Here is a 144,179-nt window from a genome sequence, read left to right as displayed (position 1 = left end):
GCTTGATGACTGATGATAGCTTGTCAATTTATTATAGCAAATATGGTAGATCTGGTGTCAAAACAGTTCTGTGCTATAGTTGTGTGACATTAACTCATGTGTCCTATACTGAAGAAGTTGTCAACAAACATTATGGAAGTAATGGAAACTAATAGGAACCATGATTTTTGTTGAACATGGGGCAACTGAGGCATTCGTACCTAAGGAGTCCAACTAGTCCATACCATTAACCACATATTCCGTGCTACACATAAATCACAAAAATTGCATGCTTGTTATGAGTCTAATGTAGATTGTGAATTGTGATACTGATACGGAAGGAAGTGAATTTGTTTTTAAAATAGATTTGTTCTGCATGAAAAAGTTTACAAAATTTATATAAAATAACAGAAACACCAACAAATATTTTATAGATATAATCTATGAACATATTGCACTAGAACATGCACACGCGCTCAAATTATCAATGCTTCTAACTTCAAAATTTGAAATGATGGATTTTGTCTTCACGTTCCTCTTTAGGTTCAACATTTGTTTTTCTATTTTGGATATACTTCCAAATGAAGTTGTACTTGCATTAAATTTCAAATATCATTGTAGGAAACTGACAATTTTCCCTTACATATCATAATTAAATTATAGAGTATGGCATGGGTGGTAAGGTATCAATAGAGGCGGATGTGTACAGCTATGGTATATTACTATTGGAGATGTTCTTAGGAAAGAGACCCACTGATAACATGTTTACAGATGGTCTCAATCTCCACAATTTCGCTAAGATGGCATTGCCTGAAAAGCTTGTTCAAATTGTTGATCCAATCCTTCTTCCAAGAGAAGTTCATGAAGCTCCAACAGCAATAGTGGCAGCGAGAGAATATAATAATGGCAATGAAATTCAAGTAGACGTGGGAGCTGAAGGTATTTCAAACTTGTGCCAAATGGATCCCAATTTGCATAAATGCTTAGTATCAATCCTTGAAACTGGACCTGCATGTTCAATGGCGTCATCAAAACACAGAATGAAAATGAAGGAAGTTACCAGGGAACTACATTTGATCAAAAGTGCTTTTCTTGATTCTATTATACGTAGACGCGAATTTAGGAGAATCCAAGTTTAAGGTACTTCCTGATATTTTTAAATTTTAATTTGCCTAAATAATAAAATCGTCAATGAAAATTACATCCAGTCAACAAGGTTTTATTATTATTATTATTTATTGGATGGGTTCATTTTCTGATCTTGATGAATCATTAGAGAAAAAAATATATTTCTTATCAATTTTATCGATTATTTGATAATTATTAAACTCGATTTTATTATTTTTATTCCTACTAGTCGCAAATTCACACAATGCATGGAATAAATAGTTATATTTTAATTATGGTATAATATATAGTTTGTTCTCTAAATTTTGTGGAAAATAATTTGTTCTTTCAAAAACTTAAAAAATTTCTAAAATTATTTTTCATTTATCTATCTCAAAAAAATATCATCATTTTATTATTTGGATTTATTTGATTAATATTATTCATTTTTTAGGTGGTTTATATTTTGATAAATTATGTTATGCGTTATATTTTCTTAATTTTTTTTCTTGTACAACTAAACTATTTGAGTTTTAAATATATTATTCAAAAATTTTATTCTCTTAAAAAGAAATTATTATATTTATAATTTCTCTTATTGTATGAGTAGTTTTGAATTATTGTTTGAGTTTTTTTTTTTTTTTTTTTTTTTAGAGAGAAGAGATAGGAATTGTATTGATCTGGTAAAAAAAACGTAGACAATAGTCCAAGAAAATCTAGGACATGGGGGGACCAGCCATACGTCAGTATTGGTCCTCAGTTGAAAAACTTTAAAGAACACAACCTGACATTACATTAGACTACACATCAGGCCTGGCAGCAGATACGTTATCTTCTGCTACACGTTGGGTATCTAGCAGTCGCTGGTACTCCTCAAACAGACCTCCAGCGCTGTCCAGTATCAGCTTTGGGTGGTGTTGGGTCTGCTCAAATAGTATTTATTCCGTGCATTCCAAATAGCCCAAGCTATGACTGCCCACCTCTCAAGCTCCCCTTTGTTCAACTTTTCCTGCATCTGCTTGAACAAGAGGAAAAAATCACAGGCCTCGTTGCTACATTTCTGTGTTCTTCCCTTGAAAGAGCCCAGACATTTCTTGCGAAAGGGCATGTCCACCGTAGATGACTGACCGTCTCAGGTTGCTATCTGCAAAGCTCACCTGTTGGTTCTGTTAGTGTATAGCTTAGACTAGTTTAGCCCATTGGGCTTAGCGCAGTGTACTGTACTTGTAGTTCACTCATATTACTTGTACTGCACACATACCTAGTCTATATAAAGGCTCTCTATTATACATTGTTATACATATATCAACATACAGACTATTCAATCTTTCTCTCTCACTTTATATTGTTAACATGGTATCAGAGTCATTCCTCTGACTTTCTGGTTCCTGTGGACATCTCCGGCGTTCTTCCGCTACCCTCGCCTTTGTCCAATAGTCATTGTCAGAAGTGAGTCACTGCCGTCACGCCCACAGCCCCTAGAACACTCGGATTTCATCAGTTTTGTTGATCAAACTGCCAAAGTCAAGGCATAGATTGACAGATCTTCCGATCTCGAGTAAAACCCAACAAAGCGTCGCCAGAAACCACCTCACACGCGCCCACATGCGCTGGCTGAAGTTTCTGCCTCACAAGCACGCGCTCCACGCGCCGCCACTCTCCGTTAGCCATTCACACGCGCCTTACGCTCCAGGACCGTGCCGTCACGCACGTACACGCGCCCCACGCACCTGCTCCGTTTCACAAACTGCCACATCAACCCTAGGGTGACGTCACACTACCACGTCAGCACACGATTCGTTGACTTTGACCAGACCGTTAACCGTTGACTTTTGACCAAAGTAAAAAAATTTCAACAGGACCTATCTTGCTCAGTTTTTCGCGTAGATTCCAATTTTGGGCTCCGTTTTTTTCATTTTAGGTCTCTAAATCCCATTTTTTAGTAATTTTCCTCATTATGGCTCAACAAAATGAATGAGATATCATACGTCCTATCACCATTATGTTGGATGGTCCCACTAGCTATCATGCATGGTCTCAGAATATGACTGTCTTCCTCAAGGGTCGTAAATTGTGGAGATATGTGATTAGTTCAATTCCTAAGCCAGTACCGAACCCTAAGTCCAAAGCCACAGCTGCTGAAGATGCCTCCAAGACTGCTGTTTCAACAGATGATTATGAAGAACGCCTAGAGGAATGGAAGAGTATTCAGAGTAAGATCTTGTCTTGGTTTATCAATACCTCTATTCCCTCCATTCATAATCTTCTTCCTCGTCTTGAGACTGCTGAGGCTACTTGGAAATTTCTGGCCAAGCGTTATAGTTGTACTAATGATTTAAGCTTGGAGTTCCACATTGAATCAAAGCTTTATCAAATGCGTCAAGAGATAGGTCAGTCTATTTATGATTATTATTCTCAAACTTCTACTATGTGGAAACAACTTTCTGCTGCAGATCCTCCACTAATGTGTTCTAAGGACATTGAGCTCTTTGTCAAATATCGGGATCGTCGTAAATTTATGCACTTCATGATGGGTTTATGTGAGGATTTTGAGCCTACTAAGGCTTCTCTGCTTAGCCGGTCCCCTACTCCTTCTCTTGATGCTACAATCAAGGAGCTCATTTCTAAGGAGAACCGTCGGCCTACTCATCCCATGTCATCATCTGATCATGTATTGGCTACACCATCTCCACAGCCTCCCATTGCTGCATTCACTACTCCTCCACAAATAAACTCTAGGCGTCCCACCTCTTAGTCTCCCATTTTTACTGATCTTTTCCTCCCTCTTTATCCTGAACATGTGGAGGATTCTTCAACATCGGCTGCCTCTCCAGACGACTCATCTCCAGTTCTGTCCCCGACATATGACCCACCTATCTTGGATCCTGTGGCACCACCCTCTCCTGAGTCTCCTGTTGGTCCTGAACTTCATCGTTCCACTCGGGTAAGCATTCCTCCCCCTTATCTCACTGATTATCACTGCTCCTTTGCTCTTGCCACCCTCTATGAACCTCACACCTATCGTGAGGCCCATACTGACCCTCTTTGGCAGCAAGCTATGAACAAAGAACTAGATGCCATTCATAAGAATCACACTTGGGATATGGTTGATTTGCCACCTGGTTAGTCTGTAGTAGGTTGTAGGTGGGTTTACAAGATCAAAACCAAGGTTGATGGATCTGTTGAACAATACAAGGCTCGCCTCGTTGCCAAGGGTTTTACTTAGGAGTATGGCATTGACTATGAGGAAACATTTGCTCCTGTTGCTCGCCTTACATCTGTTCGATGTCTCATTGCTGTGGTTGCTGTTCGCCGCTGGTCTCTTTATCAAATGGATGTGAAGAATGCTTTCCTCAATGGAGACCTCCAAGAAGAAGTGTACATACACCCACCCCCTGGCTATCCACACTCAGGCCGTCAAGTTTACCGCCTTTGTTGTGCTCTTTATGGCCTCAAGCAGGCTCCTTGAGCTTGGTTTGAAAAGTTTAGCTCAGTTGTTACTCAGCAGGGTTTCACTTCGAGTCCTCATGACACTGCTTTCTTTGTTCGAAGATCCTCTGCTGGTATTACTCTTATTCTTCTTTATGTTGATGATATGTTTATTACTAGAGATGATTCTGCAGGTATCCGCTCTCTTCAACACTTCCGTAGTCAGCATTTTGAGATGAAAGACCTAGGCACTCTCAGTTATTTTCTTGGGCTTGAGGTTACCTCCTCTTCTGATGGATACTATCTTTCCCAAGCTAAATATGCTTCTGATCTTCTCTCCAAAGCTGGTATCACCGACAACAAGACTGTTTCCACTCCCTTGGAATATAATGCAAAGCTCACACCCTTGGATGGTGAACCTATATTAGATGCTACTCACTATCGTCAGTTGGTTGGTAGTCTGATCTATCTCACTGTTACTCGTCCGGATATTTCACATGCCGTGGGTATGGTTAGTAAGTTCATGGATGCCCCTCGTTCTGTCCACTATGTTGTCATTCTTCAGATTCTCCGATATGTCAAGGGCACACTTTATCATGGTCTCCATTACTCCTCTTGATCTTTTCTCGAACTTCATGCTTATTCAGATGTAGATTGGGTAGGTGATCCGACTGATCGATGCTCTATCACAGGTTTCTGTTTCTTGTTGGGTACTTCTCTTGTCTCGTGGCGTAGCAAGAAGAAGGATGTGGTTTCCCGTTCTAGTACTGAGGCTGAGTATCATGCCCTTGCTGACACCACCTGCGAGCTTGTCTGGCTTTGCATGCTCTTGGCTGACATGGATGCTCCATAGCCCATTGCCACTCCTCTTTATTGTGACAATCGTAGTGCTATCTACATTGCTCATAATGATGTCTTCCATGAGCGCACCAAGCACATTGAGATCGACTATCACATCACTCGCCAGCATCTCAAGAAAGGAAATCTCAAGTCGTTCTCCATCTCCTCTGCTAACCAGCCTGCTGATATCTTCACCAAGACTCACCCGCCTGGTCATCTTCGAGATCTTATATCCAAACTCCAGTTGGCTTCCTCCTTGCCACCTCGAGTTTGAGGGGGGATGTTAGTGTATAGCTTAGACTAGTTTAGCCCATTGGGCTTAGTCCAGTATACTGTACTTGTAGTTCACTCATATTACTTGTACTGCACACATACCTGGCCTATATAAGGCTCTCTTTTGTACATTGTTATACACACATCAATATACAGACTATTCAGTCTTTCTCTCTCACTTTATATTGTTAACAGGTTCCACTTTCACATGTCTCCGGTGTAGATTATCCCAGGTAGGCAGGCAGTTTGAGCAGGCTCTCCACATGAAATTTCGTACTTTTGGCGGCACCTTGAGAGTCCATATCACCTTCCACGTAGCCCCATGTGTCCAAGCTGCTGAGTGTTCAACCCTAGGTTGGTCTTTTAGGAGCAACGCAACCTAATAGGTTGATCTGACTATGAAGCATTGTGCTCTGTTTTCCTTCCAAATGAAAGAATCCTCTGAGTTTATGTTGTTTAGTGGCACAGCCATGATCTCAGTTCGAGTTTGATGGGCAAAAGTGGAGTGGATCTTTCCCCGGTCCTATTGTCTAGTGTCTTGATTTATAAGTTCACAAACCTGCATATTGAGTGAGGCTTCATTCAAAAGCATGGGGGAGTGGGGCAACCAGTCATGTGTGAAGACCGTAATGCTTCTGCCATTTCCAACCTTCCACCGTGCACCCTCTTTGATGATTTCTCTTTCTGCCAGGAGACTCTGCCAAACAAAGGATGGATTGTTGCCTAGTTCAACCTCCATGAAAGTGCATTTTGGGAAGTAGCGTGATTTATACACCCTATAAAACAGAGACCAATTATCCTGCACTAACCGCCATGCTTGCTTAGCTAGCATTGCTAAGTCAAACGCATGAAGATCGCGGAAGCCCATTCCACCCTTCTTCTTTGTCGTACACAGTTTCTTCCAGTACAATCCAATGGATCTTCCGTTCCTCTTGCTTTTGACCCCACCAATATTTGGCAAGGAGGGAGTTTATATTATCGCATATGGAGTTTGGCAACTTGAAGAGACTCATTGAGTACGTGGGGATTGCTTGTGCCACTGTTTTAATAAGTATCTCACGCCCCGCTTTTGATATGAATTTTTCCTTCCACCCCATTACTCTCTTGGTAATCTTTTCCTGCAGGTCTTTGAAGGTGTTAACCTTTGACTTGCCACTAGCCATAGGCAACTCGAGGTACCGATCACAATCTGCCATCACCCTTGCACCTAGCAACTGTTGTATTGCTTGTCTAATCTTTGGTCTCATATTCTTGCTAAAAAAATAGTGAGGTTTTCAGTCTATTAATGGCTAGGCCCAAGGCAGCTTCATACTGTCCCAAAAGGTGTAACAATCTCTGGCATTCCCCTATTGTTGCACAACAGAATAAGCGGCTGTCATCAGTAAATAGTAGATGAGAGACACTCACCCCATGTTGGCTCACTCTTGTCTCCTCGGCTATTCTCAAGAGGGTAGATTAGCCTTCTGCACACAATAAAAAGAGGTGTGGAGATAGAGAGTCCCCTTACCTTATCCCCCATGAAGGATTGATGAAACCCTTTGGCTCCCCATTGATAAGTACCAAGTAGAAAGTTATTGTAACTGTCTCCATAGCCAGCCGAACCCATCTTGGATCAAAGCCTAGTTTCTCCATCATTTTTTTCAAGAATGACCACTCCACCCTATCATATGCTTTGCTAATATCTAGTTTGATTTTCATTTGCCCCACCTTTCCTTTCCATTTGTTACGCATCCAGTGGAGCAACTCGTATGCTACAGTAGTGTTATCAGTAATTAAGCAATTTGAAACAAAAGCACTCTGAGCATCAGAAATGACATTAGGTAATATGATTTTTAGGCAGTTAGCAATAACCTTAGATAAAATGCGAGAAACAACATTACCCAAACTAATGGGTCTAAAGTCCGCCATGTGCTTTGGTTTGTTCTTCTTTGGGATTAATACAATATGAGTGTAATTCATTTTTTCGGCATATGACTAGAATTTGAGACAAATAGAATAGCTGTTGTAACATCGGGTCCTACAATATGCCAATATTTTTGGAAGAAAAAAGGGGACATACCATCGAGTCTTGGTGCTTTGGATGGGTGCATTTGAAATAGTGCAAGTCTGACCTCTTCAGATGTATACCTTTGGAGTAGGGTGCCATTCATTCTAGGAGTGACTACTTTGTCAACTAAGTCCAGCACCACATTTGCATTGGTTGGGTTTGCTGAAGTGAATAGGTGTTGCAAATAGGATTCAGCTATATTGGCAATAGTCTCCTCAGTGGTGCCCCACACTCCCTCATTATCAAATACCCCTGAGATGTGATTTTTACATCAACGTTGGCTCGCCCTCTAATGGATTGGACATTTTTCTTAGACATTCCTAAGAGACTATACCATATTCTAAATCTAATATTTAAATATATATATATATATATATATATATATATATATATATATATATGTAGGAAAAAAGTAGACTTTAGGTCTAGAATTGAATACCTCGCCTATCGAAATGAAAGAAAATAATCTATATAACAACATATAGAGAACATAATCTAAATTTTTTTTTTTGAATACATACACTTTTATTTATTAAGATTTAGTTGCCTTTAACTGGATCTTTATATCACATTTTTGTTGCTACGCTCCTATTAAGCCTTCTCATCCATCACATCATTGGCCACATCATTATTTTTTTATAATTTATTTTTTACTTTTAATTTTTTGACAATATTAAATAAATAAATGTATTGGTTTTATAAATCATCTTAGGCAGTTTTAACTTTATATATTCATTTACTTTAATTTTGATATAACTAAATAATAAATCAATAAAAAATAAAAATATTGTCTATACATATTCATCTTGAACAGTTTAATTTTAATAGTTAGTAGACACATTCAAATATATAGCCAACATTGTATTTTGATATAAATTCAAAATCTCACTTCCAAAATAACTGAGTATTATGTCAAAAAAAAAATCAAACAAAATCTAAAAGAGGGAGAGAGAAGACTTGTGATGGAAAACTTAAAAAATTAAACACATTACCAAATCGTATTAACCCAAAATAGTATTATATAAAAAATACAATGATTCATTAACCTAAAGTAAAGTTGAAAAAAAGAATAAATAATATATATATATATATATATAGAGAGAGAGAGAGAGAGAGAGAGAGAGAGAGAGTAATCACCTTTTTCAAGAGAGAAATAGAAAATAAAATGAGAAAAAGAAGTATCAAAATAAATAAATAAAATATAGTCATTAGTCAAACACCAAATTATCCAACCCATCTATATCTATATATTACTAAAAGTTAAAGCGTTGTGTTTAATACTGCTGCGCTCACATTGAGCCACGTCAGAGTCCACGTTATTATTTTTTTTCTTTTTATTTTCTTATAATTATTTTAAATATTTTTCTATTTCATATTTACACTTCTCCAACATTTCTCTCTCTCTTACCTTTTCATCTCCCCACTACTACTCTAACCTTTCTCCTTCCCTCACCTTCTCATCTCCCCACTACCCTCTACATTAATATCATTCTTCATCTTTCCCTTCATCTTCCTCTATTTTTGTCTCTTCTTATTCACACCCTCTTACTATAAATTTGTCACTATCTCTTTCATTCTATGCATAATTTTCCCTTACAAAAAAAAGGTTCTCTCTCTCTCTCTCTCTCTCTCTCACACACAATTTTTGGGTGGATTTTTATTTTTTATTTTTCTTTCATCTTTGCTTTAGGTTGATAATTTTTTATATTCTTTAATCTACTTTAGGTTAATGCGATTCAATTTTGTTTTTTTTTTAATTGTTGTGTTTTTTTTCTCTCTCTCTTTGATTGTTAAATGTTATCCTATATTGTGTTATAAATGATTAAATATAAAAATATAATATTATTCTACTAAATAGCATGATTTGGATATTTTAATTTGGTAGTATTTGTAATTTGATAGCATGATTTTTATAGCACTCAATTTAGATGTTAAACTATTAGACTTTAATCATTTTTGTTTATTTTTTAATCCTTTGTGGTGGATAAAGTACACTTAATAATTGTATTATAAGTACTCTATAATGCCATTTATTTAGAGAAAAGCAAAGGTTGGCTAAACAAAAATTATTGGATAAGAGACAAATTTTATCTTTCGCAATTTTACTTTAATTATTATTATTATTTTATAACAACGCATATATAGAAATTTAATTCTTAGATTTTGCTAATAATTTTTTATTTGATAATATGTTTTGGGTGGACGAAATTATAATTTCTGCAAAGAAAATAACCTTAGTAGATTATAAACAATAAATTGTTTTCCTAATTGGTCCAATTAATCATAGTTAAGTTTTATTAATTTTTTTAGTTACTTTTTTCAGTGTTTTGGATTGTAGGCAACGTCCACGTCATTATTATTTTTTCTTTTCATTTTCTTATAATTATTTCACATATTTTTTTATTTCATATTTACACTTCTCTTTCGCCCTCTCTTACCTTTTCATCTTCCCACTACTTCTCTAACCTTTCTCCTTCCCTCACCTTCTCATCTCCCCACTACCCTCTATATTAATATCATTCTTCATCTTTCCCTTCATCTTTCTCTATTTTTGTCTCTTTTTATTCATACCATCTTACTATAAATTTGTCACTATCTCTTTTATTCTATGCATAATTTTCCCTTACAAAAAAAAGGTTCTCTCTCTCTCTCTCTCTCTCTCTCACACACACAATTTTTGGGTGGATTTGTATTTTTTATTTTTCTTGCATCTTTGCTTTAGGTTGATAATTTTTTATATTCTTTAATCTACTTTAGGTTAATGCGATTTAATTTTTTTTTTTTAATTGTTGTGTTTTTTTTCTCTCTCTCTTTGATTGTTAAATGTTATCCTATATTGTGTTATAAAGGATTAAATATAAAAATATAATATTATTCTACTACATAGCATGATTTGGATAATTTAATTTGGTAGTTATTATAATTTGATAGCATGATTTTTATAGTGCTCAATTTAGATGTTAAACTATGAGACTTTAATCATTTTTGTTTATTTTTTAATCCTTTGTGGTGGACAAAGTACTCTTAATAATTGTATTATAAGTACTCTATAATGCCATTTATTTAGAGAAAAACAAATTTTGGCTAAACAAAAATTATTGGATGAGAGACAAATTTTATCTTTTGCAATTTTACATTAATTATTATTATTATTTTATAACAATGCATATATAGAAATTTAATTATTAGATTTTGCTAATAATTTTTTATTTAATAATATGTTTTGGGTGGAGGAAATTACAATTTCTGCAAAGAAAATAACCTTAGTAGATTATAAACAACAAATTGTTTTCCTAATTGGTCCAATTAATCATAGTTAAGTTTTATTAATTTTTTTAGTTACTTTTTTCAGTGTTTTGGATTGTAGGCAGAAAAAATAAGTTTGAGAAAGTTTGTTTAAAACTAAAAGAATAATTTCCAAATTTTATATTCTTTTTAATGATTCAAAAAATGTTATAAATAAATTTTATTAAAAAATAAATATTTTCTTTAACTTGCCTTTTGAATTTCTGAGAAAATTTGTATTTTTTTTCATTTTAGTACAACAAAAATTATTAAATTTATGATTTATGATTATTCCTATATTACATTTATGATTATTCTTATAATAAATAAAAATATAATTACAAAATACATTACTTTTAGTTAAAATTGTATTAAAAATTTAATAAAACCACCATAAAAATAATTATCATGCGCAACGCGCAGGTTCACAACTAGTGATATATAATAGAATAACATTATATTCTTGTAAACTATATTTATATGCAATATAATAACATTTAACAATCATAGAAAAGAAAAGAAAAAAAGCTGATAACTTAAAAACACAAAACCAAATTGCAACCCAAAGTAAAATTCTAAAGAACACATAAATACATCAATCTAAAGGAGAGGTACAAAAAATAAAAAATTAACACAAAAATAAAACATGAGAGAGAGAGAGAGAGAGTAATAACCTTTTTTCAGGTGAGAAAATATGTATAGAATGGGATAGAAAATGTCATATTTATAGTAATAGAATGAGGATAAGAATAGTCAAAATAACGGGAAATTGAAGAGAAAGATGAAGAGTGACATTAAGGTTGAGAGTAGTGGAGAGATGAAAAGGTAAAAGGGAATTTATATAGATATATAGATATAGATTGGCGACGTTATCAATATTGACCCATGCCTTAATATTGATCTTCTTTCTAAGAATAAAAATTGTGAATTTTCCAATATTAATATTTTCTATATGAATATTTTTCTATATATCTATACTATCACCTTTGATGAGAGAATTATGGATCTACTAATATGATTAAAGACCATCTTAAGAGTTATAGATTGGCGTTTCTCAACAAAAAAAAAAAAAAAAGGAGTTATAGATTGGCCATTAAGTTTTACAATCTTTTGTTTCCTATTAATTTTGCATAAACAAAATCATGGTGGACGTCAATTTTATTTTTTATTCTAAATCGTGGACGTCTTTTATCATCTTGATAAATGATCTTAATTGTATAAATAGTATTATTTTTCAATTCTCACCAACGATCAAATTTTAGACTAAAATTTTTCACACTTTTAGATCCAAAACCTTAGGAAAGGTTCTTTCATATTCTTTTTTTATAAAATGGTCTCAATAAGATGCAATAGTTGTTCTTGTTTCTACTTTCATGGTTTTTCCTTATAGTCCGGGAAATAACGAATATAACTAACTTTTTATTTGGATTGCAGAGCAAGAAACTATCAGAAGAGGTCACTGAAAGTCTGAAATTTCTTTCATGTTCTCGTTGATCATATATAGGTGTGCTAGTTCAATCTCCTTTGCTGGAATGTTTAAGAAATGATTTCCTTATATTTTCTTCTTTGGGATATGGCAATCCTACTTGTGTATGCATATCGCCACATTTTGACAGTACAATTATGTTGAACGCTTCTACTACAGGTTCTAGTATAGTGTGTATGTGTTTTGTTTTCTATTGAAAATCAATCCTATTACAAAAAAACCCTTTTGTATTGGGAATATCAACTATGATACTTTTATTTGATTGTTTATTAAAGATATGACATATATCCAAAATTCTTGAAATATTGAGTGACGAACATTTGTTAAAGGGCACTGAGAATTGTGAATCTAGTCCTAAATTAGACTACTTTTTTGTTATTATTTTTTAGTATTACTACAAGGCATGAATATAATATTATTCTATTTTAGTTGTTGGGGTGTGTAAGATAATGTGAGTAATAAACACTACATATTTTAGAGGGTCTTCTTCCATTTGGGCACCTTTAGATTAGAACTTAAAAGGCATTTTGTGCTGTTTACCAATCCTGTGGGAAATAAATAGATGTGGAAAAATCTAGGTTCAAAAGGGTGACATAGATGGGAAATTAGTTAATAATCACTACAAACTCAAGAAACACTCTAAAATAAAACCAACTAAACACATCCACGAAAAAACAAACTGCAGAACGACATCCAAATTAATAAGTCTCTCAACTGAAGGATATATTTTGTAAATATTAAACTTAAAAATTTTCAAAAAAACAAAACATTTCTAAAGTTACCCATCAAGAAATAAAGACCAATAGCACAAGGTTTAGTCAAATAAACTAAAATCCATGTCATCATCAGACTCTTCAGCAGGCTCTTCCTTCTTTTCTTCCTCCTTCGCATCAGCAGCAACAGCAGCAGGGCACCACCAGAAGCAGCTGCTGCAACAGCGGCAGCGGCAACAGCAAACTTGCTAGGAACCTGCATTTATACTCAAAACAATCAATCTATTGAACAAAGGTTACCTCCTGGTGGCAACGTGTAAAAAAGGCCCATTGTGACCAAATGCTTGTCAATTAGCCCAGACAAAATAAGGAGAATTAAAACAGCAACAGTGCAACACAACTTGACATTAATTGAAATGCAGTTTGCTGTCACCAACCTTAATGTGATCCTAAAAATCTACACCAAGACCACTTATTATGCTTCCCACATGTATTAATATATTAATGCGCTTGCACTCACCTTACCAAACTAATGGTGGATTACAGTGTGCACCACTTTGCAAAAATCAGTTGCAAGAACTGGGCCTATCCATCCACTCTGTTGATGCCTCACGGCAGTCAACCACCCATCGCAGCAACACTCGCACTCTATTCTATTCATTTATACAAACAGCTAAGAAAGATAAGACAAGGGGAAAAAAATTCAGGAAAAGATATCTAACTTCGATGATTTTGGCAGAGATATTCTATAATACCATAAAGGGGTAGAGTGGAATAGGGACAAAATTCTTTCCAAATAACATTGCCAATGTGCCAATTTAAAATGTGACCTTTAAAAATTAAATTGAACATGAAATAATCCAGTTTAAGTGTGCTTTACAAGAAAAAACTGCAACAATGATAACCCCTCCCCCTGCTTTCTCTCTTGCTACTTGTCTTTCTAAATATCTTCAAGATCTTCACTCTTCAAATTCAACTAGGCAGCTTCTACATAGAAATGAAGGCCAATAACATATCTTAGTCCCACTGATGCTCCCTGTAGAAAGTCCATTCTGATGGATTTAATGCTGTCTTTCCATCAGCGGCAACAAGATCGTACGGTGAATCCTCTGCAAATTCAGTTGGCATGGGCTTCCAGTGTAGACATGGCTCCCAGTCAGCTTCCTTGATCACTTTTAGTATCTCTTCAACAAAAATCTTGCTCCCTTCAGCCGATAAATGAATCCCATCTAAGCAATGTTACACCACCCAATAACTTGTTATTGAATTAATCTTTTAAAAATTCAATCATTGAATTACATGTTCCAGATGTTCTTAACATGCATACCAATTTTCATATCAATATGATGTTATTTATCATTTGATCTATAAACTCATCTTTTATGCATTATTTTAAACTACAAAAATTTGAATTTTAACAATTGATTGATGACATGACTATTAATATTTGATCACCTCAAAATTTTGCAAGTATGAAGAATATACGAAAATAATGTAATCTAACGGCGAATTTATCAATATTCACATTCAATTAAAAAATATTGAGCAGTGTAACATTACTTAGAATTACACTAGGTGTAACTTGAACTCTCACACACGTTTTATCACTTAAATTATAATTAAAACACAGCCAACAAACATAATCATTACTCTATTACATCACGCTTTATTGGCGAAGTCTTGACTGAAGACAAGTTGACTAACATGGTGCGTATCTAGAGAAGAATGTGAATGCAATTGGTTTAAATTCAATATCAAAACGACTCCTCTCAAGAACTCAAACTACAAATCTATCATTTGATAACATGAGTGCCAAAAACATGTTATGACAAACTGTCACAAACATAACTAGGAAAGAAACCATGGGTAAATTGCGTGAACACACAGGACTTGGACCCAGGACCAAAACCACAATCCTATACTTATGAGGGGTGGAAGTGCCATCTGACCCAAAGGACGGTGGCCATAAATCAGATTATTTTTTTATACTTATAAGAAGTTCCATTGCAGCACTAAAACTTACATGAAGCAAGCATCCATCCAATCATCTCTTTTCTGAAGTGCAGTAAAAAGATCAACAACCTTCACACCCATTTATCGGCCAAGCTTTACACAAGCATCTGACCATCTTTGGCATAATCATTTGTTCTAACTAGCTCGCTAAAAAATTGACCAGTTTAAGAAGGAAAACTTGAGTTAGAATTCACATTATTAGAAAACCAGGAAAGCAACACACTCAAGATGTGGCTCAGAGCACCTTATGTTTCCACAAATGTTTTCCTCATTGTATGGCAGCATCCCAGAACCAAGAAAAGTAGTGTTTGGAGTCAAATCGTAATTCTTTTTTTTAATTATAGATATCTGAGAGTTATCAAGATTGATACAAACTAGAATCCATTTTTCACTGTCTACATTAAGTTCTTATGGAAGGCCAACAGAAGAAAGTAATTCAGCCTTGATAAATAACAAGGGTGTTAGTTTATTTAGACCCCTTAAAATACAATTGGATTAACCTAGTTAACAAACCAAGTTATTACTTAGTCTAAATTTTAGATCTAGATTAACACAATCATATAATCATATCAATGTAAAGTGCGGAATATAAAAAAACACAAAGATATGATGATCCAGAAAAACCAAACTGGTAAAAAACTTGGGGAGGATTTAACCTAGCTATCCTCAAGGTAAATCTGAATCCACTATGAAAGAATCGAAGTTTGTACAATAGCGACTTAGACCACTAATATCCTATTGCTACCCATCAGTAGAAAACTTACTAACACGACCACGTGCAAGCTCCGAGACCACAGACTCCTTCTTTCTTGGATTCTCCAGCAAGTACAAGCACTCCCGCTTGTATATCTTTAAGCTCTTATGGCAGCAACTGAATAATCATCAAACTCTTGAAGAAATCTCCTTCTTGATGATCCTGAGCTTGTGTGAAGGCAAGCATCTCTTAGATCTCACAAGAGATTCACACAAACAATAATATGAGTAACCTCAAAAACGTGACTAGGGTTTGCCTTTTATACTTAGAGCAAAACATAAAACCCTACACGTCATATAGGCTTAGGACTAAGTTGGAAATTCTGCAGAAAAAAAAATCTGCACAACTTTCGATCGGTCGAGTCTAATTCTCGATCGATCGAGCCAGGCAGATTTACACAGTAACTTCTGCAGTTAACTCGATTCCAACTTTACATGAATGTCATACTTTGACCAAGTCTAAAACAAGACTTAAACATCTGTTTTGATCATAGTTTGTTAACAATACACATTAAAGTTCTAATACATTAGTTCCTAAGTACTTAGAACCTAACAAAAGACATCAAGATTACTAACATCTACATAGATATGGAAATTACTGTCCAAAATTATACTAATGAATATGTGCATGTCCATCCAAATTCCAACTGGTAATCACACAAGAACTTGAAAGTCGAGAGAATCACAGGAATACAAAATTATGGAGACATCTCATCTTTTAAGGTCTATCCTTTGGTTGACCTTGCAAAGAAACCAATTTTCACAAGAAAACATCCACTAGCTTATACTATCTTCAGCATTATTGATGTCAAACATGTTCCCCAAAAAATTTTCATAGTTGACACCACCAAGTAAATCTGGGGTACCATTAGAGTATTGATAGATATGGTCACCTAAATCCTTTTGAGGCAAAAGGCATTTTCCACTAGAAGTATAATACCTTTGGAAAAACTTGATTGAGGACCTGGAGAGCACATAGTGAATTCAACCCAAAGTAGCCTCGCAACAATATTTTTGCCTACAATTTATCACGAAGAACATAAGATTCTAATATAAAAATTACAAGATGCATAAAACAAGCTATTCCCAATAGAAACCCCATAACAGAAACAAATATAAGACAGACAAGGTGTTCGCATGATATTTTCTTCTTCCTTTGATTTAAGTTTACATACTGGCTGGTTTAAACCCACGCAAAAAAGTTCGTGTATACCTGCATACTGAGAAAGTTAAACTTGGAAGAACATTTAAATTATTTATAATACTTCAAGGCCGTTTTACACATAACTAGAAGACAATAGTTCTTGAAATTTTAGAGATGTGACTTTCAGACTAGTCAGCATCTAAAATCCTGAGTTAAACTGGTAAGATAAATTTGAAATATAGTTCAACAAGATCTCAAACACTTCAATTTCTTACAGGGACAATCTCCTCTATACCTGTGGCTTCAACTACATTCAAACTAATTACTAGTAAGACGAGCAACCAAGCTATACAGGAAATATACAAGGGAGTCCTCCCAAGAATTATAAACAAATATAGCCAATGAAATCTACAAAAGGAGGTGATATGTTAAAAGAATTATGCAAGCAACTCCTCCTTACAGTGGCCTCTGGAGATGATCTTGATTATTAAAATATGACCAGAATCTCCCATGCGGAAAGCAACAAATCCAATATCCACGAAACGTTAGGCATTCGAGTACAATTTACAATTAAGATATTTCAGGCATATGTATGACAGAAATAAGATCAACAAAATATATGAAATGCAAATAATGAATTCTGTAGTGATTCGCCTTTTTTGTGCATCTGTCCACCCATAACTTACTATGCTTAAACCCTTTTCTTTCCAAGTGTCTTTAATTGACTTCAACAACTTCTCAATATGTGCCCTCTCCTTATGCAACAGAGTTGTTCTTAATTTATTGTAACCCAGAGGAACATAGCCCACTAAATTATTATTAGCTGCAAATTTGATCATCTCAATCCAATATGGGTTCTTAGCAAAGTGAAATGGTAAACCAACAGAATAAAATGTCCTAGCAATAAGAGAATCTAATTGCTCTCGACATTGAATCCAATACGTGAAGATTCATCATACGCATCTTCTAATTTTTGCATTCCATTCTGATATTCATCTCCAACCTTAGCACATGCTTGTATTCCAAAATTAGATAGTTTTAACAAGTGTGCCTTCACCCTTGAATAAGACCCCTTGAAAGTTTTTTCACAACAGCTACATCTGAAAGTAACATTCCCACCACCAACAATTGCTTTTTCTAACTTAGTAACATATTTCCATAGAGGAGTAGCTGACTCAGTTGATTTTCACTTTCAATATTCATTTTAGTAAAATCACCTACAATATTTAACTTTAATAAATAAATAAATAAAACTATAACAGGACACACAAAAACAAAAATCACTAAATTCATAATAAACATTATAATTTATAAGGCAAAACAAAAGGCTAAGTAAAGAAACAAAAAAATATATATAAGTTATAACTAATATGGCAGTAACAACATTAGAATTTTTAATCCCACTCTCACTCTCACACGGTGCCAGTGAGAGTGAGAGTGGGATTTTTTTTTTTTTTAAACGCGTTATAAGTTATGTTATAAGTGAGTATTAGAGCAACCACATCACCATGTGTAAACTCTTGCAAAATAGAAAAAGTTACCCATTTTACACATTTTGACCCAAAAAAACACTCATATCAGTGGGTGTAAAATTATGCATTTATGCACAATTGCTAGAGTAACCGTGCAAATATGCACGGTTACTGTAGCTCTTGCATTTATAATTTTACATTTTTTTCTCTCTCCTTACCTCACTCTCTCATTTTCAGCTTCTACTCTCACCTCTCTCTCTTTTATCTCCGATCCCTCAATCCTGAGCATAATCCCAATCCCTTGGATATGCACTCCCACCACAAATGATCAACCTTGGCTTGAAATCCAAGGCCTTCTCCTCTAACTTATCATAATCGATGTTCCCAGTTGTGGAATTCACCTTATAAGGCAAACTCTTGAAGTAAATGGAGGTAGCAGAGATCTTCTTCCCACCAGATGTGTAATACCCATGTGTCAAATGACCCCCAGATGGAAGATCCAAACCTATGATACGATCATGTGGTTGAAGCACAGCGGTGTAGGCAGCGAAGTTAGCTGGTGAACCTGAATATGGTTGTACATTGACACCCCATTAGGTTGGGTCGAGATGGTAGGTTTGTAGGGCTCGAGATCGGCAGAGATTCTCAATCTCGTCAATGAATTTGTTACTTCCGTATCGCTTATCGAGCATGCCTTTTGAGTATTTGTTGGTCAGGGTTGATGGGTGGGTGGGTGGGTTGATGGTGGTGGCTAGGTAGGTGTGGATTGATCTGAATATTTTATTTGAATAAATGTGTATAATAGACAAACTGATGTGGGTGTTTTGTAAAAATAGAAGTGTAAAATAGAAAAAGTAGCTTTTAGATGTGCAAATTTACAAAATTTTTGCATCCACTGATGTGGATGCTCTTAGTAACCCATTCACCCAAATGGCCAAATATCTGAAAGAAAAAAAAAATAGAGAGAGAAGCTTAGAGAAGAGGTTGGACTTGTTATCCACGCCGAGAAAGAGAGAGATCGGAAGGGACAGGGCACGGCGTCGACATCTATGGAGCTCGCTGATTGGCCCGATCTAGCTCCAGCGAGGGATAGAGGGCAGAGGCATTATAGGTCAATTCTCCTGTGGATTTCAACTTTCAGTCTAATGACTTCTCAGACTCTAAGCTTGTTTTGTTGTTTTAGGGTATATCACAAAATCAATGGAATTGGTAAGTCCATCTGTCAAAATTTGTGATTTTCTTTTTTCTTTTTCTTTTTCTTTTTTTCACTGCTAGCATGTCAGACATGTCAAAGCCATGTCAACGCTACGTTGGAAAAAAAAAAAAAAAAAAAAAAAAAAAAAAAAAAAAAAAAAAAAAGACACTGCTCGGATGCCGGAGTCCGGCGAATTGTACCGGTTCCAGTGTCGGACACCGACACGTCACCAAAAATGGCGTGTCGGTGCAACCTAGTCGATCAACTTGCACCTCAGAGTATAATTTCATAAAGATTTGAGTAATACAATCAGCAATCATACCTTGATCGGAAGACAAGATTCCATCAACCATAAGGCTCTCAATACCATTATTTCTTCTATGGGAATTAGTCATTCTGTGGAAAAATTTGGTATTTGCATCCCCCTCCCTCAAATGCAAAACCCTAAACTTCTGCCTTCAACTAATCTCTTCTAAATGAGTGAGCTTTTCAATATCGGTACTGAGATTAGTTTGTTCTAACTTTTCCTCAACTATTAAAGGCTAAATCTCCTCTCTAACATCCAAATCATTCAATTTGTTCCAGAGTTGCTGTTTTTTAATAGTGACATTACCAAACTCCGCTTCGTTCCACTTTTTTAGATCCAACTTCAAAGCTGCCAACTTCTTAGCTAGTACAAAGCTCAGGTTGCCTTGGAACAAATAAGATGCCCACCAAGCCTTCACTTTATCAACAAAATTCTCCACCCTCAAGCACATATTTTCAAATCGAAAAGGAGTTCCACCCTCCAGCAAAATTGGGAAGTGGTCTAAAAGTACTCTGGATAGCCTTTTTTGGGTAAACATAGTGAAGTGGTCCGCCAAAAGTGGAGAGAAAAAAAATCAATCTATTCTAGAAGCGGAGGAAGTATTGGACCAAGTATAAAGGCACCCATCCATAGATATATCCATCAGCCCATGGAGAAAGGTAAAATCAGAAAACCCATACATAGCCCTATAACAACTAACAGCCCCTAATCTTTCCAATAGGAAGCGGATTATATTGAAGTCACCTCCTAGACACCATGGCAAATCCCACCAACTAATCAGCCCTATCAGCTCCTCCCACATTTTCCTACGCCTCTTATTCAAATTTGGTCCATATACTCCTGTAAACGCCCACTCAAATTGATCCCCCACATTTTAAATTTGCATGAAACAGAAAACTGCCCCACTGCTTCTCCACTTTTTCCACCACTCTTCGGTCCCACATCAAAACAATACCTCTAGAAGCCCCTTCAGCAGGTATAGCCAATCTACATATGGACAGCCCCATATACTTCGAACAATTCCTCTAGTAATCCATTCAAGTTTAGTCTCCTGCAAACATACAATATCAGCCCTCCAGGTACGCAACAAATTACAAATCTGAAGCCTCTTCTCAACCACATTCAAACCTCTGACATTCCTGGAAAGTATCTTCAAATTCATTTCGAAACGGATAGTGCCTGTTCCCTATTAGTGCCATTACGCCTAGATGAAGTAGAACCATAATTAATCAAACTAAATAGACCCTTCAACTCTCTTATACCTTTCATTCCTAAACTCTTCAAGTCACGTGATTTTTTCTCCAAAGCAGCCCTACGGTGTAATTCAGCCTCAACAGCTAACAAGAAGTTTGTCGCTTAATTCTCTAAACCTTGTAAGGACACGCCCAGGAAGTTATCAAACCCATTGAATCTACTTCGGAACCACTCTGAGTAAGATTCTTTCCTCACTGGACTCTCCATACCCACAACTTCCTGTCCTTCCATGGCCAAGGGTAGAGAAAAGGCCACCGGTTCCACCGCTAGAGGTGACAAACTCCCTTCGTTAGGTAGCTCAACAAGCTCTAAACAGGTGTCCGAAACCCAATCCTCTACAAGTACTTCATTCCCATCAAATTGATCTGATGACACCTCCAAAAGATCTGAAGACTTCAACGGAACCAAGGCCAACTGATTTTGCTCTTCCAAAACCTCTGTGACTTCACCCGGAGGCAGAGAAATCTGAATCGAAACCGCCACTCTTCTTCCATCTCGGAGTTCAAAGCACCCACTACTCTAAATTTCCCCATTTCTTGCTAACATTCTTGGAATGCTCTTGAAGTATCAACCGGATGTCTCGCTGCAAGTTTTCCTCAACATCGAAGGTGTTTGCTAACTCATCGACCTTATTGGAGCATAGGAACTCTGTATCGATCCCATCGGAGCCGAGGTTCTCATTATCAGGCTCATCAGCACCGATAAAGTCAATATCGGCATCATCAGAGACTTTCATAGACTAGGCTAGCATCAACGAGCTTCATGAATCAACTTGAGGTTGAGGTTGCTTCAAGTCAGCAACCACATCACATCTTCTGGTACCTCACATTGAGCTCGTCTGAGTCGAAGGCAAATTTCCTGGGTTCTGGGTCTCGCCATTTGGTAGTGTTTTTTTTGGTTTGGGCCGCCAGACTGTGATAGGCTTGGGATTCATTTTGGGCTTTGCATTGAAGGGAGCTTGGGGCTTAAAATTTTTGTTATTATTCTTGGACTTATCGATGCGGCCCACTTCCTGAAATTCCTGGACCTTGGACCACTTCACCTCCCACCCACCACCCGGCCCACGCTCCAATCCCAGGCAAACATCCAGCGTTAAATGCGAATCATTGCCACCGCTTAAGTTTTCTGTAATCTCAACCAACAATTTAGCCTTAGACGACGCTTGCTTCTTCCCAGCATTCAAGTCGCGCGTATCGTGGCTTTGATTGCTAAAATTTGATTTGATTGAGATTTGAAAATTTAGCCTTGATTGCTTTCCTTTCCTGCTACCTTCTCTCTAATCGCCCTCCGCCGCTACCAACAGAAAAGGTTTGGAATTCTCCATTATCCATTTCAGGACAGAGTTAGATGGCTATTTGATGGCAAGCATCCCAAGGGTAATTGCTTTTCTTAGATGAAATCCAAACCCTCACCACCCACTACCCGATTTTCCTTCTGGCACCATGAGAAAGCCTTTTCGACGGCCATGGATAAGTTCTAAGATCATTAAAAAACTGCCATGTGCATTGGAACCCAATTTCAAAATAAATACTTTCTCACCCTCCCAGAAGATTTGTGCAAAGTTACCAGGAGCTGTATTGGACATTAGATCCTCCACAGTAGCTAGCAAACGCTTTGCACTCTCTTTGCCCATGAAAACTGATCAGAGAGAATCCAAATTCCGCTCAAAAATGCGTGACAAGAAATAAGTACCTCCCTCCTCAACTGAGAATTCAAAAGTCTTGGACTCAACAAAAAAGAAAATTGAACCTCCCATAACAACAATGAATAACTACCAGTTTTGTGACTAATTCGAGGTAGCCAGGCCCCTCACTCAAAATAGAACAAACACCACTTGGCGAAGAAGGAAACCACTCTTATCTATGCTTTAAACTCAAAGCAAGAGAGATTGTTGAAGGAAGTGCAAGAGATGTTCTCATCTTTCCTTCAGATGTTTGATTTCTTAGAGGAAATTGAATGAAAAGTCAAACAAAGGGGGGCCAGGGAAAGAATTATACCTATGTTTTTTTTAGCGTGTGATCTCTCAAATCAATAAAGAACCAGGGAAATCCTTTGTTCCCATTGTTTGTATTCTGCTACTTGCTGCACAAAGTTGCAGGATCAAACAGATCTCTCACTACGTTGGGCCTAATTTTGGTGCATCAATTCAGTGTCATTCTCAATGGAATCCCTAAAAGAATTAGTTGCCTGTACATCACATGTATGCCACGCATTAGAAAGAGAGCATTAATCAATAAAAAACCATAATCAATATGTACAACTCAAATCCACAAATCAGTTGTCTCATATAAATAAATAAATAAATATATATATATATATATATATATGTATGTATGTGTGTATGTGTGTGTATATATATATATATATATATATTATGAGAGTTTGAGGTACATCAAATGCCCTCAATTTGGCAAAACAAAAAGAAATCCCTACATCAAATGCCATCAATTCGGAAAAATAAAAAGAAATCCCTGAGTTTAATTGTCATTGGCATCATCAATTCAGGTTATGTGGCATCTAGACAAACGCATTGACTTAGAGAAGTCGAGCGTCTCCATCTAAAGCGGGTATCTCCTGATGGTTTGCTAGCAAGTGGCACAGTAGGCTGGGAAGATGAGGGAACAAAAGCTGTAATCGATTTGAGGCACAAAACAATGAGCAACATCTTGAGAGCTTCGGATATCAAAAACTTTAGAAATCAATGATTGGTAAAGACATTCCAGGCGACCAAATATGCTCTGTCTCTCCTCAATCAAAGCTCTGTTTGCAGCATCCCAAGCGTTTTTAAGCTATGAAGCACGGGTGCGGCGTTTGGGCCGCCGCACCCGCGTCGGACGTGGCTGGACGCGGCGACGCGCAGGCGACGCCGCTGCCTGTGCGTCCGTGCTGCGTCCGGCAATAAAAAATCATTTTTTTCGACGCGATTCGCGCCAAAATCGGCCCGATTTCGCGCCGAATCGATCCGTATCGGGTGAAATTGGTCCGGCCGATATCGGCCGAAATATGCCGAAATTGGCAGATACTGGCCGAAATTCAAAAAAAAAAAAAACAACAACAACAACAACAGGTGCGTATGGCTGGAAAAAAAAAAAAAAAAAAAAAAAAAAAAAAAAAAAGGTGCAAACGCACCGTTTGGAAAAAAACCAAGACCCAACCCTCTCCCTCTTCATTTTTCTTGAGCCTCTCTCCCACTCTCTACCTTCACTCTTCAACTAGGCTCTCTCCTATTCTTTGTATTCTAGTTATTATTTACCATTACTCTTAAATTTGGTATATATTTATATAATGTGAAAAAAGTATGTTTAGCAATATATTAAAAATATAAATAAAAATATTTTTAATAATTTTTTAATCGCCGCACCCCGCCGCACCCGCACCCTACTTTTTTAAAAATTGCTGAGTCCCGCACCCGCACCCAAATCCTGAAACGGACCCGTGCTTCATAGTTTTTAAGAGAGGCCATCTCAGACTGTACAGCTGTGAACTCAGAGTACACGTCATGCTTCTTGGTAATTTCAAACACATCACACGGCCTAGTGAGCCTAACACTCTCTACATCCCTCGCCAATGGATGCCATCTAGGATGAGGGTGATCAGTGCGCTTTCTCTTACCTAGCAACCAAAACCTTGCAGTGGTAATGAAATCATCATTAGTATGTATACTGTTGTCATCAGCAGCATCATCAACTCCTGCTACCTCAGCACTAGCAGTACCAACTACTATACTCCCCCCTTCCTTAACCCCCACAGCCTCCACAGAGATGGGAGGCAAAGATTGGGTAGTGGCACCATGGGCATCCTCCATAGATTGAATAATCAAAGCCATTGCGTCATTCATCAAAAGCTGCAGCACATCAGGGACAGACTGGGGAACAAGAAGTGGATTGGATGGCAATTCGAAACAGGCGCCTTCCCGTAATCAGCAGACATAGGGTGAGTCCCATCTCCAAAGCCAAACACCTATACAAAAAGTGAAGAATATTAAGACGCGGGGCTCATAACGACAAACCAGGAATGTAAATACTAAAAAATAAAATCAGAAATATATTGAAAAGAAAGTCTTAAACTAGGTTGTCATTTTCCCCACCAAATGCAAGTTATTTCTAGTTAGAAAGAATGTTGTTTACACAGCTCAAGTGATAATATGGAATGGAGATATATACCGAGCCAAGAGAGAAGAAGCCTTTGATGCGACCTTGATTTGGGAAGGGGGTATTGATGACACAATGAGCAGAATATATGAATTTTGCAGTGAATAATCCACGGGCATACTCATCATCATAGTCCTTTATGTCTCCCCAAGGGCCTGAAAAATTACAATACTAATAACACGTTTTTTGTCATCTCCGACTGGATAAATATCAATATATCAGACACGAGAAAACAAAAGAACCCATTCCCCAAGTGAAGCAAGCTTGATGAGGTGTAGGAGTCAACCAATGGAGGAAGATTATGGTAAATAGCATCCATACCCACCTCCTTGGAGGGATGATAAAGGGTCCCTCCTCAGCTAATAGGTCAGCTGATGGGTCTTTGTGAGGTTTAGGTAATTTGCCCATTGATTTGTATCGAGATCAAAACAATAGAGGCAGTATTTGCCAACCTCATAAGCTACAAGAAGAACCTTTGTTTCATAGACTTCAAACAAAGCATGGGTTTTTATGTCATTCTTGATATATGGTTTGCGCGCGGGGTGGTTATTTTTGGTACAGTAACTCAAAATGGGATCGGTCTGGCAATGCGAAAGTGCTTCCAAGCACGTAAATCTTGTGATCGATCACAAAGGCCAAGGGGTGAGCCTTTCCAGTGTTCATGGGTGTACCATTTATCAACTTTTTGGTGGTGGGATCAAAAATATAGAGGTCTAGCGGATATGTGAAGCGTTTGACATGCTGGTATTTTCTATCGACATCTTGATCAACGGATGGGGGATCCAATTCATGGTATTACTATTTGCCACCAAACAAGTAAAACTTAGAACCCCACTGAACGCAACACATGTCAATAGGGTATTCTACACTTTTGAGTTGGAGGATTGGGTTTGGGGCGGGAAGTGGATTGGGGTTATTTATTATTTCTTCGGATTTGGATTTGGTTGGGAGAGGAGGGATAGGGTTTGGTACAGTAATTTCATATATTGAATATATGACAGGGCCATTGGTATGGCTTAAATATACTTACAGTTTTGCTGATGCTGATGCTTTTGGCGCACAATCCTGGTTTTGATTCTGAAGGGCGGTTCTGATGATTCTGAAGGGAGTTAAGTAATTTCAAATTCGCAGTTGCGACTACTAGCGAGGGCTGGTACGTGTTTGAGTTTTGAGTGTTATAGAAATACTGTTGGGCTTGCGTGCCGGCCTAAAACAAAACGAAAGTGGGATAAATTTTTAGCTCTGCACATGTCCCAACAAAATGGGCCCTTTTACTTCTAGAACTCTTTGTTCCATAAATAAATTAGGCCTGTAAGCTTCCCACAAGGTAAAGTACAGCTCAGCGATTGGGTTATGGGTAGGTTTTCTGCTTGTTTGGTATTCAATGGGTTGTGCCTCATATTGTTCTTGAGTTGTTTGAAACTTGACAAGGAAAGTTTGTGCGACATCATCACATTGATATTTGGAAATTAGTGCCTCATTATTTGATTTGGTACATTTAGCGTGAAATGAATGCTAGAAGTTTTGAGGGTTGTAAACATTCTTTGTTAGAGATTAAGGGCATGTTTGGTTTAGAGGAGTTTTGAGTGATATGATTCAAAACTCATAAATGAGTTATCAAAACACATGGGACCCATGCAAATTTTGTTGTTTGGCTTGATTTTCACATTATGTTTCCATCACTCAAAACTCACAAATTTTGAGTTAGAGGGATAGAAACACAAAACAAGAATCTAGTGTTTTCAAAAACTGAGTTACATAACTCAGTGGCACTTTTGTAAATTTTTGAACTTTGTGGAGCCCACAGCTTTTGTGTTGTCAACTCCACCGGCTTCCCTTTTTTTTTTTTTTTTTTCCTTTTTTTGCTTTTCTCTACTTCTCTTTCTTCTTCATACCCACTCCACCACCAACAACTTTTTTGTCTTCTTCTTCTTCATTCTTTCTTTCTTTCTTCTACTACTGAGTTCCAAAGCTTCCTTCTTTTTTTTTTTTTTTTCTTTTTCTCTACTTCTTCTTTCTTTCTTCTTCATACCCACTCCACCACCAACAACATTTTTTTCTTCTTCTTCTTCATCGAACCCACTCCACCACCAACGGGTTTTTTTTTTTTCTCCTTTTCTTCCTAGTTTTGTCTTTCTTTCTTCTTCAGACCCACTCACCATGTTCATCCACGCATAAATATATACCCAGAAACAAAAACTCACTCCTCATTTTCATGATTTTGGTCTTCAATCTAAGGATTCTTGGGTTTGGATTTGGGTTTTTTGCGTTTGTGGGTTTGAGTTAGCAATTTTGGATCACAAACCTAGCTTCTTTCTCATTTCTTTGTTCCTTTTAAAGAGGGTTTGTATATGTGGTTTTTGATCTGTGGGTAAGAGAAAAAAAAATCTAAAATTTGGAATAGGCAAGAGGGAAAATATGTGCTATGAGTAAGAGAAAAAATTCATGGAGAAATGGTGCTGAAAGTGGGAGGGAATCTATCTCTTGCTGGGTTATGTGAAATGGGTTTTGCGGTGTACAGAGGCGTGAAATCAGTTGTTGGGTTTTGTGATGGGAAGGAAAAGCAGTAAAATGAAGAGAGAGAATGTCACACGTGGGTACCCATATGACTGTTTTGTGTAGTGACAGTGGGTGGGCTCCACCATTTTGCCAAAAAATGGAGTTAGAGAGTGAGAGATATAACTTATATTTGGAACCAAACACAAATTTTAGAGATATTTGAGTTATAGTGGGAATAGAGTTATGAGTTAGAGTTATGAGTTTTGAAATATGCGTTTTAAGCAAACTAAACGGGCCCTAAGTCTTTTTTCTTGCACACTCTCTTTGATTGGAGTGTGGTCTTTTCTCATTTTTCTTGTTCTTCCTTTCCTATTTTTCTTGACCGTTGTACGTTTGTTTACTGATTTGTGCCCCCATAGTACATCCCCAATGTACTTGATTTGGCACTTTTTCTTTTATTAATAATATTCTTTTGTTACTTATCAAAAAAAAAAAAAAAAAAAAGGGTTTATAGGTAGGGAAAAGTTGCACTATATGGGCCTCATTAATAAGAGCTTAGCCCTTTTTTTTTCTTTTTTCTCTATATAAGAGCCCATTTCTATTTACTATGAGCTCCTACAGCTTGGAATGGCTCTATCAACCTAGAATGGCTCTATCGTATTCAATCAATTGTTGGGAATATAATAGAAACAACTTATTTTTTGTGATTATACAAACAAGAACAACATACTTATTTAATTATAAGTAATATCACAAATAGATGTGATAGGCAAAATAATAAATAGATATTATATATAATAAGTGTTAGGACATATGTGTTTCACTTGTTTAGAACATATGTCGTTCATTATTTATGTAATTGGCTAATCCTTTGTCAAAACGCACTTTACTTGTAATTGGGTAGATTTAGGATGTGGTTAATACTTCAAGAAACAAGGTTTCAAGATCAAGTGTTAAAGTCATGCAAGTCTGTCCAAGAAACAAGCTTAGAAGTGTTCTTCATTAAAGCTCAACAATTGCATCTATCGAGCTTTAAGAAGCTGTTCTAGCCCCGAGGCTCGACAGCACCTCGACACCTGTAGCTGTCGAGATTTAAGAAAAACAAATTCTAAGTTCTATTTTGATTCTAATCCGTGAATGTGTCTTTTGCCCTAGTTCATCTCTCTTGTGAAGAAGTTGTTGTATCTTTGCACCATTGGGTTTTGTAACCGAGCATCTTCTTGATTTTCATCGTGTGGATGAATTGAAGAATTTTGCAGCCAACAATCTTCTCTAATTAGTGATTGAAGTCACATACTGGGATCCGCGCAATTAGTTAGTCACGTACTTGGGAGCCATGCATTGAAAGGAGAAACTGTCACAACAGAACAAGTCCTATTGGGTATTGGGGTAAGGGTTCAACTGTAGGTTGGTAAGGTACTTGGGATTCCTTTACTTGTAACTGCTTGTTGTGATAATAGTGGAGTTTCAGGAGTGGTGATCTTAAAATCACCCGGTGGGGTTTTTGCCGTGTAGGCTTTCCCCATTCATAAACAAATCGCCGTGTCATTTACTTTCCACTGCATACTTTAGTTTATTGGTGATTTGTTTGTGCTACCACGCGTTTGCATGTTAATTTGATTAATTAATAAAATTGGTTAATTAATCAATTAATCCATCACAGGGGGTCAATACGTTTTTGGCCTATCAAGTGGTATCAGAGCAAGCACACTTTGATTAAGGTTTGTCTTTGTATATGATCCATTGACCCCTATTTGTCATGGATAGAGGTCAGTCTCTTATTATACCTCCATTGTTTGATGGTACTAACTATGCATACTGGAAAGTACGCATGAGAGCTTTCTTGCAATCTCTAGATGAGAAGATGTGGCAAGCTGTGGAGATAGGCTGGACCAAGCCTAAAGAAGCGCCGGCCGATTGGGATGAAGCCAAGATCAAGGCGGCAAATTTCAACAGCAAAGCATTGAATGCCTTATTTAGTGCGGTCACTAATGAGGAGTTCAAGAAGATATCCTCCACTGAAACTGCTAAGAAAGCATGGACCATCCTCCAAACAACCTATGAGGGAACAAAGGCTGTAAAAGATTCGAAGTTACAAAGGCTCAATACAAGCTTCAAAGAAATTAAGATGGAAGAGGATGAGTCATTTGATGAGTTCTATACCAAGCTTAAGGACATAGTGAACTCAGCCTTCAATCTTGGGGAAACCATTCCTGAACCCAAGATTGTGAGGAATGTGCTCAGATATCTACCCAAGAGATTCCATGCCAAGATCACGGCGATAGAGAAATCAAAGGATATTGACAAGATTCCTCTGACTGAGCTGGTTGGTAATCTACAAACCTATGAGCTAGGGTTGACAAGAATTGGCAAGTCGGGTAAAGGAAAAATCTTGGCACTGAAGGCCAAGAGCAGTAAGACAGATGAGTCATCAGATGATGAAGACTCTAAGATGAAGTCCTACATCACCAGGCAATTCAAGAAATTCATGAAAAATGCCAATGGAAAGGGCTTCGACAAGGACCGTAGGCAATCTAGCTCCTCTCAGTTCAAGAGTCAAGATAAAGGGAAGAAGGATGCTAGGGATGACGGTCAGTACACTGTTCCAGCTGGACCCAAGTGCTTCGAATGTCAAGGGTTTGGTCATATGAAACCGGAATGTCCCACATATCTCAAGAGCATTGGGAAGATCAAGGCACTAGCTGCTACTTTGAGCGACACTAAGCTTGAGGATGATTCCGACAATGAGGATGACGGAATTTTGAATGCCTTCACTGCCACTGTAAATCCTACTGAAGGAATTGTTGAAGATGTGGATGAAGAAGAAGAATTGGTGTAATCCAAGTTTGAAAAGATGGATGATCAAGATGATATCCATACAGCCTATGAGAAACTGTACAAGCTTTTTGAGAAGTATGAGAAACTCTATAGGCTAGCCACCAAGAAGCTCAGTGATGTGGAACTTAACCGTAAGGAACTTTCCACAAAGTTTGATGAAGCTAATCAAACTATTGGGGCACTGAGATTCGAGAACAACTTCTTGGCTGAGAAAATCAAGAAGCTTGAAGCGGAGCTGTTTCAAGTTAGAGCTCAATTGGAAAGGGCATCAAGTGCGAAGCTGGATGAGATGCTCAGCATTCAGAAATCTGCTTCTGATCGAACAGGTTTGAGGTATGAATTCTCTTCTTCTAATATTGCTTCTGCTAGTACTATTATTTTTGTTCCTCCTGCTAATAATATTAAAATTGATAACAATGATGTTAAAACTAATTTAGCAAGTGAGAACCTAGACAAGGGTATATCTATCTTAGGAGCACCCCCTAAACTTGAGAAGAAGGACACTAAAAACCCTAGGACTAAGAAGGCTAACTCTCAAAAGTCTAAACAGAAGAAGCAGCATCTCTGTCATCATTGTGGCATTGCCGGTCATACCCGACCAAATTGCTATAAGTGGTTAGCCACTCAACAGAGCAATGGCATGATAGCATCTGGGAACCAGAATCAACTTCAAACCTCCCTTGCTCCTCTTGGAAATCTTTTCAAAGCTCTCATGTTCCTTTCAAACTTGAACGGTTTCAATCCGTCCCCCTCATCACCGGTTCAAGGGTTTGCTAAGAGGAAAGGTTCTTCTACGGTGTGAAAGGAAAAGTGTTCCAAGTGATTTATTCACTTTCTCTCTGTCTCCCCTTCTTGTTTTTTGTTTTTGCATTACTTGTGTGTTTTGCTTTAATGTTTTTGAGTCAGTTTAGTTTTATGCATTGTTTTATCTTGTTTAACATGTTTTTATTTGTGTGTTTTCAGTTTTGTTTTATTTTGTTTTTCAAATAGATAAAAATAAAAAATAAAAATTTGAAAAATTGAAAGATACAAAAACAGTGTGTGTTTGTGTACATCGGTTCTTGTGAACCTTAAAATGGCCTTTGAAACAGAGTTTTCTAAACTTTGTATCTCTTGTAGCTTAGATGAGCATTCTTATGCACAACTAAGCAAGTGAGCTTTGTGGCTCTTTGTTTGTGATGAGTAAGGTTAAGTGATCTCTTGAACTTATCACTCGTATCACTCTTTTTGACGGGTAGGACTAGAAAATCCAAAGAGAAAGGCATAAATAACCATTTCACCACTGTTACTCGCCAATCATGATATGACATCTGTATGCTTCAACATAGCAAAAGTGCAATGTCAATGACATCTGTATGCTTCGGCATAGCAAAAGTACAATGTCAAAAGCTTAATATAACTGAGTATTTCTTTTCTCTCTTTCATATACCCATGCATGATTTGCTTAATAAAAAGAAAATATGCAAAGAAAATAAAAGCAAAAAGATCAAAAATGCTTTAAATATGATTGCAAGCGTGTTTTCTAGGAGATGTGGGAGTTATAGATGTACCTCAAAGGTGATAGTCCCCATCAAACAGTTATGATTGTGTATAAGTTAAAGTGATTTTCTCATACCTCAAATCGTCATAACATAGAGACACTTATGCAATCTTGCAATGTTTTCACACACAACACTCAATATTCTTTGCTACTTTTGATACAGGTGCAGGTATAATGTGATTTGGCCATCACAAGGTTTACATATGTTGATGTATGCTCACTAAACTGTCTTGACTTGTTTTTGAAATATAAAATCGGTTAGACTTGTTTAATATGTGAGTGCATGTTTTAAGATCCATGGGCTTAAGATTGTTGTTGAGAGATGATTTTGAGAGTCTAATATGCTGATTTGATCATTGGTTGAGTTGCATGCGTGATTGCATTCATGTTTGTGTTTTTCCCTTCTCGAACAACTGTTTTAAAAAGTTGGCTCGACACCTCCTCGATACCTGGCTGTCTGTCAAGCTTCTCAGCTGTTTCTTATCGCAATCTCGATAGCTTCTCGACACCTTTTGGATCGATCAAGCATCTGTTCTTGTGTCTTGTCTTGTTCCTCGACACCTTCTCGATAGCTGGATCTGTCGACGTTGTATTTCTCGACACCTACCTCGACAGATGTCTCGACACCTCTCGATACCTGTATCTGTCGAGATTTACTGAGGTTCTATATAAAGGTTCTGTGCAATCCGTTTCTCTTTTCTCTCGTTCTCTCTCTTGATAGCACTGTCTTTTCACCTTCCCAACCTCTCTCTCTCACTCCAACTCCATTTCTCAAGATTTCTCTAAGCTTCATCAAGTTTTTCTTCACTTGGTAAGGTTCTTATCCCTCATTCTACATGCATTTCATGTTTTTGAAACCTAGGTTTTGGGGTCTTTGAAAAATTTTGGGGTTTTTCAAATTTGGTGAGTTTGTGTTGAAATTTTTGGGATGGGTTTTGTAGTTTTGAACTTAAAAACTCCATGCATTACATCACATTCGCATTCTAACAGTATTCTCATGCATTTAGATGTGTGCAAAATGTTAGTGTGCTGGTAGGATTGGATTGGGCTGAGCCCATAATGTTTTTCATATTGCATGTCACATGTTCATGCATTTCTCATGCAAACGTTCTATCTTTTCAATATACTTGTTATATTTGAATTGTGTTGGAACTTTTCTAAGTGTTTCTTTCTCCCCCCTTTCTTTCTGTTTGCGTTAGTAGTGTCTATTGCACCAAAACGTAAGTCTATTCCGACCTAGAACCCTCTTCGTTCTAGGGCCTCTTCATCTTCTAATTCCACTCCTCTTTCTGTTCGGTTTCATGATGAGAAAGCCCATCAGGACTTCTCGAAGGACTTCTCGAAGAACTTCTCTAAACGAGGAGTTCATTCGGAATGCCAAGTTGTTCTGGTAGACTTTGCCGACAATGACCTTCCCGATGTCTTTCACAAACGGGAATGGGAGTCATTGTGTGACATCCCGGTCACTCGTCCTTCCATGCTGATCCAGGAGTTTTACTCCAACATGCATGGATTCGATTATTTAGTACCTCTCTTTCTCACTCGCGTTCGAGGTACGCGCATAGTCGTCACACCGGAGTTGGTATCCAATGTGCTCCATGTTCCGAGGGTTGCGCATCCTAACTACCTTGGGTGTGAGCATCTGCGAACTATATCCAAAGATAAGATGATCACCGCTTTCTGTGAGCGCCCTTCTGATTGGGGTGAGCACTAATTTACGTCATGTCGACCTTTTGCTAAAGGTTATCGTTACATGGTGATGACTTTTGTCTTGCATCCTCTCTCTCACTACAACTCTATCACAAAGCCTCGTGCTCGTTTTCTATTGTCTCTTATTGAGGATCTTACCATTGACTTTCCTTCACATTTTATCTTTTCTATCATAGATGTGTATAAGTATACGGCTACTCGTGATAAGGTCATCTTTCCTTCCACTATCACGAGGATTTTACGCCATTTTTCCATTCCTTTTCCTGTCTCTGACCCTTTTCATGTCATGGTTGCCATAGATGCCGCTACCGTAAAACGTAGTGAGGCACAGCTTAGGTCGCGTCAGACAGGTTCAGCTACTCCTTCCTCCCGTTCTGCTCCATCCAAATCTGCTTGTGTCTCATCCGCTCCCTCCTCTTCTACGAGCGATGTGTCACTGGGAGAGATCATGGCGCAGCTTCAGCGCATGGATGCTCACCGGGATACGCTCTCTACAGAGTTGTATCAGGTGAATGTTCGTGTTGGTCGCATTGCTAGGCGACAGGCGACCATGGGTGGTTTTGCTCCCGAGGTTTCTCCTCCACCACCTCCTGTGGCTTTCGAGTCTGATGGTGATGGTGATGACGATGATGCTTCAGATGATGATGATGGAGATGCTAGCTCTACTGATGAGATGTCTACTTGACACTCTATCCTTTGTCACTCGTGACAAAAAGGGGGAGTAGGTTTGGGTTATGAGAGTAGTCATACTTAGGGGGAGAGCTTGTATAGGATTTTTTTTATAGAGGGAGTGTTGAGTGCTGAGGGATGTAGTGAGGATTAATTGTATCGTTTTCTTCTCTACTTTAGATACACATTCTTCTTATACCTAGGTCTTGTGACCATTATTACATACATTGTGCTGCTTATTATCGTTATATATGTGATAATGTATGTTTCTTTCACCTATCTTTACATGTGTTGTTTCTTTTCTCTCTTTATACACATGTTTCTTTATTTGTATGCAATCTATTATTTTTGTTTCACACTAAGATGCATTGATGAGTTTTGTGTAAAGTGTTTCAGAAATACAAGTTATCAAAGTCTACTTGTCATAAACTCTCTTCTTACAAAATTTTTCAAGAGTTTGTGTTAGGATAGATTTTATTGTATACAACAAGTGAATATGAGTTGAGTGATTTATGACTTCTCTCATATGTTCATTTGCTGGTTGTGGTTTTATCACGGATTGCCAAAGGGAAGATTGTTAGGACATATGTGTTTCACTTGTTTAGAACATATGTTGTTCATTATTTATGTAATTGGCTAATCCTTTGTCAAAATGCACTTTACTTGTAATTTGGTAGATTTAGGATGTGGTTAATACTTCAAGAAACAAGATTTCAAGATCAAGTGTTAAAACCATGCAAGTCTGTCCAAGAAACAAGCTTAGAAGTGCTCTTCATTAAAGCTCGACAGCTGTATCTATTGAGCTTTAAGAAGCTGTTCTAGCCCCGAGGCTCGATAGCTGCTCAACAGCACCTCGACACCTGTAGTGTCGAGATTTAAGAAAAACAGATTCTAAGTTCTGTTTTGATTCTAATCCGTGGATGTGTCTTTGGGCCTTCTTTTCTCCTAACCCTAGACATATAAAAGGATTATTCTAAGGGCCGTTAAAGTGTGGCAAGTTGCACAAGTATTGAAAAATCCTTGTTTATGCAAATTGTAACTTGAGACGAAGTTCTTGTCCTAGTTCATCTCTCTTGTGAAGAGGTTGCTGTGTCTTTGCACCATTGGGTTTTGTAACCAAGCATCTTTTTGATCTTCATCGTGTGGATGAATTGAAGAACTTTGCAACCAACAATCTTCTCTAGTTGGTGATTGAAGTCGCGCACTGGGATCCACGCAATTGGTTAGTCACGTACTTAGGAGCCGTGCATTGAAAGGAAAAACTGTCACTACAGAACAAGTCTAATTGGGTATTGGGGTAAGGGTTCAACTGTAGGTTAGTAAGGTACTTGGGATTTCTTCACTTGTAATCGCTTGTTATGATAATAGTAGAGTTTCGGGAGTGGTGACCTTAAAATCACTCGGTGGAGTTTTTACCGTGTAGGTTTTTCCCATTTGTAAACAAATCACCGTGTCATTTAATTTCCGCTGAATACTTTAGTTTATTGGTGATTTGTTTGTACTACCACGCGTTTGCATGTTAATTTGATTAATTAATAAAATTGGCTAATTAATCAATTAATCCATCACAAGGGGTCAATACGTTTTTGGCCTATCAATAAGAAATCTTCAAAATAATTTTATATATATATATATATATATATATAAAAGATGAATCATGAAGATTTCGTCCCTCATACAATCTATGGTACTTATCTGCCTCTTAGGACAAAATGATCAGCAACACAAAGAAGAAGCATTGCAAGATGCTTTGCAAACTAAACTATGTCCCTTTCTCTCTCTTTGACTCTGTTTATGCACACAAAATTTTATTTAATGGCCTACATGTAGTCAACTAATTTTGAATTTATTTTAACTTCATGGAAAATGTTTATAATATTTTTCATGGTATAAAAAAAAAAAAAAAAAAGGTAGAAATCTAGTTGAGTCTCAAAATGGATTAAGCAACTAATAACCATTTTTTGCCTTTTTTTTAGAGGGTTGTTTAGGTTGCCAACAAATTGATAGCCAAATAATAAATAAATAAAACTATGTCTGATAATCCAAGTTAACATCAATAGCACCACTAAAATTGACCATTCATGTGCGTAAGCACGGGTTACATACTAGTCAATATATATATATATATATATGAGAGATGCTACGTCCACAACATTTTCACAACAAATCACAGGTGGTTAGTTGTTATTGGTTCAAATTTGAACCTAACACGAAGATTACTTTTTTGCCCTAACAATAACAACCAGTAACAACCTGCCACTTAGGATTTGTTGTAAAAATATTGTGAACATATCATTTCTATATATATATATATATATATATATATATATATATATATAAACAGAGACCACATGTTGGAGAGTATGAGGTTGTGTTATGTGGTGCACTCCTTGAAGTTCTCTTTATTTAGTTTTCTACTTCGACAAAGTTTGCATTTATATTAAAGTATTAGTTCATTGAATTGGCCAAAAAAGTAAATGCATATATTAATTATCTATTGATGTGCATTAATTATTTATATTAAATGAATTTATTAACCTTTAGTTGGATAATAATAATAAATTTAGAATATGACATTTTTACTCATGTTTAGTTGTTTTGGCAACAACTGTCACAAAAGTCATTAAAAAAATTAAATATTTGTGAATTCACTAAAATTAATCTCAATCATTTAAATTTCTTAACTCATTTGTATGTGTGTGCGCTTGTGTATGTGTTTGTGTGGAACTAACATTATAGTATTTATTTTATGTAATTAGAAAGATTACTAATATAATAAATATGTTTATTTTGTTATATTAATTATTTTAAGCATAATGAAATTTTAATATCATTTTTCTAAGATTTACATAAGAAACAATTTTTTTTTTATGTGAGAAACAATTGATTTGAAATATGGCATTTTTGCCCAAATTTAGTTGTTTTTGCAACAATTGAAACCAAGTCCAACAAAAAGGGGGAAAAATTTTAGTAACACACAATCAAGAATGTAAAAAATAATAACAATTGAAAGATATATGCATTTTTTTTAGTAGACATAAAACTTGCCTATTTATATTAGCTACTATATCATGCAATTTTCAATTTGTAAACACATATATATAGTATGATCAAATCATTATACTACTCTTAGTGTATTTTTATTTTGTCTATATATAATATAACTAAAGATTACAATTTTTTACAATAAAATTTATTGAAATATCTTTTTACACATCGATAGTTGGGGGTGAGGATTTGAATCCTGAATGTTTCTATTGAAAATTTTGGTGCCAATTAGTTGTGTTACAAGATTTTTGACAAAACTTATCAAAATATTGAAGAAAACTAATAATAAGTTGCACCGCACATCATGCGGGAACTCAACTAGTATATTATAAAAGTCAAATCCCTATAACTGGTATATTATTCTCAAGCTTGACTACTTATGGAAACAAGGGAGATCATAGATACAACTTTAAAAATGCCAATTTTAAAGGGCTAGACAAGAAAGTTGTAGTTAAAAGGATACAGCTTTAAAAATGCCAAGGACACAAGAGAAGGATTGTCTCACATACCTTTAGGTGAAACTGATATTCCCTTAAATATTAAGGTTGAGCTATGATCGAGAACATGGAGACTAAAAGATAGTTGTAGAACTGGGACGTTTTTAATTCAACATATTTAGCCTTTGTGTAAAGGGAATCGGGCTATGGAACATAAGCCTTTCTTGTATTCCTTTTTCAACTTAAGAACTATTGAAGTGGGTATGAATCACCCTAATGAACCTAATAAAACCCTATGGTGACAATTCATACAACGATTTCTTGAAAATTTTAGCTATAGGACCGACTCTTGGTATGAGAAAGGACCAATTACTATATTCTTTAAAGCCCTGAAAATAGACATCTAGCTGTCCTTGAAGGGTTGATCCGGCACTTCTATATATTCCATCAAATTGGATAAAAAAGTTAAATCATTCCTTCCAAGGCCAAACGGAAGGATGGTTGAATAATATCTTCCAATCAGCTAGTGTATCATCTAAGTTTGGAAGAACTTGATAAAAATGCAAAAAAATCATCTAAGAAAGAAAGAATGTCTTCAGTTTTAAGAATAACTCCAAAAATCAACTCAAACAGTTCCTCCATATCCTTCTTGATGCCTAATTTTCCCCCATCTCATTTGTTAGGATCCATAACAATTACTACCCGCTCAATATTTCTCACAGCCTCATGATTATAAGGATCAACAACTTCTTTAAAAATTAAAACGGAATCAAGATCTAACAAAGTTACACAGCACTTACCATATGCATGCCAAAAACAGATCTCTTTCAATAATGCTCTAATCAGCTACAGAGACCGCTTTGAAGGTCGATATGCCCCCCATCTCTCATAGGTTCTTGAGAAGGTTCTTTCATTCTAGGAAAGCCAATCTTTCAGCGAAAGATTGTACTTCTCAATGCAGACTATATAATGATCATTTCTATTATTTGGATAAATGCAATAAGGAACCTCTATTTCATTGCCGATTTCACAAAACATCTTCTTGGACCCTCGACCATAGACATCATACTTTATGGGGTTCTCTGAAAATGGATGCCAAAATGTAAGTTTCAAGTTTCCCCTAGCACCAACTTTATCTATTCTACCATCTATGTTTCTTAGGGCTAAGGAGGCAGACATTCTTGATAGAAGAGAGAGGGAGAAGGATAGAGAGTTCTGAAACAAAGGATAAAGGTATTCTTGAAAGTGTGAAAGGGGTTGCTTGGTTTTTGAAAGAGGCGGACACACACTCTTATCTCTCTATCTCTAACTTAGATACACACACAGCTCTCCATAGTTTATATACAAATAATTAAACTAACTAATATTACTTGCATACACACATACAAACCCATCAACAACACAAAGTAGCAAAAATCCCTACTAGAACGGGGCTAATACACCCAATCCCAAGCAACTCATGAACACGAACAATCATACAATACTAAACAAACATGAATTAGTTCAAACCTTAATTAACTCACAAATTCACAATTCATAAACATAAAAAGCTTTATCACTATCAAACACACAAACCCTACAAATCATCCATCCAAAAAAAATCACAACTTCAGTATTATTATTATTATTAAAATACCAAGAATCAAACTTTCTTAATACAATTAATCCTTATTTATAGGGACAAGAACTAGCTCAATTAGAACTAAAATAACAAAAATTGCTCTCAAACCCTAGAAATTGAGAAATTTGTAAAAATCTAGAACCCTCTCTCTAAATAGAACATCTGGTCTTATTGATTGTGGAGAAAGAATTACAAGAAAGAATTAATAATACATAACTATACCTATATATACACTCTGTTCAACTAAAGGAAGTAACTAACTCCAGAAATAAAGGAAAAACAATTACAATCAGTTCTGACTTCTTGTCCATGTGTACATTGATACAAGTCTGGTAACTGCTTCTCGCCACATGGCACAGCTCCATCAGTGGCATGGATGAAATACTCATGGTAAGGGACAGCTTCAATCATGTCAAGTAATTCTGCACTAGCCCAGTTATCCTATGTGCTATCTGTTTGATTGACTTGATTAGTGTTCATCCCTTCAACCTTGTAGGCATGCTTAGTTTGAAACTGAGTACACTTCTTCTTGCTTTCAACACTCCCCCTCAAGAGCAAAGCTCTTGCTTTTTGATGTTGTGACAAGTACTCTGGAAAGTGAATATTTTGTGCAAAGATATTGATGGCTCCCAACCTCTTCAGTAACCTTAAGAAGCTATCCAATCCAAGTGCTTCTGTAAATATATTTGCCAATTGATTTCTGGAAGACACATGAAATGTCTTGATGGTTCCATCCCAAGCTCTATTCCTCACAATGTGGCAATTTGCCTCAATGTGTTTGGATCTTTCATGAAAGAACAGATTGGCAGAGATGTGGAGAGTAGCCTGGTTGTCACAGTATAGAAGGACTGGTTTGTCATGTGAGACATGAAGATCCTTAAGCAAGTACAGCAACCAGGTCACCTCACATGTTGTTGAAGCCATGGACCTATATTCAACTTCTACTGATGATCTAGATATCACACTTTGTTTCTTTGATCTCTAAGAAACTAAAGCATTCCCTAAGAAAACACAATAACCAATAAGGGACTTTCTTGTATCAGGACAGCCTGCCCAATCCGCATCACAAAAGGCTTTGAGCTGCAAGTCTAAATCCACAAGAAAAAACACTCCTTGTCCAGGTGTCCCTTTGATATATTATAGAATCCTAGTAGCGGCCCTCATGTGTGGAACTCTAGGCTATGATAAAAATTGACTAAGCCTATGAATAGAGTAGGTAATATCTAGTCTACTAAGGGTAAGATACATCAATTTCCCTATCAACCTTCTAAACTGACTTGAATCCTCAAGTAATTCACCATCACTCTTGGACAACTTGAGTTGTTGTTCCATAAGTGTTTTGGTAGGTTTGCAACCTGTCATACCTGCCTCTTTTAGCACCTTAAGTGCATATTTCCTTTGGTTCAAGCTAATTCCCTTATCACTCTTAGCAATTTCTAGCCCAAGGAAATACTTAAGGCAGCCAAGATCCTTAGTACCAAATTTCTGATCCAGAACAGACTTGACTAGAGCAACACAACCTGGATTATTGCCTATAATGACCATGTCATCTACATACATAAGCAATGCAGTAAACAATTCACCATCTGAATGAACAAACAAAGAGTGATCAGCTTGTGACTGAGTGAATCCAAGGTTTGTAGAAGACAGCTTGGCATTCCATTGTCTTGAGGCTTGTTTAAGTCCATAGAGTGACTTAATAACTTTACAAACCAAAGGCTGAGAAGAGACAGAATCTAACTTAGAAGCTGCTGACTTAGAAGGTAAAAAGTAAAATCTCCCCCTTACTATGAAAACCAGGTGGTAATGTCATGTAAACCTCCTCATCAAAGTCTCCATGAAGGAAAGCATTGTTGATATCAAGTTGGTGGAAAGGCCAGCCTTTGGCAGAAGCAAGTGCAAGCAACATTCTGACAGAAACTGTTTTGGCAACAAGTGAAAAAGTCTCCAGGATTTCAAGACCTTCCCTTTAAGTGTATCCCTTAGCCACAAGTCTTGCTTTATACCTCTCAACACTACCATCAGGATTCAACTTCACTTTGTACACCCACTTGCAACCAATGGGCCTTTTACCATCTGGAAGAGCTGTAAGAATCCAAGTACCAATCTTCTCCAAAGCATGTATTTCCTTATCCATGGCCTCTCTCCAAAGAGGGTTTTGGATTGCTTGGGAGAAAGAAGTTGGCTCTTAAGGGCAAGCACTCACAGTCATCAGATAAGACTGATATGGAGGATGCAAATGAGAATATGTCAAGTAGTTTGACAAGGCATATGGTAAACCTGGAGTGGGAATGGATGCAGCTGAATTGCAGGCATAGTCTTGCAAATAGGCAGGTGTTTTATGAACCCTGGTGGATTTCCTGGTGAGTGGCAAAGCAGGACTAGAAATAGGTAAAGGAGGTGAAGTGGTGCTAGAAGGGTTAAGTGGATTATAGGGTGATGTATCAACTTCATGAGACACAGAATTAGATGAGTTATCATTCAAATCATGAGAATGTAAATCATTAGGAAAAGAAATTGGAACATGTAAATCAGAAGTATGTGAAGGTGTGTGAGAATCTAGAATGCTGATAGGAGTAACAAATGAGTCTGCAATGCTGGCACCAAGAGAATGAGCTTCAACCTCAAAGATAGGACTAAAAGGATCAGTAAAATCAAATGCATCTTTAACATAAGGAAAGGTATGTTCATGAAAAACAACATCTCTAGTATTGAAGACAACATTAGTGGACAAATCAAGTACTTTATACCCTTTAACCCCAAAAGGATAACCAAGAAAAACACATTTCTTTGCTCTTAGATCAAATTTAGTTCTATTATGAGAAAGTGTAGAGACAAAACAAAGGAGCCCAAAGACCCTTAAGTGAGAATAAGATGGAAGATGACCAAATAGAACTTCATAAGGGGTTTTATGATTCAAAAATGAACTAGGAATTCTGTTTATCAAGTAAACAGCAGTAAGGACACAATGACCCCAGAGATGCAAGGGTAAATTAGATTGAAACTTAAGTGCCCTTGCAACATTTAGGATGTGTTGGTGTTTTCTTTCCAAAACAGCATTTTGTTGTAAAGTTTCAACACAACTTAATTAATGTAAAATGCCCTTTCATTCAAAGAAACCTTTCATTATAAACTCAGTACCATTATCTGTCCTAATGCATTTAACTTTCCTTGCAAATTGTGTTTCAACCATTGTACAAAACTGTTCTAAGTAGCATTGTGTCTAGGACTTATGCTTTAACAAATAAACCCAGGTACATCTTGAACAATCATCTACAATAGTTAAGAAAAACTTGCATCCATCAATGGTAGCAACAGAAAAGGGTCCCCACAAGTCACAATGAATCAAATCAAAGCATTCATTGGAGATATGGGAACTAGGATTAAAAGGCAATCTTTTCTATTTTGCAAGAGGACAGATATCACAATGAAATATTTCATTAGAATTGACAAAAGATACATTGTTCTTATTTAGCAAAGCTAATTTTGCATCAGACAAATGCCCTAACCTAGCATGCCATATGTAAGGCTGAATCTTATTAACGGAAGCTAAAACAGTCTTATTAGCAAAATCTGAAATAGAAGCAAACAAAAAATTTGAGGTTGAAGTTGATTCTTCCTTTTGCATCAAGTAAAGACCATTGATCTCCTTACCTAGACCAATCGTGCTCCAATGAGCAAGGTCCTGGATAAAGTATAAATTGCCAAAGAATATGAGACAACAAAGGATGGACTTTGCCAATTGACAAACAGAAATAAGGTTGAAAGTGATTGAAGGCACACATAGAACATTTTGAAGCAAAAGATTATCTGAAATCCTAACAGTGCCTATGTGAGTGACAAAAGTAACTTCACCATTAGGCAAATTAACATGTGTATTAAAAGTGGCAGTAATTGAAGTGAAACAGGAAACAAAATATACCATATGGTCTGTAGCTCCTATATCAATGACCCAATCCGACTTACTTAACACATTCTTATTGACAATTTTGGCAGAGAATATAGAATGTGATAAGTTTGGAGTGTAAGGTATGTGAGAAGTAATACCTGACATGACATTGGAACAAGAGGCAAGATTGTTCTGTGGCTGTGAGATATTCACTTCAAGAGCACCACTAGGATTGCAATCCACACCAGCCACACTGGAAGCCCTCACAGTAGCTACATGAAGTGCATCTCCAACTCCAGGACTTGTAGTAAGGTATGCCAATAGCTACTCACATTGTGCCTTGGATATAGGACACAAATTGCTCCTAGATGAGGAATTGTCTGCTCCACTGCTCAAAGTTTGCAATAGCATTCCCCTTTCCTTTAGGCTTGTATCCTGGTGGATAACCATGCAACTTATAACATTTCTCAATTGTATGTCCAAGGATGTTGCAGTGTGTGCAAAAGGGCCTTTCCTTCTTTCCATTCCCTTTGTTCCAAGTAGTGTTTCTAGAATTACTCTTTGAATTGGCATACATTGCGACCACATCATTCGAACTTGCACTAGAACCTCCATGACCAATGGTTTTATGTGGTTCTTCTTGAAGAACCAAAGAATACACTTTACTCATTGAAGGAAAAGGATCATATGTGAGAATTTGATTGTGTAGAATCTCAAAATTCTCATTGAGTCCCATTAGAAACCTCATGACATAGGCCTTGTTGTGTGAAGCATTCAACAACTTCATAGCACTACAAGAACATTGTGGAAGTGGTTCATAGTTGAGTAATTAATCCCATAACCTCTTGAATTTGGTGTAGCACTCTGTCACTGTCATCTGATTCTGAGTGATCTAAGAAATCTCTCTCTGCAAGTTGTAAATCTTGGGACCATTGCCTTGTGAGAAGACATTCTACAATTCGATCCACATCTCCCTAACTGTTTCACAATACATAATGCTACTGGACACATCCACATGCATGGAATTGATCATCCAAGAAAGCACCATGGTATTATAGCTCTCCCAATCTTCATATCAAGGTGAATCCAAATCTAGTTTTGTGATTTTGCCATTAACAAAACCAATCTTCTTCTTCGCAGTGAGAGCAAGAATCATTGCTCTAGACCATGACTAATAATTCTTCATCCCAAGGAGTGGTTGTGTAACCAATATGTTCCCTGGATTTTCACTTGAACTCGGAAAATAAGGATTGGGAGGAGTAGGAATAGCTGAATCATTTCTAGAATTCGAAACAGATGAAGCTTGAGCGTGAACTAAATCAGATGGATCACTTGACTCAGTGGACGCCATTGTTGTGCTTCTTTGAGCTCTGATACCATGTAAAATTCTAGAACCCTCTCTCTAAATAGAACCTCTAATCTTATTGATTGTGGAGAATGAATTACAAGAATGAATTGGTAATACATAACTATACCTATATATACACTCTGTTCAACTAAAGGAAATAACTAACTCTGGAAATAAAGGAAAAACAGTTACAATCAGTTCTGAATTCTTGTCCACGTGTACATTGATACAAGTCTGTAACTGCTTCTAGCCACGTGGCATAGCTCCATCAGTGGCATGGATGAAACACTCATGGTAAGGGACATCTTCAACCATGTCAAGTAATTCTGCACTAGCCCAGTTACCATGTGTGCTATCTGTTTGATTGACTTGATCAGTGTTCATCCCTTCAACCTTGTAGGCATGCTTAGTTTGAAACTGAGTACACTTCTTCTTGCTTTCAACAAAATTCCAAATTGGAAATGAAACGAAAAAAGAAGAAAGGGCTGATAAAATTACTGTGAGGGGACGAAGACTTGAGTAGCCTCGCCGGCGTAGGAGCAAGATTCGGCTGCGACAAAGGCAGAGGAGGAGCGGAGCTAATGGCATCGGAATTGGTGGTGGTAGAGTTAGTTGAAGGGAGCAATTTTTTAATAGCGGAGGAGAGATTATTGGGTGCAGTGGTAGTGGTGGTGAGATTGGTAGAGTCGGAAAGTGGTTTTCTAAAATTTTTTCTAACTCTCAGGATTCATTTCTCTGCTTCCATTACTTTTGTTTCTGTGTGAGACCGAGTGTGAGTGTGAGTGTGAGCGTGAGTGTTCATTTGCTAACTAACAAGTCTATGATCTATTACTACTACTATCAGGTTTTTTTCCTTTTCTGTTATTTATTATATAAACTACAGAGAGCGGTGTGTATGTATATGTAAGGCCTCGTTTGGAAGGAGGGAATATAATGGAATGAAAAGGAATGAAAAGAATAATTTTAGTATATTCTTCCCTTCCCTTGTTTAAGAGTTTTAATGGAGGGAATGGAAAGTTCATTCCCTTATTTGGGAGTTTAAGTGGGAGGGAATAAAATAGGTAAGAAGAAACACTCATTCCTCTCTATTCCCTTAAAACCTCAAATTTTCATTCTCCCTAAAATTGGGAGAAATGGGAGGGAAAGAAATTAGATTTAGTGATTTTTTTTGTTAAAACTCCCAAAATACTCCTATATATTCAACCATTTATTTTAAAATAGGGGTCTAATAGTAATATTGTCATAAAATGATTTCATTCCATTCCCTCCATATTACTCCCAAACAAGATTACTTACATTTCATTCATTTTCATTCCTTTCCATTCATTAATTTTAAAACATCCAATCAAGACTACTTAATTCCATTCCATTTCATTTTTTTCCATTCATTTTCCTTACTTAAATACATTTCATTCCTTTTAGTTGAGGGGAGCAATTTTTTAAAAGTGGAGGAGAGATTGTTGGGTGCAGTGGTAGTGGTGGTGAGATTGGTAGAGTCGAAGAGTGGTTTTCTAAATTTTTTTCTAACTCTCAGGATTCGTTTCTTTGATTCCATTATTCATTGGCTTTTTTCTATGTGAGACTGAGTGAGAGTGAGTGTTCATTTGCTAACTAACAAGTCTATGATCTATTACTATTACTATCAGGGTTTTTTTTTTTTTTTCCTTTTCTGTTATTTATTATATAAACTAGTTTGTAACCCTATACATATGCATGGATACATTTAAAGATATACAATAAGATGCATAATATAATTCCTGTATATAAAATTTAAATACTATTGATAGTCATTTTTGTATTTTGTTAACTCTTTACAAAAATTTGTAAGGATATTATTAGGTATAAAATGTAAATTTTCCGTGTTTTTTTTTTTTAATTATTATGAAGAACTTTTTTTTATAATTCATTTATTCTATACTATTTAGTTTTTGTACTTAATAACTTAGATGAATATTTATGACGTGGTCTCATATTTGATTCTAAAATTAAGAAATAAAACTCTTTAAGAATAAATAATTTAGGACACATGGCGCAAAATTGAAACTCTAATTTAGAATTCTAATTTGAGTTTCTCTCAGTTTTACCTATTATTATTATATATATATATATATATATATATATAGATTACAGAGAACGGTGTGTGTGTGTGTGTGTGTGTGTGTGTGTGTGTGTGAGTGTCTGGAGTGGAGGGAAAAATTTGGATCAAATTGGGATTTGGGAGAGAGAGTAGGAGAGAGATCGAGAAGGGTCACGATTTTGGTGGGGGTCTGGATTCTTCAATGGGACGGAGAGTGCCTAAGTTGGGCCTTCAATTGTGCATAATCCTGGGAAATGGCATGGAGTTTGGGCTTTTGGTATATCTATATGTGTCATTGTAAATGATACATGTTTGAATGCTAGTTAAACTTCTATCTCCATAATACCCCTATTATGTGCATCTAATAATAAGAAAACAGGTTCTCAAATCTTAATACATTGTGTTGTTTTTGTTCCATAGCATTAGTGTCGATTTTCTGATCTTGTTATTTTGAACAAACAAACATCTAATCTATACCTTTACTGAAAATTCTGTAAGTTGTTGATTAGCATGGAGGCATATCTGACAGCTTCCTTTCATGTCAAATAGGCTTTTCTGGTCAAGATCATAACCAACTATATTAAGTTTCAATCTGATTGTGAACTTGAAACTCAGGTTGTCTTTCTGGCTTCTTGCCTACTTGACAGTAAAGGGTTAGCATTCCTGATTATTCAACAGATAATCAGCGTTCTGCTTTCTGGCTTCTTACCTACTCAATCCTGATTTTTCAATAGAGAATTAGCATTCTTTAATTAATCATGAGCAGGCAATGAAAAACATCCCTTGAGGTTCATGGAAAACCAGAATTATTGCAATAGCTGGTAACCATAAAGTCGATAATCTTTGCCCAGTGGACTGATATTGTTATGAGAATGGGCCACATGGCCGAAGCCATTTGTTATGGGGTTTTCACAAAATAAAGTTTAGGCCACTGAGCCACTTCAAGAACATGTAACAGAAGAAAAGCTGGCTATTCAAAACTTCCAAATCTACACGGCTGTGCCAAGCTCACAAATTTTCTTTATCAATTCTAATGAAAGAGAATGGGCATTCCACCCATTATGTACAGAGAGAACCAGGGATTTCGGTCTTGGTCCACCAACAAAAAGACAACAAATAACAAACATACAGAACTTGAGAACAGCAACTGCAACTCCAAAATAGCCCACTTTGTTACTCATTACTGAAACTAGAATTTCAGAACTATGAATCCTTGTTCTTAGAAAAACTCCGGGGGAGTCTGCTAAAAACACCATCATCCACTATTTTATAGTGCTTTGAAAATTGTCGATGGATTATTCCGCAATACCTATCAACAGGCTCCTCATATTTGCTGTACAAGGCAGGAACTGTAATTGATATGATGGTTCCTGTTGCCATCGAATTAGAGAAAAGTGTAAGTAGAGCATTAAAAACTGAGGAACTTATTTGTAAATCAACCTCTCTCTCTCTCTCTCTCTCTCAAGAAAAAGAAATAGAAATAAATAAATAAAACATTTTTTGATAAGTGTCTTATGCACCTGATTCTGTGTATAAGAAAAAAGCAGTTGGCTGGAAAGTTTTTGGCGAGCTCAATGGGAGCTCAATTTGTTGCCAAGACATAATGGATGTCTTATGCTAACCATGCAAGAATGGTTAATTTTCAAATTTGCCTCAAGTTTGAAACAAAATCCGGATAGTCACATGTGATCTACAGTAGCACACACTAGCAGGGGCAAGCAAAACATCCCATGACATGGCAAGACAGATATATTGCTAAAGGTTGAAAATCTAAGGTCAATTGGCAGATATACATACGACAGAAAGCCACAGTGCATCTTTTTAAGACAAAGGAAGAACAAGGGCGTAAGAAAGAGACAAGATTTTCCTATATAATAACCGGGCCAAATTATGTGATGATAAACAAATAATATGTACATTGATAGATATATAATGGCTTTAAAAGGAAAAGGTTTGAAAAAGAAAACAATAAGCAGCACACACGCACACAGAGGAACGAGTTACACAACATCAGCCACTGCACTTAAGTGACAGACTAAGGATGAATTTGCATACCAATAAATGCAAGAGTGAAGAAAGAGAAGTAGCTACCGATGACAGACAAGAGCCACATACAGACCACCACCTGCAATACATAATAGTACGTGAGAGAATTCCCTAAATGAATCAGCAAGGTACACAATGCACAATTAAAAGAAAATTCCCATGGTTTCAGTGGGATCAATAATAGATCCCAAGAACCTATTTGAATAGCAGAGAGCTCCATAAATCATGCAGGGGATTGGAACCCAAATACAGTGGTTTGCACTACCTGCCCTGCAAACCAAATAGAACAAACATTGATACCAAATTGTTATCTAAGAGTAAATTAAACACAGTTGAGTCGCAGAGCAGTTTCTGAAACAGAAAATTCTTGTCTTTCTTTAGAGAAAGGCTCTGCACAGGAACTCATGGTCACCCCTGCCCATTTTTGGACATTTCCCCACATCTCTGCCCCCTCTTGGCATATTTAAACCATTTTTTTTGGGCACCAATAAATGTAGGTTGATTATCATTTTGACAATGGATGAATAATTGTCATCTACAAATCATGATTGCCTCATATTTTGCCCCACTATGGTTGCAACATCTCAGTCATACAGCTTAGCATGTTTGAATAACTATACTGTAAATCTAGACTGACCTTGAAAAAAAGTCTAAAATCCTTGCCAAGAGTGATGTCGTGAGCCATATGCAGCACATTATTGATTTTAACACGAAATGATGCTGCAGCATTATTAACCATTTCCTCTGATAATACTAGCTCCAGTAATGTTTGTACTTGTCTGCTCAAGAACAGAAACAGTTCTCATGATGAAAATAGTTTTGGCTCTATAATAGTAGAGAGATATAATCAATTAGCAGATCAAGGGTAAGATTGCCCCTTACCTATCTCTGATAGCGTTATAATTGGCCCGAAGAAATAATAGTATAATTAAAATCAGCAACACATCTGAACAAATTGATAAGAATGATAATCCAGACCGCTCAAATAGGAGCCATGCAACTGTAGCAACAACAATGACACCAAAAGAAGCAGTCTGCCGCTTCCACAATATAATATCGGCAGCTAAAATAAAAATACAGATAGTCAAGTAAAATGATATCAACTAGAGAACACATGTAAATATGCAAGAAGGCTGTAGCTGTTGAAAAATAATATGAAAATTTACATTACTAGCTTGCTGCAAGTTTTGAAGGCAAATTGTAATTGCTAATAAAATAAAGCGGTACATATTATAAATGCTCAGCACGTCATAATCCAGCTAATTAGAGTTGGTACTAAAAAAAATTCAAATGGATTGAAGGCAGGGGGATGAGAAACATAAAGATAAAGTAAATGTCAAATCCAAATAAAATAAAATAAAAGAGGACCCAGAAAAAGAGTTGGTCTGCAGAGGATAGGAAATTTTTCAATGATAAAGTACACAGGATTTGTTCTCATCTCAGATCAGGCACCCCTTCTATCTCCTACATATGTAAAGTACTGTAATGCAAATCCAACTGATTTTGCATGAAAGAAAAATGCAGCAAACAGTCAAGCCATTCGAAAAGGCTGGACTCTTTTAGCAGAAAGAGAGAGAGAAGAAGAAGAAGATGATGAAAAGGCTGGTCTCAGCAAATTGATACAAACTTTCAATCAGAGGAGAGCAAAAAATTTTCCTGTACGTGATGGATTAAAAGAGAAAACCAACAGCAGTTGTGATTGCAAAGAAGGAAGTAACATAAATCCAAGTTGTACTAAAACCATTGATTCAAAATATAGAAACTCCATGTATAATCTCTCTTTTTTTTCTTTTTTCTAAAAGTAAAAACTGTGATATATAATCATTGATACAATGGCATATACTACACATCATTAATACTATCACTTTTAGAGAGAATACATCAAGAAGAGTTTTTGCAAGGCGAATCACTGGAAGAAATAAAAGAAGTTACTTCAATTAAACCTAGGTACAACACACAGGTTCGTTAGGCAAACTTTGTGATATAATGGACTTGTATGACATAACATAAATAGTGGTTGCTACTACAATATCATCTTAACTAAGAGTGACATTCTATCCTTTTTTTTCCAGTACTATTCTTTTCTTCTTATCTTCTCATATGATGTGCATTTATCACCATCCTTTTCGATTTCAGCCAGTCTTGCATTGTTTAATATCTAAATTTCCTATACCAGGGTACCATAGCAATCTACACATACAATTAATAATGAACCAAAGGGGGACCACTCCTCTTTAACATAACTTTCAGAAAATTCAGTTGCCTTCTATTGATGGTCTAACACCATGGTATGATTTCAGATGTTAGGATTGAGAATTGGGAACTTTTAACGGGCAGAACAAGCCACTGCAAAAGGCCCTTGAGTACATTCAAACAAAACAATCTATTGCACAAATACTTTCTCCATTCATGATTGCCCCCATCCAATTTTACCTAACAGGTATCATCTCTTCTATCGTTTTTATATTTTCAATTAAAACTGTTTTGCCTATTAAAAGTTTCCAATTCTCAATCCTATACATCATCCTGAATGATAAATAAAAGAAAGGCATGATAGCACAAATAACTTACTTGAACACAGAGTTAAAATTTTTGGAAACAATTACTAATCCATCAAAGTCTAAGTAACATGATACCAAATTATGTTCCTCTTTCGCATTGGTCAAGAACCCACAAACTTAATTAGAGAATAAGAAACAATCACCAATTTTTCAATTCATAAAACTTACATTAAGGGATGGAATTGAACTCCAGCACAAATTGTCTAGCCACAATAACACACTAAAAAAGACACAAACTTACAAAGAGTGATCACATCAACAGTTGTGTTTAAAATTGAAAATGCACGAAAGCCCACTTCACATAACACCCAAATCTGTTCTTTATTAGAAGTAATCAAAAATTCCCATCAACTTAAAACCACTATAAATCATAAAGCCCAAATGTAAAGGATGCAACTTTAACATATGAAAATGAAATAAAGTCAGTCAAAAATCCTTTTCTTTTCTTTTTTTACCTTTACCTCCACCCATACACCTGTGGACTGTGCCTTGGCGACCAAACAATCGGTAAGCTGACTCTCCTGGGCTACCTGAAGATGTTGAAGATGTGCAAGCTGCGGCCTTTCTTGCATCCCCTTCATCCTCTATGCTACAAAAGTCCTCTGGACTTTCCATGAAAACCCAGAACTAATACAACCCCAGACAAGAAGGAGCAAGAATAGGCAAAAACTTGAATTGGGCAACTGAGAATATTTCTAGGTGGTTTCAAAATCTTGAAAGCTGAGAACAACTTTTCTTTTTGTGTCAGAGACTCCAAGTTGGGATCTGAGAATCCCGGAGTATTCAACTTCACGCTTTCCGAGGTGAAGACGTGGCCAGTTTTAAAAGAAACTAAGAAAGGGTCAAAGTCGACTTTACAACCTCCGCCGGTGATAATATTGAACTGAAAGATTTTGTTGAGGCGATACTATATATGGTCGCCTTTGAAAGGCTATAAATAGCCCAAATAATTTTTATAGAGTTTCCTTAAAATTCTCTTTTAATGTGGATATTTTTTATATTTTTTAGTTAAATATTTATATAATTAAATCTTAAGAAGGTAACCTAAGGAACAGAACCTAAGCTCATATAATTAAGTTTTATCCATTTTTATAACCAATTTTTTTAATGGGTTTTATAACCAAAAAATAACTCTATACTTTTACTTGCGTCAAATTTAAACCCTAAAACTTCGCAAAAAAATTTGTAAATACAAATATAACAAATTGTGAATGATAGATAATAGTGTGATGTTCATAATAAAATATTATCAATTCAATTATTATGAAAATTATTATATTTGCAAAAGTACTCATGCTATTGTTACCTTCACAATCAAAATCTCTATCACTCTACTAAATTATGTGCAATGAATCTATAACATACATCAATACACAAAAAAATATAAAAATATATTTTATTCAACATGTATATTTTGCACCCATTATAGTCTGTAATGGCAACACATAAACACATATCATCATCTCAACGATTCAGTGTATTGGAGTGATGCACTTTAGTCTTTGCCTTTTCTTTTTGTTTTTTAATATCTTTTTGGAGGAGACTACTGACATTTATTTTTATACCCTAAACATCTTTCTTTATTTCACTTTCTGGCTGATCTATTGCATTCTTCCAGTTTTGGTAAAAAATAATTTTGCTGTTTCTCAAATTGGCATAAAGGTGGTAATGGCCTTTTTCTTGGGGGGGTGGGGAGAGCCAAATGTGAAGTGGAAAATGGATGGGTCTTGATCCGGCTTCAATGCCCCTTGTTTCACAAATGGCGGACAAAGTTGGTTTCAAGGTTCTTCCGTTCTTGTAGTTTATTATTCTTTCTTCTTTTTTCCTTTTCAACCGCATCATTTGATAACCTAGATGCTAATTTAACCATTGATCTACAAAGCTCTTGATGGAATTGTTAATTTACTTGTAAAGAAAGTTGTTACTTCCATTGAAATTCTAATTACCAAATGAGTTCTCACAAGCACTACATATAATGCTTAGTAGTTGATAATTTACTTAAGAAATTTGTTGCTTCCATTTAAATTTTAACTACTCATTGAGTTCTTATTAGGGGTGACAATTCATATTCGCTTGTCGAGTTCGTGTCGTGTCAACTTATGAGTATCCGACTATATAGGTCAACACTAACTCAACATATTTATTAAACGAATTAAGATTCCTCAACTCTAACACAACCTATTTATTAAACGGGTCAGTCATGTCGACTTGTTTATTAGATTTTATCAAAATAAAAAATATATATTTATGAAAAAACAAACAAATAAATATTTTTAATATAAAATTTAGAACTAATGAATAACTGCATCACAAATAATTATTCAAAATTAAAGCATATCTTAATATCACAAATAATCAGTCACAATATGTAAAAAAAAAAAAAACCACAATGACTAATAAGTTTATGTACCTAGGGTTTGAAAGGTATATTAGTAAAATATTATTAATTAAACGGGTCAAACGGATTCCATATGTTGAACACTAACCCAAACTATTTATTAAACGGGTCATGTGTGTCAAAAAGAATATGACACGAACTCATTAAACCTCAACTCATAACCTGCTAGTTTCATGTCGTGCTATGTCGTATTGAGTTCACGAGTCGTGTCCAGTTCACGAGTCGTTTCCAATTTTACCACCCCTAGTTCTTATAAGCAATACTCATATTATATAGTGGTTGTTGATCTCCTTGTAAAGAAAGTTGTTACATCTTGTTAAATTCTAATTGCTTGATGAATTCTCATAAGCAACACACATAAAAATACATTGGCGAAATTGGTCATTTACCACTTTTCGCGGAAATTATTAGCAAAATATCATTGTTTACAAAATAAGTAGCAATATACCACTTTTTGAAACTCGAGTTTCATGAACTCGAGTTTGTTGTGTAAATCGAGTTTTAAACACTCGAGTTTCATAAATAAATAAAAACTTGTGCTGACATGGATTTTTTTTTTTAAATGCCACATGGAACTCGAGCTTGGTAAACTCAAGTTCCATGCAACACAATACTCGAGCTTACCAAGCTCGAGTTCTTTGTAAATATAAAACTCGAGCTTAATGTTTTTTTTTTTCCTTCTATGGTACTCGAGCTTACCAAGCTTGAGTTCCTTGTAATATGAACTCGAGTTTGCTAAGCTCGAGTTCCTTATACTTTAAAAAAAAAATTTGATAATTAACAAATAAACATAAACATCAAAATAAGTAATTTTTTTCATTTGAACACACAAACATATGTTTTTATTTATTTAAATAGAAGCATTATAAAATATAGAAATCATAATTCCAAAATATTAATTTTTAGGCCACTCATACCCCTTGTTCATTCATTTTTAACATACTCATCAATTTCTAACTTCTAGGAAGCATTATGGTCAAATTGGCTGAAATATTGGGGGTTACAATAAGAAATTAGAATATGTAAAAGAAAAATCTCACTCCATTTTTAGCCATGGGCACACCAAAAGAAGTTTAAGCTACATATTGTTACTTTATCAATCCTATTTCAAATTACTATATGGTCAATGATTGATAAGTATTGCAGAAATAGTGAACCACTCGGATATAAAGAAGAACTTACGTCTTACCACGTCTGGATATGTAAGTTCTTGACTCATACTGTTTCCAAGAGGAATGTAAAAGATTTCTTCTATACATCTATAAATTGAGGCTGGATCTCATAATTTAGCATATTTTTTCGTGGTCTCTAATTTTCCCTCTTTCTAACTCTTATTTTCTTTTCTTTTCTCTCTTACGTTAAAGATGATCTAGAGGCTCTAGCCTTAGGAATTTCTTTTTTGTAAGCAAGATGTTTCAGGTTTCAAAGAGAATTGAATACATTTCTTTGAACCCTAAAATATTCTTTCACTAAGAAGAGCACATCCATGCAAGAGGCAGTTTTTGTTTTCCTTATTCTGTGATCTTTTCTATTAGTTCTACTTGATGGTGCGTGATTAGATTAAGGATGTTTATTTTATTTTATTTTCTGATGTTATTGCTATGAGTTGCATAAACTTAGTTAAAATATTTCTTTAAATAAATCTCTTGTTATTATGATTTTTCTTTTGAGTTAAAAAAATATGCTCATTATGGATCTTTTTTTTTAAAACTAAAAACATATTTGTATTTTCATTAAATACAGATCTGAATTTTTTTTACACTTCAAAACTGATATGTATTTTCATTAAATACAAATCTGAATTTTTTACACATCAAAATAAATCTGTATTTAAAAATTAGAATGTTGAAATTAAAATTTCTATATTTTACAATTGTTCTATTTAAATAAATAAAAACATATGTTTGTGCGTTCAAATGACAAATATTACTTATTTTTATGTTTATGTTTATTTGTGGATTATCAATATATATATATAAGGAACTTGAGCTTAGCAAACTCGAGGTCCATATTACAAGGAACTCGAGCTTGGTAAGCTCGAGTACCATAGAAGGAAAAAGAAAAAAGAAAAAAAAGCATTACATTTAAGTTTTGTATTTACAAAGAACTCGAGTTTAGTAAGTTCGAGTATTGTGTTGCATGGCACTCGAGTTTACCAAACTCTAGTTCCATGTGGCATTTCTTCAATAAAAAAATTCACGTCAGCACAAGTTTTTTTTTTATGAAACTCGATTTACACAGCAAACTCGAGTTTCATGAACTCGAGTTCCAAAAAAATGGTATATTGCTAACTCAAGTTTCAAAAAAAGCAGTATATTGCTACTTATTTTGCAAATAGTGGTATATTGCTAATAATTTTTGCGAAAAGTGGTAAATGGCCGATTTGGCCGTAATACATTAATAAATTGATTGATAATTATAATGGCATCTACAAATGTCCATTTGACATTACTTTTAAGTTGGTTTTTAACTATAGAGTTTTTTTTTTTTTGTGGTAATATAAAGGCTTAGGGTCTGTTTGGATACCGTTTATTTTGCTGGAACTGAAAACTTATTGTTGAAGGTAATGTAGATAAAGGTAAGAGTTAGTTGAAATAGTACAATGGAACTCATGAATAGTATCAAAAAGTGCAGTGAGATCCATGAATAGTAGCAAAAACAAGCTGAATAGTGAAATAATTTATAATTTTCATTGGTTCCCAAATGCACACTTAACTAAAAAACGGAAGTGTGACAAATTACATGATTCTAATATATACATGTGTGTGTGTGTGTGTGTGAGAGAGAGAGAGAGAGAGAGAGATTACAATGAATAAAGCACCAAAATTATGTCCCATAAAAAAAAAAAAAAAAAAGCACTAAAATTATGAATTTGTATAGAGAATAATGAATTGTTGATTTTTTTTTTTTTATAAAAATATTCAAATATTCAGTTTTACTCAGAACCTCCTTAAAACTCTTTAAAAAATGACCAAATGCTTATTATTATTATTATTATTATTATTATTATTATTATTATTATTATTATTATTATTATTTGTTGCTGTTGTTGTTATTTTTTTTATAATTCAATAATTATAGTTATAATGGGTGGAAAGAATTTGAATCCTAGACGTTCATATTAAAAATACTTAGAGCATCCACATTAGTGGATGCAAAGTTTTTTCCATTTTACATATCTAAAACCTACTTTTTCTATTTTACACATTCATTTTTACAAAATACCCACATCAGTTTATTTATTTTATACATTTATTCAATAAAATATTCATTCTTTTACATTTTTTATTATTTTCTCACTCATGGTCTCTCTCTCTCTCAAACCCAACCATTGTCATCATTAGATTTAGGTGCATTTCTAAGTCCTGGTTCTCTTTAATTTCCAGCCATGACTTCAACACAAAATACCACAATTGGACTCTCTCAAACACCACCAAAGACTCACCCTACCTTCTCTTTAGTCATTACGATCTAAAAAAGAAGAAAGTGCGCTTCGCTTTGCTCTCTTCTGATGACCCATTCCCTCTTAAACATTTTTCCAAACACTTAGACTGCAGGCTAAAGCTGGGTGTCAGAGGGGGTGACCCAATCCCAGACCCTACCAATCGGCGTATTCTTATGAAACAAGCGGAAAAGAGAGGGTTTTTCGCATACCCATCAGATTTTGTAGAGTTACCTTGCCCATACCAGATGGTTGAGAGCTTACAGATGTAGAAAAAATGCTTGAAGAAAGAAGAGCTTCCAGATGAGTGGTTGAAGTAGAGAGTGAATGAGGAGTGAGACAGAGAAGGTCAAAAAGAAGCAAAGACAAAAGAGAGAAAAACGGAGAACAACAGAAACAAGAGAGAGAAAAAATTAATAAAATAATAAATGGACGAGCTATAGTAACCGTGCAAATATACACAGTTACTGTAACAAGTGTATAAATATACACATCTTTGCACACTTTTAGAAGCATTGGTATGAAGCATTTTTTAAGCAAAATGTGTAAAAATTGTGTCTTTTTTATTATACAAAAAGTTGTATCTTTTCCTTTTTCTTTTTAGAGATGTTAATTAAGCTCTTGTAAACTTTTGACAATTCTTTATATATAAAAAAAAGAAGCTTTTCTTAAAGCACATTAACATCCCTTCAAAAAGCTTAAGACTCATTGTAGTGTGTGTTTGGATCCAAATTAAAAAGCCAATTTATTTTTGCTACTATTCATGGGTCTCACTGCACTTTTTGGTACTATTCATGGGTCACATTATACTATTTCAATTAACTTTTACCTCGGCCAAATTTGGTAAATAGTACGAATTCCGAAAAATTTTCAGTGAATGGTATGCGGTTGAAAGTATTTAGTAAGTTGGATTGTTTTTTGAAAATCGAGTTTGTGAAACTCAAGTTCCACCCCAAAATCGAGTTTCTCAATCTTGATTTAGACTTGTTGTGAATTAAAAAAAAAAAAAAAAGTGGAACTCGATTTTAGTAAACTCGAGTTCCATGCTTTAGAAAAAAATAAACCAAATGGAACTCGAGGGAAGCAAGCACGAGTTCTGTTGTTTTTTTAAAGTGGAGCTCGAGTTTAGTAAACTCGAGTTCTACTTTTTTTTCTTTTTTTTTTTTTAAAATTCACGTTGGGTCTAAATCGAGTTTGAGAAACTCGATTTTGGGGTGGAACTCGAGTTTCACAAACTCGATTTTCAAAAAAAAGTCCAACTTACTAAATACTTTCAACCGCATACCATTCACTGAAAATTTTCCGAAATTCATACTATTTACCAAAATTTTCTCTTTTACCTCTATGTATATAGTACTTTCAACAAAAAAATTTCAATTTCAGCAAAATAAACGGATTTCAAACAGGCTCGTATTGTCTCAATTTTTTTTTGTTGGCCAAAAACATCACACAAGTATTTATATTATATTAACTTCAACTCTATTTATTGTTGAAATTAAAGTGTATTTGGAAGAGCTTATTTTCATTGGTCCATTGAGCTTAAAAATACCACTCAAATGTATTGTTATACCTAGAAAAATAAAATAAAATATTTAAAAATCATACATAAGCTAAAATAAACTCAAAAAGTTGAAGAAGAAAAATCAGTATAATTTTATAAATAATCATCTAGTCCAAAGATTTTTAAATTTTGTTTTCTTTAGAATCTTTAATTAGAAAGTTTGTGCACAAGCACAAGCTGCATAGGTTATGTCTTCTCCAGCCACTCCTAAAAAGTAATCACTCAAGGCAACTAGCAATTTTTTTTTTTAATACAAAATAGAATTTTTCCTCTAATTTAATCTGAGTGTATATGTGTGTGAAGTTCTCTCCTAGAGACTTGAATCCCGGCTTTTGCCGCCTACACCCCACAAGTATTTATATTTGTAAAGTGACCACCGCTCTTATGACTACCACACTAAGGAAGAGCGGTGGTAACTAGTAAATTATTATTAATAGTGAAATAAATTAAAATTTTGGGATTTAAAAGGAAAAAAATTATAAATAAGAGGAATCCAGATCTTCACAATCTAGATCCCACCTTTTTTATTTTTAAAAGCAAATATGGATGCTGAAGATTTGAATTTTTTTTTTTTTTACTCTCTAAAAGCAAATCCGAATTTTCAACTTATGGTTCCAACTTATTTCTTAGAAAGCGAATATTTGGATTCTACTTTTTTTTTTTTTTTTGAATGAAAATATGAATTTGGAACTTTCGGATTCCACTCCACTCTCTCTCTCTCTCTCTCTCAACCAGCTTTATATCTCTCTATGTTTTATGTTTTTCCTTCTCTCATTTAGTTATTCTATCTCTCTCCAAGTATTGGTGTTGTAATTGATGTTGTACTCATTCCAATTGTGTAATACTAGTATGAAAGCTGGAACAGAGGAAGAGACTGGAGGAGATAAGACTTAGAGAGAGGAAATAAAACATACCAATAATAATAAAATGCAAATTGCCTTTGGTTCACCCATCCAGAGGAATACGAATCTTTTGTTTTTTTTGTCGACAAAAAAAAAATCAAAGAGAATATTGATGACATGAAATATATCCACAATGTAATGAGCTTCCATTTATAAACAGTTAGGAAAAAAAAAAAATCTTACCCTATATGGTAAGGACTCAAGCTTTCTAGTATATAAATTTTATGGGTTGTGTTAACGGGTACCGTAAAATGACCGTTAACAACACATTTTAGGTAATTTTTTGTATAACTTTTTTAACTTTTGACACTTTTTCAATTTTTTTTAATCTATTTTGGCAATTTTTTTGATAGTTTTTTTTTTGTCTTTTTAAATGAAACACAAAAAATAAAATGTTAACAAATATCGCACAGTGCTCGTTAACATTTATCAAATTTTATTACGTAGATAGTATCAAATTATCAACCACAGGAAAAATCTTTTTTTTTTTTGTGGTAAAAACCCCAAGGAAAATCATTTAGATGAAATTATAATAAATTAATGTATTTACCAATCACAGAAATTTAAAAAAAAAAAAATGAACGGGTTGAAAGTTCAGCAATTAGATTCATTCATTCATTCTACGAAACCGTAGGACCCGAATGACCGGACACCGACACAAACAAAAAAACCCAATCTCCATCTTTGATCAAAACCGCGTTACCTTTCTTTCTTTTCCTACTCTCTTTCCTCTTAATTCATTCTCTGAATCACAATATCCGAATCCTCTGCCTCTATTACTCTTTACAATCCCCCAGCTTTTTCAACCCCCACTTGTCCTTACACCTCTGAAAAAGCAAAGCAAAAAAACAAAACAACAAAACCCAGTTCCGACATTGTATTGTATTGTATTTCATTTATTTTTTGGTTTCTAATACCTCATAATTATCAAATTTAGTTAGTTTTGGTATACTGCTATTAAATTAGTACCAATTCACCAAACCAGACACATACTGATACAGTCTGTTTTAACTTTAGTGGCACTTCTTTTCTTCCCAAAGTGACTGCTTGCCTAACCAAGAAAGTTTTCTTTTTATCAAAAATCAAAGACCGCCCCACAATCCCATTTTTACTCACACACCCAGATCGGATCAGATCCAAAGCTTTGGTTTTTATCAAACAGCCACTTCCAGTTAGTGGAATTTGAGGTGGGTTTGTGATTAGAGAGACCAGTAACAGGAAATCAAAGAAGATGGGTGAGGGTGAGCGATTCCAGCTGGGAACAGTTGGGGCGTTGTCTCTGTCCGTGGTTTCATCTGTGTCTATTGTGATTTGTAACAAGGCTCTAATGAGCTCATTGGGTTTTCATTTCGGTAAGTTTAAGGTTTTTTTGTTTCACAACCTCGTTTTCTGCTAGATATTTTGGTCAAACGTGGCATTTGTAGTTTTTTGTCTGATTCTTTTGCCAAGTTACAATCTTGTTAATAAATTATAGTTAAGATATGTGCTTTTGTGTTTCATTTATGTTTGACCTTATTGGGTATGTTTCTTTCTTTGTAATTTGATTTTTATTGACGTAGTTAAGTGTCTAACTGTCAAAGTGGGGGATATGAGGTTGGCGAGTTATAAATAATAGTATATCAAGTAGAAAGGGACTAATCTAAATTGTTGTAATTTATGCATTGAAGTACCAAAATGGGAGATCTTTCATGCTAACTATATTTATTAATGGTGACGGCTGGACATTTGAAGTGGCTCCATGGAATTAGAGCATCCCTCTCTAGTCTTTCCCCTCGCCCCTATTCTTTGATGTTTGTAAATCGAGGAATTTAAAGTTCTAATAGCTAATCTCATTTTGTGATATATTGGTAACTGATATATAATCTCCGATGAGCCATCTGGTTCTGTGTTCAATTCTATGTATAAGACAATTATTGAATTTTATACTTCACTTATTCATAGTAGAAAATTTTTACTAAGTTATGGTGCTAGGGATTTTTTTCCTGATGAGTGATGAATAAAGGCATTTTCTGATGAATTAGTTTTTTTTTTTTTAACCCAAGTTACCTTCAAAGGATCCCTCATATTTTTATCATGAATATTTCATGCCGACCCAAATATCTTGGATGTATTAGAGACATATTCTGGCATATCCAAAATAATCAGATTTATAATTTAGTATATCCTGGTCCATATGAGTATTTGTTGCTTATTTTGGAGTCCATGAGTTTACTAGACCTAGTCTAATAAATTTGATTTTGATTTTTACTATAGCATATTAGCTCGACTTAGTTCCACTATTTGCCAAAACAAGATTATTGAATGATAAGTTCACATATTTTCATAATTGGTATACTTTGGGATCCCCTATATAGAATGAAAGACATAAGTGGATGACTCGTTTCTTACTATCTAAATATGAAGAAATCACAAGGTTCATCTTTGTAATTTCTTGTTGAAGCAAGAGTTGACACATCCGGTTATCACTGCAGTTTTGAGTTGCCTTGATTTGTTCTCTAGGATGATATCCCGTCTCCCAATAAATTTAAGACATCACTTTGTTGGTCTAGATCACCTGTTGCCTGAATCAGACAAAGGTGGGGGTAATTATGGGCAGGCAATGACTTGGCAATTCCCTAATGACTTTGAACAACTGTTCAATAGTCACACACGTGGTTGCCCAGTTGTGTTGTTATGAGCATATGAGACGTTAGCACTTCCGTTGGATGTGCCAATTGTGATGTAAAGCCCTCAACTAGATTATCCTTTCCAAAAAAATGTTTGGGGATATTAGTCTCATTCTACTAATTCAAAAAAGAAGAAGATTAGTCTCATTTTGATCATATTGTTACAGTCATGATGATAATGATTTGCTTTGTTAGACCTTACGATTTAAGGTGTAATAACATCTTTTATCCTCTCATATTTCTGCAGCTACAACTTTGACAAGCTGGCATCTTCTAGTCACCTTTTGTTCTCTTCATGTGGCTTTAAAGATGAAATTCTTTGAACACAAACCTTTTGACCAAAGTGCTGTAATGGGCTTTGGCATTCTAAATGGGATCTCCATTGGGCTTTTGAATTTGAGCCTGGGTTTCAATTCTGTTGGATTTTATCAGGTACTATTGTAATTCTTACTCTATTTTGAATTTTACATATATGTTTGTCCTGTGTTCTTTTAGCCTTTCTTATTAAGTTTAAGAAATTCTGAACTACTCCTTTTTAAATCCAGATGACCAAGCTGGCAATCATTCCTTGCACTGTAGTCTTGGAGACCCTCTTCCTTGGCAAGAAATTCAGGTTTCTCGAGACACTTTTACCCTTTTATGACTAAGATGTTGATATACTGATGCACTAACCTAAAATAATTATTAGTTCATCATGAACTTGGACATTATGCTGTGTCAACTACATTATTTTCACTTGAATGTAAAATTCCCTTATTTGGCTACTCTCTGTGATTGTGTACTTGTAAGTAGTACCCTTAGGGATGCTTTCAAAGGTCCTATCATTTAGTTGCACGTGTCATCTCAAACTGTATTGCAGCCATCTGGTAGTGATTGTTCATCCCAAAGAATAGGGTTGAAAACAGAATGTTGGTGAGTTTCTTAGCACCAGAATTGTTTGATTTATCAACTTTTCAGGTCATATGATTTGGAAGCCCGATGGATGCTTCATAAAGAGGACATTTTTCACTGGAATTGTAAAATTGTTGTGATTCTTGTGAAGCACTATATTATTCCAATATCATTATTGATTTAATAGTAACTCAAAATTTTCTTGCATGAATTGTGGGGTTCTTTTGTGAATTTGTGTTTGTTTTCAATGCATGTCATGGTTATCTTCAGTTATTATAAGACTACTATTTGTTGCTAATTTTTCAAGGTCAGTCATGTTCGAATTTGATGCATAACTGTCTTGGCATTCTGTATAAGGTTACATACTAGAAAGCACGGGTACGGCTCTAGGGCCGCCACACCCGCACCGGACACTCGGCGACGCGCCAATTCGCACTCAATGTGCCGATTCGGCTCCGATTCCGGATGAAACCGGCCAAAATACATGTTAAAAAATAAAATAAAATAAAAATTTGAGTTGATTTCTTATTTAGTTATTAACTTATTATATATTTGTCAAATTATTTGTTGGTTAAACAACTTAAATTGAAATTACCGAATTATTTGTAGTTATTATTGCTCTTAAATTGGTATATGTTTACCATTATCTGAAAATATATTTAATAATTTATTAGTAAATGTATCCCACCGCACCCACACTCTACTTTTTTTTAAATTGCCAAGTCTTGCACCCGCACCCGCACCCGCACCCGAACCTGAATCTGTACCCGTGCTTCATAGGTTACATATCATAAAAATCATTTGTAAGGTTACAAGTAAAAAGGTAGTTCTTTAGTTGCGCTCAAGCTAATTATTATGGTTTCTGGATATCAAATTGTCTTCCCCTCCCTTTGGAGAGACATATTGCATTTCTTCAAGGCATAAGTACCAACCACTTGCTGTAGTTATTTAAATCCTTCTTTAGCATTTAGTGCTATCTAGGGTCTTATCATATTATGCTGTCACATCTTTGCTTTTGCCTCAACTCTCTTGTGGTTTAGCACATTTTGTTTTGGTAATGCTTCCCACCTGAATTAAATTTTTAGTGATGATCAGTCTTTGTTGCTCACTTCTGGCAAACATTGTCCTGAAACTATATGTGTTCTAAAGAACATGGTTGCTACTGTTATGGATCTGCATCTCAGTGCATCAAGCGCTTCTTTTCTATCCTTTTAATTCTTTGAGCATGGATTGCCAATGTTGTCTCCTCAACTGCTGCTGTCATTTATTAAGTTTGCAAACACGTGACCTCTTTTCTGAACCAATTTAAATGCATTTTGGTTTCTTCAACTATGAAATAATCTGGTCTCTGATTTGTAATTTATGGAAACTGTACTTATATGTTCTTTATTCTTATTATTGTTGCAGTAGGACTATTCAGCTTGCACTCATTATCCTCCTTCTGGGTGTTGGGATTGCAACAGTCACAGATGTGCAACTTAATGCTTTGGGCTCTATCCTATCTCTCCTTGCAATTGTTACAACATGTGTTGCTCAAATTGTATCCTTGATGATGTTACCTTAATTGAAAATCCACGTGCACACACCTTTTGTTAAGAATCATTGAGACATGTTAAAAAAAAAAAATTTAATCTTTTGAGCTTAGGCATTGATGCTTTAGTTTGTTTATCTTTGCTGGCAATAATCTTGCATGGACAACACACTTCTATTATTTTTGCCTTGTTTAGGAACTTAACTAATTCATTTCAGATGACAAATACCATCCAGAAGAAGTTTAAGGTTTCTTCAACCCAACTTCTATATCAATCTTGCCCATATCAAGCAGGCACCTTGTTGATCTCTGGCCCATTTTTGGATGGGCTTTTGACTGATCAAAATGTATTTGCTTTCAAATATACAAATCAAGTACTGGTGAGAATCAAAAACTTTCTGAGACTGACCCCTTCTTTCTTTCCTTCCTTATGTTTGAAATTATTCTCATTCTCTCTCTCTCTCTCTCTTACAGGCATTCATCATCCTATCCTGCCTGATATCTGTCTCTGTAAATTTTAGCACATTTCTTGTAATTGGAAAGACATCCCCAGTCACCTATCAGGTGCTTGGACATCTGAAGACTTGCTTGGTATTGGCATTTGGTTATGTCTTACTTCATGACCCATTTAACTGGAGGAATATTTTAGGGATTTTGATTGCACTAATTGGGATGGTTCTATATTCTTACTTTTGCACTCGTGAGAGTCAGCAAAAGGCTAATGAAACAGCAGCACAACCTTTTCAGGTTCTGGCCACTTTTGTCAATTCTTGTCTTCTTCTATCAATATGCATGCTTTACTTCCTCGAAATTTCATCCACTGTTAAATTTAATGCCAACATGCTTTGTGAACTCTCTCTCTCTCTCTCTCCCTCGCTATGTATTTATTTTCTAAAAAAAATTCTGAATGATGCCAGGTAGTGGAAGGTGAATCTGATCCTCTGCTGAATGCGGAAAATGGGAATGGAGGATTAACTGATGCTGTTGTCCCAAAAGCCCCTGTGTGGAATTCAAACAAAGATTTGCATGCATGAAGGATTGTTCATACACCGAAGAGAAGCAGATCTCAAATTCGCGATCAAAGTAAGAGAAAGTCACTTAAATGAAAATAGGGTGGAAAATAGTGCTACTGTGAGAGCAATGGCGATATCTGTGACATAAACAGATTTTCCATGTGTTACATCTGCAATCTGCCCAGGTGTGAGCCTTCCTTTTCCTTATTAGTGTTGGTTTAGCATTATATTAAGTTGATATCCCACCAGTTAGCTCAAACGATGACTGCATATAATGGGTATCGTTGTTTTCCTGGCCAAACAAATATGGTTCAGCCTTGTAATCATTTTTTAATGAAATCTTATTGCCTGTTATATATGTAAAATTTGTATTCTCTGCGTTCTTTAATGAAATATAAGTTTCAAATTGGGTTATTTATTATTATGTAGATGAGGATATTAGCCTTTTTCCCCCCTTTTCCATAGAAGTCTGCTTAGGCCTATGGGCTAATATAGAAGGTAGCCTTCTCCCACCCTTAGGATCTGATTCTTGGCCTCTGGGATGATATTTTGTTCCAACCTGTCCTAATTTTTTCAGTATTTTCCTTGTTTATCTAATTGTTCTTCAAATAAAAAGCTGACAATAATTTTCTTCTATTTTTTGTTACTTCATGCTCCTTGTTTAACACATTTTTTCTTGCTTATCAAAAAAAAACTATGACAATAAAATAGAATGAAGTGAATGATTTTTATTTTTGGGGGCGAGGGGAATGTGAGGAATGAAACAGGAGGTTTTTGCCATTAGAAAGTGAGGGCTATCTCATATCATGGTGCCTGGTACAAGTAGTTTAGCAGCTTCTAGGGACCAAACTCAGGTAAGGAGATTGACTTCCAAATCATTATTCTCACCTTCAGCAGCTAAAGCCAGTTCCTTGGCCCTTATAGCTTGTTGCTTCCAATCTGTTGAAACCAAAGTGTAGATCATCATGCACATACATGATATCTGAGCTGCCGCAAGACCAAACCACAACCCCATAAAGCCCTTTCTGAATCTAAAACTCATGAGAACTGCAACTGGCATGCCAATTAGATAGAAGGAGCCAAAATTAATATAAGCACCCACCTTAGCCCGTGCAGAGCCTGTGAGGATTCCACATGCAGCTGTCTGGGGACTATTGCCTAGCTCACAAAAGCCTAATACAGGAAGGGCAGTTGATGTTAGAGCAAGGACATTTGGCTCACATGTAAATAGCTTGCCCCACTCATCTTGCACTGCAATTGTAAAAGCAAAAGCCAGTATACCGCTCACAATCGCCACAATGACTCCAATTATTGTTGTCTGTTGAGCCCGCGCAGGCTGCCCAGCCCCCAACTCTTGGCCAACACATGTTGATAAACCCAAGCCAAGAGAGTGAGGAAACACATAGAGCAATCCTGTTGTTTGTATGAGGATTCCCATTGCAGCCACACTTGCCTGTGGATCACTAAGTAGACCGCACAATAGGAGCATTATCTCATACCACCACCACTCCAAACAGACAGAGAGAACGCTTGGCACTGCAAGGGCTAGCAATGGTTGCCAGCCTTGAGAGCATGTATGTTTTGCTTTCCCATCCCAAGGTTTTAGTGCTGTCCTTGATTGGAAAAGGTAAACTAGCAAAGCAAGGTACAGGTTTAATGTAGTCCAGGATGAGGCTAGAGCAACACCTCTTATCCCCATATTCAAATATGTTACAAGATAGTAGTTGATAGGCAGGTGGAGAATTATTGCACAAACAGCAGATATAGTGAGGGCTTTGGTTAGACTTTGTGTCCTTATGAAAATCTTTAAGGGATGGAGGAGGACTTGCGCTAGTAAATCAGGAAGAGAATATGTTATATAAACCTTGGCCACAGACGTAATGTTTCGATCTTGACCTAACCACAGAAGGATGGGCTCCATGTTCAACCACAAAAGAGAAATTGGAATGGCTGCAAGAAAGAGGAGATACTGAGTCCTTTTGTATGTTTGGCAGAGAACTTCCCATTTTTTTGCTCCATAAGCTTGGGAACATATTGGTTCCATCCCCAATGCCAGGCCTTTCAGAACAGAGTAGCCTGTAATATTTGCAAATCCAACTGAAAGTGAGCCCCCAGCTAATTCAGCATTCCCAAGATATCCCAAGAAGATTGTAGAGATGATTGCCTTGGGATATAGAAGCAAGCTTGAGGCTACTATGGGCCATGCAATTTTACAGAGTGATGTCAGCTCCTCTGCTACCTGCATAAATTCATACACAGTATTAGGTAATTCAAGATATATTAAGACATCTGTTCAAAATATTACTTATCAAAAAAAAAAAAAAGATTCAGAATATGATTTACCATAATGCTAAGAAAACTGATAGCCACACAGAAAAATTCACGCTGTTATGTCGATTTTGCCTGTAGGTGGGATGAACAATCTTTTCACTATTTTGAAAGGATTAGGGTTTTCTTGGCTTCTTGGTTTACACCTACTTCAAATTAGAATACTCTTGTAACCCCAGAACCATCTCTTAGCAGAGCCTTATATCCCGCACCATGAAGAACTTGTAATACCCTTCTGTAAATCAACATACTCTGTATCCACCCACCAAATTCATTATAAAACCGTGATAGTGTTGATCAACAAATTGGTTTTCTATTATGAATGGAGAGGCACAAGTCACAATGCTATGCACGTGGTGGGCAGCTGCGGAAACTGACAAATGTGGTAGTTGGAATTAACTTTTGACTCCCGGAATTTTCGTTCATACAATCATGTGTCAATTTGATGAGGTCTTTCTGTTCAGATGAAATAGTGATTTTGCTTCATCTGTTTGGAAAGATGTCCCATCTGTATTTGCCAACCTGGTGACAAGTGATTGGAATTGTTTCCATTAATTGTCATTGGTTTCATTTTTATATAATGGCATCACCTTTATTCCTACTTTCCCTCTTTTACAATTTGAAGTTGACCAATTATGACTTTCAAAGGGTAGAAATCCTAGTTTGCAATTGAATGGATATCCAGGCTGTGAATCATGCATCAGTTAGGATTTTTAATAGTTGAATTGTACCATTTATTAGTTTGATCATGTTATTATAGTATTAACCTCAACACCGCTCTCTGATTATGCGTTACTGTCAATTAGTGTTTGGACCCTGGTGGATTTTTTTTTGTTTGTTGATTTTTGGTGTATTTAGATGACTAGTGAATCAATGTTCTTAGTAAGCTTCGTTAGCCTCTGTTATGAGTGTTTGGTGCTTCTTTAGCAGTTATTATACGAGTAGTTTGATTTTCAGTGCTTTTTAGCCTTTGGTGAGAAAATCATAGTTGGTTCTCAAGTAAGGAAAAGCACTATTACCACTTATCCAAAAAAAAGGAAAAACACTATTACCAAAAGAGCTATGGAGCTTACATGGAAATTTTGAGTTGTTCATTCATGTTGGACAGCTTTTAGTTGAAATGCCATGGATTCCACCAAGTAACTTTGGCAAAAATGTGGTCTACTGTATAGTTGACTTCATGTCTAGTTGAATCTGTCAAGATTTGATTGTCGGTCATGAGCTGATAACTGAATTTCGCATATGCATTTTCTCATATGCTATCTGCAAAATAGATCCACAGTTCTGGACAACAAATTATGCAGTACATCATTTGGGTTGTATCCTGATTCTAATTTATGAAAGAGCAAAGATAAATTCATGAAGCTAAACAAAGGGAAATGCCTTTTTCCAGTCACAATGACCAACCACAAACACCTTCTATTTTGTACTTCAGACTGGATTTTTTTTTTTACCTTGTATTTGCTATTCTATAAAGGTGATTGATGATTGATCCATATCGAGAAGAAAGTGCAGGGAGGCCTGAGAATTGAGAAATGCCCAAATTGAGGTTGCTTGATTGCTTGTGGTCATGTCTACCCATTTGCTGGAAACTGGGCAAAAATCAAGGCAAGAAGTGCTTGGAAGTTGCAAAACCAGGGGGAGAGAATTCTGCTTAGAGGGAACAATGCCCCCCTTTTTGCTTGGGAATTTCCAGGCCTGGGAAAAAAAACATTGAACTTAGCAAATAAAGAATTTTCTGTTAAAATAAGAATTTTTATGAGGTGTTCAGATTGGGTACTTCGGAATTTTCCGGTAGTGATCCAAGAGGCTGTTCTTTGCTAATATCTGGAGTAGTCTAAAGTTTATCTGCCTCTAGAATCCTCTCAAGTATGTCCATAGATTCAGCATTATCAGGAACAATTATGAGAAACCTGTTGGTGCAAATTGAGAAAGTTTAGATTTTTGCATAATAGGTTTTAACTGAGAGGGTGAGTGAGAGAGGCTGGCTCATTCTCCATCATATTAAGCAAGATGTCACTCTCTTATCCTGCTGGCAAATGATACCATATCTTCCAGTGTTAATCTCCATTTCTGCTAAATTTAATTGACAACCCAAGTTACCGTCTATGTTAGAGATTTTAAAAGCATTTAGTGTATTTGCCAATGCCATCCCCCCTGGACTTTAGGATGAAGTATAATTCTAAAATACATTTGACACTGCCATTTTTATCTCCACTGTTTGAAAGTTACCATGTGACACCGCTTTAGGATTCAGTTGAAATGCGGTGTCAAAGATGATGCTCTCAGGAGAACTATTTTTGGCACTCAGCCTTTTTTTGGTTAGAGTCCAATTGTTTTTACCAAAATGGGATGTTTAATTTGAAGTTTGTCAGAAAACATATTTGAACAAATTAGTCAATACTCCAAGACCCAAGCTGGCATCTTGCTTCAAGACAAGCATTATAGCTTTGATTTGGACTGCCTATCGAGTTCACTCAAGCCCTTAAACTCGTTCAGGCAACCAAAAAAAGGGTTGGTAGAACACTAGGGGCTGTTTGGATTTTTGAAAACAATCACTCATCACTTCTCACTCAATTTTCATTACTCGCAACTCATCACTTAAAATACTATTTCCTAAACTCACCCGTTTGACGCACTAATTTCAGCTTCTCATCATTCAATTTTTTCTACTTTTTGTACGACCCATACCTGAGCATCATGTCATAAGTTATGTTAGCCTACCCGCCTCACCCTCTCTCTTTTCATTTCATTTTCTTCCCCTTCAGTCACCATTGCCCTGTTACTCTCCCAACACAAACCCGAACCTAGCTAAGATGGAAGACGGCGCTGATCTCCTCCGACGTGTAGTGGCGATGCCGATCTCCCACCTTCTCAACCCACTGTCACCAAGGTTTGATTTTTTATAAATCCCTTAAGTTTTATCGGTAAAATTTGTAAAGATTTTTTGTGGGTATTGTTCTGTTTGAAAAGTTTGGTTCTTGATTTTTTTTTTTTTTTTTTATGGGTTTGAGACTGACATAGCAGTGCCGACGGTGGAAATGGAGAAGAAAAACAGCAATACCCGCTCATCACCCGTAACTCTGTTTGGTGCCGATTTGTGGGTATATCGGTTTGGTGCTTGTAATCTTTGAATGGGTTTGGTGCCTATAATCTATGGATATATGGGTTTCCTTTGAATGAGTTTGGTGCTTGTAATCTGTGGGTATATGGGTTTCCTTTGTATGGGTTTGATGCTTATAATTTCCTCTTTGATTCATTGATTTTCCAATCCGGTGAAAAGAAAAAAGAAAAAAATCGCAACCAAACTCAAAAACCAACGTGAAAAAGAAAGAAAAGAAGAAAAAAAATTGCAACCAAACCCAGAAACAAACGTGAAAAAAAAAAAAAGAAAAAAAGAAGAAGAAAGAGAACCCAAGCCCAGAAACCCAGTGAAAAGGAATGGAAAAAAAAAAAATTGCAAGCAAACTAGAAACCAACGTGAAAATGAAAGAAAAGAAGAAAAAATAAGAGGAAGAAGAAGAGAATAGAGAAAGGTGTGTCCAGACCTAGTGTGAAAGACAAAAAAAAGATAAAAAGATAACGTATGTTGAAGAGAGCAAAATGTCTGACTGTGGGACCCTCAGTGAATGTTTAACTACCAAAATGCCATAGAAACTCTGTTTCCATAACTTAAAAATGCCTAAAATGTATTTTTAATTTTCATAACTCATCACTCAAAAATCAAAGAATTGAGTAATGGAAACAAAACTTGAAAACAAATCTAAACAGATTTTTTTTCGTAGGACCACATATTTTGAGTTATGGGTAATGGAAACAGAATTATGAGTTATGGAAACAGCAAATCCTAACAGCCTACTCACTCCTTTTTGGGCTAAAAGGAACTGAAGGAGGTGAGTTTAACTAACAAAAATTGAAAAATCTACTCAACTAACCCCAATTTGATCAACAACTCAAGTAGATAAAAATACATGCATTTGTAGATACATTTTAAATTCTTATTATATGGAATTGGAATACTTGTGGTATTTGTTCCTCCCTTGCCTTGTCCTTTTTTTTTATAATAAAATAATTCCATAATTACAATAAAAGAAAAAATATTTGAAAACACCAGCGGAGTTGGAGTTACAAGACTGTTAGCAAATAAGGCCTATAAATCTTAAACCTATTTTGAAGTTCAATCCTTTTCCCCCTTGATTTAACGAAATGTAGAATTCAATTTGGAATTGAGTACCTTATTATAATTATGTGTGAGTTTCCGTTCAAACCTACCAAACCAAGTCCAAAGGCAATTCCACCCAATTAAAACTGACGTGCAAATCCTAAACGGTTGTTTTGTATTTGGAAATGGTTTTTTCTATGGTGGCTAATGCTGCCCACAGGGACAAGGTAAACTACTGCAATGGGTATGACAACAATTTGGCTGTATGGGCCTCATTCTCAATCGTTTCACTGAAACAATGTCCACAGAGATAATAAGAGCTCTAGCTCATTTCTACTTAATCTGAGCTCCTACAGCTAGAATGGCCCAATTGTATACCATTGTCTTAAAACTTAATAGTAGAAGATCCTGAAATGAAAACCTTGGAGAAAATCTTCTTCTGCTTTTATCAACAAACTTAGACATGTTTTTTTGTTTTGTTTTTCTTTTTCAAATGACATTTTTATATGGGGGAATGAAAATAATTGTCATTTTCCCTAAAAAACTGAAAAAGAACTTGTTGATCATGAAATTTAGTCTAGATTCCTTTTTTGTTAGTTATAATTTGATTCCTAAAGATTTTGAATTATGTCAATTTTTCTTTTCTATGTAATATTAAATAAATTAATTATATTTGAAACAAAATTGTTGAGGCAATAAAACAAAAAAAGAGTAAAATTTTTGTATTACACAGAACATGAGAGTGACACGTGGTCATTTTTAAACATGTGTAGATGCAAGGCAAACCAACCATTAAAAAAAAAAAAAAGACCAAAGAAGAAATGAATATATTTATTGTTTTGGTGATAATGTTTTCTAAAAAATGAGTTATATTTCAAAAAATATTTTCTATAAAATTATTTCATTTTTCTTTATTTAGTAGTAACCTTAAATAAGTTGAAAAATACTTTTCAACTCAAAAAGAATTTTAAAAAAAATCTAAAAATAAGTTATATTTTCAGTTAACCAAAAATAATTTTCCCTTAATTCATTTTTTTCCTAATGGTACACTGAAATTCATGAGAAACTATTTTTACCCAAAATTTTCCATCAGGTCGGCATTTGGATTTTAGCAAAAAAAAAAGGGCTTAATGGAGATGACACGTGTTCAAACCGGTGGGTCGCATTTCGGAATTCCGCACCCAGATTCGAATCGATTCGATTTTTTTATCACACAGGGACGGTAGCTCAGCTCCTCTCTCTCTCTCTCTCTCCTATATATATATATATATATATATATATATTAATATATAAATATATATATAAAAACCACTACACCTCTTTTTCTCAATTCTCCAATTTCTCACATACATTTTCAATCTGCTGTTGTTCTCTTCTCTCTCTCTATAGACTTTTCCGATGGCTTTCCGGCCTCTATTGAGCAGAACCTTAGGGTTAACGCAAACCTTGACTCACTCTCACTCTCACTCTCACACTCTGACTCAGCTCCGCGGCTTGCAAACCTTCTCGCTTCCCGATCTCTCATACGACTACGGCGCTCTCGAGCCCGCCATTAGCGGCGAAATCATGCAGCTCCACCACCAGAAGCACCACCAGGCTTACATTACCAACTACAACAAGGCTCTCGAGCAGCTCCAAGACGCCGTCGCTAAAGGCGACTCCTCCTCCGTCGTCAAGTTGCAGAGCGCCATCAAGTTCAATGGCGGAGGTCTCTCCCTCTCTCTCTCTCTCTCTCTCGCTTCTTCTTTTTTTAATTATTATTATTTTTGATTTATGTATGAAATGTTAGCATATTGTTTGGATGATTTAATTGTTTTTAATAAAACTGTTGTGAATTTATGAAGCTTTTGTTGTGACTTGTGAGAATTGGATTGTTAATGGAGGAGTATATCTTTTGAGAATTGTTATTAATGGATGTTGATAATTATTGATACAATCGGTTTAATAAACAAAAGTAAAATCGTTAGGATATTGATGCAATGGAATCATAATCTGAAATTGTTGCTGTGAGTAATTAACAGTTTGAGATCTTCCTGGGGGCTTTGCTTTTGTTCATCCTTCTGATTCTTGTAGCTAAAGAGTAAAATTCAAATTCTTTGTACAAGAATTTGCTTGTTTCTATTGCATTTTCATGTCTTTAGTTTAGGTGATCAAAACTTAACCCAATTTAATTTTCCTCATGGGCATTGTCTATATCATCATTTTACTGTTAAAAGTTAGTCATCCTTAACTTTGTTTTACCTAGAATGATTTATTTTCCTTGCAGGTCATATCAACCACTCAATTTTCTGGAAGAATCTAACTCCTGTTTCTGTAAGTTTATGTCTTTAGCTCTCTTTTTTTTCAAGTCATTTTTTTTTTTTAATGTTTAAGAAACTTCTTTTACCAAGTGCTTTTTATACATGGCAGGAAGGAGGTGGTGAGCCCCCACATGGTTCCTTAGGTTGGGCTATTGATACTCATTTTGGTTCCATGGAAGCACTTGTGCAAAAGATCAGTGCAGAAGGTGCTGCTTTACAGGGCTCCGGATGGGTGGTAGGTTTTGCAGCTTGTGTGGTTTCCAACATTCATTTCATGCCTCTAATCATTGGCTGGTTCATTCAGTGAATTCTGCTATTTTTTTGGGGTGGGGGTGTTTGTATGGTCCTTTTGACATATTTGTGTCTTGGCAGTGGCTTGGTCTGGACAAGGACTCGAAGAAACTTGTGGTTGATACAACCACAAATCAGGTAAAATTTATACATATGCAATCAAAAAGTTATCTAGCAATGATCATTCATATTTCCAATTCCTCTTCAATTGACTGTAATTTATTCCATTTTTGTTGAATTTTGAAACCCTTAGTAGGACTTTTGGTGTCAAACTTTGATACTGTCTGGTTTGGATTGGTTCTTAAGCTTGTTACCTTGAGCATAATTTTTATGTTGGAGCCTGGATATATGTTGCTATCTTAACCCTCAATTTTATGAGGTTTGCAATTCCGAGGAATTCCTATGATTCAAAAAGATTGATGTTAAACATAGTGCTGAACTTGCTTTTGAACATGGTTCATCTACTCTTTGCGTATATATATATCTGTCAAAATGTCTTTGATTGTCTTAACATGCGGATAAAACTCTATTACTTAAATTCTGAAATTATTTTTCTGCAGGACCCACTGGTAACTAAAGGAGCAAATTTAGTTCCACTGCTCGGTATAGATGTTTGGGAGCATGCCTACTACTTGCAGGTAAATTAGTATTACTTTAGATTGCTATTCATGATATCTCAAATGTGGTTGCTTGATGATTGAAACTTTTAATTATGATGTTTGTGTTGAAATTCTTCTAAACGATGGCCAGGATTTTGCAAGAGTACACGGTTTATAATGACATTTAATAATCTTTTTCTTGAATTATTATCTTTCTTCATTTCCACTTTGGGCTCAGGAGTTTGTTAGAGACGTGGTACATAGGCTTTAGTTTAATGAAATCTACTCCCATGATTACTAATCCCCAGGGTGTTGAATATTCTCGCCTTTCTGGGGTGGGAGTGGATGAGACTAAAGAGGGTATCAACATGGGTTGCCTTCATTGATATATCAGAAATTAATTGCACTGCTCTTATTTTACCTTGAGCTAGATTATTTTATGGAGGTAAATGGTTGGCGACTGGTGATTGTTTATGAAAGCTGTTGTTACTTGTTAGAAGACTGCTTTATATATCTATTTTACAATTTATAAAGCAATATTTACTAAATTGTTGACTGGTATAATATTTCTCTTTAAAATGCAAATTTTAACTATGATTTGCTTCTCTATCATTAATGACATTTCTGTTTTACTCATGTTGCAGTACAAGAATGTCAGACCAGACTATCTAAAGAACATATGGAAAGTTATTAATTGGAAATATGCCAGTCAAGTGTATGAGAAAGAATGCCCTTGAGTTCCAATTCATCTTTCAAGACGGGCTTCCGGCTGGCGTTGCAGTTGGTTCATGAAATAAAATGATATGGTCAAAACATTGAGGGACATTGTTTTTGTTGAGGTGTTTGATTAATATTGTATCTCATGTATGAAAAATCTAATTATGTAGAGCTATGTGCTCATTACAGCTTTATGCTTATTCCAAAATATGAAAATTCACCCCTCTTGGCATTACCTTTTATTGATAATGTTGCTTTTGTTTGTAATTTTATGGCTTCTAGCAGTTCAGTTCTTATGGCATTATAGATGTGCTACTTCACTGTTACGCGGGCTTTATTGTGCCCATTACATTGTGGCTTATGGAAATGAAATCTCCCAGGGTGGCCTATGCGACTCTTTGAGCAAATTTGTGACCTCGGCATTTGTTGCTCTAGTTATTCACGAGTTGGTTTATTTAAATGGTTACTCTGATTTCCATTTTAAGTCCAAACTTCAAAGTACATGTGTTATGGCAACTAATGTGATATCCAGATTATCTAGATTGGTATTGGACTAGTTAACCGAAGTGGACCAAATAGGACAAAAGTGGAACAAAGTGGACTGAATAGGGCCAAAGTAGATACAATGGACCAAATAGGACCGACTAGGACCAAATAAGACCGAATGTGAATGAACTGAGTAGGACCAAAGTGGACCGTATAAGACCGAAGTTGACAGAATGGACCGAAGCAGGCAGGATGTTCGGACCAATGTGGACCGAACAGAATCGAATAGAACCAAAGTAGACCGAATAAGACTGAAGTGGGAATAATGGACCGATTAAGACCAAATTTGACAGGATGGACCGAATGGACCGAATATGTCCAAATTGGACTGAAGTGGACAGGATGGACCAAATAGGAGCAATGTGGACCGAAGTAGATTGAATAGGACCAAAGTAAACTGAATGGACCTAATTGAACCAAAGTAGACCAAATAGGACCAAGGCGGACCAATAAGACCAAATAGGACGGATTTATACTGAAGTGGATTGAATAGGACCACAGTGGACTGAATAGGAACATATTTGCTAGAATGGACCAAATAGGAGCAATGTGAACCGAAGTGGATCGAATAGGACTAAAGTGAATTGAATTGGACCGAATAGAACCGAAGTGGACTAAATAATACTAATGTGGACCTAATAGGACTAAAGTTGACAGGATGTATCGAATAAGACCGATTAGGACCAATGTTGACCGAGGTACACAACATAAATATAAGATAAACATGTTTGTAATTGTCAAATTTGATTCAAAATCAAATAAATAAAATAATGATGTTGTGAAACCTTCAAAGTGAGGTAACAAATATAAATGAAGAATATATATGATTCTAAGTTTTATTTATTGATTCTTATTGAATAATGTGATCCATACATAATTAATAAATATAGGATATTCAATGTTTGGCACCTTGTTGTCAATATGGTTTCGATGTATTTGACATCATAAAAAAAGGTGCACATAGTTGTTATTGTAGTTGAATTTATGGTTTGGTTACATGGGCTTTATGCATGTTTGGCATGTGAAGATTGGATGATCTTCTTGTACTTGGTCATGGTGTGTTTTTTCTTCTATATATCTCACTAATGTTTTTAGTGTGGATTTCCCATGGCTTGAAAGTTGAAGCTACAAGTATAATGTTACTTAAATTTTCTATTAGGGTAATTACTTCCTATATGGATGAATGGGTCAAGCTTATTCTAGTTGTAAGGTCACAATTTGTACCCAGACCCAAGATTAAGATTGGGATAGACCCAAAAAGCCTAATACAATGAATTTGTAGAGAGTGGGTTTTAAACTTAGGTTCTAGTGATTTTAAATAACAACGATGATGGGCTAGATTATAACATCATACACATAGAGTAGTTTATATAACAGCAATCATTCTCGAATTAAAGCCGAGAATACTGGATCTTATATTTCACTTTTCTCAAGTACAGATTACAACTATTGATCTTCAGCTCTACAGGGTTGTCTTCTCTCTTTTTTCCGATCCCCCTTTTTCCTTGGGACCTCCCTGCTTCTTATTCATCCTCCCCCTCTTCATTCTCACTCTCCACGTGTAGCTCTAGACAGCTCACCTAGATCCTTGTCCCATCAGCACCTTCCTGAAATCTTTAGATAATAACTGTAAGGCTGATCATCACTGTTCAAATATCACTGCCTCATTAATGCGGCCAGAGACTTAGGTACAAAGCATTCAATGCGGTGATAATAGCTTTCTCTAAGATATTTCCCATCCATTCTTCCCCTCTGTGCCTTTAGAAAACATATCTTCACCCACTAGACCTACGAAAATATCATCCTAGCCAACATAGCGTATCATCTGATCTTCATTTCTTTTGGTTGAGGAAATACCCCTCCTCGGACTATTTCCACTAACCTATTTCGCAACAGTCAATCTGTCTCGGATAGGTTTGACACCTTTATTATCATCAATTCGTCCTCGGATAGGTAAGTATCCCCAGGTCAGGCCCAAGCCCCAAAAACATGCCTTGGACCTTTTGTCCTCACACTAGTTATTTTAATCTTATATCTTATCAAACAGTTATTTTAATCCTATATGATTTTTAGGAGAGTAAGTCGGCTACTCATCTTTTATTGTGAAGGAATTTGCCTTGCATACAAACATGCTTTGGAAGCAAGTCAAAGACTTACTCCCACTCTAAGAAAACACAAATCCTAATTGGAATCTAAATACAACCTACATATTGGATATTAAAAGGAATGACTGACATTTGATTTTTTTTTTTTTTCAAATAAACAAGGAATTAAAAAAAATAAAAATGATGTGTTAGATAAATAAAGAATTAAAAAAATAAAAATGATGTGAAAATTTGTTAAACTACCAAAGCTTATGTGGCATAATATAGAAGAGAAAGTCAAACATCATCGCCTATATCTATATCTATATCTATATATATATATATATATATATATATATATATATATATATATATAATAATTGATGTTAAATCTTAATTTTATATAGTTTTAACTAATTATAAATAGTTAAAAGTAAGAATCTTTTTTTTAAAAGTATTAAGAACGTTTATAATCTATTATGTTATTGATAAATATCATATTTTATTTTAAAATTTTATAAAATCCAAAAAAATTCAATTCTAATTATAAAAAATATCCTTAAAATTAGTAGAACACATTGTTCTCTATTCCTTCTATTAAAACGATATGAAAAAAAGAAAAAAGGTGAATTCGTGTATATAGAGAAATTGAGGGGGAGAAAGTAGAAATAGGTAGAAATAGGAGGAGGGGTTTTACTATTTACTAATAGTTAGCTGGCTAGGGCACCGTGGCATATATAAAACCGCATTCTTTTTCATTAGCAAAGTCTTAACACCCACATATCACTCTCTCTCTAGCGGCATAAACCCTAGCTGGTACTCAGAGCCGGCGACTCCGAACGCCTCAGATCTCCTTCGCAACCATGGTTAGATCTCTCTTCCAATCCTCAATTCTTCATCTCCTTCTTTCATTTCTGCTTGTTTCATTCACTGTTCTAATCTCCCTCTCTGATTTGCAGACTTTCAAGCGCAGGAATGGTGGTCGCAACAAGCATGGCCGTGGTCACGTCAAGTTCATCCGCTGCTCCAACTGCGGCAAATGCTGCCCTAAGGTTTTTCTCCTCTTTTTTCCTTTCGTTTTCCGTTTCATCTCAATCTATAAATTGTGCCGTTTTGTGTTTGTTTTTCAAGTTTAAACTGTGGTTATATGTGTAAATTGTGATTTATGTGATTATTATTGGTGGGCTTGTAAGGTTGAGTGGAATTGATGGATATGCATGTGATTGTGTTTGTATGAATATATATAATACTCCTTTCTTGTTATGAAAATGTTAAAGAAAATAAAATATGGTTTAGATTGCGAATTTATGTTTACAATATGTAGATGCAATAACAACTAAGCCTTAGTCCCGAATTGCTATGTAGTCTCCACAAATCAGGGCCAGTTACATGGGTTATGAACAAAATATATAATACTGACCATAAATCATAGTGGGGTTTACATTATGTTGGTGCTTTTCATCATTATTACAAAACCAGGCGGGACAACGTGAGATTTTTTTTTTATTTTTTTTATGTGCGCTATTTGTCTATTTTTTCAGTTGTGTCGAGTTTACAAATATGTGCTTATCTTCGTGTTATTTGTTTGTGTGTTGGTAATTGAAAGTGCGATTATGTATATTATTTTGGGTGTATGCAAGTTGGTTAAAGTGTTAAACTGTAGATTTTGACTTGTGATTTGGGTTTTTCTTGAAAAAAGGACAAGGCTATCAAGAGATTCCTTGTGAGGAACATTGTTGAGCAAGCTGCAGTTAGGGATGTTCAAGAAGCCTGCGTCTATGACCGTAATATATTTTTCCTCTCTTCTTTTTATATTTTTCAGTGTTTATCTCTTGCATTTATATTTTGCTGAAAATGTACACTTTTCATGCAGAGTATGTTCTTCCAAAGCTGTATGCAAAGATGCAGTACTGTGTTTCCTGTGCTATTCACTCACATGTTGTGAGGGTTCGCTCTCGCACTGATAGGAGGAAGCGTGACCCACCACAGCGTTTCCTCAGGCGTAGGGTATGTTTGCATCTGTTTAGAGCCTTTTATGCCAATGGTTTTGCCATTGATTCACTTTATATGCTTCAAGATTTAAATAAGAAATATGCAACTGGAGACTTGGTGTTTATTGTTTTTATGTCATACTAATTGGAAGTTTTGTCTCTTAATTGCCAAAATTGTTGAACTTCCGAACCTTGCCCTGCTTAATTGAGTCCCAAAACAACTGCTAAGCATCCTGAAAATGGTTAGTTTTGAAAATCTGCTGAACTGAACCTTAAATCTATGGGAATTAATTCCTTTGAGCCTATCTAAACTGAAATCTTCATTCTCTTCTCTTCTATCAGAGTTGCTTTTGGGGACTTCTATTGGACATAAAATGGATCCATTGTACTTTATGTAGCATTTCACAGTAGGAAGCCATAATCTACTCTGGAGACAAATTTTTTGTTAGCATTTTATGTTTACTGTTGTGAAGGCTGTGATTCTCATTAATTTACTCTAAATAATTATTTCTGGGATAGCATCAAATCAAATTCTTTTTGCGGTGTCCATGCATCTGCCTATTTGGTTCACACTTAGCATGCTGCTGGATGCATCTCGTGTGGTAATTGGTACCTTGTTTTCTCCAATGGATGTTAGATTTGCACTTTGAAGGGACCAGTAACACTTTTGAATGGTTTAGATATTTATACAGTTAGAGGGTGTCATTTTCTGTTAATTTCAAATGGGTTTGTGATAATTAAGATTGGGTAAAACTTAGGTTCCAACACATTATTATGTTCCCAAATTAAATTCAAAAACCTGGTTTTATTGACCAATAAATGCAAACTATGTTATATTTTCCAGGGACAATTAAATTCAATGTAACTATGTGTTTGGATTTAATTGGAGAGCTTAATGTAATGCATGTAAAATACTGTTGCTAAGTTTTCCCATTACAATTTCCTAATTGGCTGTTTCTTCTGTGAAATTAGGAAATTGTAATTCTAGTTCTTGGATTAGGAAAAAAACTTGATTCCTCCTTTTTCTCTGCACATTCATGGAAATATCTAGCAGTGTTTTTGTTTGTTTTTTTAATATGTAGTCAGCAATAAGCCATATGAATTTATTCTTGTTGTCTTTTATGAGATTATGAGGATGAGCCCTTTGAATTAACTGATTCTTTGGCTTATGTTGCAATTGTCTGCCTTTATTACTTTGTCTGCTTTTCCTAAACTGGTTCATTGCGTTCTGTGATTTTTCAGGATGATCAGCCAAGGCCTGGGCTGCCTGGTCAAGCACCCCGCCCTGCTGGAGCTGGGAATCCTGCCCGAACATAAAAAGCTGTTAAGCTTATCACATATGCAGTCGTTGCTGTCCCTGGACCTTTCAGTTTTGTCTAGGAAATCTTAATGGTTTAATTTACTGTTTTCTTTATGGATGTTTGATTCGATGAGAATGGGACCTGGGAATCCATGAATTTAATTTTCAAAACATGATTGTGTACTTAATTGAGTTTTGACATATCAGTTTTATTTGCAATTGTCTTCCGCCTCCCCGCTCATTTGCTTTACCGTGTGCAATGCTGAGGTATAGATCATTGCATAAATAGTGCGACTGTGCGATAAAAAGTTAAAAAACTGAACTCCAAAAGACGTATTCTCTACAGGTTTATATTGTAATATAGGACCTTGAGAAGATGGTCTTCCCCTTTAATATATAAGATTGTTAAGCAGCCCTGAGCTGATTGTTGAAACTTATCTGATAAAGGTGATTTGTCTTGGACAATTGAATAACAATGCTAAGAAGAGTGCTCGATGCTTAAGCTGCATTTGAATTCGATTTAGCTTTTGATATTGTGTTACGCTGGAAAAGGAGAATTTTTTCAGCCAAAAAAGTAAAAGAGAATTCTTTTTTTTTTTTTTCTCTTAAAAATGATGATCTTTTAAAAGATTAGGCCCGGTTGTATTTGTATGATTGAAAGTTTCTAAGAAGAAATGAAGAATACAATTTGCCTCACAGTAAGCTGTACATCATTCCTCGAACACTATTTAAGACGCATTTTGTTAGCCGCGTCTTTACCTTCATTCGCTTTTAATCTAATCTACCGAGTCTCAAACAAGAACTCATATAGTCCTATCATTTGCAAAATCTGGAATCACTCCTCTGATCGAGCTTTGCACTTCCAGGATTCAAGTTTGGGCAACAGAATTAGGTGCCTTTCAAATCAACTGTGTTGAGCACCAACAGTACTGCACCATGCCAAATCACTCAAACATATTTTTAACTATGACACTCCTGTAGATTCTTGGCAATTCTGATGCATACTGTCATGGGACAGTTTGTCTTGATTGCATTGGAAGCAATGTGTGACCTACTCGCAGCATACCCCTCCTGCAAGAAACCAACTCACAATGAACTTTGGATTTTCCAGAGGGTTAATTCTCCTTTATGCAATAAAGAGAAGACACTCGTGTCGAGTGTTACTTAGCTGAACGCAAGCAAATGGTTACCAAAGAGAATACTGGGTATGTTACCTTGTGAATGGTGCTCATCATGGTCATTAGGGGTGGAGAATTTACTTTCGCACGGCTTGCCACCTGGGAAATAAACTTGTAATTATGCGTAAGTCGCATTCATATAATTTGTGGAAGCAATTTTGCAGGAGTACCTCATCCAACTTGATGTAACCAAATGATAATCTGGGGTCACTTTCATCCACCATTAGTTTCAAAAGTTTTTCAAGGTCAGTTCCTTTACCACTGCCCACCCATCCCCATTGCTCCGCTAAGTTCAACATTTCTGTTACATAGGCGGCATCATGAAGAGGTCCCGTCCAAAGAGGCCCTGATACCACAGGGTAGCTAGAAACCTGGAAAGAATTCAAAGAACCAACATAACATTCTATATACACAGTACACCAACTCTATTATACCATATAGTAGTAGCGAGAAAAAGCCCCAGATCCCAATAGGGAGTAGTGGAACGTACCTTCGAATCACTACAGGGGCAGCTGATCTGACCAAGTTTATCCCAAGAAATTGTGTCAGAATTTCCACACTGGTGGCAGTAGCTGATGAAACCATAATATCTGTAATAAACCATTAAGCAACTGATTATCTGCAACATTGATGACTAGATGCCTAAATCCCAAAGCCTTAACAAATATGAACGAACACAACTATATATCTTACCTATCATCAACAAGCTTCCCACGATTTAACTGGAGCATGACTCGAAAAACAGGCCCGTGGTATGAATAGTATGAAAATAGCGGTGTGACATTATAACCAAGCACGGATGCTTCCCTTACAGCACCACCTATAAGCATTCGCAAACCAACCTCATTCGAAAATGGCATTGGACGAACATAAGCTCCATATGCAGCTAATGAACTAGCGAGAAAATTTGAGTCATAACCGTTTCCACTCCACAAACGAAACATACTAACTAGCTAAGTAGATAAATTTATCAAACAAAAAGGGAAGAGGAAAAAAAATCCAATTGCCCAAATGTTAAGAACGGTAAAATGTGCAAGCGTTCAAATAATCATGACATGTACTAGTGTATATAAATTGGTCATACAGTAAAAGAAGTGCTACATTCACAATATTTTCATAACAAATTCTAAATGGTAAGTTGTTATTGGTTCTAAGTTATAGACATAATAATAAAGAGTCATCTCAGTGAAACTAACAAGTCATCATAGGTTTCAAGCGTGAGTGAAGTGTGAATGAACATTAAACTCACACATGTGAACAAATGTTAAGCATGAACGACATGTGTGGCATGTGTGAGCAAAAGTTAAGCATGCGTGAATGAACATTAAACATGTATGAGCAAATTTTAAGCATGAGTGACATGTGTGAGCAAACGTTAAGCACGAGTACCATGAGTGACATGCTTAACGTTTGCTCACACGTCACTCATGCTTAAAATTTGCTCATACATGTCATACATGCTTAGTGTTCATTCACACATGTCACTCTTGCTTAACGTTTACTCACACTAAGCATGAGTGACATGTGTGAATGAACATTAAGCATGAGTGACATGTGTGAGCAAACGTTAAGCATGTGTGAATGAACATTAAGCATGTGTGAGCAAAAGTTAAGCATGAGTGACATGTGTGAATGATCATTAAGCATGTATGAGCAAATTTTAAGCATGAGTGACATGTGTGAGCAAATGTTAGCGTGTCACACATGCTTAATGTTCATTCACACGTCACTCATGCTTAACATTTGCCCATACATGTCACACATGCTTAATGTTCATTCGTACATGTCACTCATGCTTAACGTTTACTCATACTAAGCATGAGTGACACGTGTGAATAAACATTAAGCATGAGTGACACGTGTGAGCAAACATTAAGCATGAGTGACATGTGCGAATGAACATTAAGCATGTGTGACATGTATGAGCAAATTTTAAGCATGAACGACACGTGGGAATCAACATTAAGTATGAGTGACATGTGTGAGCAAACGTTAAGCATGAGTGACATTTGTGAATGAAAATTAAGCATGTGTGACATGTATGAGCAAATTTTAAGCATGAGTGACGTGTGAATAAAAATTAAATGTGTATGACATGTGTGAGCAAACACTAAGCATAAGTAACATGTGTTAATGATCATTAAGCATGAGTGACATGTATGAGTAAATTTTAAGCATGAGTGACATGTATGAATGAAAATTAAGCACATGTGACATGTGCAACCAAACATTAAGCATGAGTGACATGTATGAATGAACATTAAGCATGTGTGACATGTGCGAGCAAGCGTTAAGCATGACTGACATGTGTGAATGAACATTAAGCTTCAAACCTTAAGCATGAGTGACATATGATCGTCCCTCGGTTATGAGGATGACAACATAGTTTAAAAACCCGGATCAGAGTGGCCACTTCAATTGGGAACCGGACCCTTAACCGGTCTGGTAAAAACTATAAAAACTGAAAGTTCAACGGTAAAAATCACTAATTCAACTAATAAAAACCGAGAATTGGAACCTAATGACACCTACACCTTGATATGTTAAGTGGAATTTACCTATTATTTTTACAATAGGATAATATTCTACCGCTTTTATTAAAAAGCAAAAAGTCTAAACATTTTTTTTTTTTTGGTTGAGAATAAGCAAAAAAGTCTAAACATAAATATTGACTTGTCATGTTGAATTGATGTTAACAAAAGTACTCTTAACAGTGGACCCATATAATAATAAAAGTGATGTTATTAACAAGTTACTAGCCGTTAGGAGAAAAAAAAATTGTGAAAATTTTACACCTACCTTGTCAGAAGTTATAAAAAATTAGAGAGAAATATTACAAATTTTATTATAAAAACTTTTTTTTTTTTAAATATACAAATTGAAATTGTAGTAAAATTGGAAATATCTGAAACGTCACTCAAAATAGCTCAGCCCAAATAGGTGAAAAAATGAGAAGTGAAAGTGACTCACTGATGAGGGCGGTGACCACCGGATGAGTAACCATCGGTAGAAGTAACATAAAGCAATCCACCATCCAATTTCAAAGCATTCATCGCATTCCTCAGGAAAAACGACGAGTCGCTCCCAAACGAATCCACGTCTATCAAATCAAAGAAATCCCTTTGCAGATAACGCTCCGCCATTACTCTATTCGCATCGAAATGCGACACGACCCATCTCCTCTCGTTCTCTCCGAAACCCCTATCGACGCGAGACAGGTTCTCTGATATGGTTCTCCGATACTCTTCGTTCGCGTCGTTTGCGAGCACGAAATCGGCCTCGGCTTCGACCAGGTACCGGAGAGACCGGATGCCGCAACCGCAGAGAGCGTCGAGAACACGGAGTTTGGATTTGGATTTCTTGTAGAGAGAGGCGGCGAGAACGCTGAGGTCTCGGCCTGTGGCGCTCTCGTGCCGGAAGAAGGTATCACCTGTCTCGAATTCATGACCCCTTTCGGTTTGGTACTCGGATTTGAAGCTCGGCCTCGATTGGGTGAGGAATTTAGGGTTAGGGTTTTGGGGAAAGGGAATGGGAATGGGAATGGGAATGGGGTTGAAGAGAAACGGGGAAGGGGATAGGGTTTTAGGAGCGAGATTTAACATGGCGGGAAATGGGTTGGCTTAAACTGTTAGCTAAGCTTGGCGGCATTTATTATATGGGATAATGAGACATACCATTTATTTTTATAATTTACTAAAGTCGTAATTTATAACTTATTGAGTATTGACAATTCAATCAAGTAAACAGAATTTTATTTTTAAATAACATTAAATATTAAAAAATTTAGTTAGTTGCCACGTTTTAAAACAATGTTGAAAACTAGCATCTCGAGTGTCTAAAACTCGAGTTCCCAGATAAAACTCGAGTTTTTAAGTCTCGATTTGTAAGTGGTGGTACCTGATGTGGAAGAAAAATCCACGTGGAACCACGTTGAAATCGAGTTTTTGAAACTCGATTTGCTTCAGCTTGAAATCGAGTTTCAAAAACTCGATTTATCATCATTTTCATCAGTTTCTGAAACTAGCGTCCCAGCGCCCAGACGCCCAGACGCTCCATCTCCTTCAAACCCCAAACCCTCTACCGCATCTCATCGGCGGCAGAAAAACCCATCGGCGGCATAAAACTCTTGTCTCCTCTCATCGGCGACCTCGCAGCTCATCGGCGACCTCGCATCTCATCGGTGGTAGAAAACCCATCGGCGACCTCGCATATCATCGGTGGTAGAAAACCCATCGGCGACCTCACAGCTCATCGGCGACCTCGCATCTCATCGGCGACCTCGCATCTCATCGGTGGTAGAAAACCCATCGGCGACCGCTCACTCAGCTCTCTCACTGTCTCGCACTCTCGTCCACTGGGATTTTGTTTTTCCCTCATTTCCAGGTAAGGCCAGAACTTAGAGAGGGTTATTCCGGTAGAAATGGAGTGTGGTAGAGTGGGCATTGTTGTGTAAATCTCGAGTCTCAAAGACTCGAGATCTGTGAGAATTTTTTTTTGTGTGCCGTAGAACTCGAGTCTATCAGACTCGAGTTAAATGTGTTTTTATTTTTATAAAAATCGAGTTTTGAAGACTCGAGATCCAGGTGGCATTTTTCTCCACCTCAGCGAGCACAAAGCGAGTCTTGTAGACTCGAGTTTTAATGTGAATCTCGAGTTTTTGAAACTCGAGTTGTTATTTTCCTTTATTGTTTCAAACCATGCCTAACTTACTATATTCATGCCATCCACATGCCTAATCTGCACATTCCCCCCAAGTAAACATCTTATCAAAATAAAATTTTAAAAAAATAAAAATCAAGTGAACATGGGTTTCAACCTCCAAAATTACTCCAAGTTTACGTGATAATTTGAACAACCATTCACGTGTGCTTTTAGTTGTATAATTTATTTGACAAGTTATATGATTTGTTTAAATAAATTAGTAAGTTGTGTATATGTTAGAAATTGAACTTTGAATGATAGTATAGTTTAAACTAGATTAGTTTCTGATAGTCTAGTTAACAAAAGGATAATAATTGATTTTTTAAAAGAGTAGAAATTACTTTTAGAAAATACATATTATAATTTTTTTGTTGAATAGAAAAATTATATATATATATATATATATATATATATATATATATATATATATATATATATATATTACTGAATAAAAAATATATTTTGTATTAAGCCATTAATGCATCCCAGTGATGGCATCTTTCCCATTTGTTAATATGAAAAAACAAAAGCAACAAATCATAAATTAGTTGGATTAGGACTTAAATCTATCCGGTTAAATGGGCTTGCAAAGAGCCCAACTGGACAAAACCTTTGGGTTTCAAATTGTACCCAAATCCATTAATTAGTCCTTTTCTATATGATCCACTCCTATTTAAATAATTGGTTTGAATAGACATTGATCCATCTATATATGCATGTAAAAATGAATGGAATCTCTACATTCATAAGGTCTTGGGTTGAAAATAACATCTACCAAGACGGATTCTTTCTTATAATTATTTAGCTTGTGTAATTGACAATATTTCAATAAATTGTGAAAAAGTTACGTCAGTAGCATTGTCATTTATATATATATACACATGGAAGCCTCATATATACCTACGATTAACCTTGGAATCATTTCAATTTACCATGGGTTAGGAAAAAAAAAAGATTTTGAGATTTAAGTGATAAATCAATGATAATGACATCATTTGTAGCACCTTATTTCTATGGTTTAAATTTGAATCCCACAACTTTTCTTCCATTATCTATGTATCTGAGAGAGAGAGAGGGGCATGCATTAATGTGTATTTAATACTGCATTAAATATTACTTTCAGTTTTACACACTTTCCAAGAAATGAAATCAAGTATGCACAATTATCAAGAAAACATTATGACAATTGTTGTTTCTTTAGATTTATATAAAGCGAGTTTGCAATACCACATGCAAATGGGAATAAACTTTGGAATCGTTTCAAGATACCATGAAAATATAAAAGGGCATAATCCAGCTGTTAATTTAGTGGTAATGACATCATATATAATGTCATATGTTTGTAGTTTTTTTTTTTTTTTTAGATAAGAGTTTTAACATATGGTGTCCGCTCCTGATGATAACTCTTTATCATTATGCTAAGACATTAATTAGTTTTTGGTGTAGGCGGGGATTGAACCCCAGATCTTTTATTCAACTATTAGAGACTTTATCAGTTGAGCTAACTATAACCCACGTTATATGTTTGTAGTTTGAATCTCACTCCCCCTCAATATTTACTCATCTTAGCAAACAAAAAAAAAAACTTTCATGATGAGTGATATAAGAGTTTAGGTTATGGTGCATTAATACTCAATTAAATGATACTTGTGCACACTTTTCAAGAAAGAAAGTCAAAATTTGCACAAGCATTAATAAAAATACACAACAATAAATGTTTACATGCAAACTAGTGAATTGTAATAAGTGTTCCCTACTTCCCCAAATAAAAAGTGAATTATGCTTCATAATTGTATATTTTTTTTAATCCTTAATATGTGTCATTCAATACTTAGGACCATATTTATTAGACACGGACTGGACATTGACTCGGTTTATGAGTCGAGTCTCTAGGTCACTAGTTCAACCAGGTTGAACTACAGGGTCAAATAAAAAAAAATTAAAAATTAAAAACATAAAAAGTAAGTTTGAGAAATTATAACATGAATATGAATGCATATTCCTAAATTAAACTCGTCATTATAATTCAAAATCAAGGTTTCACAAGTAATAATATTAGAAATTCAATAAAATTCACAAGCAAAATAAACAAATGTTATAAGATTCTAACATATTTTTTGCTAAATAAAATCTTGTTATATGTTTGAAAATTCTGTGTGTGTGTGTGTGTATATATATATATATATATATTAAAATGAGGCAAATCTCAAACTATGTAAAAAGACGAAAAGAAAAAAAAATGTTAAAGGCTTAAACTTAAAGTAATAAACAAATAAAGCACAAAAAACATAAAATAAAAGAAGAGAAAAGAATGTTTAAGCAATAAACTATATAACATATACTGATATACTCATACCTATGTGCTAACTAGCCATGTGAAACTGAAAAATGATCTATTTATAGCAAAAAATTGATGCATAGGCGCAAGTTTGGAGAACTAAAATAGTGAAAAGTGATAAAGGGGTGGATAAAGTAGTGTGAATTGGTAGAGAAATGAGAGAACAATGCATTTTTTTCTTCTTTTAAGTTTTCTCTTATTTAAATTACCACATTATCACACGTTAAACAATAAATAAGTCAATGAAGTGGACTTATTAATGTAATTTACACAATTAACAAACCTAGCTACTTAAAACTAGTCAAGCTTTACAAGTTTTGACCGGGTCTAATGCACATCCGATCTAATTAATGATCCAGACCAATCTATGTGCTAGGTCAATGGGTTTCGGCTTGATTGGCAGGGCTGGGTTTGATAACACTGTTTAGGACCCAAAAGAAAATGGGCCATTAATTAGGAGGAAGTTGCCAAGAAATTCATTTGTTTGGGATTTTTGTTAGTTGGTAACGCAATCTATGAGCCTTGTCCTTCGACTTGTCTTAAAAACCTACACACAATTTATTAGGAGTTGTGACTTAGTTTTTCTAATTAAATTTAATTATGTGACTATATGTTTTTTTTCTCCAAAAACAATTCTATTCATCTCGTGGCAAACACTATCACATGAATAAATTTAATTGGAGAATTTAAGACATAACACCTAAGAAAATATACATAAACTTCGTCAATTTATAAATATTTTTGCATCAATTGTTATGTTTGCTATTAGTGTATTAGTTATGCATGATCTCCAAATGAGTAACATTAGGGTTTTTTTTCTTCCTATTTTTGGACAATGATATTTAAAATCATATATTTCATGAGTGTAAAAAATTAAACCATGGGGTTTTAAAATGTGACAACTTAGACCCTATAGTTCCAAAGTAACAAATTGAGCACAAAGGTTTCAAGAAGTAATAAATTAAAACAGATTCCATTTAAGTGGAATGACATTATGTTTGAGGTTTAAATTACCATTTTATCACACAATAAACAAAAAATAAGTCAATGAAGTGGACTTATTGATGTAATTTACACAATTAACAGACCTAGTTGCTTAAAACCAGTCGAGTTTTACAAGTTTTGACCGGGTCTAATGCACATTCGGTCTAATTAATGACTCAGATTGATCTATGTGCTAGGTCACTGGGTTTCAGCTTGACTGACAGGGCTGGGTTTGATAACACTACTTAGGACCCAAAAGAAAATGGGCCATTAATTAAGAGGAAGTTGCCATGAAATTCATTTGTTTGGGATTTTTATTAGTTGGTAACACAATCTATGAGCCTCGTCCTTCGACTTGTTTTAAAAACCTACACACAATTTATTAGGAGTTGTGACTTAGTTTTTCTAATTAAATTTAATTACGTGACTATATGTTGTTTTTCTCCAAAAACAATTCTATTCTTCTCGTGGCAAACACTATCACATGAATAAATTTAATTGGAGAATTTAAGACATAACACCTAAGAAAATATACATAAACTTTGACAATTTGTAAATATTTTTGCATCATTTGTTATGTTTGCTATTAGTGTATTAGTTATGCATGATCTCCAAATGAGTAACATTAGGGTTTTTTTTTTTCCCTATTTTTGGACAATGATATTTAAAATCATATATTTCATGAGTGTAACAAATTAAACCCTGGGGTTTTAAAATGTGACAACTTAAACCCTATACTTCCAAAGTAACAAATTGAGCACGAAGGTTTCAAGAAGTAATAAATTAAAACAAATTCCATTTAAGTGGAATGACATTATATTTGAGGTTTAAATTACCATATTATCACACATTAAACAAAAAATAAGTCAATGAAGTGGACTTATTAATGTAATTTACACAATTAACAAACTTAGCTGCTTAAAATCAGTTGAGTTTTCCAAGTTTTGATTGGGTCTAATGCACATCCGATCTAATTAATGACCCAAACCGATCTATGTGTTGGGTCATTGGGTTTCAGCCCGACTAGCAAGGCTGGGTTTGATAACACTACTTAGGACCTAAAAGAAAATGAGCCATTAATTAAGAGGAAGTTGCCATGAAATTCATTTGTTTGGGATTTTTATTAGTTGGTAACACAATCCATGAGCCTTGTCCTTTAACATGTCTTAAAAACCTACACACAGTTTATTAGAAATTGTGACTTAGTTATGTGACTATATGTTGTGTTTTCTCTAAAAGAAAATTCTATTTTATCTCGTGGCAAACACTATCAGATGAATAAATTTAATTGGAGAATTTAAGATATAACACCTAAGAAATATACATAAACTTTGTCAATTTCTAAATATTTTTGCATCATTTGTTATGTTTGCTATTAGTGTATTAGTTATGCATGATCTCCAAATGAGTAACATTAGGGTTTTTTTTTTCTTTTTCTTTTTTGGATAATGATATTTAAATCATATATTTCCTGGCCAAAGGCCTTGTAGCTGAATTGATACCTCTCCATGTACAAAGTGCTTGGGGGTTTAAGGAGGAAAGAGTTTTAGCTGCGGGATTAGTAGCATGTTGTAATTATCTCTAATATATATATATTTCCTGAGTGTAACAAATTAAACCTTGGGGTTTTAAAATGTGACAACTTAAACCCTATAGTTCCAAAGTAACAAATTGAGCACGAAGGTTTCAAGAAGTTATAAGTTAAAACACATTCCATTTAAGTGGAATGAAATTATATTTGAGGTTTAATATAAATTGAGACTTTAATTTGTTACCTTTTGTAACGTCATTGTTTGATTTGTTACTCTTTTCAATTTCATGATTAATTTTGTTACCTATGAAATTACAAGATTTAATAGTTACAAAATACTTATAGGGTTAAAATTTGATGAATACCATTTACATGAGCAATTATTGTTACTGTTTTTATTGCGCAATAATAATAATTTAACACCTTAATAAGTTATGAAAACATTATGTTAGTAGAATTATTATTTCACATTCATTACTTGACAATTCAAATGAAGATCAACTTGCTAAGAGACTTGTAACTTAGTGGCATTAACTAATCTTGGTTATACAAATAACAAAGGTTCAAACCCTCCTCACTAACTTTTTATTACCATTTTTTTTTTTTGGATAAAAGATATTTTAAACCATATAGTTCAAGGGTGTAATAAATTAAACCCTTAGTTTTAATATGTGATAAATTAAATTCTACAGTTTCAAAGTAACAAATTAAAATATGAAGTTTCAAAAAGTAATAAATTAAAACTCATCTCATTTAAGTGGAATAATTTTTTTTTGAGGTTTAATATAAGGTGAGGCTTTAATTTGTTACTTTTTGTAACTTCATTGTTTAATTTGTTCCTTTTTTTAATTTTCATGATTAATTTATCACTTTTTGTAACCTCATTGCTTAATTTGTTACTTTTTGAATTTTCATGATTAGTTTATTACTTACCTTTGAAACTACATTAATCAACTTATTACACACCTAACTTATAGGGTTTTTTTTTTTGATAGAAATTATATTCTAGCCTAATCAAAGTGTATATGTGTGTAAAACTCTCTTCTGGAAACTTAAACCCCGGCTCTTGCCCCCCCTTACACCTCACAAACACTTATATTTGTAGAGTGACCATCGCACCATGGTGTGTGCGGTGGTAACTTATAGGGTTAAAATTTGATGAAAATGACAAATTATTATTGATGTAATACCATTTTTTACATGACAATTATTGTTACCATTTTATTGTGCATTAATTATAATTTAACACCTTAATAAGTTGTGAAAGCATTATGTAAGTTGACTTATTGTTTCCAACTCATCTCATGACTATTCAAAAGATGAACGTGCTAAGAGACTTGTAATTAAGTTGTAACTTAGTAACATTAATTGTAACATTAACTGATCCTCTTTATAAGGACATTAATTGGTTCTCTACCAAGTTAAGATCATGTATATATTTGCCAATGTTCTTTATAAGGACATTAACTGATACTCTGCTCAGTTTGGATCATGTATGTTTTGCCAATATTGGTTCTGTTGCTAATTCTGTAGCTTAAAAGTTGGTAGTGTTTTATTGACACCCATGTTAGCTTCTCTCTCTTTTTTTCAATGGGACCCATGTTAGTTTTTATTTTTAATAGGAAATACATTAAAATAAATTTATGTAATATCGTGTTCTCATTCAATAAAATGTCTCACTCAAAAATAAAAATAAAAATGATCAACCTTATTTAAGCAATTGATTATTAAATAAGTTATGTTAGCAGGGAAAAAAAAGGGTAAAGTTCAAGTTACACCTGGTATAACTCTAAGGGTCTGTTTGGTTGGAGGGGTAGAAAAGTGGGAGGATAGAAAATTGTGAGAGGATGGAAAAGTAGGAGGATAGACAATATTTTAATTTCTTTCATTTTTGTTTGGTTGGAAGTAAAAAAGTAGATGGATGAAAAAAGTAAGTTTGTATAAATTTACTCATACACCCTTGTTAAAAAATTATGGACAATTAAAACAAAAAAGTGACAAAAAATAAATAAAAACAAAGCAATCACCCAGTATATTAAAAAATAAAAATCATGTCCAAAAAAAAAAATGCCTAGTTAAATCAAAAAAAAAGAAAGAAAAAGAAAAACAAAACAACTATACACTCACAACCCAGGAAATATGTATATAAAAAAAGGGAATGTCCAGGAAAGAAAATAAAAAAAAAAAGAAAGGAAAAAAAGAAAAAGAAAGGAAAAAAAGCAAAAAGAAAGAAAGAGGCAACATGCCCATCCATAGCCCAGAAAAAAGAAAGGAAAAAAAGAAAGAAAGAAAGAAAGTAACTCGACATGAATATTTTTGTCCATTAAGCAGCCTTATTTCCATCCTTTAAATTTCTCTCTATTTTAGGGAGAAAGCTTTTTAGTGGGCCAAGGGAGAAAACACCTGAGTCTCACCATTTATTTTCCTTCATTCTCACCCAACCAAACACACTCAAAAAAGTTTTTCTTCCCATTTTCTCTCAAAAGTCTTCCATCTACCATATTTCACCTCCAAACAAACACACCCTAAGCAATATAACACCACTCAATAACTTATTATTGACTTATTTTTTGAAAATCCAACCATTGAATTACATGTTCTATATGTTCTTAATATGCATGCCAATATTCATGCCAATCAAATGTAATTTATCATTCGATCCATAAACTAATCTTTTATGCATTATTTTAAACTGCAAAAGTTTGAATTTAAATAATTGATTGGTGACATGGCTATTGATCTTTGATCACTTTGAAATTTTGCAAGCATGGATAATATACGAAGATAATGTAATTTAACGGTGGATATGTCAAAATTTGTACCAAATTAAAAACTATTAATTGATGTAATATTGTTTAAAGTTATACTAGGTGTAACTTTAATTCAACAAAAAAAAAAAAAATACATATATGGTCAATGCTATTATAAGTATATAATATTCATTGGAAAAATAAATTTATGGGTTAATTCTCTTTTAAAAAAGAAAAAAAGTGGGTTCCAGTTAGTTCAACTAGTAAAGTCTCTAATGGTTGAATAAGAGATCTGAGATTTAATTCCCGCTTATACCAAAAATTGATTGGTATTTTAGTCTGATAATAAATAGTATTATCAGAAATAGATGCCATAGGTTGAAATTCTCAAAAAAGAAAAAAAACTTGGCTTCAAAAAAAGAAAAAAAGAAAAAACTTAATGTGCATTTATAATTCTATGATGGGCGACCCGGATGTATTTGATGATGGGTTTGAGATTGTTCACTATCCGACATTGATCTTGCCACGTTAGCATGTGGGTCCATGAAATTTTACATGGTTACTGGTTAGGTTGGAGGTGGACCACAATTCTAGAGGTGTTGGATTTTAACGGTTGGTTGTTTGAGCGGTTAATTCTCTTTCATTCCTCGGTTGTGACTTTTGTTTGTGTCCTGTGACTGAGGTTTGAGGTTAGGGTTTTTGGATTGTGGAGGGTGGGAATAGTTGCATGGATTCAGTGTCTCCAACAATGAAGTGGGCTTTTAGCCAGAGCAAGAAAGGCAAGCAGAAGAAGAGAAGAAAGAAGCCATTGTGATTAGTGGCACCCATTAAAGGTAAAAACTTTTTTTTTGGGTTCAACCTTTTATGGGTTTTTAATACTTTGATTATGGTGAATAAGTGTCACATTTGCCTAGATTGAGATTACTTATGTGCTTTCTATTTCAAGCTTGATATATGAATGCAGTAAATTGAGGTTGGAAGAGTTTTGTCAATTCATGTGGTTTTGAAACTGGGATTGGTTTATTCCTCAACCAGTTGCAAAAGGTTGAGTTTGGAGAGATGTTTGACATTTTGGCTACCATTTCTTTTTCCAATGCCTCACTTTGAGCTTGTGGTCATCCCCTCCTAAAATTATAGTTATTTTTATTTATGTTTTGGGAATGGGTATGACTAGAGATGAGCTTTTAGAGCCATCTCTAAAAGGCCAATACATACGTGAATTACTATTTTGAGAATGCAGCTCATTACCCTTTAGAGATTAGCGTTTCTATTTCTAATATGTTAAGGAATATTTGGACCTCTCTCTATTTGTCTATTGTTACATTCAGAGCACATGTCAGTTCAATGTTGGCTGAGGGCCTTACTATATTTGAAATTTATATGCCATATTTTGTCAAAAGAAGAACATATTGCAATTGTGTGCTGAAATTTTCAAGTGAAAAACTTGTTGCAATCGTGTTCAAAATTTTGTCCATTTGATCAACTCTGTCATCATGTATCTGTACTGAACATTTGCCAATGTACAAAAGTTTAATAGCGTCATTACTTTCTGTTGCCGTAGTGGAATTTTTATTTTGTTTCTTGATTTCACTTCAAATATTGTATTTTCATTAAATAGAACATGCATAAATGTTCACAGCATGGACAAAGGAATAAGGAACATAAAAAATTAGCTATGTGAATGGCAAATATTTTCGAAAATCTAATCAGTTTTATACCATATGGAGTGGGTTTTGGCAAATGATTTCCTCTAACTTTGCAATCTTTTTCGGCTTTACACTTTCTGATGGAAGGAAAACTACTTATTTTTCAGTGTCTGATCCATTCTTGAAAATGCTTGGAAAAACATTTTCCAACGTTTTTGTTTATTTTCCCAAAATCTTATATGGTAAGTAGGACTTATTAAGTAACCTTAACCAAAACGGCTAAAGTTTCATAAGGGTAGCATTCCCATGAAATAAGAGAGAATGTCTTTGTGTGGATATAAGTCCCAAGTCATATACAAACCTCTGCACCTCCAATTCTCTCCAATTTTCAAATTAATAGTTACAAAAATCCTTATCCTTCTTTGCAAAAATTTCAGCTTTGGGCAGGTAACGATCTCTAGGCACTAAACTCACAAAGCTCAATCGTCAGATTTACTTGATGCAACTAGCTAAGCTCCAGTGAAATACCGGCAGATAGGTGGCCGGTGAGTAGCTTTTGCGGAAGGGGTGGTGTCAGCGGTGGGTGGCTTTGGGCGAAGGTGTTGGCTAGTTGCCCTTGGGGGGGGGGGGGGTTGTGGAGGGTTGATGGCCAAGGTCGAGAGGGGAAAATTTTCTACACTTTTTTTTTTTTTTGGGTGTAAGACATTTTACACCTCTCAAAACTGCATTTTTTCTGCTCAACTGAAAACATTTTTGGTTTACCAGGATTTACGTCATGCCAAACACCTGAAAACACTGAAAGGTGTCTTTTGTAAAACGTTTTACAGCATGCTGCATGCAGTGGAGTGAGGATAGGAGTGGCATCTGGAGTGACTGATTTTTTTTGATATTGAAAAAGAAAAGAGAACAATACAAAGAAAGAAGAAAAAACAAAGACAAAAAAATATTAAATACAAAGAAGAAGAGAGCTAAGGAATAAAGGAATAGAGTCACTAGATGTGAGTCCCCAAGCCCTAGCCCAATCAAACAGGGAACCAGAAAAGAGAGCAAGCAGTTGGTCCTTAGATCTATCCAAATTCTCAAACGTCCGCCGATTGCGATCCCTCCAAATACACCACATCAAACACAGTGGAACTAGGTTCCAAATGTAAGATGAATGCTTCCCCAACTAATTCCACAAATTAAAAAGAAAATCTTGCACCGTACTAGAGGGAACCCATGAAATCCCAAAAATCCTAAAGACAAAACACCACAGCTGATAAGCCTTCCTACAATGTAACAACAAATGATCCACTGTCTCACCACAGCAATGACACATAATGCACCAGTCAACGAAATCAAAGCCTCTTAGTCTCAAGATATCTCCCGTGAGGATCCTATCCCAAGCGATTGTCCATACAAAGAAAGAGACACACCGGAGTGCCTTAACCTTCCAAATACCTTTCCGTGAAAAAGCAACGGAAGAAGAGCCATGTAACTTATGATAAAATGAGCGGATAGTAAAGTCCCCGTTTTTTGTCATCCTCCATTTCAACCGATCACCATCCGTCACGGAAGGTAGATTGGACGCCAAGAAATGAAAAAAATCATCCACCACATTTGCCTCCCAATCATTAGGACCCCGAATGAAACGAACATCCCAAGTTCTCCTATCCCCTGCTTCTTGACAAATCAAAGCAAAATTCTACGGATGCCTCTCTTTTGGTTGTAAGTGTTACACAATATGGCTTAAAAGAAAATGGCAATTCAGCTTGTGGTAAAGTTGAAACTGATACAAGGTAGCTTAATCATATTTGATGAATAGAATCTTCAGTCGGCCATGTTTGCCTTGGATTTCACATAAAGGTATGTAGGATATCAAATTAGTGAATCAGGATGTGAAAAAGAAACGAGCTTAGAGAATTATTCTGGGCCTAGGTTGATTTTAAGCCCCATTTATGTTTGGCTTGACAATTATTTTTTAAATGTTAACCTTATTCAGCAATTGTGGAGGATAAATGAACTCCAGTTGGGCTGTCCTTGTTCCTTATAGTGGGATATGTCATATAGGAGTGGGTAAGGCCTAGAGGAATAGGTATTTATTGATGAACTGGTTGTGCTTATGTCATTACGTAGATCATAACATCTGTAATGTGATTTGCAAGGCCACATGCACAGTGTGTGCATGTACTTTCTCCTCTACATGCCTCCCTCCCAATCACGGCTAATTGATGTGTGTGTTCAAGCTTGGCTAGCTTCCTAACCAAGCTTGATATTTGATGAACTGGTTGTGCTTATGTCATTATGTAGATTATAACATCTGTAATGTGATTTGCAAGGCCACATGCACAGTGTGTGCATGTGCTTGTGTGTGCATGCACTTTCTCCTCTACATGCCTCCCTCCCAATCACGGCTAATTGATGTGTGTTCAAGCTTGGCTAGCTCAGTAACCAAGCTTGATATTTGATGAACTGATTGTGCTTATGTCATTATGTAGATTATAACATCTGTAATGTGATTTGCAAGGCCACATGCACAGCGTGTGCATGTGCTTGTGTGTGCACGTGCTATCTCCTCTACATGCCTCCCTCCCAATCATGGCTAATTGATGTTTGTGTTCAAGCTTGGCTAGCTTAGTATCCAAGCTTGATATTTGAGGCTTGGACTCTCGTACACACATTTGTCATATTCATCTGACCAAAAGATTAAAGTTCTCCTGTTTTTATTTATTTTTCCTCTTTCCTTTCTTTTTATTTTTTGGGTGTTATTTGGGGTTATGCCCTATTTGGAAATATCACTTGTTTATTAAATATCTAAACATATTAACTAGGTAGCAAGGATCTTTTGGACTTGCCTTTTTCCTTTTTGTTTTGCGTTTTTTTGTTGTTGTTGTTGTTGTTGTTGCTGAATGATCATTTGGTACTGTTAACTTAACGGAAACAACTTCCGTTACTAAGAATGTTTTGTGCTTTGCAAACATTTCAGGGTGTCTTAAAAAAATACTTCTTCTTGGTTGACAATTTCATTAGCAAGAGAACTAATATTAAATCTCCTTGCAATAAATGCTTGTAGCATTGACATCTGGAAAGCTAATCTGAGATGTGATATTAAATAAGGTTATTAAATGTTTAATTATCTAAATAGTTATAAAAAACAATCTAAATAGTTGGAATGAATTAGGATAACAATTATTGAGCAAAAAGGTGAAATAGCTTAGAATTTATTAATCATCTTATTGATACTAGGCCAAGGCATGTTATTTATCCAAAAAAAAAAAACTCGCCATGGTATGTTATGAATGGAGAAAGATACACAAATTTACCATTATAACATTGTTGATTTGGTCTTATACTCTGTTGGCTCATTAATGAAATAGAATCCACATTGTCTAGTGAGACTTTATGAATGTGACAATGTTTTAGGAAAATACTGCTTTGGGAAAATGCTTGACAATTGACAATTTGAGAAAAATGAAGATTTGGATATTGGATTGGTGTTATATGTGCAAGTGTAATAGTGAATCAGTTGACCATCTTTTTCTTCATTGTCTGGTTTATGGATTTGTGGTCTATGTTTTTTGGTTTATTTGAAGTAAGTTGGGTTATGCCACAATCAGTTGTCGGGCTCCTAGCTTGCTGGCTAGGCCGGTTTGATCATCATCAAAATGAGAATATATGAAGAATCATTCCCCATTGTTTAATGTGGTGTCTTTGGAAGGAAGGAAATAATAGATGTTTTGTCGATATTAAGAGATCTAAACTTGACCTTAACCTTTTTTTTTTTCTTTAGAACTTTATTGGATTGGTTGTCTGTTTTGTGAAACCAATCATTCTCTTCTCTTCTTGTTTTTCAGGATTCTTGTATTTTTTATTCTGGATTGTTGATCCCGTACACTCCCTGTGTACTAGGGTGTCCCTTTTTTTTTTTTTTTATATATATATTTTTTATATATCAATAAAGCTAATTACTTATCAAGAAAATGTTTTACTTGATTCGCTTTTAAAGCTTCCCTTAAGGAGACCATGCCACCATGCACACGCTTGAGTGCCGGGTAGGCGTGGACAATTTTTTTATATTTAAATTTCGGTTCATATCACCTTTGTCCTTTTCTGTTGCTCCTTTCCATGTTTAAGAAGATTTGTCTCCAATTATTCCTGATGACATAGTCCTATATATGCCTAGATTTAAAAATGCATATTTTGCTCTCTCATCCCTTCTCTGACAACCGTCATTGTCAAAATAGTGCCGATATTTTGTTTATAGTAGTTTTTGACCCTTTCTTCTACCATATAAGTTCTCCTATGCAGTGTTCTACTTGATCCGCTTTTAAAGTTTCCCTTAAGGCGCCCACGCCACCGTGCCTGCTCTTGATTGCTGAATAGGTGGGGACATTTTTTTTTCAAAATTTTTTGGTTCATGTTACCTTTGTCCTTTCTTCTGCTCCTTTCCATGTTTAAAAATATTGTCTCCAATTATTTCAAAAATGCTTATTTTGCTCTTTCTTCCCTTATTTGACAACCGACATTGTCAAAATAGTGCTGATATTTTGTTTATAGTTGTTTTTCACCCTTTCTTCTACGGTAGAGCATTTCGGCTATTAACATAAAAGGAGGCATATGGAAACAGAGTATATGAGGCTGCAATAGATATGGAAGCAATGTGGGCCACCTGAAAGCATCCAAGTAGCCGGTTTTCTTCTCTATAATTCCCAATTTACACTGCAGGACTAAGTTCTACCGCTTTCATAATTTTTCTGTGTCTGCACATTTATTAAATAATTTTTCTAGATGACAATATCCTGGCATCCTTCTCAATTCCTAGGCTGTATTTATTACTAGTGTTGACCAACCTCAACAACTCATTTCAGTTTCTCCCCAAAGCTACTTTATAACACTCTGACTTCCGGAGGCTATGATGCTGCCTTTTCTGTGATCAATTGTTGAATTGGCACTGGCCTGCCCAGTTTGTGTGTTCCTAGGTTTATTTTTCAGGACCTGAATTATCATAGATTTTTTTTTAACTATGGAAGATTTTCAAGAGACATTGTCAACTATCTCCTCTTTACCTTCTTCCTCCTCTTTACCTAACCCAGACCCATTGTCAATTGATGGGGAAATCTGGCTGATGGCTGAGAAAAGGACCCGGGAAATTTTATGTGCCATTCAACCTACTGTGGATTCTGAGAAGGCAAGGAAGGAGGTTATTGATTATGTCCGGAGGCTAATTCAACGTTATTATGCAACTGAGGTGAGAATTGCCCCTGGACCCCTTCCCCTTTGCTTTGTTTTGTTCTCTAGTTTTTGAAAGTTCAATATAATATATACATTTTTTAAATGTAGTTCCCCCTCTCCCTTCTTTCCTGTTATATGGTTAGATCTGCTTGAGATTGTTAGGCTTATTTGTTTAAATAGTTTGCATGTTGCAGACCTCTCTTTGTAATACATGGCAATCCCATTTCTTTGAAGTTTGTAATTGAGTTTGTTCTTTTTTTTTTTTTGGGGGGGTGGGGGGGTGGGGGGGATCTCTCTCGAGTTTTGATTTATATTACTGGCACCACCACATGGACCTGAGGCATTTTGTATTTTTTTTTGGTATTTTTTATGCCAAAATTTTTAATAGAGATCATAGATTACGAAACGGCCTTAATGGTGGATGGGGAGGCAAACAAAGTTTTTGCAACTTTGATCTTGTCATACTACTTTGTCTAGTCCTTTAGATGACAACTAGCTTCCTGGAGCTTTTCTTTACAAATGTTTTATCTTTTGTGACTTGATTATGTATTTTATAACTGACAAAGATACCTTCCATTACGATATGTTGTATAGTTCTTTACTTTCATATATTTTCAACTAATATTTGAACATCTAGCTCAGTGAAAAACTGACATTTCTTTTAAAAAATCATTTACATGGCTCAGAATATTTCAATATTAGACATATGAAGTTGTAACTTTTATACTGGAGATGCTTTCATGTTTTCAAATGCTTTATTTATTTATAATCTTATGGAACATTTACAAATCCACTTGCTTGATCCTATGAGGTGTATCCATTTCGGTTAATTTATTTTTTATAGGTTTGACTGTTTATTGTATCAAAAAACTTTGCTTGAAGGGATTAATGATGAGTTTATTTCAGTTAGTATATAATGCTATTATAGTGAGATTGAATTAATGTGAAGTTCTTTTTTCATGTCTATGCACTTACAGGTCTTCCCATTTGGCTCAGTGCCACTAAAAACCTACCTTCCTGACGGAGACATTGATTTGACTGTCATCAGTGATCAAAATGTGGAGGAAGATTTGGCTAGAGGTGTCTGCAGCATTCTTGAAGGTGGAGATAAAGACTCCAAGTTTCAAGTAAAAGATGTCCAATACATTTGTGCACAGGTTTAACTTTGTTGACTTTGTTGTTTCTTAGTCCAGTGATTAATTTACATATACTGAAAATTTTATTTTAAGTTGTGGAAAATTTTGTTGATCTGTGAAATTAATGGACCCCAACTTTATCTGGGATAATGATGGGATTTTGAATGGCAGGTTAAAGTTGTGAAATGTATTGTGAAGAATATAGCTGTGGACATTTCTTTCAATCAATTGGCTGGGCTCTCTAGTTTGTGCTTTCTTGAGCAGGTATGGTCCAGTATATTCATATGTATTCATTGTAATCTTAGTATAATTTTACTTTTCCCCCAACATGCAACTTCACATGTACTATTGTGAATTTCATTGACATGGCACTGAAAAGCATGTGCAGTATCAATACAATGGTTTATCGTCCTTTAACTGAATAAGGTTTAAATTTGTAGGTAGGTATATTTTTACCTTTTCATTATTCTTGAATTTATTGTGTATGTGGTTCTTGCTCTTGTCAGCTTCTATTGCACATTCAAAATTTTTTCCCTATTTCTTGCATTTCCCCCTATCTTAGCCTAAGCAGTGTGTGAAACCACTCTTTTTCTCTCTCCATCCACCAAATTATAATAGATCTTGACTGTAATGTGATTTTTGAGAAAACATACTTGACTTCTCTGGTGCTGCTTATTTTTTAGGTTGACCAAATTATTGGAAGAGACCATCTTTTCAAACGTAGTATTATCTTGATAAAAGCCTGGTGCTATTATGAAGCTAGAATTCTTGGTGCTCACCATGGCTTGTTTTCAGCATATGCATTAGAAACTTTGGTATTGTGTATTATCAATCGCTATCATTCATCACTACGTGGTCCATTGGAGGTGAGATTCTTTCAGTTCAGCTTTTGTTTTTTTTGATTAGTAAGAAAGATGTATATTCAAGAAGCTACTTTATGCATGAAAAGCATAAAGAAAGCCAAAAATACAGAGAAAAGAAAACAAAAAATAAAATTAATTACCAAGGAGAAGAGAGTTTAGGAAAAAGGGAAGAGAATCATTAGAAGTGAGTCCCCAAGTCCGAGACCAGTCAAACAAAGATCCACTAAAAGAACAAAGCAGCTGGTCTCCAGAACTATCTAAGTCCTCAAAGGTCCGCTTAGCATTTGTGTTTGAGTTTAAAAGCATTAATGCTACTTATTTTCATATTCTACTCACAGGTTCTGTATAGATTTTTGGTGTACTTTAGCACATTTGATTGGGACAGTTACTGTGTCAGTGTAAGTGGTCCGCTCACCATATCCCTTCCAGGAATTGGGGGTAAGTTGTATTTTATTTTGTTTTCTGTAATCTGATTGTTTTACTTGTCTACTTAAGATCCTTATTTTTTTACTTTTTTGTTCTTCGCGGATGCTTTTTTCACCAGTAACAACAGAAGAGAATAGGGATGAACTATTGCTCACTGAAGTGTTGCTGAGAAACTGCAGAGAAATATTTTCAGTTCCAATAAGGGTACATGAGACTAGGATCCATGAATTTCCCATCAAGCACCTCAACATAGTGGATCCTTTAAAAGACAACAACAATTTAGGACGTAGTGTCAGCAAAGGTTTTTGACCAATTTCACTTACTGAAGCAGATTTTCTTCACTGTTTAACAAGGCTAATTTGTAAAGGCTTATGCACTGAATTTGTATTATTTGATTCTGTCTGGGACTTGTTAAAAACACCTCTCTTAAATGGATGTTGTGGGTTCAACTCCTATAATTGGACTTGGAAGAACTATAGAAATTGCATACCCTTCCACTTTTCTTTGAACTTATCATGATTCATGATAACTAAAAGGAGGGGGGGTCATCCTATTAAAAACTTAAAAGTCTAAGAACAAATACCTTGATATCTCCTGTTGATATTAATAATAAGAGTTCAATATGTCTCAAAAGAACTTTACTTATTTCTAATCTTTATGGAAGTAAGGAAATTGGTGTTACAAGTTACAACTCACAATTACATCTTTTGGCAGAATTATCTCATTGAACTCCTAGTTTTGTAAATTATGTAGCTTATAATGCCCTCTTTTCATCTAGGCAATTTCCATCGGATAAGATGTGCGCTTTCATATGGAGCTCAAAAGCTTCGAGAGGTCCTTATGCTTCCGGGAGAAAGCATGGGAGAGGGACTAGAGAACTTTTTCACTACCATTTTAGATAGGAATGGAAGGGGACTAAGGCCAGATATACAAGTTCCTATCCCTACATTTGGCACTGGAAGATCTCAAATATCTGACCTAAGCGGAGACTATGATAGCTACTATGGTGATCTACAATATAGTCAGCAGTATCATGATTATACATTATCCATTCCTGGACAGTCCAGTTCTCCATCATCACTTTCCCATGTCTGGAACAAGACTAGATGGGAATCCATGGCTCAGTCATGGCAACACAACTGGAATTTATTTTCTCAGAAAGGTACTGAGGTATATTATCCAAGGCTTCCATTCCACTGTCATGATGCTTCCCAACTATCTGCTGCAATATTTCCTTTTGAAGACATGAAGAATTCACGAGGAACAGGCACATACATCCCTAACGTGGTATATTAATGCAAAGCCTTATCTGCAATTTTAGTTCTGCTGCTCTTATTTTTTGTGAACTGTTAAAATGTTTCTTGCTGTCATTAGCTTAAGATTTCTGTATATTGCAGGCCCATAATTCTTACAAGGACATACCAAGGGTGAGGGGAAGGTATTCAAAACATAGAACTCAAGATTTTATGAGATCACCTAAAAGGATTGACCGGATTGAGGTTCCCTCAGTGACAGACAAGGGTGCAAATGGCTGCTGCTTCAATCTTTCAAATGAAGAATTCCCACTGCTTGCTAGCAGTCGGAGGCCCCCACCATCAGAGATGGATCAGACTGGTCAGCTTGCTGACCTCAATCTTTCACATGAAGAATTACCACTGCGAGCAGGCATTCAGAAGTCCCTTCCATCAGAGGTGGACCCATCTGGTCAGCTCTTTGACCTCAATCTTTCACATGAAGAATTCCCACTGCTTGCAGGCATTCAAAAGCCCCCATCATCAGAAATGGGCCAGACTGGTCAGCTCATTGACCAGATTGAGGTTCCCTCAGTGACAGACAAGGTTGAAAATGGCTGTCGCCTCAATCTGTCACTTGAAGAATTCCCATTGCTTACAGGCATTCGGAAGTCCCCACCATCAAAGATGAACCAGTCTGGTCAGCTAACTGTGAAGTCCCCGGAAGCCAAGGACTGCTCTCCTTTGGGGAGTATTCGGTTTGGGACTCACAGATGTTCACCATCACCATTGAAATTGCCTTTGCAGGTAATGAGCAAGCAGGCAGATTCTTCCATGTCAAGCATTTCAGACCTTATGCAAGTTAATCCAACAATGGGAATGGAGAGGCAACAGCGATTTTGGGAAAGCGATGATAACATGTCTGATAGTCCCTAATCTATTGAGCTTTGAAAAATAAATAAGTCACAGTCTAAACTCTTTCCTTTGCTTGTTTGGCATTGCAGGGTTCTCATGCATCGATACCATCTAAAAGATGACAAGGAGTTCCCCCCTTTAACCACATGACTGCTTTATAGATAAGAATGATGAAGGCGACACTAACAGAACAATGTGAAGGCCAATGGACTATTCTGAAGTTAAAAGTGTGCTTCTGTGGTGATGTTCTTGATCCTTGCCATACTATGAATTCTTCTTTGCCTTCTTCCTTCAATTTGGATTCTAATCTAGTAGTCTAGAAAGCTTTATTAAGGATGGATTCTGGGTAGAATTTTGTTATCCCTCCCATCCCCTTCTAGATGATTATGTAGCCATAACATGTTTACATGTACTTAATGAGGATCTAATATGCCTAGTATCAGCACTTGCTAAAATAATTGCATTATATTCATTCCTGGTCTTCATATACACAGCATTTTAGATCCACGTGATATCCCAAATTGTGGGGATTTGATTGGACTTGATTGTTTGCGTGTGTGATGTGCGGACATGTGCTGAGTCCACATCATGTGTTTACTGGGTGGATATTAGATTTATAAGTGATTATGAGGAGCCTCAATTGTGACTTGATTAATCCTTTTGGGTGAAAGTGCAAATATGGCAATTGCTTGGTCTTTACAAATGAAAACATCCTCGTACTAGAACTCTCTTTATTTGTGTTATTTTGAAAAACTGAGATAATCAATTTCATGAAGAAATTTCTAATTTTTTTTTCAAATATAAAGGTGTACTTAATATCAAATCAATTAAATTCTCGTTGAGTCTCAATATTATCTAATCCACTATCCATATAAAAAGCGTGAAGAGGTTTATTTACAGTAGTTTGGTTTGGTAGTTTGTCCTATTGTTAGCTAAAACAGTGAGTTTGAATGAGAATGGCAAAACTTTAATATTACTTAATAGACTCAAAATAAGGAAAAACAGATGCTGCCAAGTAAGTTTAAAAGACCCAAAACCCCGCAACACCTGCATAAAAGGATGAAGAGCACTTGCTACTCACTGTTATTTAGATAGAAGCTCTATTTTAATTTTAGTAATCAAGGGGCCGAATGTGCCTTGCTGGTTGCTGACCATTATGTCAACCAGCTTTTGCGATTCTAAAAAAGATAACGCACGAATCATTACTTATAATATTCCACCAAATCCATTAAACACATCGTGTATTCTAAACCACTATGATATTCTCTACAGCCTTGCACTTCAGACTGTAGACAATATAATTTTCATTTGTCTGAGCAATATATTACAGATGGTCAGATACCACCTGTTTAATGTTACCATCAAAAAGTTTATAGACAACGGGTAACACAACTTGGAGACAAACTTCAATGCAATACAACGGATATGACACTTTCGTATTATTTTTTTCCAAAGGTAACAGAACAATGGATGAGCTTGAAGGCTTGAACCCCACTAATAGTATGATGGCTTAAATCGCAGATTGAGACAATGTCTGGGGAGTGAAAGTATAAACCAGACAATCATGAGCATCCACACGGGCACTGAATGATGACACTGCACTTCCCGTAACATATATGTGCTGTAAGCAGCAGTGAGAACAAGTTAGCATAGAATAATTTTGGAAAGCCAAAACCTTGAAACAACTAAGAAGTTAACTAAAGTGCTTCAACTCTAAGCTTGATAAGTAGCTTAGACTAAAAAATCTACAATTTGTCACAAGAGAAATGGTAAGAGAATTTAAACTGATCAAGCTCCAAATCACATAAACCATCTTGACCCAAAGCCCACCGTGTTAACCCCAAGCAGGTTCCCTGCCAAATAAAAGGTTCTGTTTGGCAGGGCCTATTTGATGCAGCCTAGTATTTAATTGGTTCATACAGGTCAATTTGCTTACCTGCCACAAATCTCTGATTGCGACACTAGTACCGGATTGAAGCCCAAGTGTTTCCCATAGAGCTGTAATAATTGCTCCCTTAGAACAGCGATTCCAAAGAGCAACAACCAAGCGATGTCCAGATAAAGGACCTGCCCAAACCTGAACAACAGAATCATATAACTAATGAACCAAGTCTCACGAGGTATACATCATCAAACTTTTCTACTTAATCATTATTGCTTAGATAATTTGGTCCGCAAATATATTAAATAACTATATTTTATGAACCAGGGAGCATTTCATCTTTTATATTCTCATTAAAGTCAACACAAGCATGTTTACACATTCACAGTCTAGCATAGCTTTTTAATTGTGCGTATGAAGTTAATTTTTCCTTTTCCATTAAAGCCCTGTATGGGATAGTGGTGAAAGTTTTTCAAGTCTTCAATTAAAGAGCATTCAGACTAAAGCACATTTGGCTTGCAAAAAATTCAAAAGTATTTACATTTTTTTTTTCTCTTTATATTTTGGACTTCTAAGTTACATATGCACCCGTGAGTTTTGAACCCCCCCCCCAACAATTCTTACAGGGGAAGGAAGTTCACTTTTGAGCTAAGCTCATTTGCTTTGGAAGTATTTACATTTCCCATGTCACGGCAGTAACATCATTTAAATATGCCAAAAAGAGGTGCAAATGAGGAAAACCTGTAGGCAACCATCTGTTCCTGTAACATTAACTTTCCTTCCTTGAACTCCAAGTGAGTCTGCAAAAAGAAATTGCTTCTTCCTTAGTTTTGTTACAATGATTTGGAAAGATTGTGACATGTAAACAGCATAGTAATGAAGACAGACTGCAAAAGTGTATTTAAACAGTGGAAGAAAAGCAGAGAGAGAGAGAGAGAGTATGTTTCACCTTGGTTTACGGCAATGATCTCCCTATTTGTTAAAATCTCATAAGTTTCTGCGGTCATGTTTCTTACATCACAACCAACCAAAAGAGGGGCCTGCACGTTTGTGAAGTGTTAAAAAAAGTCAAATTAATATTGAGTAAAGTAAAGGTCAGTTAGATGGAGCATATATCTCTTATACTATCCTCCCCAGTGCAAGCTTGGAGTGAAGTAAGTTTAACAGTAAAAATTTTAGCAGCACTAGTTAGCCCCATAGGGGACAAATAATTTAAAAATTCAGGCTAGGTAGGAGAGTGAATGTTGATGTCCAAATATCATAGATGCATCACAGACAACACATACATACTTTCTGAGAACTAGAAGTATTTTAATAGAGTTTACTATGAACTCATGTATGTATATAAAAAAAAAAAAAAAAAAATCAAGAATACAACACAATTTCAGACCAGTAAGAAAGTAGAACAAATCAAAAGAGACCTTCATCAAAGCCCAGATACTAAAATGAGCACGGTACTCCTGGTATGTCATGCCTCCATTGCCAACTTCCAACATATCCGGATCTACCCAGAAAAGATAATATAGAGAATAAGAAAAACTAGCTCACAGTTGGAGTTGATTGCTGCACTAGCATAATTGATTTATTTTACAAAGATCAAATTTTTACCATTCCATCCACCAGGTCCAGCGTAGGCTGCCCATTTGTCATTCAGATCGGCAATTGTAGTCATGCTTAACAATAAAAGAAACAAAACTCAATCAATATGACAGTCAACACACTAAGAAATCTACATTTTTGCCCCTGTTTTTTTTTCTTTTTTCTCTGAAGTGGATAATAACGCTAGCACATCATGTGTAAAATATTTGCAACTAAGCCTGCAAATGCAACACACACTTTTCAAATGGAAATATTAGGGAAACGCACTTCAAAAGAATAATAAACTCGGGAGAAATAAGAAATCTCTAGACACGTAAAGGGGTCAGAAATCATATCAGCCAACTCTTTAATTTGTTTAAATGGATACTTTCATACCCAACTCACTAATGTTCCCATCATGATAGTTATTGATACTATGGGTGATCCTAAGGATAATTACTTTTTTGGAATGAGATATATCCCCATTATATACTATATCTAATGCCTTTAGTGACTCTTGATATCAGGGGTGCATGTCAGGTCATCAAGTAGCAATGTTACCAATAGAACACAAGTACGTAACCCAACTCACTACAGTTCCCATCAGGATAGAAAGTTGATACTACGGGTGATCCTAAGGATATTCACTATTCACTTTTTGGAATGAGATATTATCCCCATCATATATTGTATCTAATGCCTTCAGTTACTCTTGATATCAGGGTGCAAGTCAGGTCATCAAGTAGCAACGTTACCAATAGGAGTAGTCAGGTCATCAATTCTTTTAACTTTTTTGCTTGTAGGGGGGTGAGTGGACACATTACACATTATATCTTGAACTCATGACCTCACCCTCCATCTTCATCTTACAGGGGGGAAAATGTGCCATTGAGCAAGAGCTCATTGGCTGGATGAGCTGTCAATTTAATGTATGAAAATGGAATATGGGCCTGTTTGCAAAATGTGATTCTGATGTTTCAATGGAGAGCAGGCTTATGTTCCACACAACTTAGAAGGAGGCTAGAAAAACTATTCCGAGTTTATATGAATTGTTGCACATAGCATTTTGAACTATGACATAATACAGGCATTATTCTTTCAGTAGAGTAAAAAATCTCACCTTGCCCATGAATCATTGATGTCACCAGTTGTACGCCAGCTATTTCCAACTCTGCCTGCCCATAAGGCTGGATCATCCTCACCCCTGTAAAACCATAATAATAAAAGGGCAACATTTTCTGTTAATGTAAATGTTCACTAGTCAGGATTCTAAACAAAGAGATCAATAAAGTGTATTACCATTCACAAAGTGAGTAGAAAATTGTGCGTCCAGTTGCATTTAGAGCATCACGCATTGGTGGGTATCTGGAAATTATCAAACCACATCAAGTCAATTGGAAGCTACTTGGTAATGATTATTTGAAGGCTTAAACGAGACTAACATAAAAGGTGTTACCGTTTTTCTGGCTTGATGCCTAGATTGAAGCAGTTGTCATACTTCAGATAATCCACACCCTGTTAAGACAACATAAAAAAACAGTGTAGAAGTAAAAAGACCATGGCTGTACAACTAACAGAATTCCTCACTAAATCTAAAAATCCTAATTTCTGATTTTAAATTATCAAATTATTAACTTAGAAAGGGAAAAGCAATTCGGACTGTTTTTATGTGACACTCAAAGCATTCCCGAATTCCTTTTTTTAAAATAACCTATCTAAATTAGTGGAGGAATGAAATCATTTGTAGTTTGAGTTAATCAACCTATTTGATGACTAATTTTTAGACATGAGTTGTCCAATTTCATAATTGCATTGTGGTAACTCCACTCCCCAATTATGGATTTGATTCTTAATATGCCATAGGACGAACTGTAAAACATATAGAGGCAATGGCAAACAGTTCCAAAAAATCTCCAAGTCAATGATGAATATTTGATAGACTTTCTAGCAATACTCAGTAAGTGATAGCAGAAACCAACCCAAGAAGCAAACGACTCTGCGTCGTCAGTTTCATGGAATAGTGATCCTGGTCGAACTTCACATGTAAAAGCCCTGTGGGAAGCAATTAGGTAAGTAGATGACTGAGAAATAGATTACTTAGAAGCTTCTGGCCAGCTGTAGGGAATTTGACCTACCCAGCATCAGAATAAATCCCAAGCTTGAGGCCCTTCGCATGTACATAATCAGCAAGAGATTTAATTCCTGATGGAAAACTTTTTGGATCAGGGACCAATTGACCCTGCACAATTAAAAAGGCCTCAATAGGAAATTAAATCTTAGGGTAACCACACAATATTTAGTAGCGAACACTTCTTGTGCAAAAAGTTCCTTCAAATGGAGAAATGAAGTGGTGCAAATAATTTGCTCCACAATTAATCACATGAAGAAAAGCTATATAAATAGAGTGCAAGACAGATAAAAGTACAGTTATTATAATAAGGCACAATTTTGATCTGTCCCACCAAAAACAAGAAACTCAAGATGAAATTAAAGTTAAGAAAATCAACCTTTAGGACTAAGTTAAGCTAAAGAACATTTGCTAAGCTAAGACTGCAAGATCTACACTACTGATGTAAGAAAGTACAAAGTCAATGAGAGTTGTGATTAGGTGAAATTAAAGGATTAAATTGACCTCTGAATTCCGAGTTATGTTGGACCAGCAATCATCTGCAGTCCATGAAAATAAATAAGTCTAAAACAGATAAAATTGAAGTTAAATGCTTGAAACATGCCAGAAAAATACCTATATTGAGATACACATAGCCTAAATCAGCCAAACCTGTCGAGATAAGTGCATCAGCTGCCAATGACCAAAAAGAAAGTACATGTAATGGAGCCTGATGAGAAATTGGGAATATATACAAGCATACACCATATATTTATGCCAATGCATACATATATACATAACACACACAAGGATGCCAAGGAAGAGGATTCTCTCCACTTGATTTAAAAATAATATATATATATATATATATATATATTTATTAACATTAGTAGAAGTGATAAAAAATGACTTATCAATTAAGGAAGTAACAAAGAATATGACTTCAAATTAATAGAATAGAGAAAATGAATACATGCGGCCAACTAATCTTTTGAGGATACATACTGACCCAAAAATTTGGGACTAAGGCTTGTTGTTGTTGTTGTTGTTATATAAATCAAACGGTAGTTGCAGATGCACCTAAATATGGTCCTCTACATGCATGCATCAGTTTTTTAAAGAGTAAGAATTATGAGTTAACAAGGTATGCAGCAGCTTGAATGTACGCTAGGCAACAATCTGTTAGGTTTAACTTCTACAAGGAAAACAATATGTACAGAAAAAAAACAGACATACGGGTTTTCTCTTCTTATTGATAATAGAAAACATTAAAAATTATAAAATAAAATAGACTGTGAAAATAACCAAATTGTATACAAATCAAAATTTATTCAAAATTAACACCAGAACAAACACAATACTCCATTTATCTACAAGGATTGCTTGTCCTCTAATCATACTTATTCCTTCTACAGTTACAAAATCTTGTAACATTATTAGACCCTGCATAATTTTATAGTCATCATTCCTCATACAATCCTCAATTTCAAATTCTTGAGGACCCCAATTAAGTAACGTGCTTCTAAGATTAACCCATATAGATGCGAGGTCCAGAATTCAAGAAGCAAGAAACTTGACTCCACTCACTACCAAGAAGACAATAATGCCACAGAATGCAAGTAATATATGTAAATGTATAACTGGTCTTACCAGATATCCATAAAAAAGCTAATGAACCATGATAGCAAGAACAAAATACCTGTTTCCTTGATGACTGTCTCATTGATATTGCAGGCAAAGAAATTCCAGCTATTCCATCTGCCCACACATATCAACAAACAGATTTTATATATTCATTACCAAAACTACTACTACTACTACTACCAATAATAAAAAAAAAAAAATTCACCTCTTTAAAAAAAAAAAATTTAATGACGCATTGAATCAGCAGTATTGCCTAATGAACAAAATCAAATTCCTACTCATACGCACAAGATTGATGCTAGGCATACTGCAAATTTCACTAATTTCGCTTTACAAATTGACGTTTCAACCTTTAAACATAGACAAAAAAAAAGAAAAGAAAAAGTAATTAAGAAATTAATTTATTATGTTGTAAACATTTTGTAGTAAAATAAAAATTTAAAGAGCTCCCTTTTACTCTTTTCGCTGTGATATTCCCATTTCCCACAAACACAAGAAAAGAATGTTTTTTTCTTCTTCTTTAAATACAAAAAAAGATGTAAAATTGACAGAACCCCATTACCAAAACGATGAAGAAAGACATGCTAAAAACGTGAGAGAAGCAAAGAGAGTCAAACCCCATCTGAGGCGTCTGAGCCAAACCGTTGTTGAGGTTGAAAATACCATATTTGGAAGTATCATAAATCGTACTAAAACCGGGGCTAAACCCGGATTCCTCATAGCTCTGCAATAGAGGCACCACTCTTCCTTCGATTGCCACACCAAACAGCATCCATAGCCAAAAAACAGCCACAAAACTCAATGAAAAAACACAGTTCTTCTTCTTCGTCATCGCCATTAATGAAAGAATGAATGATCAGCGTTCTGTTACCTTCAGTAACGTTAATATTTGGACAGGAAAAGGAAACAACGAGAGGAGTAATATTTATGTACTACAAATCTATGTAAATGTACAGTGTGAGATGGAGGAGGAGACAAAAAAACCAACCAGGCAACATTTGGAATTGTCCTTTATCCGTTTTGTTTTGTTTTTTTCAATGCACGTGATAGGTCAGGAAGAAACCTTTTTTTTTTTTTTTTGGCTTTAATTATTTCTCCAATTCTGAAATGAAGAATCTATTTCCAACTCATCGTGCATTCGTATGATTATCTATGTATATATCTATAAAAAGAATGATTATCTATGCATTTTGTTTTGTCTTTTATCGGGTAAAATACAGTTAACAGCTTGAGAGTTGATAGCCTACTAGCACCTCGAGAGTTAATAACTTAATATTAGCCAAATTCAAAACATTCAAAATTGACTAACTTAGTCCCAAAATCCAACATTGTTAGAAACCGTTACTTATTTTTCTCATTTATTTCATGGTAAAATACTTGATGGTTAATAGCCTATCAGCACCTCCAGAGCTAATAGCCTAATATCAGTCGGATCCAAAATATTTCAAAACTAATCAACTTGGTCTTTAAAGTCTATACACCATGAGATAAATAAGAAAAATAAGTATTGATTCCTAATGGTGTTGGGTTTTGGGACTAAGTTAGTCAATTTTGAAATGTATTGAATTTGATTGGCATTAACTTATATCTCAGGATGATGAATGAAATTTTACATTTTATTTTATTTTATTATTTTTATAAATTTTTATAAAAGGAATAGATGAAAGTCTCATGAAATCTAAAACTATTTTTTTCATTTTGAGTGCTAGAAATATTATAAACTTTACTTATTATATAGGTCTTACAAAGACGAACTTTTAAATAAAAATAAAAAAGTAATTAAAATTTTTTATGCAATAAATTTATTTGATATGACATCAACACATTAATAGTCATGCCAATTTGTAATTTTTTTAATAATAAAAGTGATAGTGATTTTAGTAATTTCCAACCCATGCTATTTTGTACAAAAATTATAGACACAATTTCTTAGGCATTGTATCTTAAATTTCATAATTAAAGGGGTTCTAATAAACTTCACTAGTACAATCTATTGTTGTTGAACAATGTATATGAGTTTGAATTATGCTTATACAAAAATAAAATCAATTAGTGTCATTTTTTAATAAAATTTCAATAAATCAATTGATGAATTAACTTTTTTTTTTTGTTGATACAAGATATAATTATACTCTAGCCTAATCTAAGTGTATATGTGTGTGAAACTCCCTCCTGGAGACTTGAACCCCGGCCTTTGCCCCCCACACCCCACAAGCACTTATACTTGTGGAGTGACTATCGCACCAAGGGTGTGCGATGATAATTGATGTATTAACTTAATGATAAAGAGTAATTATCATAAAATGGAGGAAAATTATTAGGTAATCCTCGAGTACCATTAATGCGTACTTCCTTCTCTCACATAAATAGTGGGTCCTATTATGAATTTAATTAGTAAGACCCACCATTTATGTGAGAGAAATGAGTACGCATTTATGGTACTCCGGGATTACACAATAATTTTCCTAAAATGGTTGATATAAATTTAAAACCTATCATGTATAAATGTATATGCACGTAATTCTAATTAAATCGACAATGTGGATTGTTAACTAATACAATACAACCATGTAGCTTTATTGGCCAATGTAGCTTAAACTTTCTTGTATATAGTTACAATTTCAAAAAAAAAAAAGTTTAATTTAATTGACGAACTTAAAATATAATACAAAAAATATTGTACTTAAGTTTTACTCAATCATTTATAATAAATGAGTTGTTTTAATTCCATCACATGATAATTCTCAACAATTTAAACGAATATTCACTAGCACTCTTCGGCAATTATTTAAACCATAAGGACATAAAAAAAAATTCATACAAGTCATTGTTAAATATATGAATAATTGTTGTTTTGTGAGCTTGAGCTAATCCAATATACCCAACCCCACAGTTACTTTATCAACACGAAATCTCATTCAACTTTTAGATGGATAATGTAGATATAATAAAATATATATTGTTGACCAGACACATATTTAAGTTCCGTGCAATTTTTCTCAAAAGAAAAGTTCGGTGCAATAGTTTCTCATATACTGTATGAGTCATCTGAGTAATTAGACATTATAATAATACTTATAATAATGATTTATAATTGACCGTTGGTAGGGTTTTTAATTTAGTGGATCCAAGTGTCAAATTAAAAGAGACTAGTGTTACTTAGGATAGGTTAATCACTGCCTCAAATTTCAAAGTGTGCATTGACAAATAAGAAACTCATGGTCCTCAAGTCACCCATCCCATTCAATTAGAAATCTTTAATAAGTATCTTCTCAAAAAAAGAAAAAGAAAAAGAAAAAGAAAGAAGAAATCTTTAATAAGTATGTTAATAGGGTGCCTTTAGGACAATTTTTAATGGGAAAGACTTATGTCTAGTGGCTAGTTTCATTGGACATGTTGCGATGCGGACATGTGTCCAATCTTGTACACGTGTCCGCATCGCAACGTGTTCAATGGAACTAACCGCCGGATACAAGCGCCACCCATTTTTAATAAACTATTTTATAAAACTTTTGATACAACTTTTATGGAAAATATAAAAAACTGTAAAAAAAAAAAACTATTTTTTTCTTTTCTCATCAAAAGTTTTTAAAAATATTTATCAAATGCCCTTAAGGCATTGGTTGGCTTTTACATTCTTCATTTATAAAACTCTTCCAAGTTCCAAACTTCCAATCCAAGAAGAATTTGGGAAACCCATACTCATGCTCTCTCTCTTTTTATTTTTCCAACTTCCTTAGTTTTCTTTATTTTTCAGCTCATGCTAATAAGAAAAATAAGGCTCTTTCAAATTCTCGTGGGTTCCAGTTAGCTCAATTGGTAAAGTCTCTAATGGTTGTATAAGAGATCTAGGGTTCAATCCTTATCTACACAAAAAATTGATTGGTGTCTTGGTCTAATAATAAAGAGTTATCATTATGAGCGGACGCCATAGGTTGAAACTAAAAAAAAAAAAAAAAAAATCCAAATTCTCATTATCTATTTGATCTACTTTAGGCCTATGAATGGGCTAACTCTTATTAGATATGCTACAATGCAAATGGCCCAGGCCCATATTTGGAACATATGAACCAGTGGCCAGGTCACTATTCACTGCTCCAAAAGCAAAGCTTCCTTACCTGAGGTATAAACCTTCCTTCTCGTTGAGTTATTATCCAATGCTTACCTTTTCGATCATCCTTAATATTCAGCACTTATGAGTTCAAACTATTTGTGATTTGATCAGTTTTAGGATTAGTAATATACGTGAGTACACTGCGTCATTTTTCTTTACCAAAAAAAAAAAAAGCGTTCTATGTGTATGATCAAATGCCGCTTAGAAGTTCATATCTTTCTTTTCCTATTCTAATGTTGCATTCCATATGGGTTTTCTAGATGTTTTTAAGTAGTGTCTCAAATGAAGCCGTTTTATTATTGTATTTTCTGGAACGAATATGGTGTAGTTGATGTGCAAGTTTTAGCTAGTATATGTTGTATCAGATAAGGTTTTAATGTGGCTTGAAGATTTATGAAATTGATCGATATCATTTTCTTTTGAATCGATGAAAGATTGTGACTTTATATATGTGACCTGGTTATCTTTGATTGAATCTTCTCCTCTTGCATGTAGATAATTAAGGAAAATGGTGCTGTGCTTTCCTTCAACACCCAAGAAATTGTTGATGACTGTGGCATGCTTCGTCTCTGGTGCTGCTCTTTTTGCTGCTGGTGTGCATCTCTCTTATGTCAACATTGCCCCTCAGCAAGCTCGAACTAAAGCTCGGAATGATTTCGTCAAAGAAAGATTGAGAAAGAAGTATGGGAAATGAAGAGTTCAGCTCACTGCTACTTGTCTAATTCATCATTCCCTGTCCTCTCTATGCTTGTCTTTTGGGTTAGGTTTAAATTTTTTGTGCTGGCACTTTGATCACAGTATTGCTCTATGAATTGACCATGGTTGTAACGCTGTGAATGTGAAGCAATGATTTTGATGGCTCTCACCAAACATGATGTATTCTCTTCTTATGTAAAGATCATTCAGTAGTGGATATTCTTGTTAGTTGCCCGGGTAGCTATGTATCATGAACAGAGTTCCTTGAGTGACAGTTTCCTTGTTTGCAATAATGATATATTAAATTTGCAATAAAAGATTAGATAGTTTCTCGTCTCCAGTTAACAACTGAATACAATTAGCAGGCTAGGGCCGTTGCCTATATTTTTATCACGTAGATTCTGATTTGAGATAAAGAGGAAGGAGATATTCGTTAAGGAGCTTACAAGCCAGCTGAAACTTTGTTGTATGATCAATCTGATTTCCTAGGACTTGAAGAAGAGACCATCTGTAAATTAATGTGGCAAAATCATCCGAGAACACCCTTTGCCTTGGTAGGCGATAAAGCATATATAATATTCACAACTGATTTCAAAGCTATTAGGTTGAATCCAAGTTAATGAGAGTTACAGGGATTACATGCTTTAGGTCTGTATTTTTTTTTTTTTTTTTTTTCACACCTATAATTGTTGTTTTAGTTGGGGAATTTGCAAATGGGAGTCATAATATTTTACTTCTATTTGTATAGTGATCCCTTGTTACATGACTCCCTTTTTGTACAATAAATTAATGCAGTACATAATTTATTATGAATTCGTCATAGAAAGAATTAATTCTTGCTTTGATTTAATTCTTGCTTTGAGTTGAGATGAATTGCCTGTATACCATTTTAGCAAAATGTATCATTGTCTGCTTATAGTACTTATGGTTTTGTGAACAGTTAATATATCATACTCGCATCTCTTCTTTATTGAGAATGAGGATTTTCTAGGGTCATGAAGAATGATGATGCAAAAAAATCGTCAGTGAGTTGATCGTCCACACACATGCCAATCGAGTACCTAAAGAACAAAAGGGTGAAGAAACTATAAAGAGCACCGATGGGGTGCCGGCCAAAGGCCCTCTGAAGATTAAGTCAGTGATAGAAGAATCTCCAACAACTCAAAAGTGCGAGAGCTAGGGAAGTTTTTACGTACCTTGGAGAAGAGGAGACTTGGTGCTCATATAGTGGTGTAGGGTTGACCAAGATCCCATGAACATAGGATCTTTCCTTGTATGAAAGATATGAAGTTGATGTTCCAATATCTTAGGGCTCTACGTCTCATATTGGGAGGAGACGAATATGTAGAAGGATCTTTGGGCATGGTGTGCAAGTTCTTTCCATATAGGATTACATGAGTAGGGAACACACAAATAGTGTGGGACTTAGTGTAATCCATCGTTGGAATTGGGTAACCCAACGGGCACTTTCCAACTCAAAGGATATATGGACCCGATGGGTACGTTCCAACCAATGGTTAATGGACTCGAAGGGTAAATGGACCCCAAAGGGTAAATGAACCAAATGGTCACTTTCCAACCTGAAGGGTAAATGGACCTGAGGGGTGTTTTCATACCAAAGGGTAAACGAAACTTGAAGGGTAAATAGACCTGATGGTTACTTTCCAACCTAAAGGGTAAATGGACTTGACAAGTACTTTCCAACCTGAAGGGTAAATGGACTTGACGGGTATTTTCCAACCCGAAAGATAAATGGAACCCGAAAGGTAAATGGACTTGACGGGTACTTTCCAACCCAAAGGGTAAATGGAAATCGAAAGGTACATGGACCTAATGGGTACTTCCATCCTGAAGGGTAAATGGAACCCGAAGGGCATTTTCATCCCAAAGGATAAATGGAACCCGAAGGGTAAACGGAACTCGAAAGGTAAATGGATCCGACGAGCACTTCCATCCCAAAGGGTAAATGGACCTTGAAGGGCATTTCCATCCTAAAGGGTAAATGGAACCCGAAAAATAAATGGGCCCGTTGGGTACTTCTATCCTGAAAGGTAAATGGAACTCGAAGGGCATTTCCATCCTGAAGGGTACATGGACCCGACAGTTACTTTCCAACCCGAAGGGTAAATGGACTCCTGGGTGCTTTCCAACCCAAAGGGTAAATGGAAACTAAAGGGTTAATAGACCTGACGGGTACTTCCATCCCGAAGGGTAAATGGAACCTAAATGACATTTTCATTCCGAAGGATAAATGGAACCCAAAGGGTAAATGGACTAGACGAGCACTTTCATCCCGAAGGGTAAATGGACTCGACAGACACTTCCATCTCGAAGGGTAAATGGAACCTGAAGGGTAAATGGACTAAACGGGTTCTTCCATCCTGAAGAGTAAATGGAACTTGAAAGGGCATTTCCATCCTGAAGGGTAAATGGGCCCAAAGGGTAAATGGAACCCAAATGTAAATAAACCCGATAGGCACTTCCATCCCGAAAGGTAAATGGACCCGACGGTTACTTTCCATCCTAAAGGTTAAATACCCAAAGGGCATTTCCATCTCGAAGGGTAAAAGGAGTTACAAAATTTCTCAGTTAAAATATTCCTTATCAAAGAAGATAATGACTACTTACTACCCATACAATAAAGGAGATCAATTGCTTTTATCTCAAATCACAGTGAAAATCACTCACACACTGACTTGATGAAAAATTACTATGTCATTTGAGTTGCCTAAACCTAACAGTCTTTAGCTTAGCATCACAAATTTCATTTAATCATGTTTCATTGCTTAAGGATTAAGGAGCACATAAATCATTCCACCAAACTTAAACTACTAGTGATTGCATAAATTGGGTGAGACATGTTGATCTATTAATATAAAAAAATCATGGAAGGTTAATGCAGACATGTTGACATCCCAATCCCATATTAATTTGGGATTTGATTTGAATAACATCAAATGCCAAAATAAATAAATAAAAGACAAAAATATTTGCTTCTTACAATAGAATTTGCTAAAAAAACAATTGACATTGGATTGCGCATTTTCACATTCGAGAATCAAGATACAGAAAACAATTAGAAAGCTCTAGCCTCTAAGTAGCAGCAAAGAAGTATGCATTATCCTATGTCTAGCTTGAACCTTAGGTGGCTTGGTGTATCATGATTCGGAGGATAGAGGGGAGCCTGATTCATAGTTATATTCATGATTCAAAAGAGAGATGGAAGCCATTTTCATAGTCTGATTTCCTAGCCAATCTATATAACCATATTCTAAGTATTCATGCCAAGTACTTTGTAATTTAGTTGATTGGCACTTCTTAGTGTTTTTAATGGAGACATTCATGATTCAAGTCTCCCTCTTCTATTATAACTATCAAATTATGATTTATATATATAAAAAAAACTATCGAATTATGGAAAAAAAAATCCAAGTAATCATTTGTCAATTTTACTATAGGTGGGTGGAATTAAAACAACAGATGGAATTGCAAAAGGAAATGGCCCCAATTCGCCTGGACAAAATACCCTCTGCCTAATTATTGCCTTTTCTACAAAGAAGAGTAAAGCCCTTAGTGTAACGTGGGTCGACCTGGAATTTGGGCTGGCTAAAGATTCTTCTCTTCGTTAAGTTAGTCACTACAAACTTTTGTAGATTCAAATTCTCATAGTAATCTAAATTTTAGGAAAAAAAAAAAAAATACATACCTTGACCAATAAAATTAATTAGTTTTAAAATTTTTTAGGGAAAAATGAGGCTAGTCATTTTAAGAGAATCATGCTTTTCAATATGCTAGAGACTACTTACTTTACTCAGCTAATGAGATGAACTCAAAGGCTGCGTGCCTTGGACTGCAGATGGGGGACAAGTTTAATTGCATTAAAGTTTATAAGGTACAATTAATGTTGATGTTAAGGATGCTAATATCGGTAAACAAGATCTACTTTTGAGAAGAACTATAAGGTCCAACTGTGTGAAGATTTTCTTGGATGTCGGGTTAAGCTTTAGAGGAATTTGGCTTGTTGTCAAGAATGGTAAGACTTGTTAGTCTAGATGGCAATTGAGACTGAGTATTGTATAGATTACTCTAATAAGACAGAGATTAAGTCCAATGATCAAGTGCACTGGACCCATTGTCATGATGGCATGTGACCAGTACAACGGGTCCAATGCCTCCTACTCCAGTACTTCATTAATGTTATGTATATTCTATAACCGAACTTAATTCTCTCCTGATCTAGATCTATAACTCAAGGACCGGAGTAAGGATCCAGTTCTAAAACCTAGATGGCTCCAATCTTAGGTCAGATGGGTCCAAATCCAGTTGTGGGGTTGCCAAGTCCTAGCCGCTCATTTGCAGTAGCAATATTGGGCAATCATTCTTACCTCAAAATGAATTTTAATTTTATTGGGGATCAATGAAATGATTAGGTGAGAATTATGGTAATGATTAGGTGAGAATTAGGTGAGAATTATTTGTTAATTCAAAATATGCCCATGATATGGTAATGAGAAAGGGGAAAGAATTGAAGTCAAGAACAACTGTCTCTAAAAGTTTCCATGAATATGAATAATTTGAATCTACCATACCATGTGTAAAGAGGATTATATTTCGAATATGGACAAAGTTTAGCTACAAAATTAGTTGTAGCTTAAGGCTATAATTTTCCTTAATAAAATAAATATTATTATATATTTTGAAAATCTTGTAAGAATAAATTGTCCCATATGATAACGTATCCATTTGATAACTTCATATATGTTAGGGTTAATAAAAAGTTACATGTCCTTAAAACATTGGTTGATGGAGAAGTAAGTTTCCTAAGTAACTCCAACCTTGACGGGCAAGTGGAGGTTATAAATACAAGGAATTTGGTCCTCTCTGTACCTATAAAAGAGACATTCAGCTACCCATCAAATGCACTGAATACTTAAAGAGAAAAGAAGGTCAAGAGAGAGAAACCAATTCTATAAGAATTAAGTACCTTTTGTACTAAGACTTGATCTTAAGAAGATTTTAGCAATGGATCAAGGAAAGCTTTATAACTAATTTGTGTAGTTGTGAAATCATGATAATTCAAGATCCTAGAATTTATATTATGGTTGTTTATAATCTAACAACATAAAGAAAATATTTACATGTGGTATTAGAGCTTGTGTTTTAGAATTATCATGTTTTTCCATTAAAAGATTTATAAACAATTATAGTTTCCATTATCATGATTGTGATTTTGGATTTGTGAAATCAATTAACGTCTTCTATATGATCATGGTTCAAGTTTGGATAATATGAAATTTATTTTCCATTAGCTAATAACTTTGGGGCATTACAAATTTCTACGATATTTGGTTCTAGTCTAGTTAATTGTTTATTTAAAGATTAACAATTTTAATGTTTAATGCTAAAAACTCAAATCTTAAATTGAGAATATAATATCATATGACATTCATGAATAGTTATGGTATAAACTCTTTTATACTTTGAGATTGTCAGTTATTGTTCTTTATTAATTTTCCCACCTTATGTTCACTCTTTTAAATGCAATGAATGTTGAATTACTGAATTAAGTTTATTTAATGTTGTAATAAACTACTAATATTATCAAGACTATAACTTATTGCTCTATCAAGTATTTCATTGATGTCTTTTATGAAAGAAGGGACTTATTTGTTTCAATGTAAACATGTATGACACAAACTTTTATATCTGAATTATGGTAATGTATTCTAATAATTTAATGTTTATGCAAGGCCATTAATTTTGATTTAGAGCCTGTATTATGATACAGATTGGTAGTCACCAAAGTGGCCCAATGAGAAAGACACATAGATAACAAATCAAAATAACTGAAATTTAACACATATTCCCTAGGGTTAAAAATTAGTGACTTTGCAAATCACAATTTTTAATCATAAGAATATTAGGTTGGCCAAAAGGTGCACCACTCTCTAGTGATTAATAAATTGGAATAGGATAATTGATGGATATTCATGGTTGAGATTGGAATGGATACCCAAAAGTAACGGACTAACTTAATTATGAATATTTTATTAATTAGTCCTATCAGGTGAAAGAGAATCACCATGACTGTTTAATAGTTTACCATAAGAATAGCCCAAAGGTGATCGCGGTAATATTATTTATCATTGTTTAAACATGTGTTTCATATTGGTTTATTGTTCCTTAATCAATAACTCTTTAGCACTAATGTAGTGAGCATATATTATTACTTTGTTTGCAGTATCAGTCCCCATTTCACATCATTCACATGCTTTGTCTATTCCCAAGCGGAATGGAACAAATTTCTCAAATTGGAAAGAACAAGTTCAGTTTCACCTCAATGTACTGGATCTTGATATAGCACTTGGATCTAAGAAATCGTCTACTCTTACTAATACAAGCAGTGTGGAAGAAAAGGCTTCTATAAAGCATGGGAAAAATCAAATAGACTAAGTATCATGTTTATGCGAATGACCATTGCAAACAATATCGAGACAACACTTCCTAAAACTGATAGTGCAAAAGAATTCCTTCAAATGTGGAAGATCGTTTCAAAACAGCTGACAAGTCCCTTGCAGGGACATTAATGGCTAAACTTACCACCATGAAATTTGATGGTAAGTGTGGGGTATAGGAGCATGCCATTGAAATGACAAATTTTGCTGCTTAATTAAAGACTCTAGGGATGAATGTGGATGAGTTTTTTCTTGTTCAATTTATATTGAATTCCTTGCCTCCTCAATATGGGCCATTTCAAATTAATTACAACACTATGAAAGATAAGTGGAATGTAAATCAATTGACCATTATGCTTAATTAAGAAGAGGCAAGACTTAATCAACTTGAGTAACATTCAATTCATCTCAAAAATCAAGAAGTTGAAAGAAAATGGAGGAAGCCTAAAAAAGGCTTAAAGCATGGATCACACAAAGCAAGTGATCTTAATCCAACCAGTCAGCCTCAAAAGAAGGAAAATGACGATTATAAATGTCACTTCTGTAAAAAGTTGGGACATTTCAAGAAAGATTGCCCAAAACGTAGGCAATGGTTCGAAAGAAAAGGTAAATCTTTAATTAAAGGTTATATTTCTATATGTTTTGAATCAAACTTAACTGAAGTTCCTTCTAATACTTGGTGGCTTGATTTTGGGTCTACTACTCATATTTCAAATACGATTCAGGGATTTCTTTCAATCCAAACCATAAATCCAAATGAGAATTTTGTATTGATAGGTAATCGGGTGAAAGCACCAAATGAAACCATTGGTACTTATCGTTTATTTCTAGATACCAATAAACACATAGATTTGTTTCAAACATTTTATGTCCTTCTCTTTCTAGAAATTTAGTCTCTTTGTCTAAACTTGATCTTGATGGATATTTCATAAAATTTGGGAATAAAAGTTTTACTTTATTTAAGAATACCTCTTTTGTTGGTTCTGGTATTCTTTCTGATAGTTTGTACAAATTTAACCTTCATGATGAATTTGCTGAAACCCTTCTCACCTTGCATCGTAGTATCAGTACTAAATGTAGCCCAATTAATGAAAATTTCTCAAATTTGTGGCATAGAAAGCTAGGACACATTTCCAGAGAAAGGTTAGAGTGACTAGTAAAAGATGGAATTCTCCCAAACCTAGATTTTATTGATCTCGGTGTGTGTGTGGATTGTATTAAGGGCAAACAAACCAAACACACTAAGAAAAGTGCCATAAGAAGTACAAAGCTTCTTGAAATTATCCATACCGACATTTGTGGGCCTTTTGATGCTCTATCTTTCGATAAAGAAAAATATTTTATCACCTTTATAGATGATTTTTCACGTTACACTAATATTTATTTATTGCAAGAAAAATCTCAAGTAGTGGAAGCCCTTGCGGTGTACATTACTGAGGTAGAAAGGCAATTAGAAAGAAAAGTGAAAATCATCAATCAATCAATATATATATAAGCAGAGACCTCATTGGAGAGTGCATAAGGCTTTGCCACGTGGCACTCTAATATTACATTTAACATTTTTTACCTTTTTTCATTAAGTTTTTTTAACCGTTACCTAATAGATCATAGTAACTCATTTTTATTATTATATAAATTTAGCATTTTTTACCTCTTTTTATTATTTTTCTTTATTGTTACCTAATAGATCATAGTAACTTCTTTTTACTGTCCTACCACGTGGCACTCTAATATTGCATTTAACATTTTTTACATTTTTTCATTAAGTTTTTTTAACTGTTACCCAATAGATCATAGTAACTTATTTTTACTATTATATAAATTTAGCAATTTTTACCTCTTTTTATTAAGTTTTTTTTTTACTGTTACCCAATAGATCATAGTAATTTCTTTTTACTATTATATAAAATATGGAATGTTCTTGACAATTAGACTCATTAGACCAAAATTAATTCACTATAAAATAAACTACCTTTTAAAAGTAGACCAAACTTAATAAAAACTCAAGCCAGTTCTTACCTTACATATTATGACCCAAGTTTGATCCTTCCCACGTGTAAGTAAATCAAAGCAAAAACTCTTACCCTCTTACAAACTCTCTTCTTCCTCTCCCACGTATAGGTGATACTTCTAGAAAATCTCATTCTCATGAAATCATGTCTTCATTTTTCCCCAATTTCAATTCAATATGTTTTTGCCTATTAATAATGTTCTATGCAATTTATGCAGACAAATTCTTTGTCATCAACCAGTGCAACAAAAATATATATAAATCTTAAGATCTTTGAGGTTGCCGAAATAATTGACAAGTGCATATTTCTAAAATTTATAATAACAAAAAAGTCTAATAAATATCATATATTATCTCACAAAATGCCATTAACTTAATATTTAAAAAAAAATTCATGATAGGAATGGTAAAAAACATAATCCTATACAAGAAATACAAAAAATACATGAAAAAAATTTTCATATGAGTATTTATCTTTAAATATTATGAAGACAATAGTAAAGATAAAATGCATTGAATGAGATCCTACGAAATAGGTTTGTTAATCATTTCAATTTATACTCATCATTTACATTAAAAAAATAATCATACATCATATTATTTACATTAAAAAAATAATACATATTAATTTCAAAGTTCATTGCAAGATGTGAACTGCTAGGGTATTGCAATAATAAATAATATTTATACAACAATAGGTTGGTATTACATTTTATGCGTACTTTGTGAAAGGAATGTCAAACCACAAGCAAAATCATTTTGGTATGCAAAATGTGAAACAAAAATAAATCTTTCTATTCCAAAGTTAGAGGTACTCACATTAACTACATACTTTCCAAATATTTATAATATATTTATCTCACTATAACTACTATATATATACAATTGCAAACTACTTCAGATACATGATTCAAATTGAAGTTTTTGATGCAACTATCAAAACAAATTTTGTGATATTTGATTGAGATGCCGAGAAAATCCTAATTGAATCTACAAGATATTTTGCTGAAAAATAAACTGAGGTACAACTTATTTAAATTATTGTAAAAATATTGATATTGGAGAACGAATTCCACGTGATTTGAAAAACAAGTAGGAAAAAAATGGATTTCTCTACTTCATTTAAATGAATTCAATTTAAAGGATGGTTTTGAAAATTACATAGTTGCTAAGATTTTTGATGCATTTTCAAATGATAAAAAGGTATGGAAGCAAAAAAAAAAAAAAAAAAAACACAATTCAATATGCTATATTAATTCTTTTTGCTGCACTATTTCAAAATTAACAAAAATAAAAAATAAAAATATTTACAAAAAACTGTAACATCATTGAAATTTAATATAAATGCAAATACTATGAAAAATATTAGCGACAATGTTCAAACTTTATAAGATCCAATTAAGAATCTCTCGATGCCAATTCATTAGTGATTAACACAAATGATGCAACAAAAGGGAAAAAATGATGAAAGTTCAAAAATTGAACAAATATGGACGGACTAAACTTCAAATGTTGAAGATAGAGAAACTGATGATGATAACAAACATCACCATACCTTAATAACAAAGATTGAAGAAAAAAAAAAAAAAGATTTCGTAATGAAGCTTTTTATTACATCATATAATAAAAATCAATAATATAGAATGAATTAATATGCTTTTATCAACTTTTATTAAACAATGTTACTCCAAGTGGTTTTAATTATTACTCATTACTTGAAAAAAAAATTATAATAGATATATGTGAGCAATTTATAATTGTTACTTTTTATGATGAAATCATTACTAAAAAAGTTTTATAATAAATATGCTATAATATATGCCTAATATTTTCCAAAAACAAATTTACATAAAAATTACAACAGTATCCGTGCATTGCATGAGAAACTTACTAGTTAGATCAAATAGAGGTAGTGAATATTATGGAAAGTATGATGAATCAGGGCAATGCCCAGACCCATTTGCTAAACTCCTTGAAAAGCATGGCATTTGTGCACAACACACTATGCCAGGTACACCACAACAAAATGATGTAGCAGAAAGACGCAATCGTACTCTAATGGATATGGTTAGGAGCATGTTACGTAATTCCACATTACCTTTATCATTGTGGCTGTATGCTCTTAAGACCGCTGTGAATTTATTAAATTGGGTTCCTAGTAAGGCAGTTCCAAAAACTCCTTTTGAACTGTGGACAGGAAGGAAACCAAGTTTAAGACACCTGCATGTTTGGGGTTGTCCAGCAGAGGCTAGAATTTATAATCCACTTGAAAAGAAATTAGACTCAAGAACAATTAGTAATTACTTTATAGGATATCTTGAAAAGTCTAAAGGGTATAAGTTCTATTGTCCTAACCATAGTACGAGAATTGTGGAAACCGGTAATGCCATATTCATTGAAAGTGGTGAAATCAGTGGGAGTGATAATCTACGAAATGTGGATGTTCAAGAAGTTAGGGTACAAGTTCCACTACCTATAACTTCAAATGAAATTATTGTTTCAACAATTATCGAACAGCCAAACAATGTTGAACAACAAATTAATGAACCACTACTCCATAATAAGATGCTCACCAATGAATAGGTGGTAAAAGAACCACAAGAAATAGCATTAAGAAGATTTCAAAAAGAAAGAAAGTCTGCTATTTCTGATGATTATATGGTTTATCTACATTAATTTGATTTTGATATAGGAACAAGTAAGGATCCAGTTTTGTTTTCACAAGCCATAAAAAGTGTTGATTCTATTAAATGGATAGATGCCATGAAAGATGAAATGAAATCAATGGACCAAAATAAAGTCCAGGATCTCGTTGAATTGCCTGAAGTATATAAGAAAGTTGGTAGTAAGTGAGTCTTTAAGACCAAGCGTGACTTTAAAGGCAATATCGAATGATTTAAAGCTAGACTTGTGGCCAAAGGTTTCACTCAGAAAGAAGGTATTGATTACGAAAAACCTTCTCCCTTGTATCCAAGAAGGACTCACTTAGAATCATTTTGGCATTGGTAGCTCATTATGATTTGGAGTTGCACCAAATGAATGTGAAAACTGTTTTCCTAAATGGGAGTTTAGAAGAGGATGTCTATATGGACAACCTAAAGGTTTCTCCATTAAGGGTAAGGAACACTTAGCTTGCAAACTTAAGAAGTCAATATACGGACTCAAACAAGCTTCCTGACAATGGTATCTTAAGTTTAATGATACCATTACATCTTTTGGATTTAAGGAAAACATTATTGATTGGTGTATTTATTTGAAGATTAGTGGAAGTAAGTTTATATTTTTAATTTTGTATGTTGATGATATTTTGTTTGCTAGTGGTGATCTTGGCTTATTGCATGAAACCAAGAAGTTTCTCTCTAAAAACTTTAAAATGAAAGATATGGGTAAGACAACTTATGTGATAGGAATAGAAATATTCCGAGATAGATTACGTGGATTGTTAGGATTGTCTCAAAAAGCATATATTGAAAGAGTTCTGGAGAGATTCAATATAGAGAAATGTTCTGCTAGGGTTGCCCCAATTCAAAAAGGGGGACAAATTCAGCCTTATGCAAAGCCCACAAAATGAATGAGAACGGAAAAAAATGGAAGGAAGTCCTTATGTTTCTGTAGTAGGAAGTTTAGTGTATGCCCAAACATACACAAGGCTCGACGTCAACTTTGTAGTTGGTATGCTAGGAAGATACCAAAGCAATCCAAGATTGGATCATTGAAAAGCTGCAAAAAAAGTGATGAGGTACTTGCAAGGCACAAAGGATTACATGCTCACATTCAAGAGATCTGATAATATTAAGGTCATTGGTAACTCAGATTTAGATTTTGCTAGATGTGTTGATAATGGAAAGTCCACTTTTGGTTATTTGTTCATGTTAGCTGGAGGAGCAATATCATGGAAAAATTCAAAGCAAACTATCACTGCTACGTCCACTAGGGAAGCTGAATTTGTGGCATGCTTTGAGGTCACAATTCATGGATTTTGGTTGCGGAATTTTATCTTAGGACTTGGAATTGTTAACTCTATTTCCAAGCCACTGAGAATTTATTGTGATAATTCTGTAACTGTGTTTTTCTCTAAAAATGATAAGTTTTCTAATGGTGCGAATCACGTGGAATTGAAATACCTTACGATTAAAGAAGTTCAGAAACAACGAGTGTCAATAGAACACATAAGCACACAACTTATGATTGCAGATCCATTGACAAAGGGGTTACCTCCTAAGACATTTAAGGAACACGTTGATCGAATGGGTCTTGAACGTAGAACATGAAGGTTGTTATTACTTTATGCTTTTGACACTTGGAGATCTCATTAAAGTGTTTTTGATTATTCTTGTTTTATTTTATGTACGTACATATATGATAATGGATGAATAATAGTAGGAATAATCTCTAACAAAAGAAACATTATTGTTGGACTTTTTAAGTCACTTCTCATTGATGAGCTATGTTAAACAGATTGCTAGTGTTGTAGTACATGAAAGGAATTATGCCGTATAATTGATATGGAACTGCCATGACTCGCATTAGTGAGTTGTTTAATTATAGTATTATGATGACCAATTTAAAGTAAGAGGATATGTACCATTGTGCACCTAATAGTTAATCTTATTAAGCCTTGACGGAAGTTATCATATGGGCTAAGTGGGAGAATGTAAGAATAAATTTTCCCATTTGATAGCGTATCCATTTGATAGTTTCATATATGTTATGGTTTAATAAGAAGTTACATGTCCTTAAAACATGGTTGATGGAGAAGTAAATTTCCCAAGTAACTCCAACTTTAATGGGCAAGTGGAGGTTATAGATATAAGGAATTTGGTCCTCTCTCTACCTATAAAATAGACATTCACCTATGTTGGGGTTTATGCCCTAAAATTCAATTTATTGGCATGTCATAAATAATTAAATTTTTTAATTATATGAGACTATCTATAAATGAACTAATGAGACATTATCTTAATCCATGAGATGCATTGTATGTGATTTATGTGATTTAGTCACAGAAGATGTAAATCACAAATTCCTTGTAAACTCAAAATATAGTTTGTAGTCGGTGATGAAATTGGGCATTTCATTTGCAAAGACTATAACATATCAACTAAGATGATTTGTCTTGATCATGGAAATAGGGATTTCTAGTTAGTATGTTGATATGTTTTAAGAGTTAAGACATACTGAACTGGACTGCTGTGAGATTTATTATTTTTCTAACGGCTGTCAAATGAATAATAAATCTCACTACTTCTATTTACATCAACTCTAAATCCTGAGAGAATAATGGACCTGATCATGAGATGTAGGTTGTTTTGATATATCAGAAGTGAGATCTATTAGTTACGGTCAAAACCTCAGTATGTTGAGTAGTCACATTTAGTATTGATGAAACATGTATTCTCAAGATGAAATTCATAATCTCTAAACGGAGATACAAAATATTCCCTTGAGATAAGTTTAAAGGGTTTGGTTATTCAGAGAGTTAGGCCCAACTACTTTAGTAAGGAGTTACTAAAGTATATTTTTATGGAATTAGATTTCGTAAATATATAATGAATAACATAAAGGATTAAACTGGGTACTCAAGAATAAGATGTCGTAATTTACAAAGTGGCAGCATTCATGACTTTGTGTTACTACGAATATTTTAATGAAGGGGTTGTATGTATAATAAAGTCTTGGGATATAATTTATAGATAAGACATAAAGTGCAACTATATTTATATAGTGATATTAAATATAGTTAATGGTAACTTTGGACTTGTCAAGAGTTAACAGAAAAGCCTAAGGTCCATTGGAGCTAGTGTCTTATTGGTCCCTTTTGGTCCCACTCCAAGCCACACAGAAGAGCCCAATTGGAATGATCCAAAAGGTTAGCCCAATTAGATAATCAGTTATATATAAGGAGAGAAACATACAGAATTTCTAAGAGACTTTTTCATGAGAATTTTCATTAAGAACACACGAGGAATGAAATGGTTTGTATGTGAGTGTTAGACACTCTCTTATTCTCTCTTTGATGAAAACTGATTGAGAGACTGCACATCTTGGGCATTAAGTGGAATTGGAGTGAAGATTAAAAGTCTTCCCAAGTGCTTCTGATCTTTGGTTTTGAATTTCACCGCTCCAAGGTACGCTTTCTTGTTCTCTAATTCTGAAACTTATATAGTACATGTTATCAATTGCGAATAAAGTAGATCCGTTATTTTTTCCGCTGCGCATGTTTGCATGAGATACAAACAAGTATTTTCCTTTATTTTCCAACAAATGGTATCAGAGCAGTCTTCAATTCAAATTGTATAACATGTTTTGTAAGTTTTGGAGTTAGGGATAGTAGTTTCATGATGTTAGAAATTTATTTTCTGCATGGTTGTTGAAGCTATGTTTTAATGAAAACTGATTTTGATGTTATGATGTTGTTTAAATTTTGAGTTTAAGTATGTTAAACTGATTTTTAAGGCTATAGCATTAATGATATTCAGTTTAGATATCAATTTGTGTCCATTATATTCATATGATGGTTGTTTTGTTCATGAAAACGTTGAAAAACTGTCTTAGAAAAATTCTGTGAAATTCAAAATTCGCGATGCTTGATCGATCGAGGATCTGTCGAGCTTCGTGGAAGTTTTCTCGATCGATCGAGGATCTGTCGAGAATCGATCGAGCTTTGCAGAATTGTTTCTCGATCGATCGAGAATCGGTCGAGGATCGATCGAGGACTAATAATCCAGAATTTTCTTAAAGTGTTTTTTTTTTTTTTTTTTATCTATATCATGAACAAAGATGTGTGTGATGAGATTACATATGATTCTAACTAAAAGACCTAATGAAATCAAAGATATTAGCTAAATAGAACTCTTAGTCCTAAATGTTTTGGGACTTGTCTTTTAAGAAACATTCTAATGAGATTAGAATTGTTGTATGTTTAAAAGTCCTTAATTTATTTTAATTAGAAGTTTTAATGAGATTAAAGCTTAATTAAAATGTATATAGTTTCTAATGAGATTAGAACTTTTCTTTTAGTAGATTAAGGATAGAGTTGTATATAACTAATTTTTGATTCATTAGTGTTTAAGGAATCCTAAATAGTTTAGGACTTCCATTTTTGTTAGTAATTCTAATGAGATTAGAGTCTTGAACAAGTGCAAGGTTATTAGTTGTGATGTGATCACGATTATCTAAGAAAAAGTCAAATAACGAGTGAGAGTGCTTAAATAACCCTTTTGTTAAGTTTATTGTAATGTAAATAGATACCTTGTCTTGACTTCGAGTCTTGCATTCCATGCGAAGGGTATTTATTTCACGGATTACAAGGTTAAACTTCTTTGTGATTGCGCGAATGTTCGTTACGCTATAGTGACGTGACTTAGTAACATCACATCGAATTTAAACAATTAAACACATATGATGTGTAGGGTTAAAATTGTGATGAGATCACAATGATTTTAGTACAATCCACTTGTTTTAAAATTTCTAGTGGGAGAGAGATTCAAGGATTGATTCTCACGGCCTCCATTGCTGGTTTATAGTAGTGTGATTAGGCACCTCGCCTTGCCGTATATGCCTTTGGAGGGTGTTTAATTCATGGTACTACAAGTTAAACTTCTTAATGATAGAGGAAGTGTGTTTTTACATTGAGAACGACCATGCTTCCGTGGAGTTACTTGGTGACTCACATTGATTCTAGGCAATGGTGTACATTAGATTAAGTGTAATGTTAACTTCCCTTCGGAGCTATGTCATTATTACTTAGAGGCTAAAGGAAAAACGGCAAATTATTTTTGTTTGGTAAGAGTTACCATGATAGCATTAATAATGAGAATAATTCTCGCCTGATCATAGTGATTGGTATGACCTCGCTTCCGAGGAATATTAATTGCGGGATTAGGTTGTCGTTGCATCTAGTATAGTATGGTTTTCGGGTTCCATATGGTTATGGATGCAAAATATAATGTCTATGGTATTAAGTTCGTAGTCTCAAGACAAAGTTGTCATAAATTTTGTTCTCAAGCTACTGTTTTAATTGAATCACATTAACTAAGAAATAATTTTGAACATGGTGCTTAAAGGAGCTGAAGTACATATATATGTTTCGATTTAGCTGAAGATACCTTATGATATGATCATAGTCTCCATTGAAATGCTGAAATGTTACTTTGGCTTCTATCTCAATTGTACTACAACATGAGATGCAAGATTTAGTACTAAACTTAGACTTTATATTAAGTCTAAATGAGATGTTTGGTATAAAATATCGTGCTATTAGACAATATTCAATATAAGTCATATTGAGTACCAAGAAAAGCTTAAGAAGTTCCAATTCTATATCATTTTATGAAAATATTTTATTTTTAAAATGAATTGGAATTCTTGGATGCAGAGATTAAATGTTAATCTCATATGGATATGATCCACAAGTCCTTGATAGAATCATTTCATCAATTCAGATTGTTTTGAAAATAAATTTTTATTTATTATTTTATCTAAATTGATGACTGAATTCTACGCAAAGGAAGACATCCTTAAATCTAAGGCTAGGATCAATATGATTTAATTGAAATTCTTAGCCTAGACCGAAAGGTAAGGGTGGTAAGAATATGAATTATAATACCAAATAGTTGGGCAAACAAGTTGCCCTGGTAGTTGCCAAAAGGAAATTAGACTTAAAAGCATGATCAAAAGGAAAGTTTTTTAAGTTTTGGTAAAGCTAAGCTTTGTCTATGATTATTTTCTAGATGGAAATTTACATGTTTTACCTTTTAAAGAGAAACTTTTCATCCTTAGCAATGTATGTTTGACACTTATGTCTAGATCTTATTAATCTAAATGATATTCAAGATTGGTGAAAAATGGGTTTTTAAAACCATTATTTTGTTTTATTCACAATCTATGAATTCTATTTAGAGGATAATACGATCTAGGATTCCTTTATTGTAAAGGAATGTAGTTTCAATGACTTCTTTAAGTCAGTGCATACATGAAGGAGAAATAAGGCTCTTTTAGAAATAGTAAAGTACATGATTAGTATTTCCATTTGCTTATTTTTTTTGGGGATATACACTATGTATTACTATACATTTTCTAAAGTTGATTTCAAAAGTTTGTTCCTAGGATATTGGTCAAATTGTGGATTGGGTGAAAACCTAGTATATGATACTTCCACTTTTGGAAATGTCCAGCACTTGTGCAAGAAAGGAAATCTAACAAGTTGAAATCAAAAGATAGAAAAATGTGTGTTTATGTTGGGTATTTAAAAGGAATAGCCGAAGAATTGTTTTGGTAGTCATAAAGAAGATAACGTGTTTGTAAAGTACAAATTCAAAGTTTCTTGACGATAACTATGTGAATAATCTTAAAGCAAAACGTAGAATTGTTCTAGAAGAAAAATGTCAAAATTTGTTGTGAGACAACTATAGAATACATTTAGAAATGTGATGGTTGTATTAGATACACCACAAGAGATTATTCTAAATATATAGCTAGTACATCGATACAATATCGTAGTGGGAGGATTACCAAATAAATTCATACTTTTGGAATAAACTTTTGAAGTCATTCCACAAGGATATGAATTTGATCCTCAGTCCTACGTAAAGGCCATAGATGATGTGAATACTGGATCAAGGTTATTTAAATAAAATTAGATTCTATTTAAAGTCTAGAACTTGTAGAGGCGCCTAGTGGTATTAAGCCTATTGTTCTCAAATAGGTCTACAAGAAAATGAGATTGATAGATTTGAAGATGCAAACCTTCAAAGTCAAGACTAATGGCAAAAAGATTTATTCAGAAAGAAATGGTTCGACTATGAAAAGATTTTTTCACTAATAGTCAAGTTTGACATCATCTAGATTATCTTATCCATTATATTTCATTTGGATGAAATATGGCAATGGATGTCAAGAAAGCTTCTTTTAGTAGCAATCTTGAGAAAGACATCTAAATGATGTAACTAGACTTGAACATAGCAAAGAACCAGTAGTATTAAGTATGCAAGTTGCATAAATTCCATTTATGGACTAAAGCAAGCATATGAATCATATAATATCATCTTTGATCAAGAAATCAAATTGTTTGATTTTGATCAAAGTATTAAAAGGCCTTAGGTGTGTAAAAGCTATATAGAATAATAAATTTCTTAATGTATGTTGATGACATTCTAATCGTTTAGAATGCTGTAGAGTTATTGTCATCAATGAATTTTTTGGTTGTCTAGTCCAGTTTGATATAAAGTACTTGGGAAAGACTAGTCACATCCTAAGAATTAAATTTTGTTAGAATTCAGAAATTAGGATGTTGGACTATCTCAAACTGTTTAAATAGATTAGATTCTAGCCAAGTATATTATGTAATACTTCAAGAAATGATTTTTTCTTTTTAAGTTTGAAGTTCTTTTATATAGGATTGTGGTCCTAAGACATATAAAAGGAAGAGCATATTAAGACGGTTCCTTATACTAATTAGATATGAAGTCTTTATGTTATGCTACATGCTAGGCTAAATATTTATTTTGCGGTGGGCTTAGTAAGCAAATATCAATTGAATCAAAGATCACTTAATTTAGTGGGAGTAAAGCATATACTCAAATATCTTATGAGAATGAGGTGTTATATGCTTGTCCACAGAAATGAAGTTGTGATTATTACTGGATGTGCAAATACGGATTTGTAGTTTGATTGTGATTTATGAAGTTGGACTTCAAGATATGTGTTCATCCTAGGTGGTGAAGATACACATCATGAAGTTGGACTTCAAGATATGTGTTCACCCTAGATGGTCAAGATACACATTAAGTGTAAATAGTATCATCTCATTAGAGAGATATGAATACATGAGAAATAGTAGTAGAAAAGATAATTTATGCAATAAATTTGGCTATAACTTGTTTCCAAGCCTTGCCTTAGAGTGATTATGAATTATTCTAAAGGGAAATAAGTGTCAGATATATGATAAATTGTCTTTGAGGGCAAGTGGGAGATTGTTGGGGTTTATGCTCTAAAATCCAATTTATTGGCATGTTATAAATAATTAAATTGTTTAATTATATGAGACTATCTATAAATGACCTAATGGGACATTATCTTAATCCATGAGATGCATTGTATGTGATTTATGTGATTTAGTCACAGAAGATGTAAATCACAAGTTCCTTGTAAACTCAAAATGTAGTTCGTAGTCGGTGATGAAATTGGGCATTTCATCTGCGAAGACTATAACATATCAACTAAGATGATTTGTCTTGATCATGAAAATGAAGATTTCTAGTTGGTATGTTGATATGCTTTAAGAGTTAAGACATATTGAACTAGACCGCTGTAAGATTTATTATTCTCCTAATGACTGTCAAATGAATAATAAATCTTACGAATTCTATTTACATCAACTCTAAATTCTAAGAGAATAATGGACCTGATCATGAGATGTATGTTGCTTTGATATATTAGGAGTGAGATCTATTAGTTACGGTCAAAACCTCAGTATGTTGGGCAACCACATTTAGTGTTGATGGAACATGTATTCTCAAGATGGAATTCATAGTCTCTTAACGGAGATACAAAATATTCCCTTGAGATAAGTTTAATGAGTTTAGTTATTCAGAGAGTTGGGCCTAACCACTTTAGTAAGGAGTTACTAAAGTATATATTTATGGAATTAGATTTCATAAATATATAATGAATAACATAAATGATTAAACCGAGTACTCAAGGATAAGATGTAGTAATTTACAAAGTGGCAGTCTACATTCATGATTTTGTGTTACTACGAATATTTTAATGAAGGGGTTGTATGTATAATAAAGTCTTGGGATATAATTTATAAATAAGACCTAGAGTGCAAATATATTTATATAGTGGTATTAAATATAGTTAATGATAACTTTGGACTTGTCAAGAGTTGACAGAAAAGCCCAAGGCCCATTGGAGCTAGTGTCTTATTGGTCCCTTTTGGTTCCACTCCAAGCCACACACAAAAGAGCCCAATTGGAATGACCCAAAAGGCTAGTCCAATTAGATAATCAGTTATATATAAGGAGAGAAACATACAGAATTTCTAAGAGACTTTTTCATGAGAATTTTCATTAAGAAGACACGAGGAATGAAATGGTTTATATGTGAGTGTTAGGCACTCTCCTATTCTCTCTTTCATGAAAACTGATTGAGAGACTACACATCTTGGGCATTAAGTGGAATTGGAGTGAAGATTAAAAGTCTTCCCAAGTGTTTTTGATCTTCGGTTTTGAATTTCACCGCTCCAAGGTACGCTTTCTTGTTCTCTAATTCTAAAACCTACATAGTACATGTTATCAATTGCAAATGAAGTAGATCCGTTATTTTTTCCACTGCGCATGTTTGCATGAGATACAAACAAGTATTTTCCTTTATTTTCCAACAACCTACCCCCTCAAATACACTGAATAGTTAAAGAGAAAAGAGGGTCAAGAGAGAGAGAAACCAATTCTATAAGAATTAATTACCTTTTATACTAAGACTTGATCTTAAGAAGAGTTTAGCAATAAATCAAGGTAAGTTTTATAATTAATATGTGTAGTTGTGAAATTATGATAATTCAAGATCTTAGAATTTATATTATGGTTGTTTATAATCTAACAACATAAAGAAATATTTACAAATCTAACAGTTAAATTGCATTTTCTTTACAGTGTTACTGATACTGTACCATACCGACCGATACATATCGTACCGGCCAGTGCACCGGTACATGTACACTTCTATTTTGTACTGAAAAAAATACCGGCAGTACTGGCCCGTAAATGAATATCGGACCGAAACACAAAATGCTGTGTGTGTGTGTGTTTTTTTTGTGTGGTAATTGTGGCAGTTTTTTAAGGGCGGGATGGTAATTTCAAGTCCTAATTCTAACCTTAAACACTATCCAAGCCTTAGTCCTAATTCATTAATTATATCATGATGATATATACTTAATTTGTCCCTAAAATAATCAATAATAAAAGTATTTTGTAGATAATTTCATTATTTCACCTAATCTTTGATCTCTCCAATTCTTTTACTTAATTTGGATTTGGTGTTGGGGGGGGGGGGGGGGGAAGGGGGGGCAGGTGCCCCCCTGAATTTTCAAATTTTTTTACATATAATATAGTACATTGGTATGTTCTGGAATATGGAGTGGACGAAGTGGTAGTCTGGTAGAGGAGAAAAGTAAAAAGAAAAGTCAAAAGTGAAGATAGAGATCAGAGGGAAGGGAAATAATACTGTGTGGAGGAGAAAAAAAGAGGAAAAAATAATAAAGAAATGTGTGGATGAAGAAAAAAGAGGTAAGGGAAAAATAAAATATAGAATAAGAAATTAAAATTAAGAAATGCTATCACAATATTTTTATAATAAATCTTAAGTGTAGGGTTGTTACTAGCTAATACTAGTTGAAAAAAAAAATTAAGTGGCATGTTCAAATTAAAATCAATAAGAACTTACCACACATGATTTATTGTGAAAGTATTGTACAAATTTTAGGAACGTGGCACTTCATATTAACATTAGATGATTCTACAAGTCATTATATTACCACAAGTGCTCCACTAGATTTGTTAAAAAAATATCATTGGAAAATTAAAACTAAACTCACATTATTTTTTTAAATTATATATATATATATATGTGTGTGTGTGTGTGTGTGTTTAATTTGAATATTTTTAGTTAAAAAAACTTTAAAAATATATTTTTTTAATTTTTATTATTTTAAAAAAATAATTATATTATTTATAATGTTATCAATTTGACCACCGGTCCGACCAAAAAACCAATAACTAGTCTCTTTTCCAGTTCTTTAACCATACTGGTTTTTAAAACCATGATTTTATGTTAGATTCTATATGATAATTACATTAGCATATAGTTGTTTATTTATTTTGTTATTAATATTGAAAAAAATTTTTACATCATTTTTTTACTTTTAATCTTGCTCCTCCTGACCTAAATTCCTAGTTTCGCCACTGCTTAATGTGTGTGTGTGTGTATATATATATATTAAATATATAAAATAGCGGTAAACCCGAAACGGTACACCGGTATTAACCGGTATCCGAAATATATCGTACCGGTGGCCAAACCAGTACAGCCTCCGGTACGGTATTGACTTCTTTGGTTCTTTACGCTTTTAATACATATATCAAATTTTATGTCAATCGGATATTATTTACTATATGATCTATAAGCTCATATTTTATGTACAATTCTAAACTATGAAAATTTGCAATTTAAATAATTTACTAATTACTTTTGCAAGATAGAGGATATAAGAAGAAGATGTAATTCAATGATGAATTTGTCAAAATTTACTTCTAATAAAAAGATATTTAGTAATGTTGTAACCTTAGGTTACAATAAATTTTGTAGCTAAATTTTATCCTTCGAATATATATCATCCATCCCATCATAAATAAATTTCATATCTATATGAGACCAATGTATAGGAAGAAACAAACTTTTTATATTGCCCATTTGACAAACATAACAGAGATGGTATACATTTTGATAAAATAAACAAAATAAACCATATTCTATTAATGAAATAATAAAGAATTTTTTTTTAGTAAAAAAAAAAATGGGGATAGCTAAACTACGCCAATAATAAAGAAAGTTTTTTTTTTTTTTTTTTGATAGGAAATAAAGAAGAAAGTTTTAAAATTGGTATAACTTGACGATTTTGAGGTCCGGCAGCAGAAGTCTGTGTAGTTCTCTAGTTGTTATTGTCGTGTATACGTTTGCTTGGTCCAGATGGTGGAGTCCGTACCTCCCTGGAAAGAAGTAATCGTCCATATTTCCCGGCAAGTCTTGGAGCCTTATAAGGAAAGCCTAGTTTGGGTTTGCTGGGTTCCATGTCACATGGTAAAACATGGTGTGATTCTTTGTCCAACGAGTAGGCCACAACAACCACGTTTTCTTCAGGAAGCTCAAGCTCCAAAAGTGGTTCATTGGCAGCAAGGTTCAGTGGCTTGTTCAAGGGCCTAGCTAAAGAAGAGGATGGGAAAGATGTTATGAGAAACATGAAAAAAAAGACTAGTATTGGTGTAAGACAGCAAGGTTTTGCCATTTGAGAGAGATCTAGTATGAAAGCTTTGGTGAAATACTTTGATTTGATGAATTGGGCGGAGAGGAATGAAAAAAATTTGTATTTGTGTTGTGTTTGAAATTTGCGAAGGTTTATGTTGGGGGGGGGGGGGGTGGTTAGAACGGATGAGAACTTGGGTTTTTGTAAGGTTCATATATATATATATATATAAGCTAAGCTGCAAGTTGTCTTGTTAATTTGTTAGAAACTCAATGAACATGGATATGTAAGAGGTTTGAACTTTCAATCACACGAAATTGGACTTTCTTAGTTAGTCCCATAGGATTTACACGATCACTGGTTTTTATTTTTATTTTTCCATTTTGGTATGAGGTTGGAAAAAGCAAATTCAAAGTTCAAACCGTCCAAATATGAAATGAATCAGCAGTGGAAGTAGAGCCCATTGAACAAAATTTCTTTGGAAATTAGTTTGGAAAGAAAATTTGAAACTTCTCATATATCTTTATATTGAGTGTAAAATTTGAAAATCTAACTGTTAGATTGCATGTTCTTATTATTTTCTTCATGCTTGCAAAATTTCAAAAAGATCAAAGATCAAATATTATATCATCAAACAAATTTCAAGTTTTTGTGATATAAAATTATGTATAAAAAATAAGTTTATTGATTGAATAGTAAATAACATTCAATTTGAATAAAATTTGATATGCATGTTAAGAATATAAGAAACATGAAATTCATTAGTTAAATTTTCAAAATTTATGTATAAAAAAAGATATATAGGAAGTTTGAAGAGTTTGAAGAGAAACTTTGTTTCACATTGATAAACCCATGAATAAAGGCCCAATTTTCTAGACCGTGGGCAGTTAACACTTCTTGGAATAAAATAAGCAGCCTAGGATATAAAAGTAGAGAGACTCGATTGTCAATGATTAATTACTATGATTTTACAATCCACTTCAGATGGGATGTTGAGTGTGTTTGGATGGGGAAAGTATCTCATGCATTTCAACTATATAAATATCACCTCTCTCTCTCTCTCTCTCTCTCTCTCTCTCTCTCTCTCTTTATATATATAACCTTTCTCATATCTTGTGAATTTCACATTGCTAATATAATAAAATCCAAATATCATGAGAATGATGAATATATATAAGAAGATAATCACTAGTTTGAATGGAGAGACTTATTTTTATTGATTTAAAAAAAAAAACCTAATATCGTATATAGAGGAACTGTATGAGTTTAGTTCTTATAAATTACAATATAACTAGTATGTAACTCG

At 34.7% G+C, this 144,179-nt stretch overlaps 8 protein-coding genes and 1 long non-coding RNA gene across 15 annotated transcripts; 5 read left to right on the top strand and 4 right to left on the bottom strand.

Moving 5' to 3' along the window:
* Nucleotides 1-47,959: 47,959 nt before the first annotated feature.
* On the bottom strand, nucleotides 47,960-52,631 carry LOC142641405 (reticulon-like protein B16). 3 transcript variants are annotated; one of them, XM_075815838.1, is made up of 5 exons: nucleotides 52,187-52,631; nucleotides 50,053-50,233; nucleotides 49,807-49,949; nucleotides 49,180-49,253; nucleotides 47,960-48,494 (listed from the first exon to the last, which is right to left on the bottom strand). In XM_075815838.1, exons 1-5 carry the CDS (start codon nucleotides 52,344-52,346, stop codon nucleotides 48,420-48,422), a joined length of 633 nt encoding a protein of 210 aa, XP_075671953.1. In that variant the 5' UTR covers nucleotides 52,347-52,631; the 3' UTR covers nucleotides 47,960-48,419. The 3 variants fall into 3 exon arrangements, with proteins under 3 accessions (XP_075671953.1, XP_075671951.1, XP_075671952.1); XM_075815836.1 differs by having other exon boundaries at nucleotides 49,180-49,249; nucleotides 49,808-49,949; XM_075815837.1 differs by having other exon boundaries at nucleotides 49,180-49,249; nucleotides 49,808-49,949; nucleotides 52,193-52,631.
* Nucleotides 52,632-60,651: 8,020 nt separating this feature from the next.
* LOC142640409 (UDP-xylose transporter 3-like) lies at nucleotides 60,652-66,549 on the top strand. The gene is made up of 7 exons (XM_075814484.1): nucleotides 60,652-61,386; nucleotides 62,948-63,132; nucleotides 63,246-63,313; nucleotides 64,999-65,131; nucleotides 65,341-65,502; nucleotides 65,597-65,869; nucleotides 66,040-66,549. Exons 1-7 carry the CDS (start codon nucleotides 61,266-61,268, stop codon nucleotides 66,154-66,156), a joined length of 1,059 nt encoding a protein of 352 aa, XP_075670599.1. The 5' UTR covers nucleotides 60,652-61,265; the 3' UTR covers nucleotides 66,157-66,549.
* A 336-nt stretch (nucleotides 66,550-66,885) lies between these two features.
* LOC142640408 (protein DETOXIFICATION 53-like) lies at nucleotides 66,886-68,632 on the bottom strand. Its single transcript, XM_075814483.1, has one exon. The coding sequence runs from the start codon at nucleotides 68,378-68,380 to the stop codon at nucleotides 66,986-66,988; it is 1,395 nt and encodes a 464-aa protein (XP_075670598.1). The 5' UTR covers nucleotides 68,381-68,632; the 3' UTR covers nucleotides 66,886-66,985.
* Nucleotides 68,633-73,914: 5,282 nt separating this feature from the next.
* Nucleotides 73,915-76,774, top strand: LOC142640351 (superoxide dismutase [Mn], mitochondrial-like). Its single transcript, XM_075814413.1, has 6 exons — nucleotides 73,915-74,333; nucleotides 74,892-74,938; nucleotides 75,035-75,160; nucleotides 75,298-75,354; nucleotides 75,777-75,854; nucleotides 76,460-76,774. The coding sequence occupies exons 1-6, from the start codon at nucleotides 74,024-74,026 to the stop codon at nucleotides 76,550-76,552; spliced, it is 711 nt and encodes a 236-aa protein (XP_075670528.1). The 5' UTR covers nucleotides 73,915-74,023; the 3' UTR covers nucleotides 76,553-76,774.
* A 3,113-nt stretch (nucleotides 76,775-79,887) lies between these two features.
* LOC142639232 (small ribosomal subunit protein eS26y) lies at nucleotides 79,888-82,680 on the top strand. The gene is made up of 5 exons (XM_075813371.1): nucleotides 79,888-80,028; nucleotides 80,122-80,214; nucleotides 80,862-80,946; nucleotides 81,036-81,169; nucleotides 82,396-82,680. Exons 1-5 carry the CDS (start codon nucleotides 80,026-80,028, stop codon nucleotides 82,468-82,470), a joined length of 390 nt encoding a protein of 129 aa, XP_075669486.1. The 5' UTR covers nucleotides 79,888-80,025; the 3' UTR covers nucleotides 82,471-82,680.
* Nucleotides 82,681-83,093: 413 nt separating this feature from the next.
* LOC142639231 (uncharacterized) lies at nucleotides 83,094-87,248 on the bottom strand. The gene is made up of 7 exons (XM_075813370.1): nucleotides 86,602-87,248; nucleotides 84,325-84,525; nucleotides 84,122-84,221; nucleotides 83,802-84,002; nucleotides 83,668-83,730; nucleotides 83,389-83,524; nucleotides 83,094-83,349 (listed from the first exon to the last, which is right to left on the bottom strand). Exons 1-6 carry the CDS (start codon nucleotides 87,231-87,233, stop codon nucleotides 83,414-83,416), a joined length of 1,308 nt encoding a protein of 435 aa, XP_075669485.1. The 5' UTR covers nucleotides 87,234-87,248; the 3' UTR covers nucleotides 83,094-83,349; nucleotides 83,389-83,413.
* A 9,176-nt stretch (nucleotides 87,249-96,424) lies between these two features.
* On the top strand, nucleotides 96,425-107,836 carry LOC142641697 (uncharacterized). Of its 3 annotated transcripts, none has more exons than XM_075816176.1 (10): nucleotides 96,425-96,768; nucleotides 98,019-102,808; nucleotides 103,770-103,949; nucleotides 104,100-104,192; nucleotides 104,612-104,794; nucleotides 105,130-105,229; nucleotides 105,336-105,518; nucleotides 105,996-106,504; nucleotides 106,615-107,369; nucleotides 107,454-107,836. In XM_075816176.1, the coding sequence occupies exons 2-10, from the start codon at nucleotides 102,584-102,586 to the stop codon at nucleotides 107,512-107,514; spliced, it is 2,289 nt and encodes a 762-aa protein (XP_075672291.1). In that variant the 5' UTR covers nucleotides 96,425-96,768; nucleotides 98,019-102,583; the 3' UTR covers nucleotides 107,515-107,836. The 3 variants fall into 3 exon arrangements, with proteins under 3 accessions (XP_075672291.1, XP_075672292.1, XP_075672293.1); XM_075816177.1 differs by having other exon boundaries at nucleotides 96,427-96,768; nucleotides 102,654-102,808; XM_075816178.1 differs by lacking the exon at nucleotides 104,612-104,794 and having other exon boundaries at nucleotides 96,428-96,768; nucleotides 102,654-102,808.
* A 711-nt stretch (nucleotides 107,837-108,547) lies between these two features.
* On the bottom strand, nucleotides 108,548-115,563 carry LOC142640417 (alpha-galactosidase 3). Of its 3 annotated transcripts, none has more exons than XM_075814497.1 (15): nucleotides 115,193-115,563; nucleotides 114,631-114,689; nucleotides 113,568-113,624; nucleotides 113,457-113,491; nucleotides 112,960-113,063; nucleotides 112,804-112,876; nucleotides 112,281-112,339; nucleotides 112,124-112,189; nucleotides 111,945-112,028; nucleotides 110,855-110,919; nucleotides 110,668-110,750; nucleotides 110,196-110,286; nucleotides 109,988-110,046; nucleotides 109,301-109,441; nucleotides 108,548-108,985 (listed from the first exon to the last, which is right to left on the bottom strand). In XM_075814497.1, the coding sequence occupies exons 1-15, from the start codon at nucleotides 115,411-115,413 to the stop codon at nucleotides 108,875-108,877; spliced, it is 1,308 nt and encodes a 435-aa protein (XP_075670612.1). In that variant the 5' UTR covers nucleotides 115,414-115,563; the 3' UTR covers nucleotides 108,548-108,874. The 3 variants fall into 3 exon arrangements, with proteins under 3 accessions (XP_075670612.1, XP_075670614.1, XP_075670613.1); XM_075814499.1 differs by having other exon boundaries at nucleotides 113,604-113,624; nucleotides 115,193-115,554; XM_075814498.1 differs by having other exon boundaries at nucleotides 113,568-113,603; nucleotides 115,193-115,554.
* A 3,058-nt stretch (nucleotides 115,564-118,621) lies between these two features.
* Nucleotides 118,622-119,725, top strand: LOC142641282 (uncharacterized). The gene is made up of 2 exons (XR_012845351.1): nucleotides 118,622-118,698; nucleotides 119,185-119,725. It is a non-coding gene; the product is annotated as an uncharacterized LOC142641282 (long non-coding RNA).
* The last annotated feature ends 24,454 nt before the right edge of the window (nucleotides 119,726-144,179 follow it).

The sequence above is a fragment of the Castanea sativa genome, chromosome 6, assembly GCF_040712315.1.
Source record: "Castanea sativa cultivar Marrone di Chiusa Pesio chromosome 6, ASM4071231v1".
Classification (NCBI taxonomy): domain Eukaryota; kingdom Viridiplantae; phylum Streptophyta; class Magnoliopsida; order Fagales; family Fagaceae; genus Castanea; species Castanea sativa.
The sequence above is the reverse complement of the archived record's forward strand: the minus strand, read 5'-3'. Positions and strand labels throughout refer to the sequence as shown.

Bases quoted from the DNA above. Each gene is read 5' to 3' on its own strand.
- LOC142641405 (XM_075815836.1), bottom strand. From the start codon at position 52,346: ATGGAAAGTCCAGAGGACTTTTGTAGCATAGAGGATGAAGGGGATGCA. The intron at 50,234-52,186 runs GTAAAAAAAGAA...TTTTTATTTTAG, and splicing joins GTGTATGGGTGGAGGTAAAG to CTGCCGATATTATATTGTGG. The intron at 48,495-49,179 runs GTATGCAAATTC...CGATGGCAACAG, and splicing joins CTTCACTCTTGCATTTATTG to GAACCATCATATCAATTACA.
- LOC142640409 (XM_075814484.1), top strand. From the start codon at position 61,266: ATGGGTGAGGGTGAGCGATTCCAGCTGGGAACAGTTGGGGCGTTGTCT. The intron at 65,503-65,596 runs GTGAGAATCAAA...TCTCTCTTACAG, and splicing joins AATATACAAATCAAGTACTG to GCATTCATCATCCTATCCTG. The intron at 65,870-66,039 runs GTTCTGGCCACT...GAATGATGCCAG, and splicing joins CAGCAGCACAACCTTTTCAG to GTAGTGGAAGGTGAATCTGA.
- LOC142640408 (XM_075814483.1), bottom strand. From the start codon at position 68,380: ATGCAGGTAGCAGAGGAGCTGACATCACTCTGTAAAATTGCATGGCCC.
- LOC142640351 (XM_075814413.1), top strand. From the start codon at position 74,024: ATGGCTTTCCGGCCTCTATTGAGCAGAACCTTAGGGTTAACGCAAACC. The intron at 74,939-75,034 runs GTAAGTTTATGT...TATACATGGCAG, and splicing joins AGAATCTAACTCCTGTTTCT to GAAGGAGGTGGTGAGCCCCC. The intron at 75,161-75,297 runs GTAGGTTTTGCA...GTGTCTTGGCAG, and splicing joins TACAGGGCTCCGGATGGGTG to TGGCTTGGTCTGGACAAGGA.
- LOC142639232 (XM_075813371.1), top strand. The intron at 80,215-80,861 runs GTTTTTCTCCTC...TCTTGAAAAAAG, and splicing joins GCGGCAAATGCTGCCCTAAG to GACAAGGCTATCAAGAGATT. The intron at 80,947-81,035 runs GTAATATATTTT...CTTTTCATGCAG, and splicing joins AGAAGCCTGCGTCTATGACC to AGTATGTTCTTCCAAAGCTG.
- LOC142639231 (XM_075813370.1), bottom strand. From the start codon at position 87,233: ATGTTAAATCTCGCTCCTAAAACCCTATCCCCTTCCCCGTTTCTCTTC. The intron at 84,222-84,324 runs GTAAGATATATA...GGTTTATTACAG, and splicing joins GGGAAGCTTGTTGATGATAG to ATATTATGGTTTCATCAGCT. The intron at 83,525-83,667 runs GTAACATACCCA...GGTTTCTTGCAG, and splicing joins TGATGAGCACCATTCACAAG to GAGGGGTATGCTGCGAGTAG.
- LOC142641697 (XM_075816176.1), top strand. From the start codon at position 102,584: ATGGAAGATTTTCAAGAGACATTGTCAACTATCTCCTCTTTACCTTCT. The intron at 103,950-104,099 runs GTTTAACTTTGT...TTTGAATGGCAG, and splicing joins TCCAATACATTTGTGCACAG to GTTAAAGTTGTGAAATGTAT. The intron at 105,519-105,995 runs GTTTTTGACCAA...CTTTTCATCTAG, and splicing joins AGGACGTAGTGTCAGCAAAG to GCAATTTCCATCGGATAAGA.
- LOC142640417 (XM_075814497.1), bottom strand. From the start codon at position 115,413: ATGGCGATGACGAAGAAGAAGAACTGTGTTTTTTCATTGAGTTTTGTG. The intron at 112,340-112,803 runs GTTGGTTTCTGC...TTGTCTTAACAG, and splicing joins CAGAGTCGTTTGCTTCTTGG to GGTGTGGATTATCTGAAGTA. The intron at 112,029-112,123 runs GTAATACACTTT...ATGGTTTTACAG, and splicing joins TTCTACTCACTTTGTGAATG to GGGTGAGGATGATCCAGCCT.